Raw genomic sequence first — 144,179 nt, 5'->3', positions numbered from 1 at the left:
GTGCCGGAAAAATACCAAGTCAAATGGGCGCGAACTAAGGGTACTTATACCCTTGGTTCTTCAGCGACCGCCAAGCGAGGCTCTATCCGACTGAGTTAATCTGTCGGTTATTTTTGTCACATAAAGATGAGAATAAAAGATATTTCATTAAAAAAAATTGAAAGTGGAATCGTAATATGGAATCTGAATGTTGAAAGTGGAATCGTAATGTGGAATCTGAATATTTAATGTGGAATCGGAATGTTTAAAGTAGAAACATAATGTGGAATCTGAATATTAAATGTGGAATCGGAATGTTGAAAGTGGAATCTGAATGTGAAATCGGAATGATGAAAGTGGCATCGGAATGTGGAATCTGAATATTGAATGTGGAATCGGAATGTTGAAAGTGGAATCTTAATTTTGAAATCTGAATATTGAATGTGGAATGTTAATATTAAAAGTGGAATCTGAAAGTGTAATCTGAATATTGAATGTGGATTCGAAATGTTGAAAGTGGAATCTTAATTTTGAAATCTCAATATTGAATGTGGAATGGGAATATTGAAAGTGGAATCTGTATGTGGAATCGGAATGTGGAATCGGACTGCTTCCGGCCACAATTTTTTATCAACATTACTAGCAAGCAACATTGTCCTTGCACTCTTTACGATCTTTCGGATGTCTCGCTCAGCACGACCGTTTTGCTTATGAATGTAAGGCGACAAAAATTTTTGTATAATTCCTTTAGCTTTTGAATATTTACTAAATTCTTCTGATATGTATTCGCGACCGTTATCAGAGCGTAGAATTTTAATCGTGTTTCCAGTTTGATTTCGCACAAGATTCTATAACTCTTCAAAATTTTATTGAGCGCTTCCAATTTCTGTCTCAGGGAATATACTTTTCGATAACTGGTAGAATCATTTTTAAAAAGTATAAAATATTTTTATCCTCGCAGTGATTCGATGTTAATTGGGCCGCAGATGTCGGTGTGAATTTTCTCTCCCGGTTTAAAATTGTTCTCGCGGGCGACCGACATATGTTGCTTTCGGGTTTGTTTACCCATCACGCACGGTTCACAAAAGAAGTCCTCATTGTTGCCAATCACAAAATTTTTATGATTAAATACTTTTGAAATGTTTTTAATTGCACTAATGTTTACATGGCCAAAAGGTTTATGCCAGAGTTTCAGTTTGTTTTTCTCTGTTTTTACTTCCTTATTAGCGATATTACACTCTGTTGGCATATTAACTTTAAACGACATTCTAAAGAGTTTGCCATGGCGCCCACACAGCACATGATATTTCTTAAATATTTCCTGAATATTTCACTGAAAGATTGAAATATTTCAGTGCAAGGTCCTTGAAATATTTCTGCAAACAGGAAAATGTCCGCCTATGTGGAAACATTGAAGCAAAAGTTGAGAATATATTTCAAAATGTCCGCCTATGTGGAAACATTGACGCAAAAGTTGAGAATATATTTCATTGAAATATTTTGGAAATATTCAACTGAAATGATGCGCACTGGTCGAACTCAGTTTCTACGGCCTGTAGAGCTGCGCAGTAGTTTTTGGCTTACTATATCCTATGGGTTTTAAAATATTTCAGAAAATTCCTATTGTTTTCTGGTGTTTAACAAATTTTTTAATTTTGTGAAATATTTTCACAATATTGCAGAATATTTATATGTAATATTGCAGGAATATTTCAATAAAATATTTTTTCAACTTTCGCGTCAATATTTCCACAGAAGCGGACATTTTCCTGTTTGGAGAAATATTTCAAGAACCTTGCACTGAAATATTTCAATCTTTCAGTGAAATATTTAGGAAATATCATGTGCTGTGTGGGCGTACACCACACAACACTAATTTACCACTTTTGACTCTAATCTCACATCCTTGTTCATTTTGTAAACGGTTGTTTAATTTAATTTTTAATTAAATGATCATTTAAGATGTCACTTTTTATCCCATTTTTCTCGAGTAAGGAAAATCATAACTTTATTGAAAATTATAGCCATAACTGTATATTAATTGTATAATATATATTAATATATATTCCTATATATTAATATATAGTAAACTAAAATTAATAGAGTTACATATAATTCTCAATATAAGGAACTTATATTTACTACTATTTTTACTATATGTTAGAACCAGCAAGCACTACATTTTCTCCATTTTCCTTTCACTTTTCCGTGCCCAGCGCACAGCCCATTTTCTTTCATCCACGCTCCCACTTTCTCTCTTACTCTTCTCTCTCCGTCTTACCAACACGTCCGTCTCACTCGCACCTTGACGCGCACAGGCCCATTTCCCTCGCTCATTCGTCGCTTCACCGGCGGACGTCCGGCCCATTTTCTTTCACCCTCCACTCTCTCCATTTCCTTCCGTGCCTTTCCCTCTCTCTATTCTCGAATACCCCCATGCTGGTTCTGTTTTCCTAATACTTCTCGCGCTTAGAATTTAGGAAAATTGTTTAAATAAAAGCTTATTATATAATTATAAGATCGCGGATCGATACCAAACGTATGTACATATACGTTGGTATCATATGAGTATATGCTTATAGGCGTATATATATACCTATATATATATATATATGCATACGTGTAGGCATATACTCGCATAACGGCCAACCCTATATGCTTCTTACGTGAAGAATCGACGCCGCAAATTAACATTAAGGTATGATTGAAACCTGTATGAAAATTTATGTGTGTTTTATATAAATAATTTGAATATTATAAAATTATATGTTAACTTCAACTCTTTCGTTCGGTATGCAAATTGTGTGTACGAGTGAGAGAGAAAGAGCGTGTTGAACGTAGTCCGAAAGGATTAGTGTCAACTTTTGACGCTACGAGCGTTATCTTTAGTAATGTAATGTAAGATTGGGTTCTCTCGCAAATGACATGCCTCATCACCCCTATTTAAGGCGGGGGTGCGAGACCACCCAGTTAGTCGATCACTCACTTGCACTCGATGTTAATCCTCTCCTCTAACGAATAAAGTTCTTTGCAACTCAATTCACCAGAGTCTTTTTATCATTTTTGCCGAGCCTGAAGTGTTCCTCACCTCACTCGACGTTTTTGGGTCTTACTGTGTTCACAGTAAGTACTGTTTTACCCTTCTCCGGTATTACCGATACGGAAGAGTCCCTCTTCCGAAAATCGTAATCCGAGAAGACGCTGATAGGTGTCTCGCCTTGTCGTCCAACTGTACGGAAGAGTCCCTCTTCTGCAAGGTTTGACGACGAAGTGATACTCGTACGGTACGTACCCGTAGAGACGCGCTATACGGAAGAGCCACTCTTCCGAAAATAGTCGCCCCTGCGTGTGCACACCAGAGCGAGTTGTCTCCCTGCGGTCCGCCGAATTAACGGAAGAGTCTCTCTTCCGCGATTCCGTACTACGGGAGACCACCTATCTAACCTCGTTTCGTCGTTCGTTACGGTACGGAAGAGCCTCTCTTCCGAGCCGCCGAGCGCATTTTTAGCCCCAAATAAAAAAAACAAACTATTAGACCGCGCAGTCGCTAAGGGCGAAATTCGCTCGAGAAGTCTCTGCGTTGCGCGTAAATTACGGAAGAGTCCCTCTTCTGGGCTTACGCAACAACGTATGACCGGCCCTCGAGACGTGCCCGATCGCCGGTAATATACAGAAGAGTCCCTCTTCTGCGTTGTTACCCGGTCACTACCTTTTTTTTACGTAACTAGTTTCTTTCTACCCAAGTCGAATCAGATTTTCCTCGTTTCGCACCCTTTGACCGTGTCATCCACACCGTGACCGGTATCAATTTGAATGAAAAGAATATTTTTTTTCATTCACAGTTCCGATAGAAAAAAGATTTCTTTTTAATCCTGGCACATAAAGAACATTTTTCATTTTTTAATTTACACTTACATAACATAACAAGGAGGAGTCTTCGACCACTTTTGTATTAGTGTCACCATGTCCATTTTTATTGTTTTTTTTCTTTGGGCACTCTTTAAACCAATGTCCTATTTCTTTGCAAATTCCGCACTTGGTTCTCTTCTTCAACTCTTCTATCTTCTTTTTTCTGCATTATTCTTTGTACAGTCCTGTGGTTGATTCTTTAAATTAAACGCTTGTATTTGAAGAGCAAGTTATTAAATATTCTCATCTGATTCTGAGAGTCGCTTTTCCTCTCGTATGAGCCTTGCTATGAGAGCATCCTTTTTTCTCTCTGCTTTGGGAGTGCATTCACAGGCCATTCTAAAAGTTGAGAATTTTTGTGGCAAACGGCTGAGTAGCTTTGTCTCTATTGATGCATCTGACAGTTTTTCATTTGCATCGGCGAGCTTTCTGGAAATATTTTCAAATTGTTTAATATGAAGAGCTACCGATTCTCCTTCTTTAATACGAAAATCATAATAATGTTGCCACGCATTATGTTTTGTACTGTCCCCATACAATGCAGCAAGTTTGTCCCAAATTTGTTTAGGCGTTGAAATATTTATTAAATAAGGGAACATCGACTTTTAAACTGAACCGATGAGAATAACCGCAGCTTGCGATATTGCTTTATCCCATTTTCTCCACTTTTCCAGTTTAGTTTCCTTGTTCGGCTCCGGTTCACTGTCGTCAATGTAACACGTAAGTCCTTTTGCCTTCAGTGCAAAAGTAACACCGAATTTCCATAACTGATAAATGTTGCCATCTAACTTCGGTAAATCTAAATTCTCCTTGCTTTACATGATGGAGGATTGCTGTATGTTTCAGTAGAACACTTTTGACCGAAAAACCAAAACTATCAAACCCACGAGTTGTAACTTAATCGATTCACTAACTTAAACTTTTTATTTTTTCGACGCGATACTTGTCAAAGTATATACTATTTTCTGATAAACTTTACGCTTGCGCACTGGAAGCGTGTTGTACCTATAACCTGTTAAATGTTTAAATAAAACAACTGCAAATCCAGAGCAATTTATTTATTCAGAAAATATGTTGAGAAAAATAAAATTACGAGTAACGCAGTACTCTTGGTAAAGGTTCGTAGACAACTGAAAAATCAAAGGGAAAACTGGTAAAGGGACGTAGTCATTGCTCTCACAGACATACACCCACACAGTTAAATTTCAGACCTAGAAGGGCTGTACCGCCATAAAACAATATAAGAAAATATCTTTGTTAGATCTTTGGCACATCTGCAGTTTTTCCTGTCCTAACACGTTTTAAGTTAATTTGTTTCTCAAGTCAAAAATATCAAAATTAAAAACTTTCTCTTTTTGAAATCTACAAGATTTTACTTTAACTGAAATATTTAACAGTATATTTAATTTTAATTGAAAAATTTTCGAATTATCAAAATATCGTAAAATTTAATTCAAATCAAATTTATTTGTAGGCCTATATTAAATTAAATCCCTTTTTTCATAATTAAATAATTTAATAGTTTTAATTTTGGAAGAATTACTGTTGTAATAATTAATTAGAATTAATTAAATTTTAGAAAATATAAAATTGCATTTTTTTAAATAATAGTTCTTGTAGAAAATATTTAACAAAGTAAGTACTAAAACAACTTATAAAATATAAATAAATAATTAAATTTTAAAAACTTATATAAATAATTTTGATATTTTGGAAATTTAGATTTTTAAACAATTTTAATTAAAAGGGCTTAGGAGGTTAAGTGTGCAAAAACTGCTCCCGCATCTATTTTTCTAAAATTTGGCCCATATACTATAACTTTCTGCAATTTTGAACTCAAAATTCGCTTTTTTGGGGGAGTTATGGAGGGGGAACGAAAAATCAAAAAACTTATTTTTCTTGTTTTTCACCGAGACGCACCCTGAAATCAAGTCGGGTTTTTAGAATTTTTTGAAAAACAAATTTGAAATTTTTTTTTGAATCTCTTTAATGGTCTATTTAACATATCCAAAGCTCATTAACCCTTAAACCGCACCCTGGGTGTGCGACACCCATATTCTAGATTTTTACTCTAATATTTCGGTTAAATTCGTAAAAATTGAACATGTGTTGATATTGGACGGTACATTTTGTACTTAAATTTTATGTTTTAAGAGTAACATTAGTCTGCCAAGTGTCTTTGTGTATTTGATAACTTTATGATGTTGTCGGTGAAAAATTTCTGCTTGTCTGACACCCAGTTTTTGGTTTAAGGTAGTTTCAGTAGTTTTAAAAAACTCTTTTTTAATTATTAAAATTAAATAAATCATTATGAAACCTATTTTCCTTCAAAGTAGATGTACTGAGCTATATAAGATAATTTTTCCAAAAGATAATATCCTATTCCAGCTTGGAGAACACACTTAAAAGTCCCCGGGTGTCGCACACCCAGTGTGCGGTTTAAGGATGGATTCGGCAGTGTGCGGTTTAAGGGTTAAAATGCATACAGTATTTTTTGAGAAAAATGCGTTTTTCGATTTTTTCCCCCTCCAGAACTCCCACAAAACTCAAAATTTTAAGTTGAAAATTTCGGAAAGTTATTTTTTAGTAGGTAGGAATGAATGGGAAAAATATATTCGGGTCACTTTGTCCATACTTATGCGGCTATACCCTTTCACGTGAGATTGTCCATATCCATTTCAAAAAAAGCTACGAGCCTTGAAAGTCTGTGTTTAAAAAGATCAGTCAAAAACCATTTATTTTTTCGGTATAATTCAACTTTTATTTTCTGGTAAATAAAAAACAATTATCGCAGTTGTTTTTGTTCATGCAATTTAATTGATTTTGAATCTTGCTTCATTCTTGAAGGTTTTATTCCTTTTTTGTCCTACGCAACTGGCCTGACCCTCCTTGCTTCTACTATTTAACATAATTTTCCTGAACACAAGACCCCACCTCTCGCCCCTTCCATCATTTTTCTTAATTCTCTCACCTCGACGCGAACACGCTTCGAACGAGGCGCCCTCTTCTTGGGGATCTCTCAGAGGAACCACATCGTTTTTTGGGGCTCGCCTTTTGACCATCAATTACACCGTTCTTCAGTGGAAACACGTGGCCTGAAGTTTCACAAGGATAGTGAGGACCACACGACCAGTCAACGACACAAAATGTGCTAATCGGCCTTTGTGAGTTTTTTCCAATTTGTTTTTTTTCTTCTTTTTCTTATAAATCGTTATTTCTCTTCTTCTTCTTCTTTATTTTTCCTTTTTTCTTAAATGTGTTCTCTTAAGAACACTGTCGACGGGTGATCGCCCACGTTATTTTCTGGGCCTTCTCCTCTCTTTCATTGCTTTCCTCCGTTGGTGGACCTCATCAAGTGAGTCCAGCTTCGTCGCAAGCAATCTACATTTTTTAAACGTTGTAGTTTCACCATTTATTTTCTTTTCTTTCTGTATTTCTTTCAATTTTCCCAATCACCTAACCTTTTACTATTGTAAACCTTATCATAAAAATAAATCTAGTTGTTCTCTACTTGTCATGTTGTTCTCATTGACCATTATTGTGCGGTGACCTTCCCCCCTCTTCGTTACCTTTTAACAGTCTGGAATCAAGAAATTATTTGGAGAGAGCCTTTTTTGTAGTTTTATTGAAATGGGAAGAAATTGAAAATTATTTAAATTGAGCCAATGAGAGGCCGCCATTACGCGGAATGAGATCTGTAGTTTGAAACAATAAAATTTATTGTGACAAGAAGTTCACGTTGCATGATACTCTTTGTTACAAAAAAAAGAGAAACTTGACGCTGGCTCTGACTTGCGCAATAGAAATTTATTTATTTATTAGTGTTTACGGGCACAAAGCCCTTTTGTACAAAGTACTTAACAATATTAAAAGTAATCAACAACAAGTTAGCATAAAGAATGTTTCAATGTTATTATTGTTTTCAAAGACAGCTAACTTTAAGTTCCTGCAAAATTTGCTCATTGGTGTTGAAAAAAGTGTTAATTATTAGTAAGTAAGTGTGCTGCTATATAAAACAAACATAGGATAAAAAATATAGACTGAAATTTAAATTTAATAACAATGTATTCTAGCAACACAACACCAGTGTTAATAATTGTAATGTTCAGGTGTAATTTTATGGCTAAAAGTACTCCACCTCCACGCAGATTAGAACTAGAATCTACACTCAGAACGATAAACGACGAAATCTGGTAGTATATGAGCAAGTTCGAGTGAAGCTTGTTGTTATCACTTTCTACCGTGGGGACAAGAGAGGGAGGAGTATAATTGTCATATATATGAGAGGCACAACACAGTTTAAGTTTGGCTCGTCGATGCACACTGGGCCAGGATCGTCGATTTTTGGCCAAAAATCATTATTTAAAAAAAACCAAGATATTTACGAATAACAAGTATGCTACCTACAGTTTTTAGGGTCGCTGATTACGAATCTGAAGTCAGGTTTCAAAAATTCAAAATGGCGGACATAATTTTTGTATATGAATCAATTTTAATAAAGCATAAGTATCTAAAGGTTCCTTGGGTCGCTGATTACGAATCTGAAGTCAGATTTCAAAAATTCAAACTGTCGGATCCAATATGGCGGAAATAAAAATTTTAAAATCAATAAATTTGAATTAAACATAGGTATCTATGGGTTTTTTGGGTCGCTGATTACGAATGTGATGTAAGAATTCAAGTGGATTTTAGGTTAGATGAGATTCGCCTACAATTTGTTGCTTGGGAGTTTTTAAGTTTGGTGATTAAAAAAATTAGTGTCTATAAAATTCAGAAAATAAAAAAAAACTTCTTGTTATTAGCCTACAAAAATAAAACGTACTGTAGTTTCCAGGATCTACCACAAAGAGGTTACAGGTACAGATCATATTTTGTATTTTTTTTAGATTAAAAATTTTTTTTAGTTTTTTTGGTTTTTTTTTACACCTGATGATTACTTATAGGTATATAGTTTCTCGCGTGAGTAAATCAGTTGCGCATGTAGTCCTTTTAGAGAATCTGCTTTTATTTTAATGGATCAGGTAAACACTCCATTTCATATCTAAATGTGATTTCAGAAACACAGTGCTCATTTTTACATTTTTAAAATCTGATAACAGATTCGTAATCAGCAACCCGAAAAACCTCTACATACCTATGTTTCATTAAAATTGATTAATTTAAAATTTTTTATGACCGCCATTTTGATTTTTTTAAATCTGACATCAGATTCGTAATCAGCGACCCAAAAACCCCATAGATACCTATGTTAAATTCAAATTTATTGATTTTCAAAATTTTATGTACGCCATATTGGATCCGCCATTATGAATTTTTGAAATCTGACATCAGATTCGTAATCAGCGACACAAAAAAACCGTTAAATACCACTGTTCATTATAATTGATTAATTTTGAAAATTGTCTTTATATATTTATTGCATATATTTATATGTTTATTGCAATATTCTTGCTATGTTGAAAAAATATGAAAAGGCGCAAAATGGCATATATTGGCGTCAAAGTAGACATGCTAAGTAATCGTTCTATAACTTGATTTTCCAAATATTATGCGGCTTGGAGGAGCTCGACTAACTGAAAGTCGGCACTCTATTGAAAAGTCCACTATTTTTTAACTTCAATGGAGCTACATTTTAATAAATTTTATTGTTTTGAAGTAACTATAGGTTTTTTACTTCAATATATCTGTTGATGAGAAAAAATTAGTACTTAAATACAAAAATAATTTATTTATTTCTAGATATATTAAGGAGGATGGTGACTGTCTTTTCGGGGCAGGCGGCAAGAGGGGAATTCACATGCTTTTATATGGGATTAAAACTGCAAATACCAACTGTTTTAATATATATTTTATAAGTTAAATATGCAATAATTAATATATTAGACATAAAAAATAGTATTTTTAATAATTCTAATTCATCATTCCTAAAAATATTTTAAAAAATAATTATTTAATTACGTAAAAAAAATTTTGTAAAAAAAATTTTATGAGCATGGAGATCGTGACAACAGCGCATTCCATATGCATGCTAGAAACAGTGTTGGTAACACTGAATAAGAATTCATTCGTATATGATTACATTGCGACGTTGCCACGTTTCTGTGTATTATGTTAGAGAGGTTAGAAAATCTATAATTTTACGTCAGTTTTAATGTTATTTCTAAAAATCAGGACAGTCGGTTTACTCAATTGTTTTTTTAAATTATTCCAAAAGTATTAAACTTTAAAAGAGTATGATTTTTAAAAAAGTTTAACTTTTTTACACAAGTTATTATCAAAATAGTGCACTTCATATAACACTTCCCATAAGAGCCCATATAAAAACATGCAATTTCAACAATTAAATTCTCAAAAACGAGACAGTAAAAATCTTTTAAAAAAATTGTTTTATAATTTAGACATTTTTAACAACGAGTTTTTCCAATTTTTAAAAAATTCTTAACATTTTTATTTGAGTCACCATCCTCCTTAAGTATTTCAATCAAAAACATTCGAAAAATTGATACGAAATTTGGTCCGAAAATTGTTGCTGAAATAAATAATGAATATAATTTGTTCCTGAGGGAGTTAACCAGTAGAAGACATAAAATGTCATATTTACCATGTGTAGAAATGTTATCATCATCATCATCATCATCATCATCATCATCATTTAAATTTTTCTTAGAAGAACTGTCGTTTAATCATTTGTTTATTCAAACTGTCTAGAAGAGAAACTGTCTTACATATTAGTTGTTTTTTTGAAATTGACACATTGAACTTTTATCACACAACTTTGTTGTTCGTTATTATATTAGACAATTATTATGTAATTGAAAAACATTCGATATTTATATAATCGTACTTAACATATTATTTCATACATTCTTGATGAACATCCGTCATGTCATATGCCTTAATTTATTTCGCCAATAGTTTTGTACATATCGTTGCAGCTTTATTATTATATTTAACTAGTCGTTGTAAATAAAACTTTGTCAAACTTTTTCGTCGGGGATTCGCTTATCGTCATAATTTTATTAAAATATTGACTTTCATCAATAGCAATATTTAATCTCAAATTTCAATAAAAAATGTAAATTTGATTATTAGTATTTCAAGAGATAATGTCTTGAAACAGTCGCATTACAAGAATCAAAATTACAAAATCACATTTGAAAAACATTATTTGCTATTAACAAAAACTCATGTTCAAATTAGCAAACAGATCGTTTCGTCTACTTATGAAGTTCAAATATAATTTTAATTTCAGTCAAACGTTAAATTATTTATTTGATCAAGTTCCACTCGTTTCCAGTAAGATTATAATATAAATTTTATCTTAACTTATAGTTTTATCTATGTGATAGAAAACTAATCAATCGTTATTCTTTAAGAAATATTAAGAGCTTTTTCATAGAATTCCAAACTGTCATTTGTTTCCACGTTCCTTTCGTTCTTGATTTGATAACTGTTCTAATACATTTGTTGATTTTATAAAATTTATTAGCTGATCAGAATTACGTTCACATCTGTTTCTTGTATAACTGTCATGCTTTTCGTTGTCTCTAAGTCGTATTTTCATATCTAACAGACATTCAGGTTCACATGAGTTTGATTAAGATCGTTATGAGTTATTGTTGTTAATACTGTTCGTATAAAAATTAATATTTAGATACTGTCGCATAAATTTATTTTAAATCATATAAATTTTTATGTTTTAAATACTGGAATTATTAATCTTGCTTTCAATTTAAGAGATCTTAAACTGTCGTATTTTCGATTGAAAAACTCATCTTAAATAAATATTTTGACTTTTTACTATTTTTATCTATCATTGGTTAATGTATTATAGAATATAATTTATACTTTTTCGTCAAATACAATTCGTTATTAATTCTTCTCAACCAATCGTTTTAATTTTTAAACTCTATCGTTTGTTTAACAGTCAACTGGTTTTCACTAATCTTTAATATAAATGTAAAATAAAATTTCTGTGTCTTATTTTCTGTTCTAATGAACTCGACTTTTATATTAGATTCTTTAAAACAATTGTAAATTCAGAAAATTTAGTTTTTACTAATTTAAACTATTTTCTGACTACATGAGTCTCGTAATTTTCTCGTGTGAATTTAATATTTATTTATTTATACTTTTGTTCAATTCATCTCCCTTCGTTTCTAATAATCGTTTTTAAGGTTTAGTAAACTGTTCTTTATTTTATCTCCCTCCGTTTTTAATAATTCGTCTTTAAGGTTAACTAAACCGTTCTTTATTTTATCTCCCTCCGTTTTTAATAATTCATCATTGTTTTTCTAAAAATTCACTGTCTTATCAATTTTTATTTTAATGAACCAGTCGTTTAAAGACAAATTTGTTTCTGTAATTGTTCTGCTTTAAGTATTTATTACATCATCTCTTACTATGAACTTTTTTTTTTATTATTGACAAATAATCTAAACATTTGAATCGTTTAATTTCATTTCGTTAAAATAATCGTTTATTATAAATGTACTTAGAGAAATTCGAAAGTTAATTTATTTATCGTATAATTTGGTTAAATCTTTCTAGGATTCTATCTGTCAAGAAATATCGAAATTATCAAACTGTCGTATATATTTTTGCATTGTAAAAACTTTTTCTTATCAATTCTTACATACACACACATATATATATATATATATATATATATATATATATATATATATATATATATATATATATATATATATATATATATATATATATATTACAATTTAAAAGACTGTCGTCAAAAATTGTTTAGATTTTAGGCTTTTATTTTATTTCTATTATATTCCTCTAACTTTCGTAAATAACCAATAGTCATTTAATCAGTTTGTATACGCTACAATATAGCTTTATTTGTGTTAACAAAATCGTTATGAGAATAATTTGAATTTATCTAGAATATTGTTTACTTACGTTCGGTAATTTTTGCTTTATTATTGTGATGTAAAAATTTTAACTTTTGCAATTGCTGACATTTTGGAAACTTTCGTTAACCATTTTATCATTGTCCTTTTGTAAAATTTGGTAAAAATGTCATTTTTATAGTATTAATATATTTTTCAGTTATTTTCATCAAGTCGTTTGTTGTACAATCGTTATTTCGGCTTTCACTTATTTTTTAAATTTCGTTATTTTGATCCGTTTTTTATTGTAATCTACAGTAGTGTCAAAAACAATATGAAATATCTGAAGTGTTAAACCTATAAAGTTTTGTATATATAAGTTTGATGAAAACAATTCGTTCGTTTTAGGATTAAAACTATTTACATAAATATCGTTTAAATAAATCGAAAAACCTGTCTAAAATAACAGTCGAAATGATTGCTGCTTCTTTGAAAACATAAATTCGTATATTTATATTTTTAAATCAATCTTGTTTTTACTTTAGGACAAATTAATCGTTTATTATTATTTTTTATTATCGAAATAATAAATATTATTTTCGAGACATATCCCCGGTAAGAAGAGGTTGATTAAATTGAATAGAAACGTTTCAATGCCAAACCTATGTCATTTTTGAAAATTACCCTTTGAATCACAAATATCGCTCGAAGTGGATTTAAAAGGAATATAAATGTAATCAGTTTACAGAACACATAAAATAGATTCAGTTGAATTAAATCGTGTTCAGAATATAATTATTGAGAATACATAAACCAGTTTGTTTGCTTTCTTTTGTAATTAAATTAATTGCTTTACATTTTTTAAATTGAATTTTTATTAAGATTTAAAGAATAGGTACAAATTTTTAACATAAACTTTATGTTTTTACATATTAACGAATTTAAAATTAAAAACAATTATTTTCAACGAAAAGCATAACTTTAAATAATAAACAATAAATTTGCCTACATTCTAAAGATATTACGCCTACGCCTGACCGACAAAACAAAATGATATTTTATTTTTCATTTTAATAACATTTTTTTTTAAATATATACATTTAAGTCATGTAAAAATGCTAGGCTGAGAAACAATTACTATTTCAAAATTAATTTTTTTAAATTTGCTTCAATATGTTAACCTTATTTTAAAAAAGAGTCAATCTGAAAGCAAAAATTTAAAAGTAGTCTATTAACATATTACAATAGGCAGTTCGCTAACAAAATATTTTTATTTAAATAAAAACTTTTATATTTGTTACTAAAAAACAAACAACTTTAACTTTTCATTTAAAAATTTAAAAAATCCCTCATCTACGAACTGCGTGTTTATAAAATTGTTAATTAACAAATTAAAAAATTATTAATTTAGTAGTTAAATAAATTAATAAATAATATCAACTAATCTTCTAACAAAAAACTTAAAAACTAACATTTTAATGTTTACATATAATATTAAGTAATACTGATGATTCTTAAATGGCAAATTTTGGTACATTAATACTTTGAAATATAAAACGATTGAATAAAAAAAAGAAGTTAAACTTCGAAAGAAAGATACTTATGAGATTGTGACTTAGTTGAAAGCGTCAGTATCATCATCACTGACAGCTGCAATTAAATATTCTTCGTTGGCTAATAAAGAATTCATTTCATCATCGACATGATCAACTGGACACTCAGTTGGTCTGCTTGAATTTAACTCCACATTACCAGAATTTTCATCGGCAACTGTCTCATTCAATGTTCTAACTATATCAGGACCACCTGAAGTTGTAGGTCCCTCCGAATCATTTTCATCAGTTCCTAATATCGGTTTCGAAGATTTCTTTGCATATGCTTTTTGCTTTTGTTCTTTTAAAGAACTAATTTTCTTGCTAATATGCGTATGTACTTTCCCTGCTTGGATTTCTGCCTCTTCTTCAGTCAATTTTTTTTCTGTTATTAAGTAGTAAGTGTAAATATCTGAAAAATCATAATAAATTTAATATTCATTTTCATGAAACTAATTAGAAATAAGATTTAAAATGTTTGTGAGAGTCTTCATTTTAAATAATACCTCGGATAGCTAGAACAATTTTGGGGTCCAGTTGCTGTTGAGGTTTCCTACTTTGTTTATTGCGATTACTTCCCTTTCCTGTCACCGTAGTTTGGGTTAAATAATCATACCCACATAATGATACTAAAATATTTTTAGCAAACGTTGCCTGGCGAGTAGTTGGAACATGTAAGGCAAGAGCCCAAGCCTGCATGGACAAATAAATGCCTCTTCCAAGGTGAATCTGTAAAAGTGTTTATTTTTTAATTTATTGGTTTAAAATATTAAAATTACTATACCCAGAAAAAATATATAGGTATGACTCAGAGCCAACTAGACTTTCTTATTTGTTTCAAATAAATTTAATTTGAATTAAAGGAAATTTTGTTTTGTTCAATAAAAGTTTTATGTATGTTGAATAAAATTTTTATTTAAAACAAAAAATAATCTAGTTGGCTCAGGGACAAATATACTTTTATTTAACTCAAATGAATTACATTTGGTTTAAACGCTAGAGAAAAATGGATTCTTTTTAAAAAAAGAAAGTCTAAAGTAATTTTTTAAAAATTTAGATACTATTAAAAAGAGCAAAAAACTATTCGATAATGTTAAAGTCAAAAACATGTTTAATGTTATTTAAACTATTAAAAATTGCCTGTTCCGTTAAGCCGTATATTTATAAGGGTGGAACACTTGAGAAAATTTAGCCCATATAAATCCAGAACAAATAATAAATTTAAAATTCGGAATATATATTTACCTCCGATTCATCCTCTGTTATGTAACCAACTGGAGGATACTTTCCAGTGCCTTGAAATTGTCTGGGAGTCTCGACTGTTGCTTTATGTAACGCTATAGACAAGGAATAATTTTTTTACAATTTTGACTGCAAAAACTATCTTTATCTTTATTATATGTGTACGTCTTCATGAAAAGTACCCATGACACTGCTGGACTTAACAGTGGTTGGTGTTATTATTGTAATTAGTTTTTTTTATTCACGACATTGTTATTGTAAACGCATAATTTTACATATGGGACACTTTTCAGTTTCATCAGTTTTGTAATTTTCAACAATAGAAAAGAATGTGAAACACTGAGAAAATTTCAATTATCTAATATTATCAAAATGGGACCTTTTTATGCGGACGTACATAAATTAAAGTTTCGTTTTACCTAATACATTATTATGCTTTTCAATTGCAGTTTTTTGCCATTCCATATTAAGTTCTCTTAATGTTTGAAGTTCCTCTAAATATTTTTTAACTTTGTCCCCCAAAATAAACTCTCGATCAAGTGACTCTGACAAGTCTTTATTTCTTTCATCGATCTCATCTGTTAATTGTACAATTCTTTCATGTTCAGATTTTAATTGTTTTCTAAATTGTTCACAATCTGAACATATACTATTTTCTTTATCTGGTTCAATGATTTCGGATTGAAACACATTTTTCTCTTGATTCGAATTGTTTTCAGTATTATCTAATTTTGCTAGTTGCTTATTTAAAGCTGCTAGAACGTTATTGTTATCAGCCTGAAATATAAAAAAGAACTAACTGTAAGTAAAACTTTATTGAATCACTCCTGTCATATATTTATAACGAAATTATTTAAACAGAGAGAAATAGACATTGCTTGGAAATAATTAACTATACAAAACAATCGTTGAAATTTTTATAATAAACAATTTATAATTTTCATCTAAAGAACGAAATAATTATTAGCCGAAATAGAGTAGTGGCTTTTTAAAATTTTTCATAAATTCACGAATTAGGTATTCTGTCTTAAATAATTCCTTTAAAAGCAGACTTACTTTACGCTTAACAGATTTTCCAGGACGTTTGGACATTTGCGTTTCATCGTCTGTTGATTCCGCAGCTGATTGCAACGTTTTAACCGATGGCAAGCGATCTCTGTTTCCCGTTTCGTTAATATGTTTTTCCAGTTCTTCCTTAGTATCTAAAAAATATTTTTATATAAATTGATTATCCAATATTCTATCATTAGTTCAGATCGTGCATTAACAAAAGTAGAGAATATGAAAAGTATAAATATGCATAATATTATTTATTATGTATTAATTACACATATATAAATAATTGAGCCAGCCGAACTACATAATCTTATCAGTTATAATAATCGTAATCTTCAAGATTTTATATTAAATATATAAATATTAATAATAATATAAATGAAACATATAAAATGCATTAAATCTATTTTTAAATTAATAAAAAGTAAACAATTATCAATAAAATCATGGAATTATTTGATAACTTATTTAGAATTTTTCAGTTTTAAGAAATGTCAAATTTGACTAGTCGAGTAAGTTAACAGAAATTTTAGTTATATTTTGACAAATTACCAAAAAAGAATTTATTTCATAACTAAAAATTTTTAAGTTTTTCAATTTAAGAGTAATAAATTCTTAACATTTTTTAAGTGTAATGAGTACAAAATAAATAAAGAAAAAAAATAATAATTAAAATAAAACTTATAACAATAATTCATGTTTAGTAATTATAGAAATTCTTCCTATGTAATTATCGTTAACATTTTCCATTTATAATATGAATATATGAATTTATATATAGTAAATTACTAACCTGCAAATCTCCATACAATGCACTCTTGTGATTCATCTCCATCGATAAGTTTATATTTTTGATTTGGCACATGTTTATTAACATCAAATCTTTTTAAGGCACTAATATGCACAATTCGTTTTACACGAGGAGGCTTCAAAGAACAAATATAAGCGAACATCTTACAATAATTTGGAAGTAATCTCCACGTGCTGCGACTAACGATATCACCGACGAACGTTTTTTTGAAACGGTTAGAATATGCGTAGATAAATTTTCGGCGAAATCTTCTCTTTCTTTCTGGTATTGAAGGAGTAAGTGAGGAAGATATATATTCTCGAAATTTCTAGATTGTTCGATACTTCTGAAGTCAGTCGGCTCTGCATGAATAGGATTTAGTGGCATTCAGTTGCTTACAGTTTTAAAGTTTCTAACCTGCTTCGTTCAATCAACATGATCAACACGTTTGAAAAAGTTGGTAAATGCGAATATTGCTATTATTTTTTTTTAAATAATTAAGCAAAAACATACACTTTTCTTGTGGAATTTAAGTTCATTTTGTAAAGTTGGTCAACGTAAACTTAATTACTTTTAAAACTGGTAAGTAATAATAGTATTTATATAAAATACATAACCTCATATTAACGCGTGTGTAAATATTTACATTAACATAATTGAAAAATTTGAAATTTAAAGTGATAAATAATTTATAAAAACATAAAATGACTTTCGAGCATTAAAATTTTATTCTCAAACACAAATTAAAAAATTGAGAAATATAAGAATTATTTCTAATATACTTTTCATAAGAATTGAAAAATATTTTGAATTCAAATTTTTGATCAAAATAAAACAGATTATTAACGCTTATGTTATCTTTATCTTATACTGTATAATATTTTTAAGAAAAATTCTAAGAATTATGTCAAATAAAATAGAAAAATTTTTTAGATACATTATGAATTCCGAAGGTGAAAATTTTCCTTCGAATAAGCGAAGAAGGTACAAAATGATTTTGGATCCTAATTGTGATCCTGCTTTGCAGCTAAGTCAAAAAACTTTAAAAACGTGGATTGAGGCTTCTGAGAAAATAATAAATCAAATAAGATTGAGAAGTAAGTACAGTGCTAACTCTTTTTTAATATTTTCGGAGAACCTACTTAGGAATTTTTTTATTTTCAAGCTCTTCAGAAATGTAACTTTAACAAGTTTTAACAATAAGACGTTGTTTCACATAAAAATGGACGATATTTATTGTATTAATATAATTCCAAAAAACTTTGTACTGTATTTTTTTTAGAAAAATGTCAAATTTTAAAAAAATTTTGAAAACAATAGAAATTTTTCTCAACAACTACAAAAATTAATTTACTTGACAAATGATTTTTTGCAGCTCTGGAATGGACTTTAAAAGAAAACGTATATATTCTAAAAATTTTAATTTTCAATATTTTTTTAAAATTTATATGAAATTTAGTTTTGTCTTTAAAATATTAGAGCTTTTTGAAAATGAGTTCAATAATTTCCAAATTAATTTGTAAAGTAACTCCTCAATAATTTTTTTAATGCAGGTAGCCTTGAAACATGTACTAGTGAAGTACACTTGGACGAATTGTTACATAGTACAGGAATTGAAAACGAGTATAGGGAATATTCAGAAACCGATGAAGAAATAATTGACTATTACGAGGAAGCATCAGATTCTGAAGACGAACAAGATATGGATCCAAATTTGCAATCTCCAAGCACGCCAACGGCAGAAAGCTCATACACAAATACATCTATGTTTAATCAAGGAGAGGAAATCATGTTCGACAATTCTGGTACAACAGTTAATGATGTTATACAAATGATTGTTGCTTACAGTGTTCGTTTCGGTAGTACGCATCAGCAACGTGATTGGATGTTAGAAATGTTTAAAATTTGTGCTGGATCTCGCTTTGATCATATTAAATTGTCGAACTATCAGATTTCAAAAGTTTGTGATCCACCTCCAGATAAGATAGTGTACCATTTCTACTGCGATCAATGTTTACAGAAAAAAAAGTCTTAGAATCTTGTTTGAAATCAGACATTAAAAAAAAAAATTGTTTGCTCAGATTGTCAAAAAAACACACTATTGACTTTAGTAACCCCAATTACTTTTTATCTGTAGATGTAGAATATCAGTTAAAATTACTATTCCAAGAAAAAGAAGTAGCTGACTATTTACTTAAAAAATTGACGTGTGAATTAACTGAATCCTCCGACTTTGTTATTCGCGATGTTGATGATAGTATGCTGCATAAAGCATTAGTAGAGTCTGACAGTAGCTTTTTAACGTATACAATGAGTACGGATGGTGCGCCTCTCTTTAAAATGTCTAAAAGATCCTTCTGGCCATATCAATTAATTTTGAATTTTCTACCTCCTCATCTTCATTTTAAATATGTTTTATTAGCGGGCGTAATGATTGTTACCAAAGAACCAAAATCTGACCTAATGAACCTTTTTGTAAATGCGTTCAATGAACAAACCCAACATTTATGTGCGGAAGGAATAAAACTAAAGTTACATAATTATGATAAGGAATTTCTTATAAAATTTGTGCCACTATGTGTCATTGCTGATGCTCTTGCTAAGGCTATTTTACAAAATAGATTGCAATACAACGGGTATTGTTCTTGTAGCTTCTGTTACCACATTGGGCGTTATATTAAAGATGCAGGCGTTAGATTTCCTTTCTTGGATGAAGAATTGGAACTTCGAACCCATAATTCACATTTAGAAGATGTAGCTAATGTTGAGAAACTGATTCTTTCTTCTAAATTAAAGAAAAATGTTAAACCTTCTGTGCGCGGAGTAAAAGGTTTTTCTGCTTTTATTCAACAGCATATTGATATGGTTTGGGCATTCCCAATTGATTACATGCATAATGCAATTTTGGGCGTAACAGAACAAGTGTGGGTGGAGATTAATAAAAATGATCTATCGCCTAAACAACGCAAAGAAGTTGATGATCTATTGCTTCAAATACAGCCTCCGCATGATCTTCATCGAATTCCTGAAAGGATGTCGTCTAAAGGGATTTGGAAAGCGACTCACTGGAAGTCGTGGTTACTATACTATAGTATTCCAATTTTGTCTAAATTTGAATCATCAATATCAAAAGATAAGCTTGAACATTATGCGCTTTTTGTAAATTCTCTCCACACTTTATTGAAGTTAGAAATTACAGAAGAAGAATTGAAAAAATGTGAAAGAGATTTGCTTGTATTTGTGGGTAAATTTCAAATTTTTTATGGGATCGAGAAAATGACCTTTAATGTGCACATCTTATTACACCTAGTGCGTTCTGTCAGAATGACCGGTCCATTGTGGACAACATCCGCTTTTCCTTTTGAGCACAATATATTTTCTTTAAAAACATTCGTAAATGGGACTAAAAGTATTGAGCATCAAATGGCCTCAAAATCTTTAAATCGAATTGCGTATCAAGTTGCTCCGTTAAATCCATCTTTATCAAAAGAGGTTACTGAATATTGCAAAAATCTATTTTCCATAAAATCTTTTACGAAAAGTTCTGTAAAATTCGAAAATATTTCCTTTTTTGGACCAAGTCCAAAAAATAAATTTCAAACATTACATGAGTTTGACAGATGTATTCATGAAAAAAGAATTTTTTTTAGTACGACGTATTTGAAGTCAAATAAATTTAATGATACAGTAGTACAATTACATAACAAAAAAATTGTTCAAATAACACGAATTACATTAGTGCCAAATGTTGAATGTTTGTTAGAAGTAGTAGAATTGATTTTGGAACCGTTCGCGATAGGAGATGTTCAAATTAATCATATATGGAAAGTAATTAAGAACGAAGAACACACTCCTATTGCGTTATCCGAAATTGCATCAAAAGTCGTTGTATTAGATTTTGAGAAGGGTCAGCAATTTGTTTGCGTAGTTTGTAATAGTATTGAGGCACAGTAGTATTTTTACACAATTTATGATGTAATTTTTATTAACATTAAACTGCTACCTTTAATAAAAGGTAATAAAAAATACATCTCCGTGTATGATCAGAGTCTTTGATATATAAAACCTAACTAATTTTTCCTTTATGGCTTTCCAAAATTTGTGGAATTTACCTTCAAAATTATTCTGCGTATTATTTCTTTGTATTTTTAATGAGTTTATAATAATGTGTATTATTTTATTTCTTTAATTTTAGATATTAATTTTTAAAAAAATTACAATAATAAAATTTTTTTTATTGGATTAAATTTACTTCTATTTAAAAAATAAAAATATATTTGATTTATTATAAAAATATGTTTAAAGAAATAAATAATAATTTAAATTTTTTATAATAAACGGAAATGTTTGAAGTAAGTTTTTATTTGTCCACGAAAATTTTTTCTCCTTAGATTTTCCCCTATTTTCATAGTTATATTTTATTAATAAAAAATAATTTGAATTAATTTTTTAATAGAAAATACTACCATTATCAAAAATGTTGAAAAATCTTAATTTAATTTCGGTTTTTTAATTTTTGTTTTTTAAAAAAATTTAGATATTTTATACAAAATCTCAATTTTAAAGAAAATCGAAATATTAATTTTAAAAGATTTTGAAAAATTTATGATTGGAAAAAAATTTACTCTACGTTATATTAATTATATTTTATTACAAAAAAATAAGTAATTTAAATCTTTATTAGTTTAATTTTATTTAAAAATTAAATATAAGTGATACTTGTAAATATTAATTCCATTACAATTTATAACATTATATGTATTAGTCCAACAATTTAATTTCTATATTATTGACAGCATAAAACTGAATTCAACTTGCCATTTTTGTCATAGAGTATTCAAACGAATTTATTCGTTTTTAAAAATATATACGGTACAAAGTATTAGTTTGTTTCCAACATTGAGCATTTCTTTTTTAATCATTTAATTTAAACCACGACAAATTGAAAAGAATTAAAAAGGCAACACAGTTTTAGAAGAATCTGTAAGTATTAAATGGTGTAAAGTAGTCTCTTGTTTGAATCATTTGTTAGGGAATTGAACTGTGTACACTTTTATCGAAAAACAAACCAGCATTAAAATCGATTAAATTGTATACGCTTATATGCCAATAAAGGAAATCAAAATCAAAGTTTCAAAAATGACATTGGTTTGGCATAGGAAATGTTCTAAATTTCTTCATATTTGATATCACTTTAATTTAAACCAATCAACCTCTTCTTACCGGGTCGTTATAATTATTGCTGCATTTATAATCGGACTTTCTTATGGTTGAAGAAATAATTAGGTGAATTATATTTTTCTACTAATTTACTAATTGACGAAATAATGATTTGATTTAACATACTTACACTTCGGTTCCGATGTTCTGTGAAATCTATTTTTAGTTCTCCATTCGTACTTGTTTGTGTCTTTCGTTGTTGAGTTTTTAAACTGTCATTTTATAAACAAATTGTTTTAATAGTTGACTGTCGTTACTTTTTTGTGTAAAAGTGTTTACCATAATATAATTAAAAGATCATTCAAATAGATCAAAATTAACTTTTTCGTTATAACATTTAATTTTGAAAACTGTCTTTCATTATTGGCTGAATTAGTAACACTTAGGCTTATTATTTGAGCTGACTAAACTCTTACCAGTAATACCTGTTTGTTTTCCTAACGTTTTTTTTAAATTTTTTTAATGAGCGACAGTCGTCATAGACTGATGGCAGTCTTATAAAAAGTAAAGCTTTGACATTCGTAAAAATATTGTTTTTGAATTCTTGATTCTTTCAAGAGCAATCGTTTTTCTTTTTGTGACTTATATCATTTACTTGAACATTTCGTTTTGTTTAAGTTTCAAGTAATTTAAAATAATTTCTGTCACTTTAAAATACAAAGGATTTTTGTAAACTGACAGTATTCGATTTGTTTTGGTCTAAATTAATAGAATTTTAAAAACAATTAATACTTTATTCGTTATTAAATTAAAAAGAGTTTCGTCTATTTTTCATTATTTAAACCTTTTAAAACAAGAATTGTTTTTCTTCTCTTCTCGTTTTTTTTGTTTTTATAATTAGAAATAAGTTTCTCACGTCGATCAAAAAGAAAATTTATAGAATCTCATTTCGTATCATATTTAATTAATTATATTTGTTTCAGTTACACTCGTTATATTTTATTTCGCATCGTTTGTTTAGTTTACTTAAAGTTTCGTTTTTATCGCAAGTATAGAAAATTATCATACAATGACAGATACTTATTCCACTTATGAGAATTTTTTGCAATTTCAGTTCGTTTTTTTTTATTTATTGTTAAAAAGAATTTTAAGAAAATAACTGTCGTATTTAAAGTATGAAAACAAATCTATCGTCTGTAATTTATCCGCCAATAACTCGTAAAAATACACAAAAGGTTGTAGATTAATTTAGAGTTCAATTATTTATTCGTTAACAATTAAGTTAATTATTAAATTATAAAATAATTATAATTTATTGAAGCCATTATTAATTATTAAATAATTAATACTATACTGTCGTTACTAATTCGCTAATAAAAATTTATTTTAAGTTTTCTCTGAAGCGAATTCATGGAAAGATCAGTCATTTGGTTTAAAGTTATTATTAGTAATTGTCTTTTAATTTTTCGTTAACAATTCGTTTATTTATGTACTTTTTTAAAATTTATTTATTTTTTAAATTTCGTCTGAATTAAAGGAACAGTCATTATCTTAGAGTACTGGACAAATAGATTTATCTATAATTCTAAGTCGCTTTAGCTATTCATTATCGTTCATTCGTTGCTGAATCTGTAGTTTTATTTTTGTTATGCATCGTCAAGGTCATATGAAAAAGGGGTAAAATTCAGTCAATTTGAGTCAGCACTATCGTTTACATTCAAACTGTCATTTATGATTAAAAATTAACAAATATCCTTTCGTTATTGCCTGATTTTCCGCCTTTTTCGTCTCTGATTGATAGTCAATACTGTCTTTCAACTCATCGTGATCACCATCGTCTTTATTAACAATACTTTCGTTTTTTTATACATTTATATTGCATATCATTTAAATTATGAACATTCGTTTTTTAATTTTCTTTATTATTTACTGTCTTCATATAAACTTTCGTATTTATGAACATTCTTTTTTTAATTTTCCTTATTATTTACTGTCTTTATATTAACTTTCGTAAAAACACGATTTTTCGAGAGAAAAATTTCATTTCAGACGTATTTTCACTGGAAAAAAGTAGGTAGATACTCTCAAAAACTAAAAATATCGCGTCCATGGACCCTTAGCTATAAAACCCTGAAGCGACCAATTTTTTTTGCAAAATAGCGGACGCTAATATAGCGGCTAAAACTAAAGAAATGGCTCACATATGAAACATAGTGCTCCAACTTTTCCCACTGAAATCGCCTAAAACTTATTACTCGGAAGTTCTTGGGGTCGCTAATTACAAATATGATGTCAATTTTCAAAAATTCAAAATGGTGGATCCAATATGGCGGACGAGTTTTGTAAAAATTAATTGGATTCACCTAAAACTATCTTCTCGGGGGTTCTTGAGGTCGCTGATTACGAATATGACGCCAGTTTTCAAAAATTAAAAATGGCGGATCCAATATGGCGGACGAGTCATGTAAAAATTAATTGGATTCACCCGAAACTCGTTACTCTGGGGTTCTTGGAATCGCTGATTACGAATATGATGTCAGTTTTCAAAAATTCAAAATGGCAAATCCAATATGGCGGACGAGTTTTGTAAAAATTAATTGGACTTACCTGAAACTCACTACTCGGGGGTTCTTGGGGTCGCTGATTACGAATATGATGTCCGTTTTGAAAAATTTAAAATGGCGGATCAGTTTTGTAAAAAAAATTTGGATTCACCTGAAACTCTCTACTCGGGGGTTTTTTGGAGGCGCTGATTACGAATATAATGTCAGTTTTGTAAAATTTAACCCTTAAAGCGCACCCTGGGTGTGCGACACTCATATTCTAGCTTTTTAATCTAATATCTCGTTTAAATTCGTAAAAATTGAAAAAGTATCGCTATTGGACAGTACATTTTGTACATAACTTTATGTTCCGTGAGTGACATTATTCTCTGAAGTGTCTTTGTATATTTGACAACTTTATGAAGTTAACGGTGAAAAATTTCTATGTGGCTGACGCCCAGTTATCAGTTTAAGGTAATTTCAGTAGTTTAAGAAATAAATGTAAATGTAAACGGAATATCTGTTTTTGACCAAAAACATTAGTTTTTTTTGTTAAAAGGTAAAACGGACGGATTTATTTTGCATGAACTTGTTACTTTACTTCCCTAGAAAAATTTTACAAGGTACAAAAAATATTGATGCACCTGAATCGCCTAAAACTGAATGTTTACATTTACATTGACAAATTAATGAAATTGTGAGATAGAAGCAAATTTATTCAATTATTTTCTTTTAAAATGTAGTTGAAGTTCTGTTTACATTTACCCCGAGTTTTTGAATTCTCGGGGTAAATGCAAACACTTAATTATTTATTAACTAAATTGACGAAAATCAAAAATCAAAGTCAATTTTTGTTAGTGCATTAATAAGGAATAATTACATATTTTTGGTTGATTTTTAAATTTATTTTTATGCAAATGCGAGACAAAATATTGAAACAGTAAAACTTTGATTTTCAATCTTTTTTGCATTAAAAAATAACTTACACTATGGCATTGCCAATTGTTAAAATAAAATATTGGAAATACTCAGAACATCTTGTAGGTGAGCTGAGTTAAAAATATTGACGTCGTACTTATTTTTAAATTATTAAATTTAGCTGAAACATCTACTGTTTACATTTACCCCTTGTTTACATTTACCCCAAATGACCCTAAGTACGTAATTGGCTTAAAAATATTTTTTTCCATATAATATATATTTATATATATAATTAAAAATAAAAAAAAACCTTCTTCTTCAGATTCTTCTTCTTCTGTTCTTTATATTTAATAAACAAAATTGTTTTTCGTATATTCTCTGTAAAAAAAATTCACATTTTAAAAATTTTATTATATATAAGAAATAATTAATAAAACGATGATAAATAATATTACAAATACCTCGTGTGACAATTTTATAAAAAGTTTGACTTTCTTTTAATTCTAACCTAAATACTGGCATGCTTGTTGAATATACTTTTAAATATTATTTTAATGAACAACAAGAACTTACGCTTAAATCCAATGGAGAATAAACACTTATGGTAAAATAATTAAATTATATAAATTGAAAAAACTAAAATATATACTAAAAAAAACACAAAAACATTCGAATGAGAACAAAGGCAAAAAGTCGGTGTCGGCAGTTCAGTTTATTTCGAGTATGCGAAAAATACACGCGGCATGTAATCTTACATGCAATACAACGTAAATTTACGTATCCGTGGTAACTTTACAGAAAAAATATAATTTTAATTAAAAAGACAGTTAGAAACCCGACTCTTCAATGACCGACTCTACAAATTATAATTTTAATTAATATGCGAATTAGAAATCCCGACTCTTCAATGACCGACTCTACAAATTATAATTTGGATTAATATGCGAATTAGAAATCCCGAATCTTCAATGACCGACTCTACAAATTATAATTTGGATTAAAAAGACAATTTGCACTATTCTTTGAAGTCTTCTGAAGAGAAATAGAGTTTGCTGAATGAAAAATATTGATTTTCAAGGATTCTATACCAATTCTACGAAAAAGTGTTTTTTCCCTATGCATTTTACATGGGAAACTTTGAGCACTTTGAGCGACCTTAAATATTTTTTTATTTAAAAAAAAATAGGGGTATTTTTTTTCTCCATATAGAACAATCCTAAGGGGTGAGAACATTAAAATTCTTATATTATTTTTTTCTCATGTATTTTTGGACTACCCTACTCTTCAATGACCGACTATTCAAATTATAATTTAGATTAATATGAAAATTGGAAAACCTGAGTCTTCAATGACAATAAAAAAACCCGAATTTTCAATGACCGAATATACATATAACAATTTTAATTAATATGTTAATTAATATTAATAGGGTAACTGCACCAATTGCCGAGGGTGCTCCAATTGTCGAGGATAATAATTTTCTTTTTTAGATAAATAGTATAATATATAATATTTAAGAACAAAAAAAATTTCTAAATAATCTTTGTATTTTCAACTGTATATTTATATATACAAATTTTGTAGCGATTCTACTAAAATAATTATTTAATTAATATTATAATTCACTGCTGTGAAATTTACACGAATCTCCATTTTCTTAATACTTCAGGTTGATTAAAACAGATTTTTAGAAATGCAAATTAAACGTATTTATAATGACTTTTTGTGTACAAAATTATTATTATAATTTTGTACACGAACTAAATTAATTTTGTATGCATGTTTTTTTGTTAAAAAAAATATTTAATATTTTTTAAAAGCAAATCATCGGTATTTGGTTCCTTTTTTTTGACAGTTCCATTTTTCGAGGTAATGACTCGAGAATTGGTGTAGTCACTTTTTTCGCTGATGCACCATTTATCGATGGTTAAGTGTTTATTTACTAAACGTCAAACATAAATGCCAAACATTTATAGGTACAGAGAAAAAGAAAAAAAATGCTCCAAAAATTTACAACCAACAGAAAATAATCAACAAAAAAAACGAGGAAGACCGAAAAAAAATTAATAAAAAAATGCATTATTTAAAACTAAAAAATTTTGTACTATAGTTTAATTATAATTAACCATTATATTTACAGTTCGTAATAAAAGTTTATTTTATTCGTTTACAAATTTAATGTGACTTAAATTAATTTATTTTTTCAATTAATGTCTGATTAACAAAATTGATTAAATTTAATTAACTTATTTATAAAAGTTTAAGAAACAGTTAAATAATTTTCTGTCCTGTATCATCTACTATAAAAATGTTTTATATCGATATTATTAATTATTCAATTATAGTTAAATAAATATATTTGTTTTCTGGTAATGTTCTATAATATTTTTATCGAAAAAATAAATATCTACTCGATTTTCTAATATCTGTACAGGTTAATTGTTAGGTTATATTGGGTTATATGTTTAAAAATGTCATACCCTCGACAATTGGAACAGACCCTCGAGAAATTAGCACAAGACCATCGACAAATGGTGCTTTTGCTCGATTGACTTTTAAATATATTTTTTGCTTAACAATTTAGTTTATATTAAAAAAATAAATATGAATATTAAACATTATTAGATCCTTCGTCCAAATATACAAAAATCAAATTTTAAAGTGCATTTACTTCCGAGAAAAAAAATGTCAAAGTCACATGTTGCCTAAAACCCTCGACAATTGGTACAGTTACCCTATTAATCTAAATTATAATTGGTAGAGTCAGTCATTGAAGAGTCGGGTTTTCTAATTGTCATATTAATCCAAATTATAATTTGTAGAGTTGGTCATTGAAGAATCGGGATTTTTATTTATAATATTAATGGATATCGGAATTTGTAGAGTCGGTCATTGAACAGTCGGGATTTCTAATTCGCATATTAATCTAAATTATAATTTGTAGAGTCGGTCATTAAAGAGTCAGGATTTCTAATTGTCATATTAATCCAAATTTTAATTTGTAGAGGCGGTCATTAAAGAGTCGGGATTACTAATTGTCATATTAATTAAAATTATATTTTGTATAGTCCGTTTTTGAAGAGTCGGGTTTTCTGATTGTGATAGTAATCTAAATTATAATTTGTAGAGTCGGTCATTGAAGAGTCGGGTTTTCTAATTGTCATATTAATCTAAATTATAATTTGTAGAGTCGGTCATTGAAGAGTCGGGTTTCTGATTGTCTTCTTAATTAAAATTATATTTTGTAGAGTCGGTCATTGAAGAGTCGGGTTTTCTAATTGTCATATTAATCTAAATTATAATTTGTAGAGTCGGTCATTGAAGAGTCGGGATTTTTAATTGTCATATTAATCCAAATTATAATTTGTAGAGTCGGTCATTGAAGAGTCGGGATTTTTAATTATAATATTAATGGATATCGGAATTTGTAGAGTCGGGCATTAAACAGTCGATCATTGATTTTACTGTTTGTTATTTTTTATGCTTTGTACAGTTGGGTTCTGTAGAATTAGTTAATGAAAAATCAATCAGCATGTAGAGTATTATTTTGTACAGTTGGCCTTGTAGAATCGAGTATTTGTAGTATTGGAAAAGGTTGAATTGACTCCCTGCCGGTGCACTCCGAAAAAATTGTAAAAGTTATTCTAAATTCTGTAATGTATTTAATATTTCTGATATATTGAAACAAAATTTATGCTTATGCAGCTGCAGACCATGTATGTGTCGCAATGTTTACAAGTGAAACCATTTTTAATAATTTTAGCACATATCACATCAATATCACAAAAAAATTAATAAAGAACATAAAACATAGTTTCAAACCAATTCATTGACAATTTATTTCCATAAAAATGGTAAACTGACATTAAAAATATAAAAAAGAGGCAGTCCACTTATGGTTATAAACAGTGGTCCACTCATGGTGACATACTATTTCTTATGGCAGCCACCACAATTTTTTTTTATTCAAAATTATTATCACTTAATTAAACTAAAACAATCAATTTCAATGTCCAAAGTAGTAGGAAAAAAATAAGTTACATTTTAAAACTTAAATTTTACACTTCCGAATCACTTTACTTATTGTAAGAGCGACTTATTTTTTGGTTTGTTTTCTTAAAAATGTCCACTCAAGGTGACATTACTCTAGTATATGTATATTATACTATGGATGTATATGTATTTTTATGTTTTATTTATTTATATATTCGTATATGGGGATTCTCCTGAAAGTGGGCAATTTCATGTCTTTGAATTATATCTTCTAAACAACTTAACATTTAAATATTAACATTGGACAAACATATTATTTAAACATCACTTATTATACCCTTTATAAAAAACGATAATTTTTTAACACAAATTTAGTGGAAAACAACATTTAACAGCTGGAAAACAGCAATTTAATATGTCTTTACCTCTGAGTACCAAACTTTAAAGTACTATTACTTATAAAAAAAGAACTATCTTTAATTATTCAATAAATATTATGAAAGATTAACTCAAAAGCTTCAATTTTTATCGATGAAATTTTTTAATACATCAATATAGTTATTGATAATTATTAAAATATAAGTGTCTTTAAAAATCTCCATGCTGGCACGACAAAGGATAAACGTGTATAAATAAACTATAAGACGTGCACTTTTTATATCAAAATTAATTGGAAATTAAAGAAAAAACATGTCACTTTTCAAATCTTCAAGAGAAATTGGAAAATAAATTATATTTTTCATATTTTTAAGAAAAAGCACTAGAAAAACACTGCGTATTTTTATTCATTCCTTTGTCGTGCGCTGTCATAACTTTAATATTTCAATATAAATATCAATAAAAAACGGATGAAAACTTACAGTTTGGTAGGACAAAAGTGTATACCTAGCCATTTTTTTATTTACTTTTGTTTAAAATATGTATTAATGGATTCTGTACAAATTTCCATTGTCGTGGAGTCCTTTGTCGTGTCAAAACATTTGCACGTGGTAGGTGCGAAACAAGTAAAAAGTGTGCCCGTGCCTAAAACTTTTTTTTAAAATAGGTAATAAAGTTGAAATTTTTCGAATCTGTTCATATATTTTTAAATATAATTTTAAAAATAATAAAAATAAATCATTTAATTCAATTAATAATACCTATATAGAAGAAATATGAATTTCAGTGCCCCTCGATGTTACGCCTCTGATGAGGTTAGTTTTCCTGTTTACTTTTCACATCTCATTTCAATTACGCGAAAAGTGCTAATTACACGAAAACTAATGTTTATTAATAAATGTAATTTAAAATAAATATAGTTGATATGGATTGTCTAACATAAAAGAATAATTAAACAAACAGAAAAAAGCAAATGTCGAAAAAGAGCGACGTGAAAAAATTCAAAATGATCCTGGTAAAATTTAAATAATTTTAATATTTTTAAACTTTAAATAGTTTTGTAGCGTACCTACTTCAAATATAGTTTATTTAAATACCAATGAATAGTAATTAATAAAAGAAAGTTCAATTTTTAAACATTAAAAAAAAAAATTTTATCAACTTAAAAGTGACCGGTTTTTGGAGAATCACCCATATAAAAAAAAATAAAATATATATGGGCAATTCCACGTGAGATTTTAGTCGACCTCTTAAAATTCGCCAAAAATATTTTTTTTCTATTCTGTATCGAAAAAAAACAGATACGTATTTTTTTATTTTTGTTTAACTGTCCAAATTTTCGAGTTATGAATTTTCGAAATTTTGAACTTTTAATTGTAGACCTATATTCAGTAGCTTATAAGTCCGAAAATAATGAGTTTAAAAAAAGTTGTCAAAGAATGAAAGTTGTAGTTTTCTTTCAACTTTTAAGAAATGTAAACAAAAAATTTTTTTTAAAATTTTTTATTAAAAAAAAATTTTTTTTTTTATAAACAAATTAATTTTTTTTAACTTTGCGCCGGATTTTTTTATATTTTTTTAAAATTTATTCATACCTTATAATATAGAGAAGATTTTTCAAAAAGTCCTGAAGTTGGCCTGATTTGTTAAATGAGTTTTAAAACATTTTCAAAAATCACTTGCAAGCTTCACAGTGGGATTTTTTACAATTAACTTTTTAAAACTGTCTACAGCGTATAATTTTTAATCTATTGGAGTGTTCTTTGTTTTAAATTAAAGGGTCTACGCTGTAGACAGTTTTAAAAAGTTAATTTTAAAAAAAATCCCACTGTGATGCTTGCAAGTGATTTTTGAAAATGTTTTAAAACTCATTTAACACATCAGACCCATTTCGGGACTTTTTTAAAAATCTTCTCTATATTATAAGGTATAAATAAATTTAAAAAAAAATCCGGCCCAAAGTTAGAAAAAATTAAATTGTTTATAAAATTTTTTTTTTTAACTTGTTGCCTGTTTACGACCCAAAGTTGGGTCGTGAAAAAAGATGGCCCAGACTGTTTCCGACCCAACGTTGGGTCGTGAAAGTTTTTGCAAAAAATAGAAATTTGTTATTTAAATTATAAAATAAATTCTTTTATATCATTATTCATATACTATAGGTATCAATGATACTAGAAAAAGTAATAAATAAATAATTGTTTATTATTTTTAAGTAATATAACAATTTAAAAGATTTTGATGGACATTTTGGGGCACTAAAATGAATATTTTTCCAAACAGCGAAGGGGTTAATAAAAAATTTAAAAAAAATTTTTTTGTTTACATTTTTTAAAAGTTGAAAGAAAACTAAAACTTTCATTTTTTGACAACTATTTCCTAAACTCAATATTTTCGGACTTATAAGCTACTGAATATAGGTCTAAAATTATAAGTCCAAAATTTCGAAAATTCATAACTCGAAAATTTGGACAATTAAAAAAAAATAAAAAAATACGTATCTGTTTTTTTCGATACAGAATAGAAAAAAAATATTTTTGGCGAATTTTAAGAGGTCGACTAAAATCTCATGTGGAATTGCCCATATATTATGTAAATACAAATGAACAACTACAATTCTCCCCATAATTACTACACTTGTATAGAAATGTTGCTCAAATATTATCAATATTTTTGCAAAATTCGGTGAGGGGGAAGGTGAGTGTTGCAAAAAATGTTGTATGGCACTCGTGCGTAAAGATGATTTTACTCGTGTGATTTGCATCACTCGCCTTTGGCTCGTGCTGCAAGTGTCACACTCGTATAATCTAATCACTCACTTTACGCACTTGTATCATAAATAACTATTTTTAAATTTGTTTACACCATTAGAAAGTGCTGAAAAACAGCAGAAAACCCCAAAATAGAGAACATCCTTTCTTCTGTTTTAAAGAAACTACAAATTTTTCAAATATTCCATGTAAATGTTTGACCCGGATCACTTGACGTGGAATGCCACATAGATATTAATTTCTTCCTTTTCATATATATTTTACTTTATTAAAAAATACATGTCATTATATATACATATAATTGTAAACTTCATAACTCATTATAATAAACATTTTCATAATTCATTAAAATTTTTATAAATTCCATGTATAATATCAGAATTTCGTTTTAATTTCCCGTGTAGAAATTGCAATGTGCAATTGATTAATAATTATATTATAATATAATACACTGTAAAAAAGGGAGTTAAATTTTAACTCCCCAGGGGATTCTATAAAAGTAGCACCCTTTAAGGAGTTAAATAAAGAAAGTTAAAACTTCACACCCAAATGCTAACTCCCCAAGGAAAAAATAACTCGCGCGGGTGTTGAATGAAGGGAGTTAGAAATTAACTCTCTTTTGGAGTTGATTTTTAACTCGAAAAATTTCACTCCCGAGTCCGCTAACTCCCTAAATTTTTTACAGTGTAGTTTAATAAAATAATATACATAGGTATATAATAAAATAAGACTAATAAAATAAGACTAATAAAATAATAATAATAATAATAATAATAATTCGCCCATGCAAAAATGCTCTACGCAGCACCAGCGTGGGCCCCATCCCTGAGGAGTAAAAGATGAGTTACCATCTGTGAAAAGATACTGTCGGCGCAGAGATCGATAGCAACGCGTATCATCTCTGCATATAAGACGGTATCTACAAGTGCTGTGCAGGTCCTTGCAAGTGTTCCTCCAGCAGATCTTTTGGCGAGGGAAAGGGAAGAAATGTTTCTCTTTTCTAAAGAATGCAGTTCCTTGGATGAGGAATTAAGACCAAGCAAGGGCCTGATCCGCAAAGAAGCGAGGAACAGGCTCATAGAAAGATGGCAAGAAAGATGGGATGGTGAGGAAAAAGGTCGATGGACTTATCGCCTTATCCCGGCACTCGCCACCTGGATAAATAGGAAACACGGTCAGGTTTCCTATTATATGACTCAGGCGCTCACAGGTCACGGGTGTTTTAACTCGTACCTGTGTCGCTTTAAATTACGCGAGAACGAGGTGTGTGCATATTGCCAGTTACCTGAGGACAACGCGGAGCACACCCTCTTCTCATGCAAGAAATAGGACCTGGAGAGGCGGGCCATGTTCGAAGGTGTAAACAGTCAAGTTACACCGGAGAACATGGTATCGCTGATGACCCAGTCAGAAGAGAATTGGCGGCAAGTCGAAAACTTCATAATCTCGGTTATGTCGGAGAAAGGTCTCGACGGCCGCCAAAAAGCGTAATTTAAACAGCTTTTAATTCGTTTTGTTTGTTTTTTATTAATTTATTTTGTGATTTATTTGTCCTTATACATTTTTTAATTATTTTGTGTTTTTTATTCATCTTTGTACAGTTTCGTCTTTTCAACATCATATACGTGTTTACTTTTTTTTTCTTTTCTTTTTTATATCCGTTTGCTATTTTATCTTTTGACTTTTTAAACTTCTTAAAAATTTTTGTTTTTTTTTATTATTTTCGTGCTGTAAATTCCGCTTAGACTATGAAATAGTTTTAATCATCTTTTTAACTACGGACGCAGGAAAACCGCAGTGAGAAGAAGAAGGTCGCATTAGCGACAGAGTTGGAGCGCCACTCTCGAAGGCTAAAGTCTTACGACAGTTCCGAGGGAGGGTGAAGGGCTCCAGAAGAAGGGTTACGGGTTTTAGTGGGTCGGGCTGGTAGTAAGTCGCTAGTGTATTAAATTTAATTTTTTATAGATTTATTTTTCTTTTTTTTTATTTCCTTTTGTTTTATCATGCCAACCCCACATAACCTTGGAGCGCGGAATCCAAGGTATCTGTACGCAGATTTCCCAAAATTCCCTAAGCAAAAAAAAAAAATAATAATAATAATAATAATGAGGGTAAACTCTGTAAAGAGATACCAGGATGCACTCCCTTTGCGGAAACTTCCTGCTATCTTGGAGAGATACATCGACCTCCACGTCCGAACATACATGTTCACGTGCCCTTGGATATCATAGACGTCGCATCAATGCTCCAAGAATGCTATAACGTCTATGTAACTAACGGAGGCGGTTCAGGGTCCATCCTGGCCAGATGGTAGTACCCTGTTAAGGCTTGATTGTTCCTCGACACGGGACAAAGAAATAAAAAAAAAATTTAATGAAATGGACAAAATTTTAAATGAAATACTCCAAGTGGGTACCTCGAAAGAGGGTAATCCCACCACCGATTCTGATCGGGTGCAAGCCCCGATAGTCGGTGCAGCTGGCTCCAAGGATTTTGGAGGGAGCCAAATAGATAGCCAGGTGACATGCTACGAATCAAATGTTGCAAATCAGTTCCTGGCTATTCCGGGAATTTTTAAAAGCTTGCGCCAAGGATTCAAGCGGCAAAAAAACATCAGTCGTGACATCCAGGATGGCGTGACGGTTTTAGAAAGTGCGTTCGATATAATCTGTAAGAATTTACGTTTTATCCCCGAGCCTTTTAAAGACCAAGAGCCGCAACATCCAACTGTGGAAGTTCCACAGCAGACAGAGAGCACTACTGCAGCTCTGGACGGCGCAAAGACATGCCCTAATAAGGCAAAAGGCGTTAATAAACGCCCCAGGGAAAGTGCAAGCCCAGATGCAAGTCCGCAACGAACGACTCAAGGCGGGAAGAGAATTAAGCGAAAGGATGCTCCACGGCTTGGTTCTGAGTCGTTAGTTGGAACGAAACAGGCGCCCTCAAATAGTCCTGGCAAGTCGTATGCTGAGACCGTCTTGAAGGACGGAGCGGACAATGGGGACGGCTTCAAAATTGTTAAAAACAAAAAGAAACGGGCTCCAAAAGAGAAGCTCTCACTTGAGAAAAAAGAGTTCCCGAAGCCCCTTTTGAAGCTAAGGAGCACGGAAGCCGTTAAAATCACGGCAAGAGACCCAAGTCTGTATGAGGGTATCTTGCCGCTGATAAAAGCAAAGGTAAACCCACAAGATACGGGGACCCTGATCCGGAAAATCAGGAGAACTTTTAAACAGGAGGTTCTCTTGATAGTGAAAAAGGGTGGAGAGACCTTAAAATTTGCAGAGGCACTGACTTCGGCCCTGCATGGCAAGGCTGAGGTCACACCTCTAGTGAATAGAAGGTCTCTAGAGATTAAGGATTTGGATGAAGCCACCACAGAGGATGAGGTGACTTCAGCACTGAGAGAAAAGCTGGGTAAACTCGACCTGACGATGGAGTGTCGACTTTTGCCGCGCTACAGAGGAACTAAGGTTGCTCTAATCCGCTTGGCAGAAACAGAAAGTGACATTCTGCTTAAACTTGGCCGAAACAAAATCGGCTGGATAAATGCTCTAATTCGCGAGCATGTTGAAGTAGCTAGGTGCCAAAAGTGCCTAGGTTACGGACACAGAACCCTATCCTGCAAAGGCCCCGACAGAAGTAAAAACTGTCGGAGATGCGGTGGAGAGGGACACCTCGCGAAGAGCTGTAACGTTAAGCCGAAGTGCCTTACTTGCTTGGACTTGGGGAAGCCGGAAACGGATCATGAGTCCGGAAAGAGAGCCTGCCCGGTTTACAGGAAAGAACTGCAAAAGATTAAAAGGGCAAATCCTTAAAATTTTTGCAGGTCAACCTGCATACAAGTAAGGATGCACAGTTGCTCCTAATGCAAACAGCAAGGGAAAATGAGGTCGATATCCTGTTCTGCAGTGAGCAGTATCAAGGAAGCGACCTCGCACCTTGGTATCAGGATAAGGCGAAGAGAGCCGCCATCAAGCTGTGCAACCCAGTATTGCGGGTTGACAAGTTCCTGGAGACAAGAAGCGGGTTTGTGTGGATAGAGGTGGCTAATATACGTATGTATAGCTGCTACTTCTCACCCAACGACCCACTGACCGCCTTCGAAGCCAATATAGAAGACCTAGAATCGAGCCTCATAGAATCCAAGCTGGATGTCATCATCACTGGCGATTTCAATGCAAAGTCGCCAGAGTGGGGTGAGACGAGACTCGACAAGAGAGGAATTCTGATTGGAGAAATGATCTCCAAGAACGATTTATTAGTTGTAAACCGGGGAAAAACATGGACGTTTAGACGAGGTGCAATCGGATCGATTATAGATCTAACGATCGCATCGTCTAATATATTTAGCCGCATAAGCGACTGGCGGGTCTCTGAGGAATATACAGCAAGTGACCACCAGTACATTGAGTTCTCAGTCTCAATGGGAGACACACGAGGAGGAAATAGACAGGAAGCTCTTAGTCGCAAAACCTTCTCGTGGAACATTAAGAAACTCAACAAGGAGAAGTTCGGCCGGTCCCTAGAAGAATCTATCTTAATTGAGGATTCTGGTTGGGTGAGGAGGCCGAAAAGTCGAAATGGAGAGGTGCGAGCGGTGCGGAATATAATCGTCACCGCTTGCAATGCGTCAATGCCACGTCGCAAAGGCGCCCTTCCAAGGAAAAAATCCTTGCACTGGTGGACAGAGAAACTGGCCTCCTTGAGAAAGAAATGACTCAAAGCAAGAAGGACATACACCCGATCTAAGGGAGATCCTTTGCTAAAAGAGGCTTTCAAGGAGGCAAAAAAGAACCTCAAGAAAGAGATCCGCAAGTCGCGACGTCGTAGCTGGAAGGACCTAATTGAGGAAGTCAATAAGGACCCATAGAGACTGGCTTTTAAAATCGTTGCTAAAAAATTAGTAACGAGGCAAAAGACCCCCGGCCTGGACAATCACGATTAAGTCAGAAAGATAATAAATTCTTTGTTTACTCCTGCAGAACCATAGCTTAGAAGGGACTGGAGTTCTTGCAAAGTCGAAGAGGAAGAACTCTTCACACTTAGTGAACTGCAAAAAGCAGGCAAAAGAATGAAAACAGGCAAGTCACCTGGAATCGATGGGATAAGTAACGAGATCCTAAAGTTGGTGATCGACACTTCACCCCAGATTTTGCTTCCATGCTTCAATCTTTGCCTTGAGAGAGGAGAGTTCTTCCGCGACTGGAAGCGACAGAGGTTGGTCCTCCTGAGGAAAGGTGAAAAACCTCTAGATAAAGTCTCATCATACAGGCCTATATGCCTGCTAGACACGATGGGTAAACATCTAGAGGATATGGTTCTGCAGAGAATGCAAAGCCACTTGACCGAAGAGAATCGTCTATCCGATCACCAATTTGGTTTCCGTAAAGGCAAGTCCACAGTTGATGCCATCCAGGCAGTTGTGGACATAGCCAAAGCAGGAAAAAACATATCGGGACCTGGAAAAAAGAAGAGCTTCTGCGCGTTGGTAGAAATTGACATACGCAACGCGTTTAATTCCGCAAGATGGAAAGATCTCATCGAGTCGATGAAAAAGAAAAACATGCCGCTCTACTTGTTGCGGATAATGGATAATTATCTTAGCGACAGGTGGGTTATATATGAGGGAGACACCTGCACTCTCAGGGAAGAGATGCAGCGTGGGACTCCTCAAGGCTCGAGGGTGGGCCCATTTGTATGGAATGTATCTTATGATGATTTTCTGCAAATGGATCTGCCCGAAGGTGAGGTAATCGTCGGCTTTGCGGACGACGCGTTGTTCGTGTGCACTGCCGAAAGTAAGGAGGCTCTTGGGACATTGGTGAACGAATGTCTGCGACTAGCAAAAAGCTGGCTGGATACCAGAGGTCTTGAAATGGCCCTGGAAAAGACCGAAGCACTGCCGGTCACAGACAGACGTGGTTATAAGCTCCCACGAATCGTGATAGACGGATTCGAGGTCAAGTGGAGTAAGCAAATTAAATATCTTGGTGTGGAGTTGGATGGAAGGTTAAACTTCCACCACCACATGGCTACGGCGTCAAATAAGGCAATCGAGTGTGCGGCTAATCTTTCACGGCTAATGCCAAATGCTGGCGGACCCCGTGAACAAAAAAGAAGACTGGTGGCGAGTGTCGCCCACGCTAAAATGCTCTATGCAGCACCAGCGTGGGCCCCATCCCTGAGGAGTAAAAGATGTGTGACCATATGTGAAAAGATACTGTCTGCGCAGAGATCGATAACAACGCGTATCATCTCTGCATATAAGACGGTATCTACGAGTGCTGTGCAGGTCCTTGCAAGTGTCCCGCCAGCAGATCTTTTGGCGAGGGAAAGGGAAGAAATGTTTTTCTTTTCTAAAGAAAGCAGTTCCTTGAATGAGGAATTAAGACCAAGCAAGGGCCTGATCCGCAAAGAAGCGAGGCACAGGCTCATAGAAAGATGGCAAGAAAGATGGGATGGTGAGGAAAAAGGTCGATGGACTTATCGCCTTATCCCGGCACTCGCCACTTGGATAAATAGGAAACACGGTCAGGTTTCCTATTACTTGACTCAGGCGTTCACAGGTCACGGGTGTTTTAACTCGTACCTGTGTCGCTTTAAATTACGCGAGAACGAGGTGTGTGCATATTGCCAGTTCCCTGAGGACAACGCGGAGCACACCCTCTTCTCATGCAAGAAATGGGACTTGGAGAGGCAGGCCATGTTCGAAGGTGAAAACATTCAAGTTACACCGGAGAACATGGTATCGCTGATGACCCAGTCAGAAGAGAATTAGCGGCAAGTCGAGAACTTCATAATCTCGGTTATGTCGAGGAAAGATCTCGACGGCCGCCAAAAAAGCGTAATTTAAACAACTTTTAATTTGTTTTGTTTATTTCTTATTAATTTATTTTGTGTTTTATTTGTCCTTATACATTTTTTAATTGTTTTGTGTTTTTTATTCATCTTTGTACAGTTTTGTCTTTTCAACATTATATACGTGTTTACTTTTTTTTTCTTTTCTTTTTTATATCCGTTTGCGATTTTATCTTTTAACTTTTTAAACTTCTTAAAAAAAATTTTTTTGTTTTTTTTTAAATTATTGCTGTGCTGTAAATTCCACTTAGACTATGAATTAGTTTTAATCATTTTTTTAACTACGGACGCAGGAGAACCGCAGAGAGAAGAAGAAGAGTTGGAGCGCCACCCTCGAAGGCTAAAGTCTTACGACAGTTCCGAGGGAGGGTAAAGGGCTCCAGAAGAAGGGTTACGGGTTTTAGTGGGTCGGGCTGGTAGTAGGTCGCCAGTGTATTAAATTTAATTTTTTATAGATTTATTTTTCTTTTTTTTATTTCCTTTTGTTTTATCATACCAACCCCACATAACCTTGGAGCGCGGAATCCAAGGTATCTGTAGGCAGATTTCCCAAAAGTCCCTAAGCAAAAAAAAAAATAATAATAATAATAATAATAATAATAATAATAGGTTAAATAAGTTAAATAATTATTTAAAAAACTTAATATTTGGGACCCTATTTCCTCAGACTGCGACCGAAATAAGGGATTATTTCGAGTGACACATTATAAACAAATTATGGGTCAAACAAACATGGGTCAAATGGACCTGACAATGTATGTTTGTTTATTTACTTTTTTTATAAAATAAATAAATGTTTTTATTTGAGCACTTTCAAATCTTAAAGTATACAGTATTAAATAAGTAACTTGTGAAATTTTCGTTAAAAAATATTTAATATCAGGCCTGTAGCAACAGATTTATTTATTTATTTATTTATTTATTTACAAAAACAGTTCCCGCAGTCCAAAAGGACCATAAATGGGTAACTAAAATTTGATACAAAGAAATAACATAATTAGATAAATACTAACAATAATTTTAGATTGTAAAGAGAATATGGCCAACTGAATTATAATAATAAAAGTTATCTCACATTATAAATTTTAAATTATAAAGAATCGATGTAAGCATTAAGAGTAGATGTGAAAACTTTTGCTGATGAAAAAAACAAATCTAATTCCGGAGCCATTCGTGTAAATAATTGGTTAATATGGTTGCATGCGAAAAAAATAGGTGCAGTTGTACCAATTGATTTCTTTGGAGTGTCAAGGTAAAATGGTTCGAAATTACGCGATGAGAGTCGGGGAATTCTTAAATTAATCAAAAATAAAATTTCGGGAGCATAAATTTGAGAATTAAGAACTTTAAACAAGAACAGAGTCGCAGTCAAAATACGTCTTTTTGCTATTGAGCGAAAAGCGAAACGTTCACACAAACAATCGTAATCAGAACCTTGAGGTGGATAGCACCCGTCCTTTTTAAAAGCTAAAAATTTTAAAAATCTCTTTTGAATTCTCTCCAGATCATCATTGTATTTTTGGAAAAGGGGGTTAGCGATAGTATAAGCAAAAATTAAGCGGGAAAGAACTAGAGATTCAAAGAGTGTTGTTAAAGTAAAAATATTTGTAAAACCTTTTGATGATCTAATGAGAAAACCAAGAGCTTTCGACGCAGATGCTACGACCCTAGAAATGTGATCATTAAATGACAGTCGGTCATCATAAGTCACTCCAAGGTCACAAGTAGAAAATACTCTTTCCAACATTGTTTCACCTATTTTATAATTATAGAAAAGGGGTTCAGTACGTCTGGTAAAAGATAGGATATGACATTTATTAACATTTAGGGGAAGTAAATTATTTTTAGACCATAAGAAAATTTGATTTAAGTCAGATTGAAGCGTTTTCGAATCATCCACAGAGTGAATAACACGAAAAATCTTAACGTCATCAGCAAAGATAAGAACAAAGGACTTTAAATTTAAAATTAAATCATTAATATAAAGATTAAATAAAGGTGAACCAAAGGAGGATCCTTGAGGAACACCAGCAGTGGGAAAAAATGCATAGGAAGAATGGTGACCAATGGTGACACGATGCGACCGACTGACTAGATAATTTAATATTAATTTAGAAATGTTATCCGGCAAATCCAAATTTTTCATTTTTTTAGCTAACAATTGGTGATCTATAGTATCAAAGGCCTTTGAGAAGTCCAGATAAACAACGTCAACCTGTAAACCCTTTTGTAGAGATGTATTAATAATTTGCGTAAATATCGTTAAGTTAGTATTAATCGAACGATTTCGAACACAGCCATGTTGTTCGTCAATAATAAAGTTAATGAGAGAAGATTGTAAAGTGTTTAGAATGGCGCGTTCAAAAACTTTGGCAAAATTTTGAATAAGGGCAATAGGACGGTAGTTGGTTATGATAGACTTCTCTCCAGCCTTATAAACTGGTATAATTTTAGCATGTTTCCATGGCTGGGGAAAAATACACGTCGATAGAGCCAAGTTAAAAATAATAGTCAATGGCTCAGCTAACACTGAGGCACAATCCCTTACAAAAAAACTCGGAATGTTATCCGGACCAGAAACAAATGTTGCTTTTAATGATTTAGCTGCTTTAGCCACTGCATTTTCAGTAAATAAAAAAGTATTATTACAAAAAAAAGATTTATTTTCATTGTTATCAATTACTCCAGACGGAAATGTAGTGGCTTTTGAATGATAAGAAAAAAGATCAGCAAAAGAATTCACAATTGACATAGGTGTATCAAGTGTTACATTATCCTTAAACATTAAATCAGGTATAGTAGAGTTTCTTTTGTTTCTATTAACATAACCCCAAAATTTCTTTGAATCCCTTCTGAGAGCATCTTCCACGGATTTAATGTACTGAACATGGTTGTTTTTAATACGTTTGTGCAGTGATGTAGAAATTAAGCGTAATTGTTCTGCGTAATAATTAGATAGATGTCTCTTTTTTAATAAACCTTTTTTAATATTAATATCGTTAATTATTGACTGGTCAAACCAGGGAGGATACCTGTGACCCGAATTGTGATTAGTTTTGTAAATAGGAACATATTTATTAAAAGCATTATGTATGATAAAAAGAAACTCATCACAAGCCAAGTTTACATCAGTGTAAGATCGCAAGCCAGACCAATCAACATCAGAGAAGAAAACATAAAGTCCCATTAAATCAGCTTTTTTGAAATTGTATCTTAAGGGTGGTGGTGTTGAAGGTGAAGAAGTGTCAAAGTTTGATTTAAGGAACCTTTTCATAGAAGTAAGGTTGATTTCGAGGGAAAGTGCTGGATGGTAAGGGTCTTCAGGAACGATAGAAAGTAATGCTCTTTGGCATGGCGATTTTTCGCTAATACAAATTAAGTCAAGTAATTTACAATAGTTGTTGGGTGTCAAGTTTACCTGAAATAAGTTAAGAGAGTTGAAACAATTGTATAAAATTTGGGATTTAGGGTCAGCAAGTTGACCTAAAGAAAATTGTAGAAATCCAGGACAATTGAAGTCACCAACAAAAATAAGTGGATACGAAAACAAAATTAGGCATTCTTCTAAATCAGAAAAAAAGGATGAAAAACTTGATAAGGTGATATCAGGCGGAATGTAGGTTACCAAAATAATAAATGTGAAAGTATGTTTAGTGACGACGAGACAGAGTAAATCAATAATATTTTGATAACAATTCAACTCACTCAAGTCTAATGTTTTTACACTGAACTCTGAATTAACAGCAACCAATACACCTCCTCCTTTCTTAGTTTCACGATCTTTACGAAATACTTTAAAAGAAAGAAGGTTAAAATAATTTTCAGACAGTACATGCGGTTTTAGTCATGTTTCAGTGAAAACGAAAAAATAATAGTTATAAAAATCCTGATATCTATCGAAAAAAACTTGTTTTGAATTAATGCCGCGAACATTTTGATAATAGAGTGACCAATGAGACCTTGATGTGTCGATTACACTGTTATGATGGAGGGAGCACCGAGGCGGTAAACAATTTTCAAATTTGTTTCCCCTTGCGCAATTCTCGCTGTGAGTTCCTTCTTGACGCGTTGATACTCCATTTGTTGATGTCTCGTTCTGTCGGGAGCTATTGAAATTGTAGAAAACTCCTGAGGTAGAAGGTTTTTCTTTTTGAGCTGTACAAATGATAACTGGATCTGCGAAGATACATAATCGTTTGATGTATTAACTTTAATTGGTCTAGGCTTAGTTTGAGAATTTGAGAACTTGCCGAGTCTCCATATAGTGATATCGTTATAGTTATGATCGGGACAACAAGATGAAAATAAAGTTTTAACTCTCAGTAAATCTGACTCATGCATGTCAGAGACGAGTGACGGATTTTGATCATTTAATCCATAGATTATTAGGTTTCTACGCCTTCTTAAACGATCTTCAACTTCTGTCATACAATTGTCAATGGAAACTGTGGAATTAAAATTACCTCCAATCATCTCTTCAACTTTATCCTCCAAAACGTCAATGCGTTGGTTGGTCGCGGCATAATTCTCGTTACAGGTGATAACTTTTTCGTTAACTGCTCGTAGTTCAGAAGATAAATTTGCAATGCTATTGTTCAAAATTCTCAATTCAGAAGAGAAAAGATTGGTGACTACTTGGAGCTCCTCTTTGATAAGTAAACGGAGATCGCTTGTCTCGTCGGGTGTAGGAGAGGTAGATTGAGAGGTAAGAGGGGATGGTGGGCCACAGCACTTCTTGAATCCCCCATTCAACATGGGCGGTGTCTTACTAGCACAAGACGGATGGAAGGGAGTGCTACAGAGGGGGCAGAGGGTTGCGTTAGCTACTATTGTTACGCCTTTGCAACCGGGACATATAGTTTTAGAATTGGTATTAGTGGCGCTATCTGTTGGTGTTGTAACGACCAAATTAGGAGAGTCAGCTGATTGATGAGAATGAGATGCCATCGTTACGTGTATAGGGGGCCCACACTAAGATACACAAATATAGTACAGTCAAACTCAAAAATCTGATAAAGTTAAGTATTGAGTCCAAATCGAACACCAAATCACTCAAAAAAACTCACAGGAAGGTGAACTGTGGTGGAGGGATGAAATCACTATGTAATGTACCGATAAATTCCAGGGTTAAATAATCAAATGCGAGTCAAAAAAAGAAAAAGGTCACAAAAGACCTGACCAGTGATGGAGCACAGACACCAACACTAAGCAAGTAGATTATATTTCTACAACACTTTATGTCCACAATTCAAAATTCAGATCACATTTGTTTATGTAAATCGATGCACCACAAAATTCCACTTCTCACACAATCCAATATAGATTATCCCGAGTAGCAATATAAGGTAAAACTTCAGTAAAATCAAAGAGCGACAGAAACGTGACTACTACTCAGTCGCCATTGAGAACCATTCTTTGAGAACCATCCCAAAAAAGCGGTGGTCACGATTTTTTCTGACCGGTTTATCGAAAATCAAAAAACCGAATATTTTCTGTTAGTGGGTGAGTTATAGCTTGTGATTGAACGACGGAATATATTTTCTTATGAGAATCGATTTTACATGGTCTTAATGGTTCTAAAAATGGTAACTTTTGACAAAAGACACAGTCAAAAATGAAAAATTTCAATTTACTTATAAATTTACTCCTCGTGCCACATTATATACGAAAATCTGTTATTGGGTCTCATCAATCGGTTCGCATTAGGACCTGATGGGGAACATGATATAATTTTATTGTTGAGGAAAACTGTTACGGGCTGTTATTGTCAGGGACTATAATGTCAATTTCTACACGGGATTGTTTTAATTTAAATTAATATGGAAATTTTATACACCATGCAAGATCATTTACCTAAATCCGGCAAGGGTCCTGGGGTGTTATTCTGTAATTTTACTTCACTTGGGGCGCTAAAGTGAAGTGAAGTTACAGAATAGCACTCCAGGTTTCAAGTCAAGTAACTAAAAGTTACATTAGTAAGAACAAGAATGACATATTTCTGTCCTTCTCTTACAAATGGAATTCTTTAGTTACTCCACTTAAAACCAGGACCCTTGCTGGATCCAATATGGCGGATAAAAATTTTTAAAATAAATAAAATTGCATAGAATTACTCACTCCGAGTTTTTGGGGTCGCTGATTACGAATATGAAGTTTACCTTTTAAAATTCAAAATAGCGGATCCAATATAGCGGATAAAATTTTTTAAAATAGATAAAATTGCATAAAATTACTCACTCGGGGGTTTTCGCGGTCGCTGATTACGAATATGAAGTTAAATTGTAAAAATTCAAAATGGCGAATTCAATATGGCGGATAAAAATTTTTGAAAATCGATAAAATTGCATGGAATTACTCACTCGGGCGTTTTCGGGGTCGCTGATTAGTCTCACCACGTGTATTGCCATTTGTTTGTATCCTCAGTAGCTTGTTTTTGATATAAAACTCACAAGACAGCTCGCAGCTAGGTTTGCTGTAAGTAAGTTGACCTAAATTTCTCGAGAAGAAAATATTTCTCGCGCATTACATTTCTTGTCGTTTCGTGAAGGGTTTAAATTTATTTTATAGATAAGAATGTGCTTATTGTTGCTTTTTTAAGTGTTTTTAAATATCTTTTTATATTTTGTGTTTCCATTGCATTGTATTGCGTACAAATCATTTTTCGCAAAATATCATATTTGGGGTGATGTGCAACACTTTTTTTGGGGTCGACGTAACTGCTTTTTACGTGCCATAACTGCGATTCACATGATAAATAAAAAATTATTTGTTATTTTCCTTTAATTATATTCCTCATTTAGTTATGAATAAATAAAAAATTAAACAAAAAAATTTTTTTTTTGGTGAAATCTCCACTTTTTAGAAGTCAACTATACCTTAGTAAATTTTTTTTGGCAGATTTCGATTAGGGGCCGTCCATAAACCACGTAGCCCCATTTTTTGGGAATTTTGACCCCCCCCCTCCCCCCATGTAGTACGCTATTACATGTATTAGCGCCATTTTTTCCTCTTGTCGTAGTCAATTGCTTGACCCCCCCCCCCTCCCCCTCAAGAGGCTACGTGGTTTATGGATGGCCCCTTAGTTTACATTGAAAAAGCCTAAAATTAATAATTAAAGAGATTTTCATCGATATTTATGCATTACATACCTGAATTTTACTGGTGTTGCACATCACCCCAACTTTTTTAGAAAATGCAAAAACAGACGTTTTTGAAAAAGCGAAAAATTTGTAGGAAAAATTTAAAATTCTAAAAATTTAATAATGCAGAAATATTCTATTATAATGCCTCTAAGTCATTCAATTTTGAAATATTTAAAAATTTAAATATTTGACATGTTTTTCGTTTAACGAAAATAAACGTTGCACATCATCCTACAACACCCAACAACAAAATTAAAAAATTAAAAAATACATAAAAATATTAAAAAATACATAAAAATATTAAAAAAATTTTCAAAAAATTTTTTAAAAAAGAAGACTTTTAACTTTGCCGATCTCCACTTGGTGAGAGTTGGGAAACGCCAGAAAAACGTGACGGCTAACAAACAAAATAAACTCTCCTAAACAACTAGAAATTTATGAATTTGTAGTATTCAATTTTGAAAATTGCACTTTTAAAATTCGTAATCAGCGACCCTGAAAACCCCCCAGTAAGTAATTCCATACAATTTTATCTATTTTAAAAAATTTTTATCCGCCATATTGGATCCGCCATTTTAAATTTTAAAAATTGAACTTCATATTTGTAATTAGCGACCCCAAAAACCCCCGAGTCAGTAATTTCACGCAAATTTATCAAATTTCAAAAAATTTTTCCGCCATATTGGATCCGCCATTTTGAATTTTAAAAATTAAACTTCATATTCGTAATCGGCGACCCCAAAAACCCCCGAGTGAGTAATTTCATGCAATTTTATCGATTTTCAAAAAATTTTATTCGACATATTGGATCCGCCATTTTGAATTTTTAAAATTAAACTTAAAATTCGTAATCAGCGACCCAAAACCCCCGAGTGAGTAATTTCATGCAATTTTATCGATTTTCAAAAATTTTCATCCGACATATTGGATCCGCCATTTTGAATTTTTTAAATTAAACTTCATATTCTTCATATACTTTTTTGAATAAATAAATAAATAAATATTCGTAATCAGCGACCCCGAAAACCCCCGAGAAGTAATTTTCAGATGATTTAAATCAAGTTTTGAATATTGATGATGCTTTTGCTATTTATCAAGTATTTTGCTCTGATTTTTCTGCAATTTTGGATCCGCCATCTTGAATTTTCAAGTTGTCAAGTATTGATGTGAAAAGCGTGTTTCAAAAAAAAACATACGATTTTTTCGGTATTTTCTCCATTTTGGGCGCCATATTGGTTTCCCTGATGGTCGAAATGCTTTTTTGACCCCGGATTCTGAAAGACCGTACCTCAATACCCCGTAGTATTAAAGGGTTTTTAAAAGTCTAATCATTTAGGATAAAAATTCTTACCTTGAACTTCAGTCAAAAACTTTAGACATTTGGGCGTTAATGGGTTAAAAACAAAAAAAAAATTGGACAAGTGCGAGTTGTACTCTCACTGCAATGGCGGGTTCCGCACACAAATATTAAAACAATACTTGTAACATTGATCGGTAATTGGTAGAATTAAAATAAACAATTATAAAAATATATTAAAATCATTTGATAAAAAAAATAACTAAAAAAAGTTAAAGTATTGTATATCTAATATTGTAAACAATAATAAGCAGAGGAACTATAATAAATTTTGAAAATTTTGTTCCTCTGCTTATTATTGTTTACAATATTAGATATATACAATACTTTAATTTTTTTTAGTTATTTTTTTTTATCAAATGATTTTAATATACTTTTATAATTGTTTATTTTAATTCTACCAATTACCGATCAATGTTACAAGTATTGTTTTAATATTTGGGTGCGGAACCCGCCATTGCAGTGCGTGTACAACTCGCACTTGTCCAATTTTTTTTTATTTTTAGTTAAGAAATTAAAGTCAGAAAACAACCTCTCATTTATTCTCTTATAATTTCACTCTCTTCCTTAAAATATTTAATGCCACGTGTTTAAACTAAAAAAAATTAAAAAAATTTTTTTTTTTGGAAAAAAAAATTAAAAAAAATTTTTTTTTGATTTTTTTTCAAAAAGTTTCTTAAATAAATTTTTTGTCGTCAGACTGTAATAATACACTAGGATACCAATTTTCAGCTCATTAGGTCAAATAATCTAAAAGTTAGGGGAAAAAAAGTTTTTTTAAAAATTTTTTAGTTTTTCCTTGACAACGCTATGGCCATCATTACATATCAAGTTCTCTATATTTTTCCTGTAATATTCGAGTAAAAATACACCAGCATGCAAAATTTCAGCTCTCCATGTCGAATAGTTTAGAAGTTAAGGGGGGGGGAATGGTCACTTTTTATGCATTTTTGGCCAAAAATCTTGTTATTTCCTTGACAACGCTATGACCATCATCTCCAAACACATTCTCTATATTTTTCCTGTAATCTACGTGTGAAAATACATATCTGTACCACATTTGAGCTCTTTAGGTCAAATAGTTTAGCCGCTAGGGGGGGGGACACGATTTGGCTACGGACAACATAGTCTTACCAATAGGGTTCCGCCGATACACCGTAGGTGTACGGAACCCTAAAAAAGAAAAACAAACTAATAACTTCCTATGTCGTCATATAGAAAGTTCTTAATAAATTAATTAGTATTTATGATAAGTGTATGGTATATCTGATTTAAGGAAGTTAAATCAGTTTTTTTATTTATAGAATTACTATTTCTTAAAATATGGAACATTTCTCTAAATTTCCTTCTACTATAATTAACCTCATTACATATGATCCTAGTGTTGTGAAAGTTGAAAATGTTGTTAAGCCCATGAGAATGCTCCACCAGAGCAGTGCTTATGTTGTCCAACTTACAATCTCTTTTATGTTCATAAATTCTATCTTTTATGTACCTGCCTGTTTCACCAATGTATACAGCCCCACATTGACATGGAATACTATACACTACATGATTCTTAAATTGAAAAGGGATCATATCTTTATTTAAAAAAAAACTTTAAAGGGGTCTTTCTCGTAGGAGAAAATCACCTTAATGTTATATTTTTTGAAAAGGTTAATAAAAAAATTTTTTTAATTAACTAACAAAGGGTAATACTATAATTGTAGAAGGGTCAAAAGGAACTTTTTGAATATCGTTAGACGAACAAATGTGTTGTAGCCTAGCATTTATATGTTTTAACACTTTTTCTGGTAGATATGTAAATTTCCATTTGACTGTATCAGGTAAAGATAAGGTCTCCATCATTTATGGCATGGTGGATAGAGGAATAAAACTCTTTGATGAAAAATTTCATAATGAAAATTTGGTTTTCATTTTTGACACTCTTCTAAAAAATAATTACCCTTCCTCTTTTTTGTTAAAACATATAAATGCTAGGCTACAACACATTTGTTCGTCTAACGATATTCAAAAAGTTCCTTTTGACCCTTCAACAATTATAGTATTACCCTTTGTTAGTTAATTAAAAAAAAAATTTTATTAACCTTTTCAAAAAATATAACATTAAGGTCATTTTCTCCTACGAGAAAGACCCCTTCAAAGTTTTTTTAAAAAATAAAGATATGATCCCTTTTCAATTTAAGAATTATGTAGTGTATAGTATTCCATGTTAATGTGGGGCTGTATACATTGGTGAAACAGGCAGGTACATAAAAGATAGAATTTATGAACATAAAGGAGATTGTAGGTACACGACCAATCCCCCGAATTCATTCCCCCGAATCCAAACGCCCGAATAGATATTTTCCCGAATGGACATTCCCCCGAATCCAAACGCCCGAATATACAATTCCCCGAATTCAAATTTAAATTTATATTTTTATTCGACTTGAAGCTCGGAACAAAAGCAGAAATAAAAGTAAATGTATATGTGAGACAATTGAAAATCATTTGTTTATCTAACGTCAAAATTTCGAAAGTGTAGAACTAATCACGCAGTAAATTTGAGTCTAAATTTTCAGTTTTTATAAATAGCAGTTTAATTTAAAATGGATTTAAATATGTCACAGCCTCGAATTGTAGGAGGGAAATTATTATTAGAAGGTTACATTTATATTAAATCGAAATCAGGTAAAAACAACATTAAATATTGGGATTGCGAATACGTCCAACGAAAAGAGTGCAGAGCGCGTGCTATCACGCAAGAAAGTGCTAGAGGCTTAATTGTGTTAAAAGGTCCAGAGAGATCTCCGCATGAGGCGCACACGACTAATCACGATAAAGCCAAAGCTGAAGTTGTGATGGAAAACTTAAAACGGGAGGCTGAGATGCACCCCGAATGTCCTCCAGAACAGGTATTTAAAATAAAATAAAAATAAATAAAATAAATAAAATAAAAATTTATTTCTCTTAACATGCTTAACCAAAAATGTCATCGATTTAAAGTTTATACGAATTTTATTTTTTTTACAACAGATCGTACGTGAAAATCTGTGTGATTTGAGTCCCGCAGTGTTAGCGCAACTTCCGGAAAGAGAGAACTTAAAAAAGACCATGAGAAGAGAAAGGAGACGCAAACTGCCTCCAAATCCAAAAAGTTTGGAAGACTTGAATGAACTGCCTGAATCTTATAAAAAAAACATTTTCAAACGAACGCTTTCTTATGTACGATTCTCGAGATGATATTGCTTTCGGAGAGGGTCGCGTATTGGTTTTCTTTACACGCAATAATTTGGAACGTTTAGCTGATAGTGATACCTGGTATGTTGATGGCACTTTTAAAGTTTCGCCTTCACTTTTTACGCAGCTGTTTACCGTCATGGGCAAGGTTTTAAAACCCAATGTTAGAGGAAATGAACCTACTGTGATCGCTTTTCCATTTGTATATGCTCTCCTATCATCGAAGGAAACTGATCAGTACGAGGCTGTTTTTAGATCAATTGCTTCTATGGCTGCAACGTATGGTATCCACCATTGTCGACCCCAGAGAATCGTTAGTGACTTTGAAGTTGCCATTATTAATTCTTACCGCTCTCTATATCCCAATATTCCGTTAAGTTGTTGCTTCTTTCATCTGGGACAGTCATTATACAGAAGAATACATTTAGAAGGTTTGCAAGTCGCTTATAATGACCCTGCAGATGATACCATAAGGAAGGGAACGCATATGATTTTAAGCCTGGCATTTGTTCCTATATGTGATGTCATTGACGCCTTCAATGAACTTTTCGATGTGGTTTCTGAGAACTTACTGGATATAATGGATTATTTTGACAACACGTATATTCGCGGAAGAGCAGGACGTGGTCGACGTCGAGCTGTGCCACCCCGATACCCTGTTGAATTGTGGAATCAACATGAATCAACTTTGCAAGGTCTCCATAGAACTAACAATGTTAGCGAAGGCAATGTTATCCTAAATGATTAGACTTTTAAAAACCCTTCAATACTACGGGGTATTGAGGTCTGGTCTTTCAGAATCCGGGGTCAAAAAAGCATTTCGACCATCAGGGAAACCAATATGCGGCCCAAAATGGAGAAAATACCGAAAAAATCGTATGTTTTTTTTTGAAACACGCTTTTCACATCAATAAGATTTTCTTGGGCGGGTCTCATGTATGCTATAGGTGGATAAAATAGTTGTACTTTCGAACTGTGTACTTGACAACTTGAAAATTCAAGATGGCGGATCCAAAATGGCAGAAAAATCAGAGCAAAATACTTGATAAATAGCAAAAGCATCATCAATATTCAAAACTTGATTTAAATCATCTGAAAATTACTTCTCGGGGGTTTTCGGGGTCGCTGATTACGAATATTTATTTATTTATTCAAAAAAGTATATGAGGAATATGAAGTTTAATTTAAAAAATTTAAAATGGCGGATCCAATATGTCGGATAAAAATTTTTTAAAATCGATAAAATTGCATGAAATTACTCACTCGGGGGTTTGGGTCGCTGATTACGAATATGAAGCTTAATTTTTAAAATTCAAAATGGCGGATCCAATATATCGGATAAAAATTTTTGAAAATCGATAAAATTGCTTTTAAATTTTTAAATATTTCAAAATTGAATGACTTAGAGGCATTATAATAGAATATTTCTGCATTATTAAATTTTTAGAATTTTAAATTTTTCCTACAAATTTTTCGCTTTTTCAAAAACGTCTGTTTTTGCATTTTCTAAAAAAGTTGGAGTGATGTGCAACACCAGTAAAATTCAGGTATGTAATGCATAAATATCGATGAAAATTTCTTTAATTATTAATTTTAGGCTTTTTCAATGTAAACTAATCGAAATCTGCCAAAAAAAATTTACTAAGGTATAGTTGACCTCTAAAAAGTGGAGATTTCACCAAAGAAAAAAAAATTTTTTTGTTTAATTTTTTATTTATTCATAACTGAATGAGGAATATAATTAAAGGAAAATAACAAATAATTTGTTATTCATCATGTGAATCGCAGTTATGGCACGTAAAAAGCAGTTACGTCGACCCCAAAAAAAGTGTTGCACATCACCCCAAATATGATATTTTGCGAAAAATGATTTGTACGCAATACAATGCAATGGAAACACAAAATATAAAAAGATATTTAAAAACACTTAAAAAAGCAACAATAAGCACATTCTTATCTATAAAATAAATTTAAACCCTTCACGAAACGACAAGGAATGTAAAGCGCGAGAAATGTTTTCTTCTCGAGAAATTTAGGTCAACTTACGTACAGCAAACCTAGCTGCGAGCTGTCTCGTGAGTTTTATATCAAGAACAAGCTACTGAGGATACAAACAAATGGCAATACACGTGGTGAGAGTAATCAGCGACCCCGAAAACCCCCGAGTGAGTAATTCCATGTAATTTTATCGATTTTCAAAAATTTTTATCCGCCATATTGGATTCGACATTTTGAATTTTAACAATTTAACTTTATATTCGTAATCAGCGACCGCAAAAACCCCCGAGTGAGTAATTTTATGCAATTTTATCTATTTTAAAAAATTTTATCCGCCATATTGGATCCGCCATTTTGAATTTAAAAAATTCAAATTCTTATTTGTAATCAGCGACCACAAAAACTCTTGAGTGAGTAATTCTATGCAATTTTATTTATTTTAAAAAATTTTTATCCGCCATATTGGAGCCGCCATTTTTAATTTTAAAAATTAAACTTTATATTCGTAATTAGCGACCCTAAAAACCTCCAAGTGAGTAATTTCATGCAGTTTTATCGATTTTTAAAAATTTTTATCCTCCATATTGGATCCGCCATTTTGAATTTTAAAAGGTAAACTTCATATTTGTAATCAGCGACCCCAAAAACCCCCGAGTGAGTAATTGCATGCAATTTTATCGATTTTCAAAAATTTTTATCCGCCATATTAGATCCGCTAATTTAAATTTTTAAAATTAAACTTCATATTCGTATTCAGCGACCCCGAAAACCCCCGAGAAGTAATTTTCAGATGATTTAAATCAAGTTTTGAATATTGATGATGCATTTGCTATTTATCAAGTATTTTGCTCTGATTTTTCTGCCATTTTGGATCCGCCATCTTGAATTTTCAAGTTGTCAAGTACACAGTTTGAAAGTACAAATGTTTGATCCACCTATAGCATACATGAGACCCGCCCAAAAAAATCTTATTAATGTGAAAAGCGTGTTTAAAAAAAACATACGATTTTTTCGATATTTTCTCCATTTTGGGCGCCATATTGGTTTCCTTGATTGTCGAAATGCTTTTTTGACCCCGGATTCTGAAAGAGCGGATCTCAGTACCCCCTATTACCGAATGGTTTTTAAAAGTCTAATAATTTAGGATAAAAATTCTTACCTTGAACTTCATTCAAAAATTTTGGACATTTGGGCGTTAATGGGTTAAGAAGAAAAAGTTAAAAAAAAAATTTTTTTAAAGTTTTTTGAATTAATTTTTATTATTATCTTTTTACTTTATCAAATTTTAATGTTTTAAAAATAAAGTTGTTTTTCGTTTTTAAATTTGATTGATATAGTGGTTTTCTTTTTTACCATTTATGAATATAGTTATCAACTGAACCTTTTAAATGTATCAAATTCAGATTTTTCTCTCCTCTACTTACTAACCGATATACATATCTGTCTTACCAAGGCACGTGTTGTTCCCTGTTCAGAACCTTTAAGGGACAAAATACCCGCCAATATGACCTTTTCAAAGATCTGAACGTTTTGGATGCAAAAAACGGATTTTTTATATGATGATTGTTTTGTAAAATTTTATTAGAATTGTATATGTGATGAAAGATATCCACATTGGTAAGTTGAGGTTATGTACATAATGTTACTATAATGGAATATAATAACAGTATTGTTTTTGTCTTTATGAACCGTTAACTTATGTTAAATAATAATAATTTGCAGTTTCCATATATTGTCTGAAGAGGTCCATCGTCGATGGACGAAAAGCTTCACATTTGACATAAATAATCGTTTGAATAAATGTGGATTGATTTTTTGAAAAACAAATGACATCTTTTACTAAATTTTATTTATATTACAAAAAATATTTATAAATAAAAGTTTTTATATATTAGAAGACATAAAAATACTAATTGAAAAAAACATTTTTTTAAATGGCAGCTCCTAAAATGGCTGCTGAAACACGTCCCTTTTGTTGGTGGGTGACACGATAACTCAACAACGAATCATCCGAAAGTAAACATCAAAACATTTTCTTATTCTGTATCACATTGGCTATGGTCGGTACTACAAGAAAACATTGTCACAAAAACACAAAATGGCAGACTTTTTAATTTTTTTATCTTTTTTTCACTTTTAATTGTTTATAATTTTTTTAATAACAATGAATATTTTTGGTTGTAGTACCGACCATAGAGAGACATTTTAAAAGTAAAATGCTATTTGGTTCATGTTGATAAGTGCAATAGTTTCTAAATAAGAGTGTCACCCAGTTGAAAAAACGTGGCCGGATTTACCGCTTGGCGCGCTCCGCTCTCCCCTCTTGTATACCTACTTCTCGGTCGTGTGTACCTTCGGGACTAAATCTATATTATTTCTAAGAGTATTTTCTAGCAATAAGCAGAAAAAAAAATTTCGATTTTTTGAAAATTGTTTGGAGGAACTTGGCCTTAAGGAAAGGACATACAGTTTAATGTTTTAGGAAGTCATTAACTGTATATTTAAGTAAAAAATACAAATTTTTATTAATAAATATTCCAAAATGGCGGCACTAGAGCCATTTTTGGAAAATGCATTTTTTTCAGGAGCTCCGCGGTAAGCAGTATATAAGTAATGTACCGATTTCAAAAACTGTGTTTTGAGAAAAATGCGTTTAAGGGGTAACAGCACTGCATTTATTTAATAATTTTTTGGTAATGTAAGGAAAGGATATACAGTAATAATGTTTTAAGTAATTATTAACTATATATTCTATTAAAAGATTACAAATTTTTGTTAATAAAATTCCAAAATATTGGCACTGTAACCATTCTCGTAATGCATGTTTTCTGCAAGGTATAGTTCTTCTCCGGTAAAAAAGCTTGAAATTTCAATGAAATCATTTCGGACACATGTATAAAACCTTTTGTTTCAAATTTTCGAAATTCGAAGTGGGTAGATACGATTTGGCGGGTAGCATACATTTTTAAAAGTTGGTTACTTTTTTTAAATTTGATAACTGTGTATTTGAGAAATTGACATTTTTAAATTTGATCTCAAATTTTTAAAATTTAAAATGGCGTTTTGGAAGTTTGCAAGTTTATCTTAGAGATATTATACAGTACCGTCCGAAATTGTCAGTCCACCCATTTTTAAAGGAATGAAAAAAATTTTTTTAAATAAAATTCATGAAAACTAAAATTTTTTTTGGTTTATATTTTGAAAGACTATAAAATTTTGAAAAGAATAAGACCTCACAGAAGTCATTTGGACAAAATTTGTAGAAGATATTCTTAAAAATCGTCATTTTCAATGTTTTACAAAAATTTGAATAACTTCTAAAATAATGAACGCTTTTTAATAATCTTAGGCTTTTTTAAAGGTCATTTTCTACGGAATAAGAATTACTTATAGGCATTAACCTATAATTTTTTATTTGGAATAAGCATGACGTCAAAGTTGGACAAAAAAATTGGAAAAATTTGAAATAATATTATTAAAAGAAAAATAATTATTTAAATTCAAACATATTTTTTTATTAAATTTTCTTGAAAAATCCACACCATATCATGTTTTATATATGTTCTAGAATAGTTTTTAGTACAAAAAATTTATTTCAAATTTTTCCAATTTTTTTGTCCAACTTTGACGTCATGCTTATTTAAAATAAAAAATTACAGGTTAATGCATATAAGTAATTCTTATTCCTTAGAAAATGACCTTTAAAAAAAGCCTAAGATTATTAAAAAGCGTTCATTATTTTAGAAGTTATTCAAATTTTTGTAAAACATTGAAAATGACGATTTTTAAGAATATCTTCTACAAATTTTGGCCAAATGACTTCTGTGAGGTCTTATTCTTTTCAAAATTTTATCGTATTTTAAAATATAAACCAAAAAAATTTTGAGTTTTCATAAATTTTATGTTAAAAATTTTTTTTCATTCCTTCAAAAATAGGTGGACTGACAATTTTGGCCGGTACTGTAAATAGAGTGGGAAAGATATCCCTACTAAAAATTCTTTAAGGATTCCTTACAGGTGTCCAATGTAGGATCCTATGAAGGATTACTACAGATAATCTTATAGGGTAAGGCTTTCTGAAGTGTACCAATAGTTTTTTAAGCCTGCTCTTAATGAGATAATTAAATTTTCTTTATAGCATTTTATTCTTGGTAGAATTTAAAAGTATTACCAAAAAAAAATTTTAGGTCCTGCATTTTATTTACAAATTACAGCTATTTTTGTTACACGCTGTAACAAAGACAACAAAGTTGTAACAAAGTTTCGCGGGCGGTCGCACTGCCGCGTTATATGCGTTGAATTGGTTTCAATTTGTTAGTTAGGGGTCACTTATAAAGCATTTATATATTGATACATAATTTCGAAAATTTTAATTTAATTTTTTTGAAAACTATTTTCAGGTGTTGTTTTTATCATTATTTACTTTTAAAATATAGTGTTTAAATGAAATTAAAATACACTGTAAAAACAAAGCCCGAAATTTGTCTTTTTTCAAGGTGTAAATGGAAGTAGACCATGTTGGCTGAATGTCAGTAATGATTAGAAGTTTAAAAAGAATACTCCCCAATTGATACAAGTGAGGTGTTAAATGAACTGAAATTCAACTGTAAGCTAGTAAGAAGGCTAAAATTTAGCCAAACCATCTAGCTAAATTTCAGCCTTTTTACAAGCTTACAGTTGAATTTCAGTTTATTTAACACCTTACTTGTATCAATTGGGGAGTCTTCCGTTTACACCTTGAAAAAAGACAAATTTCGAGCTTAAAGGCGGTGTCAAAGTCGATGCGATTTTTCCATTGAAGCTCAATGCAAAAATCCAATCGACTTTGACACCGCCTTAAGGGCATTTGAACCTTGATGACGTCACACATGCTTTGCACAAAGTGTAACGTCATCAAGGTTCAAATGCCCTTAAAGAAAGACTTTGTTTTTACAGTGTATGTTCATATTCTTGAATTTTATTAAAATAAACATATGTCACATTTAATTTCTTATAACAAACAACAATTATTAAAACTATCAGTGGAAATTTCTCCCTTTAAGATAAAGAATTAAATGCTAATATATTAGGTGAAATTAAGATTATAAAATGTTTATAAACTTGTTTATAATCGAATTAAAATATTAACATACTAATAAAACTAAACTTTCTGTCTAAGATTCACCAATTATTATAAATATAATTTATGGACTTATATATGCGTCACAAGGGACGCAATTTGCAAACGTGAAAAGTCTGAATAGCGCGTAGCGTCACAATCAACTTTTTCAGCCTCGCCAGACTTACAGTCAGCTGTTAGCGTATACCTTATTAGAAGTTAATTTCATCTAACTTTTTATTAATACCATTGGATCTGAAATTAAGTCCGGTGTATTACAAATAAATTACAAACTGAGTTTTATTTAAGTAAGAGTACAACTAACTTTAATTTTCAGTTAGTTTTTATGATTAAATAAAGTTGATAGCTTAAGATAAGTCAAAAATTAAAACTAGCCACCATTAAATTTAAGACTTTGTTTTTACTGTGATTATTAAGATTTATTTTTATATTTACCTATGATTTAAAATAAAAATAATTTTATCATTAATGATATAGTTTTTTCCAAAAAAATTTAATTATGTATTTGTCTAAAATTTAAATTTCATTAAATAAAAAATATGTAATTCAATTTCAAACATAAAAATTGTATCTCTATTACACACTATGCAGTAAAAATAACTTACAATCAATAAAAGTTATTATCGACAAAGCAAGTTTGTTTTTGTTTGAGAAAATATACTTTTCTGGAAACTCTTCGCAATGTGAAGTATTTATTATTTTGGCAACGAAAAATAATATAAATCGAGATAGTGTAGTAAAGTGTAAATATTCTGAGAAAAGCAATAAGCAGTAGTTCACGGTGGTCTTGAAGCAAAATAAAGTTTTTCTACGTCGCCAAAAAAAATCATTTGTACAATCTTTTAGAGCGTCATCTCAAGATTCAAAATCAATAAATATTGAAATCCCAGCTGCTCGTCCTTGCGTTTTTTCAACCAATACTGTTTTCATTGAGGTGTACTTGCGTTTGCGAAGGCAAAATATTGGCCCCACTTTACTGTTTTTTTCGCAGTCATAATATTTAAAAGATTAAAAACTGTTTTTGCACCTTAAAATATAATATTAAAACTACAAAAAGAAATAATTGTTTCTTTTTTCAACTATTATTTACGATTTGTAGAGGGCGCCAAAGTATGGCGATCTCTAATTCGTAAGATTTTGCGGTGCCCCCGATATAGCCACTCCTGACAGTCTGAAATCAAAAAAACAAAATTTTTTTAGTATACATAAATACCTAGTGGACGTATGTGATGGAATTAAAAAAAAGTAAAAAAACGAAAATGGCGCCCTTTTAAAGTAAAAAATTTAAAAGATAAAAATCATCGTTTCTTAAAAATTGACTTTAAAAGGTCGCCATTTTCGTTTTTTTTTACTTTTTTTAATTCCATCACATACGTCTACTAGGTATTTATGTGTACTAAGAATTAAATTTTGTTTTTTGACTTTAGACTGTCAGGAACTGCTGTATCGGGAGCACCGCTAACTCTTACAAATTAGAGATCGCCATACTTTGGTGCCCTCCACAAATCGTAAATAATAATTGAAAAACGAAACAATTGTTTCTTTTTGTAGTTTTAATATTGTATTTTAAGGTGCAAATAAAGTTTTTATTATCTTTTATTATCTTTTAAATATAATTAGGACTTTTTTCGGAGCAAGCAGGTGAATCTATTAATCGACATTTTTTGGAAACTTGGAAAAGTTCTAGAATCTGTATAGTTTCACTACAACTGCTTTACATTAGGATACGGTCTAGAATTTGTATAGTTTCACTACATTAACTACTTCATATTGTAGATCTAGATCAGTTCTGCCTAGTGAAACTTCACAATCATAATCTGCAAGTAATTTCTTTATGTTTATAATATTATTAGGGGAGAGTGGGGCAAAGGCGCTAGGTTTACATTTATCGATCTATATTTTTTAAATTAAGCAATTAATTTATGCGGTCTTTGTTTTTCATTATTCTAAAACTAATCAACAAGAAATTTTAATAGTTGTTATTTAGTATATTATAATTATAATTATAAATACATTATTTAATGACATTTAAAAACATTGCAAAAAATGCCTTTGCCCCACACGCTGAGGCAGCGACGTTTTCCCTTATATTTCTAAAAGAAAGAATTTATAAGCCTTAAAAAATTAACAAGTGATATTTATTAGTATAATATTTACGAAACATAAGGTTAACAACATATTATTAAAAGAATTAAACTATTTAAATAAAAAATAAAAACTTTTAGTGATTTTAACCTTATATTGTGAATAAATACGATAAATATATAGAAAAATTCGAATATTCAATTGTTTTTAAACAAATTATATTCAATATTGCCTTTGCCCCACATAACAAACTTTTTTTTTACTTTAAATTAAAAATATTTAGATACAAAATTAAACTAAAACACCACGCCAGTTGTGTAGAGAAATATTTAATTTATTTACATGTTACGTTTTTAAAAATTAAATACTTAAACTTATGCTTTAAAAAATAAAAGTTTGTTCAGTAAAATTATCAATTTATTTTTGCAAAACAATTTTTTTGTTATATTTCTTAAAATATTTGATATTTTTAGGTTTTTATTTTTTTAATCAATTGGTCTGATTGCATTGCAACTAAATTTTTAATACCAATTGAAATAGACAGAAAATTAAGGAGATATTTTAAAAAACGTCTTTACCCCGCATAGCGCCTTTGCCCCACTCTCCCCTATTATTATTTACATATTGTAATTAATAATGTTATTAAGTATATGACGGGTTCCACGTTAAGTGACCCAGGTCAAAATTTTAAATGTTTGGGATCGGGTTAAAATTTTGCAGAAACAGTAGTCCTATTAGATACAATTAAAAATACCAAATATTATTAATTTATTTAAACAAATATTAAAACTGGAGGGGGTCAAAGTTTAAATTTTTGGTCTAACATGGAATATTTGAAAAATTTGTAGTTTCTTTAAAACAAAACGAAAATACGTTTTCTATTTTGGGTTTTTCTGCTGTTTTTCAACACTCTCTAATGGTGTAAACAAATGTAGAGAAAAAAAATGTTAGACCTTGAAAAATTAAATTAAAAAATAAAATTTCATTTTTTCATCAAATGGACAGTTTTTATTTTTTAAAAAAAATTTTTATCATAAAGGTGACGTTTTTTCCTAAAAAAAATGTATAGGTCAAAACGTGGGACAAGAACTTTTAACTGGTCAAAATAAACATTTACTGCTGCAATCCACCGCCCCTGTTCGTTGTTGGGCTATATATTGTTTATAACAATTGAAATAAATTATTTTATGCTTTAATAATTATCTGGTGGTCATATTGGATGAATTTAAATTGATTTAGATCATGTGCATCAACGAAATAAGAAAATAAACCTCCTTTTTTTTAAAAAAGTGTATTAATTTGTTAACTTTGATTTAAAAAAAATTATAAATAATTAAAATCTCCAAAATCTGCCTCAAAGGATGTCTTAAGAATTTATTCCCCTTTAACTTAAGACAAAGAACACTCAAATCGGTTAAAAATTGTAAGCTATAGACATTTTTTAATAGTAAATTGTAAAAAAAATTCCACTGTGGGACGGTGCACGGCAGAAGTAAATGCTTAATTTGACTAGTTCAAAGTTCTTGTCCCACGTTTTGACCTATACATTTTTTTTAGGAAAAAACCTCACCTTTATGATAAAATTTTTTTTAAAAAAATACAAACTGCCCATTTGATAAAAAAATGAAATTTTATTTTTTAATTTAATTTTTCAAGGTCAAACAATTTTTTTTCTCTACATTTGTTCACACTATTAGAAAGTGTTAAAAAACAGCAGCAAAACCCAAAATAGAAAACGTATTTTCGTTTTGTTTTAAAGAAACTACAAATTTTTCAAATATTCCATGTAAATTTTTGACCTGGGTCACTTGACGTGGAACCCGTCATATAGATTTAAATATACCATTTACAAACAATTTATTATAAATAAAGGCAAAAATTGCAGTCTCGAAACTGAAAAGGTATTTTAAGCAACACATCTTCCAAGTCAGCGTGGCTGTGTGGTATGTGTATTCGTATTGCGTCCCAAAGGTCTAGGGTTCAAACCCCCGTGCGTGCGATATTTTTCCGTCTTAATTTAAGTGATTTATGTTAATAATGTGAAGTGTAGTATAGGTTGAAATTCTTAATTAGAATTTAAAATAATAACAAATAAATAACTGGACTTGTTAAAAATAAAATATGGTATAAAAGAAGAAAGCGAATAATCGAAATTTTTTTTTAAATTCAATGAAATTTTTGCACCTTTTAAAATCTTTAATATTGTTAAAAATTAACAATAGTTTATATACTATAATTATAAACTTTGTTAATATTGTTATATAATTATATTGTACATATGTTATTAATTATTATTATTATTAATTTTTACAAATATATTTACCGTAAATCAATATAGAAGTATTAAACAAGTTTCTAAAAATGAAATTTATACTAGAGCCCGTGTTATAGCTTTATAATATTTCACTATATTGTTCTGATATAGTAAAACTATCTAGAAACTTGATGTCTGTAGCGTTACATTTCAAGATAGTTACTACAACATTTCACGGTATCGCAACTAGATAGCAACTAGTGAAACTATATCATTACGGTACAGATACGTGACAAATTTCCACACGGGCGCTATTTAGTTTTGGTTCCAATATCAAAATTCCACTCTATTTCGTTTTGGTTCCAATATCAAAATCAAAATTCCATTCTATTTAGTTTTGATTCCAATATCAAAATCAAAATTCTTTTTTGTTTTAATTTTGATAAAATACTACTGCGCATGTATAAGTCTCATTGAACCTAAATTTTGTTGCAAATGTCAAATATATCAGAAGATAATATCGTTTTTACATAAGAAATCTGAAGTAGAATTCGAATCGTTTCTATAAGAAAACCGAATTCCAGTATTACAGTATCAGAATCAAAATAGGAAGTAAATTTTGTTTTGTTACAGTATCAGAATCAAAATAGAAAGTGAATTTTGTTTCGTTACAGTATCAGAATCAAAATAGAAAGTAAATTTTGTTTCGTTACAGTATCAGAATCAAAATAGGAAGTAAATTTTGTTTCGTTACCGAATCAAAATCAAAATACATTAATAATTTCGTTTTGTTTTGGAATATCGTAACGAAATCAAAATTTGATTTCCGTGACGGTCCCTGATTTAAATCATCCTGCATACCTAGAGAAATTGAAAAGTGCTGTTACACAATTTTCTTCTCTGAATATTTGAATTACAGTTTTGTAAATATACATTAAATATGTATGTATATTGTGTATTATTGTACAAGTAGTTTTATCGTATTAAAAAGTATAAATTGTTTAATCATATAAATTTGAAACTATTTTATTAAAAAAATACCACTCTTATTTGCGACCAGTTGTTCTTTATTAATTTTTATGTGCACTCACCATTGATAATTTTTTTATTTTTATTTTTTTATATAACAAATTATTAAAAAATGTTTAAATTATAAAATCTAACTCGAATTAAATTGATATATAAATTTACTAAAACGGAAAGAAAATAATTTTAGAAATTAAAAAATTTTTTTTAATGAAAATCTTATTTTTTCGAAAAAACGCTAGGACGAGCAGCTGAGATTTCAATATTTATTGATTTTGAATCTTGAGATGACGCTTTAAGGGATTGTACAAATGATTTTTTTTGGCAACGTAGAAAAACTTTATTTTGCTTCAAGACCACCGTGAGTTGTGAAAAAAAATTTGGAAATAATATCATATGTATTAAATTATTTTTATAATTAAAAGAAAACTTAAAGGGGAGTTACACCTTTGACTCGAAAAAAAATCGATTTTTTTTTGCTTAAACGATACTTTATAATGTGTAGAATAGAAATTATATCATGCGAAGTGATTTTGAAGTTATTTTATGTGAAAAAAATCAAAATCTGCAAAAGGTGTCCAAGAGCGCTTCAAGTGCTTTCAAAACTTTAAACGCGTTTTTCTCGAAATGACGTTTTTCAAAACGGTGGACAGTCTAGCTCGAACAGTTTTGATCGGATTGACTTCGGCCAAAGTTTTTTTTGTTCGTCATTTACTAATGCTTTAGAGTACGTAGCGGATTTATTTTTGGTTTGTTTTCTTTTTTTTGGCAATAGATTTTTTGAGAAAATTTAGCCCTAAAAACCGACTTTTTCCTTCAAACAGCTGCCAAATTCACAAAAATTAATATTTTTAAAATATCCTACGTACTCTAAAGCTAAATCTATCACAGATTCAGAAAAACTTTGAATTTTTGTTTTAGATTAAACGGTCTAACCGGAATATTGTCCACCGATTTGCTCTGCAGAGAAACAGGGGTGCTATTCTGTAACTTCACATTCACTTCACTTTCACTTCACATTCACTTCACTTTCACTTCACTTTCACTTCACTTTCACTTCACTTTCACTTCACTTTCACTTCACTTTCACTTCACTTTTACTTCACTTTCACTTCACTTTCACTTCACTTTCACTTCACTTTCACTTCACTTTCACTTCACATTCACTTCACATTCACTTCACATTCACTTCACATTCACTTCACATTCACTTCACATTCACTTCACTTTCACTTCACATTGAAAGTGAAAAGTGAAGTTAATGGGGAGTGAATGTGAAGTGAATGTGAAGTGAAAGTGAAGTGAAAGTGAAGTGAAAGTGAAGTGAAAGTGAAGTGAAAGTGAAGTGAAAGTGAAGTGAATGTGAAGTGAATGTGAAGTGAAAGTGAAGTGAAAGTGAAAGTGAAGTGAATGTGAAGTGAATGTGAAGTGAATGTGAAGTGAAAGTGAAGTGAATGTGAAGTGAATGTGAAGTGAAGTTACAGAATAGCATCCAGGACCAACTTTGGCGCCCTCTATAGGCTACAAATTTAAACTTTTTTAAGTGTAAATATATTTTTGTAAACTTCAAATCATAACAAATAAAGTCCCTTAAACCAAATTTTGTTTACTTTATTCCTGTGTCTTAAAAAAATTCTTGAAAAACAGGTTCAAAAGAGACCTCAAAGGTGTAACTCCCCCTTAAAATTAAAAACACATTTTATAAAGTAAGAATATGGAAATTAAGTAAAAAGGTAACATTTACATTTTGTTACAAAATAAGAAATAAACGAATAAAATAAAAGACACTGCAATAAAAGTAATAAAGATATCAAAATTTGACAAGCCAAATGGTCCCGGATTCATATTATGTCAAAGGGCAGACAATTATCAAACGCACTCAGAAAAATGAAGTTTCATCGATATTTAAGAGTATTGCGCAATCAAATCAATAATAATTATCTTTAAAAGAAGTCACTTACTCACGATCAACACAAAAAAATAATTCAAGTCAAAGGTTACAGATATTCTGATGTAAAATTTCGTATATAAGCACTTGTTAATTGCTGAAGGAGGTTCATTATTGTTAATTCTTGCAGGACAATGATTGGACGTTTGCTTGTGGTCGCACTGGCCGCTTGCCTGTGCCTACAAGCAACAGCTTACACGGAAACAACATTCACCGCTGACAATACATTTCTTCAAAGACAAAAGAATCTCTTTGAACTCTTCTGGCATGTAGACCAACCGACACTCTATCATCCGGAACTTCATCAAATCTCCAAGTCATGGAGTATCACCGATCATGTCGACGACTATACAAACAAGGTACCATTACCTTTAACCTAATTTCAACAAACAATAAATACTGATTGCCTCAGTAATTAAAAAGTTCAATCTGTACAATGGAAATTTTTTCTCTCATTTCAGGAAGTTGTTCACGACTTTTTAAATTTGTGGAAATTGGGTATGACACCCAGAGGTGAATTATTTTCCCCCTGGTATCCAGATATTCAAAAAGAGATTTCCGCTCTCTTTGATTTGTTCTACTTTGCAAAGGACTATGAAACCTTCTACAGCACTGCAGTATGGGCAAGATTCAACGTTAACGAACATATGTATAACTACATTTTGGCTCTGTCAATTATTCACCGTCATGACACAAAACACATTCGTTTACCAAATCTTTATGAAATTATACCACACTATTTCTTCAACGAAGATGTCATTGAACGTGCACAACGTATCAAGATGGGAGATGTCGGTAAAGTTTTGCCTTTTTTATTTCTTCTTCATCATGTTAAATCTGATTATGATAAACTGTTTCGAAACAAATTACAACTAGTGAAATTAATTTTTGTTTATAACAGGAGCAGCTAAGAAACCAGTAACCGGAAATGAACCCTACATACTACAAGCAAATTACTCCGGTTGGTACCTTGCACACGATCATGACACGGAATGGAAATTGAACTACTTTACAGAAGATATCGGCATGAACGCCTACTATTTCTATCAAAACGCAATTTTCCCTTACTGGTTAAGCAGTGAAAAATACAACTTGCTGAAAGACGTTCGAGGACTTATGTATTACTTCAACCATAAACATCTGATGGCTCGTTACTACATGGAACGTCTTTCTAATGACCTAGGTGAATTAGAATGGCTCGACTGGGACAAACCCATTGTTACCGGTTACTATCCAACTTTGGTTCATCCATCAGGTCTTCCTTTCCCACAAAGACCTACTTGGTCCTATGTTCCAGTGCACAAATACGAACAAGTCGAGGTTAGTATAACTAAATCACGGAAACTAAACTTATGACCTATAATTTTATTATAATTTCCACATTGGACTATATTCTCGATACTAATTCACAATTTAACTAAATCTGTTATAATATTTCTAATCAAAACATTTAGAGAATCCATCATCTTGAATCCAGAATAATGAGGTCAATTGATAATGGAAGAGTAGAAAAGCATCATAACAAACCTCACGAACTTTATGAAAATATCTCCAAAGACATAAACCATTTAGGAAACATTATTCAAGGAAACGGAGATTCACTTTGCCGTAGATACTACGATTCAGTCGATAAATATGCAAGAAATATTCTTGGATTTGGCCACGAGAGATCAACTAAATACCAACCAATTGTTGGCTCCTTGGATATGACCGTCACTAGTATGAGGGATCCAGGATTTTACCGAATATATAAGAAGATTCTAAATTTCTTCATGAGGTTCGCATTTGACAATTTTATTCCCATGCTTTTTAATGAAAGTGTTTATGTGATTAAAATTTCTAATTGTATTTTAGGTACAAGAGTAATTTACCAATGTACACACATGAAGAACTATTGTTCCCTGGAGTAAAAATTGAATCCGTCGCTGTCGATAAACTAGTCACCTATTTCGATAATTTCGAAACAATGATTAATAATGCTGTTGCCGTCAAGAGCCACAAAGAAGCACAATCAATTCTCATCAAAGCTCGTCAATATCGTCTAAATCACAAACCTTTCACTTATCACTTAACTGTGAACAGCGAGAAAGCAACTAAGGCTTGGATACACATCTACCTTGGACCTAAATACGATGTTCACGGGCATGAGATTGAGATGATCGATAACTGGATGAACTTCTTCGAGATGGACTACTGGGTAGCAGACTGTAAGTATATTCAAGATTTTTATACAAAAAAGTACAAAATTTGACCAATTATCCCAATACTTGAATTTGCAACAATATTTGTAAAATTGTTACTATATTAGGATATTGAAAAATGTTTCCAATATTAATGCAAGTTTACGTGTTGCAAAGGACTAAAAAGTTTCTATCATAATTTCGAAAAAACATGAATATATGTGAATTTATAAATTCATCTCCAGTGAAACCCGGAATGAACAAAATTGAGCGCGGCAGTCACGAATCATTATTCGTCGTTCCTGATACATTACCAAGCGCTGACTTCTACAAAATGATCACTAAGGCCCTTGAAGGAGGAGAGGCATACAAATATTCTGCCCAGATGTATGGAATTCCAGATCGTATGATGTTGCCAAAGGGTAAAACCGAAGGAATGCCATTTAGGCTCTTCGTATATGTCAGTCCTTATGTAGAAGGTGAAACCATGACTGTGGAATTCCCTGTATTTGGAACGAAGAACTTTGAGAAGAAACCAATTGGATTCCCATTGGATAGGCCAATGTATCACTACGATAAGACTGTACCCAACATGTATTGGAAGGACGTTACTATTTTCCACAAGCACGGCGAAGAACTTAACGTAACAGCTTAAATTAGATTATTTTAGTTAGTATTGTCTCAACACTGTACAAATTTTCATGCGATTATGTAAGAACTTTTTTTTAAATAAATAGAAATTTATTTTGTCAATTCTTAATGATAAATTTTAAATTACCCTACAACGTTAATTATACAACCAATTTATACTTTTATAGGTTCACTATCTACTTAAAATTTAACTTGATAAAATCATTTACATCAATGAATTCTTTCCAATTATAATCAATGATTAATGATACACATTAATCACAAAAATTATTCATTACAGATTGCAACTATTATCAAAGAATAGTGAATAATTTAAGGATTGAACAAAAATGTATAATTATTAATTTTTAGTTACCATTTGCCATTATTATCTATTTGTTATTAATTATACTATCCATATATTACGATAAATAAAAATAGCTTGAAATTGATTTAAAAATAATCAGTATTTTCAGTTTTGCTTCCTCATAAAGGAAGCCTTATAGTGATGTCGATTTCCGAATTTTTTAGAACCAATTATTTTTACAAATTTTCAAGTGTAGTATACATAATTCGTCGAGAGGAACAAATGTCCGGATGTATGTGTGTATGTATGTGTGTGTGTATGTATGTGTGTGTGTGTGTATGTCACCGATTCTTGTGGACAAATTTTCTCTTACACGTCTTGACAGATTTTGATTAAATTCTGTAGGTGTATTACGATCACGAATACCAAAAATCAGACAAAAGGATTTTCAAAAATATCTAAAAAAAAAATTTTTTCAACAATTTTTTAATTTTTGAAAAAATTAATTTTTGGATTTTTTGAAATAACTTTTTTCTATATTAAAATTTTTATTAATTTTTGTCAAAATTGCATTCCTGACATAAAAACGAATCGATTCATGTATATAAAGTATATATTTTATCAAAATTTATAGAATTAATAAATGTATTAAATTTTCACAAAAAATTGGAATTTTGTATTTTTTGACATTTTATCTTAACACTTTAAAATAATTATTCTAAAATAAAAAATTAAACAATTGGTATATATTATATTGAGGAAGCTTAATGATCATGAAATGAACAACTTGTTTAAAGATCTTGAGTTTAAAACAATTTAAAAGTTATAAACAACTGTAACTCTTAAATAAATAAAATTACTAGTCAAAGGATAGAAAAATTTATCAGTTGCATGAATAGGAAGTGAATCACCAAACTTACGCAATAGGACCAACAAAGATTATCTACTACGAAAAAAGTCAGGGTCAAAGGTTGAAGATATTCTCTACCATACAACTTCGTATATATAAAGCACTACACAGCATTTCTCTAATTAGTCATATTTGAACTAAAATAGGAGCCATGGGAAGACAATGGATTGCTGCGTTTTTAGCAGCAATGACTGCAATTTTACAAGTCACAGCTTACACAGAACCAATATTAAAGGCTGATAAAGTTTTTGCACAAAAACAAATTGAACTTTATGATCTCTTTTGGCATCTTGATCAGCCTGCAGTTTATTCGCCAGAATTGTATGAAGTTGCTAAATCATGGAATATTGCCGACCACGTTGACGATTACATAGACAAGGTATTTGCTTCAAATTAATTTGCTCTCTGAATTTTAATTAGTGAAAATTAAGTCACTAATTCACAATTAATCAAAATTAATTGATTAATAACTATACTAAAGATCTTCGTATTCTTTTATTCAAAAATTATGATCTTCAATTAGTTAGAAAAATAAACAAATGAATTTTCAAGTAAACAAATCGAAAAACAATAGTATTTTTTAGCATTTTAAATCGAAGAACAATTTTTTTGAATATTTTAATAATTAAAATTTAACGAATTATTAAAATAACTAATACGAATGAGTGATAAAGTCATATTACCATTTAATTTTTTTGAATGTTCCCAAAATGCTAAAAATCAAATTTTTTATTCGGCAATTCTTTATGTTTGATACAAAAACAGATTTTTTACAAAAGTTATACAGGGATTTTAAAATCTACAAATTTTTAGAAAAAATAAAAATTTAAAAGGGGCCAAAATATTTTCTAAATTGTTTTATTTTAAGACTTAAATATTCAGTAAATTCTTCCACAATTATTCAATAAATTAATTTTTTCGATTTTTGGAAGATGTATTAAAGGTAAAAGAAAAACACTCTTTTATCTTTTATACATCTTCCAAAAATCGAAAAAAATTAATTTATTATTTTAAGACTATTGCTTAATTGGGTAAGAATTGATATCTACTCATAGAAACATGGCTGAGAGATGATACTTTAAATTCTGAGTTGGTTTATTTTTTTGTATTGATATTTTTAGATGTTATCGAAATATGAAATTGTTTTTTTGGCATCTCTCTGTCAGCTTTTAAAGTTTCATTCGAAAATTGTTATAATGCATAGATAGAACTAGATGGGTGTGTTATTGGTGTGCAGTATATTATGAGTCAATGTAAGTGTGCGTTACATTAAATACATTAAATAAATAAATAAATAAATTCCCCACAAAATATCCTCAGTAAATGAAAGAAAATCGGAAATGTTGTTAATAAGTTGGTATTGAGAAAGAGAATTTTTGTTCATTTAAAAAAAACTTATTTGTTTAACAAATCGAAATTATACTGTTTTATTTTCTTTTCTTCTTGAAAAACATTAGAAAATTAAAAAAAAATTATTATTAAGAAACAGAAAATATACCCATTTTGCATATTATCTGTTTCTCAGTCACAATTTTGTTCACAAAATTTATGAGAAAAGGAATAAAATTTTTTGCGTAATTCTTATTTTAATCACAATTTTTTAACAAAGGGGAAGGAAGTTTCAACAAAAATTTCAATTTTTTTAGAAATAAGTAAAAAAAATTTGAATGTATAATTTTTATTTCTACATCACAACTTTTTAACAAAATCTCAAGTATTTTTTTTAAAGAATTAAAAAATTTTCTCCTTTTTTTGAAAATTGTTTTTAAAAATTTCTCATGATTGCATCCCAGTAAAAAAAAACTAATTCAAACGGATTGAAATGAATTAAGATTTTTGGTAGAAAGCGGGATGCATTCAAGCTTTTTGTACATTTGTTTGAATTCGATTGAATTTGCCTGAATTTGTGCAAACGAATTCGCATTCGAAAGAAATGACCAAGGCATGAATTGAATTCGTGCTGGCGAATTAAAAAAAATTAAAGGCCCCAAAACTTGTCCATTGAATTAGTAAGAATAGAAGGTTTGGAATTTCAATACAGTTTGACGAATTCAGGAAAATTGCAACATAGCTCCAATTCGTATTTGTCACAAAGCGGGATTTACTGAAGTTCTTTGTGAATTCTTTTTAATTTATTTCAATTAGTTTTTGTTTACTGGGATATGTGCACACAATTTTACTAAGTTTTTATAGAAATAGTCACTTTGAATATATTTTAAGAAGACTGAGCAATACTTATTCTATGTTTTTTTATTTGTCTGAAAGAAGTACTTTAAAAGAAATTAAATTTTGTTTTATTTTATACAAAAATTATAAATTTTAACAGATAATAATGTTAAAGATAATATCTATTGACATTAAGATGAGAAACTAAATGTGCGCGATATTTTAGGTAGTTTTTACTAATTTTTAGTAATTATTTTCACACCCTGTATATAGCTTACTAAGGTAAGCTATATACAGGGTGTATAAATAAGGTGAAAACATGCACATAAAACGAAAAACATAGGGGAGACTGGGGCGAAAAGTTAAATTTTGCATAAATGATTTTTTTAGACAATATAATCCGCTTAGATGCAAATATTTATATACATCAATATTGTAGGGCAACTTGTCCCCTACAACTTTCAATAAAAAAGTTTCTGATATTTTCGCATACAATACATGTTTTGTCCTTTTTTGAAAATTTTGTTTTTTTTAACTTTTCGCCCCATGCTGGGGCGAAAAGTTAAATGGCTGGGGCAAAAAGTTAAATTCTATTTTTAGCCTACTAAAACTATTTTCTGACAGGTGTTAAGTAGTAGATAAGTTAAAGTATACGTAAACAAGTAATTTAGTTAATAAAATATCTTTGTTTACTTAACAAAAGCTTTTGAATAGTTATAAAGTTAATAAATTGAAATTTCAAAAAAAAAAATTTTTTTTTTTGGTTTATTTCACGTGAGCGGTCTTATTTTTTGACAGAGTACTTGCCCAATGTCAAATAAATAATTTTTAAACAAATAAACCCAAAAAAATTAAAAATAAAAAAAAATTTTTAATAACATGTAAAAATACATTTAACTTTTCGCCCCACCCATTATTTAACTTTTCGCCCCAGGGTGCGTTTTTGGCTTTAACAACAAATATAAAAAATCTGACTAAAGATATTTAGCAAATACCTTTAGGTATCTCTTCAGGGGACCCAAATAATGAAGTAAAAAAATCGCAGTGAGAATAAATGCAAAAAATATACTTAAAAGTTGATATTTTCTTTTACGAAAAAATTTTCAAAAATAGGGTGAAAAAAAAATTTAAATATGGACACCACAAAAATTAGCAGAATGTCACATAACTCCTGACATTTATTTAGGGTGATAACACCCTTCTATAATTAAAATTGCAATGCTCTAACTATTTTCGTTCGAAAGATAATGAATTTTAACTGTTTTCACAATTTAACTTTTCGCCCCAGTCTCCCCTACATTTAAAATAAATGGTTTAAACAAAAATTTTCTTATTTTTATTGATTTTTCATTTAAAAAGTTTATAACAGTTTCTTTTGACCTTAGGAGCACACTCTTTTTTGCAAAAAGCATTTTATTTATATCTATATATTTTTAATAATGAATTTAAATTGTACAGGCTTATTATACATCGTTAAAAAAAAAAAAATTTTAATTCTTTAATTTGATCAGATGAATAGTTTGGAATTAGTTGAGCTTTAAAAATTGATCGAAAAAGAGATGAATTCAATACATTCTTATGTATATGAATGCAATAGCCATTTTATTTATAACGTTTAAAAATTAAAAATACCAATCTTTTTAAATTGTAAATTTAATTGGTTCATTATGAATATATTAGTCAACATGAAAATAGAATTACTTTCTATTTGTTATTTTCCTTAAATTTGCATCAAAATCAATGTATGTAATATCAGTTTAGGCTCAAAATTTCGGAAGCGTGCCATTAATTTTTCGATAGAGATATTTTATATTGCATATCAATAATTTTATAGTATTTTCGTAACAAAATGTGCCCTCAAAGTTGATTTTGCAAAATTTTAATTTTTTAAAGAGTTAGGGTAGGGTGGGGCATTACTATTCGCGGGGCGAAACTAGTCTTTAGTCCTGATAGAGAGAAAACTATTCATCCGATTGAAGTCACATTTGAGCTTCTGGCGCCATCTATCATAGGAGTTAGGTATTCAAATGTGATTTTGATATACTCGCTTACTTGTTTTCACTCATGTAGTCTGCCATTGTACACTACAGGTCAAAATTGAGAGACCACCCATTTTCAGGCGAATGAAAATCGTTTTAAAACATAAAATTTATTGAAACTAAAATTTTTTTCTGTTCATTTTTTGAAAGATGATAAAATTTTGAAAAGAACAAGATATTTCAGAAGTCGTTTAGCCAATAACCCAGTGGGCACAGGGACGTCTTAAAGACGTCCCTTTTTGTCCGCGGACGATTGGGAGCCAATGATGGCAATGTCTCTGAGACATCAAAAAGACAACTAAAAGACGTCTAAAAGACGTTCTATGTCTGGTCCAAAAGACGTCTAAAAGACATAAGAAAGGACGTCTAAAGTACGTCTAAAAGACATAAAAGGGACGTCTAAAAGACGTCTTTAAGACGTCTTTTGGACGTCCTTTTTACATTCCTTCAGATCTTAAATAAACCTTTCCTTTTATAACATTTTCTAAGTTGAAATTCAGTAACATTATATTAAATTTATTTTAAGTTTAATTTTATTTTTTCTAAAATGTGGATAAATAATGAAAAAATTCCTACGAAGCTGGGATCGAACTCGGATACCTTGGGCTTGAAACACTGCGCCTTAAGCACCTCAGCCGTTCAAGACAGATATGAACCTCTACAAAGTTAACGATCTCACTTGTCAATGAAATGAATTTAACTTAGAAAAATTCCAATGAATTTCACATTCATAAATTTCTAAGTCCAAGTTGAACTTAGAAAATAATATTTTCTATTTATGAAAATTTTTCTATTTTTAAATGTTGAATGAAAAAGACGTCTTTTAGACACTTTAAAGACATCTAATGGCCAAGACATAGAACATGAATAGGACGTCTTTTTGTACAAGTCCAAAAGATGTCCGCAAAAAGACATCCTTAGGACGTCTTTTGAACAAGTGTGCCCACTGGGAATTCATTTAGATATTTTTAAAAAATCGTCATTTTCAATGTTTTACAAAAATTTGAATAACTTCTAAAATAATGAACGCTTTTTAATGATCTTAGGCTTATTTTAAAGGTCATTTGCTACACTATAAGAATTACTTATAGACCTTAATGTGTAATTTTTTTCTTAGAAAATGCAGGCCGTCAAACTTGGACCAAAAAAATTCAAAAAATTTGAAACAATTTTTCTGTACTAAAAACTATTTTAGAAAATACAGAAAACATTATATGGTGTAGATTTTTCAAAAAAATTTGATAAAAAAATACGTTTGAATTTTAAAAATTGTTTTTCTCTTAATAAGAATGTTTCAAATTTTTAAAAATTTTTTCGTTCAAGTTTGACGGCCTGCATTTTTTAAGAAAAAAATTACACGTCAATGCCTATAAGTAATTCTTATAGTGTAGCAAATGACCTTTAAAATGAGCCTAAGATCATTAAAAAGCGTTCATTATTTTAGAAGTTATTCAAATTTTTGTATAACATTGAAAATGACGATTTTTTAAAAATATCTAAATGAATTATTTGCCAAACGACTTCTGAAATATCTTGTTCTTTTCAGAATTTTATCATCTTTCAAAAAATGAACAGAAAAAAATTTTAGTTTCAATAAATTTTATGTTTTAAAACGATTTTCATTCGCCTGAAAATGGGTGGTCTCTCAATTTTGACCGGTAGTGTAAATAGTGATAAACGGTCGAAAAAATTATCGGAAAAATTATTTCTAAAGTCAAATTTAGTGATGAACACGAATATCATAATGGATTTTTGATATTCTATTGTTCAAAAATTTTACAAGTGTTTTTTCAAAAAATGTGCGGATGGGGCGAAACTATTCGCCCACTATGATAACAGCGAAAACTACGAAACAGTGTATTTTTTTGTGTGCTTGTTTTAAGATTAGAATGGTAAGAAATTGGAAGAGAAAAACCAGAAAAAATCCTCCAATTAACAAATTAATTTTTATATTTTTTTTAGTATTATATCATTAATAGCTGCAAGAATAGTTACGCCCCTCGTTTTTTTCGACATAAAAAAAATAAATTCGTAAAATCGCTGTAGTTTGGAACAGAATCGAGTTACAGCAAAATAGTACATGGCAAAATTGTAGCTAAGAAGTCAAGTTTTCAAACGGTTCTACTCATTTTTTTATTTTTTTTTAAATACATTTTTTAGACTCAAAAATCCAAACAAGAATAGTAATGCCCCACCCTACCCTACTGTTTAAACAATTTTTACGCATCAAATTATTGAAACATTTTTTTTCTACCGTTCTATTTGATGGATTTTATCAAAATTTGGTATGAAAAAAAAAATTTAATTTGGTTAAAAATTGTGGTCTAAAAGTTAATTTGAATTTTGTTTTTTTATCTCAATGTGGAGCGCAGAGAGCGCGGTCACCAGAATATTAATAACTTTTGACCTAATGCAATATACTAACTTTTATTTTTTTTAAAGACTCGTGATAAAACTGGGAATCATAATTGACCAGAAAGAATACGAAATTAGGCGGAGAAGTTTATTTTATTTCTATTTGTTTATAATAATTGTTGCTATTTTAAACAAATTATTAACAAAATCTACCAAATATTTTTTGTTCGAAAGTATGATTATTGTATATTACTCATATCAAATTTGATTAAAATCCATCAAATAGAACGGTAGAAAAAAATGTTTCAATAATTTGATGCGTAAAAACTGTTTAAACAATAACTCTTTAAAAAATTATAATTTTGCAAAATCAACTTTGGAGTCATATTTTGGTACGTAAATACTATAAAATTATTGATATGCAATATAAAAATATCTCTATCGAAAAATTAATAGCACGCTTCAGAAATTTTGAGCTTTATCGATTAAAATTTAACTTACAGAAATAATTTAAATCACAAATAAATAAATAAATTTTCCAATAACTAATAATATCACAAAAATAAATAAAGAAAAAAGAAATCTACATTATTGATTACAATTTTAAGTAAAATAAAATGAATTACGTCAGACGATAATGGTTCTTAAGTAAATTTCGAAAAAATAAACCATAAATAAAAGGAGTGCTCATAATTTAAAAATTTTTATCTTCATAAGTAAAAATATATCAATTCCATAGATTTACCCATATTAGTACCTGAATTAAATACTAAATTCACAATTTAATAAAATTTATATTATTATTGTGATTATGTAAGTGTTTCTAAAGTATTTATTTTTTAAATTGTGAAATTGAAGGGCTACATAAAATAAGGGGACGAACGCGAGGCTTGGAAGGGATACTACCAGTCGGGTAGCAGTGACAGGCCTTGAGCCGCTCGCTGCTACCTGACTGATATTATCCCTTTCAACCACGCGTTCGTCCCCTTATTTTATGTAGCCCTTCAATTAACACATTTAAAGCTGTTATCGTATCGCTTATCGTTTTAGGAAGTGTCAAACAAATTCTTGGGACTTTTGAAAAATGGAATGCTACCACGTGGAGTATTATTCCACGTTCATTCTAATATCCAAACACAGATGATTGCCCTTTTCGATTTACTTTATTTTGCAAAGGACTATGATACTTTCTACAAAACTGCAGTATGGGCAAGATTTCACATAAATGAACAAATGTATCAGTATTGTCTATTTATAGCTATCCTCCATCGACCAGACACCAAACACATCCATTTACCGTATCTTTACGAATTAACTCCGCATTATTTCTTTAATGAGGATGTCATCTTCAAGGCTCAACGCATTCAAATGGAAGGCGTTGGTGAGAACTTATTTTAATTTATAAAACTGAAGTTACTAATGTTTTTATCTACGCAAAAAGATAAGAATTTTTTAGGCCCCCTTAGACGTAAACGTTGGTAACTTAAGGGGTAACACTACCCTAGAGTCAGAAAAAGAGACCTATATCTTTGAAGATTTGTTTTGAGAAAATGGAAACTAGAATAGGATTTATTTTTGGAGGGTTTATTAAATACATATTGAAGAGTAGAAAAAAAATTTTTATTAAAAATTTTATAACAAAATGGCGGCGGTAAATTTCATAGTAAAAATCGACTATTTTTTTAGGACTGGAAAGGTTTCTTGAACAGTTTAAGTCCTGAAACACAAAACAAAGAAATTTTATAATCTATGTAATATAAACTTGAAAAGTACATAGGATTTTTTTAATTGGATGTAAACTTTAATTTTTATAAACAATTTACTTTTTATTTTTTGTCGAAAAATTGATTATTTTACTAAAAAAGAGCACCATTTCTACAAAAATTGATATAAAAAAAACTCCTATGTACTTTTCAAGTTTATATTATATAGATTATAAAATTTCTTTGTTTTCTGTTCCAGGACTTAAACTTTTGAAGAAACCTATCCGGCCGTTTTGGTAAAGAAAAAAATAGTCGATTTTTCCTATGCAATTTACCGCCGCCATTTTGTTATAAAATTTTTAATAAAAATTTTTTTTCTACTCTTCAATATGTATTTAATAAACCCTCCAAAAAGAAATCCTATTCTAGTTTTCATTTTCTCAAAACAAATCATCAAAGATATAGGTCTCTTCTTCTGACTCTAGGGTAGTGTTGCCCCTTAAGTTTCATTCGTATTTTGACTATAATTAAAAATAGCTATTCCATTAGATGTTATGTTTAGTATTCCAGATACCATTTACCCTGTGGGCACGGAAACGTCTTTAAGAAACGTTCCTAAAACGTTTTTAGAAACATTTCCATAACAAAGACGTTTTCTTGCCCACAGGGTAATCTTGCAGTAAGCCTGCGGCCAGCTTGCCGTTAGCTTACTGCAAATAACACAGTGGAACTCAAAAAAATGGGTTAAGATTTTACTATAATGGGATGAAAGTACTACCCCAGAAGAGTAAAATCCTCAAATGATTTTGAAAAAATAGTGGCCGTTTGAGTAAAATTGTAGTTTTTATTCCAATAAACAAATTTTATTAACGAACTATGGTTAAAAATTATAATTTAATAAATTATAATATTAATTATAATTTAAATTAATACCTTTAGTTAATATTTTGCGGAAAATTATTCGATTTTTCTCAATTTTTTCATACTACGCCGCAAAATGTTATATTTTTTTCTTAAAATTTTTACTGAAACGAAATCAGTACAAAAGTAAGAAGTATAACTTTTTAAATTATTTTGTTGTAGATTAAAATTATTTTAAACATACTACATTTATTGTAAATATTTATTACAAAAGATATTTAAAATATGCGCTAAAATTGAAAAGTTGTCAAAAATGCACGATTTACTGACCAAAAGCTGATTAGAGCCATTATTCAATAAATTACTTAATTATCAAAACTTAAAATTACGATAAAAATCAAACGGCTACTAATTTTTCAAAATCCTTTACGCGTTTTACTCTGCTGGGTAGTACTTTCATCCCATTATAGTCAAGTCTTAACTCAAAGAAATTTTTCTAAAATTGTTCCACTGTGTTAGTTGCTGCAATTATTCTAAAATATTTTTTAAGGGAACTTGCTGGTGAAGAATTAGTAAAAAATAAACTTTTTTAAACCCTAATTGTAAAAAATGTATTATAGTTATGGCAAAAATTCTTTCGGATATTGTTACATATTATAAGAGAATTAAAACAAAATTTTGAGTATTTTTAAGTAATTTTTACAACTATAGGTGGCGTCTTCCAAAAGGTGTCGAGGTCAAAGCACCTTTTGACTTTTGTTTATAACTTTTTTAAAAATGAATTTGGTCAATTGAAGTATGTTGTTGGAAAGTCCTGTTTAATAGGAACATTTTTAATGTACAAAGTAAATTGATTGGTTTTAAAATGAAAAAGTTATAAAGATTTAAAAAAAATTTTAGTGCAGGTTGGCCCTTACAGTCAAGGTCGGCCCATGTTTGAAATTCAAAGAGCATTACCGTTAAAAAATAAAATAACATGTTTATAGTTACGGAAAATTGATCTTTTATTGTTTCCAGCTTGTAACTTAATAAAATAATAAAAATAAATAAAATTAATATAAATAAAATAAAAATTTTGCACTGAAATATTAATAAAATTAAATGAAAATATTAATAAGATTATCAATTACATTATAAGTTATTCAGAATCGCAGTTTTTGCAAGTGAAGTAGCTCGTTCTCATCTTTGCGCATTTTAAGTACAAAGTGACCAACCTTGACAGAAAGTAACATTACCGAATTGTTCTAACCATAAAGAAATTCCTAGTAGAAATTTGTCGTGGCATGACTAGATTTATTCAAGTTACTGTACAGTTCTAGTCATGAAAGTTTAATCTAGCCTAACTGGCGAATTACTAGACAGCTCCTGCATAACACTGTTAAAGAAAATATAACGTTGAACTTGATTATTACTGTATAGAAGTCCTGTACAGTTATTTTCATGGCACTATCGAGGCGTTGCGAGAAATTATGTTCCAAAGTTTGTCGTGGCGTTAGCGCTACCGCCAGTTTCAGTAACTAAACAGTTGTGTATTGACATTTTTGAAATATTTTCTATAAAATAAATCATTTGGTTTTACAGTTTATAGTTTTTATATTTTTAATTTTGTTCTTTTATTTTACTGGTGACAACTAAATAACAAATTTTTTAAATTATATAATATTAAAATTTTGATTTAATAATAGAATTGGTACAATAAAGTGAGGTTATGTTTTACATTGATGTATTGACGTTGTCCACATAGCACAGTTTTTTCCGGGAAGTTTCCAGGAAATTTCCCATGTTAAGTTCGGAAATTTGTCGTGTTAAGTTCCTGGAAACTTCAAGGACACTTGATATGTCTCAAGATTTAAAGTTTCCGCTGTTAACTTCCAGGAAATTATCATTGTAATTTTCCTGGAAAAAAGGACTGGAAATTTCCTGAAAAATTTAAGGAAGTTTTTTTTTGAAGTTTCTCTAAAATTATTTCTGTTAATTTTACATTAATTATTATTTAAAATAATAATAATAATAATAATAATAATAATAATAATAATAATAATAATAATAATAATAATAAAAAAAAAAATAATAATAATAATAATTTTTTTTTATTCACGGGGGAGAAGAGGAAATGCATTAACGCATGCCCAGGAAGATCCCACTTACCTGGGGTATGTCGGACTCGCTCAAAATGCAAGGAAAAAAAAGAAACCTCACATACCTGCTTTTACGGCAGTCACAATACCGACTAAAACCTCTTCTTGATTCTCCTGGGTTTCGAACCTTCTATCCACCTACGGAACTACCTTTCGGCTTCAGACTTCGCAGATGGATGGTCCCATTTAGTCGCTGGCACGACTCTTCCGTGCCGCTCTTCTTCTGGCCATTATTTTCTCCTTGTTCTTGACAGGGTCTTCTTAGCTTCCTCTAAGGCAGTCCTGAAGACCTTGCACCGACCTGATCCAGCGACGTGTTGGATGTTCTCCTTTTCGCCGAACTTCGCCTTGCACAAGAAGCAGCATGGGCTCTTCTTACAATCTGCTACCTTATGGCCGGCTTCTCCGCACTTGAAGCACGCATCCGACCTATCTACTGCTTGGCAGTCTCGACCTATATGGCCATAGCCAAGGCACCTGTGGCACCTTGTGACCATAACTCTTCTACTTATTCTGCAGGACACAAAACCGATTTTAATCTGCCCTATATTCTCCAGCCTGTTAGCGTCCTCTTGGGAGGTGACCACGACAGCGAGCTTAAAACTCGCTTATTTGGTCCGAGGACCGTCACCTTCCTGCTTCCTGCTGGCACCGTAGAAAGTTGGTCCAGGGTTTCTTTGACATCCTCCTGTTCGGTAAGGGTGTCCATGTCGCGGATCTCCAGCACAGTCTGCCGATCCGCCATCTGAACCTTACCTAGATCGCCGATCACCTTTGTCACCTCCTCGGTGAACAACTTCCTGTTCGAAGACCCCCCAATTTTAATAAGGAGGTCTCCCTTTTTAGTGGGTACAGCTCCCACAACCTTTGTCTGGCTAGCCTCCAAGTCAGCCTCTTTTCGAACCTTCGCCAGAACCTCGGCAAAGGTAGTTCCTTCAGCCACTTTGACGACCATTGTGGCTCTTCCCTTCTTATCTGAAGTTGTCTTTGGTGCCGTTTTCATCTCCTTGCCTTTGGATCTTTTAGGAGGTCCCTCCTCCCTTTTCCTTTTTGGATCCTTCGCAAGCTCAGGATCACTTCTCTTTCGCTTCTGAGCATCCAAGACGACGTTTCTCAACACGATCGCGTTACAGCGATCTCGTCTAACTCTACGATCTTGTCTGGCCTCTTCCGACCAAGTCAATCCCTGGTAGAGACTCTCATCCTTTTTCGTAGCTGCTACGTGCTTCTCCTTGATCTCCTGTATGAGCGATTTCATGCTTTTGAGTCCGTCCTTGATTGTCATATTGACATTCTTCTGGACCTCGCAGGACTTCATCATCTTGTTAACCTCTTCCTCCATTGCTAGAATACATGTTGCCTCTTCCTCCCGCAGCTTAATGCATTCATCTCGATCTTGGTTGCAGCTTGCAATGTCCTTTGCCGAGGCATTACTGAAGACAGAAATGCAGCTGGCTTGACTCGTCACGCTGCTCGTACTCCCTCGTCTCTCCGACCTGTCCACGAGGATCTGTGGCACTACCAACGCGTTGTTGCCCTCCTGCATCCTTGGGCCACTGGCCACCGCCCTCACGCTCGAAAGCGCTTGACGATCGGAACCAGTAAGGGATTTAGCCGTAGCATTACCCCGCAGGTACTCTTCCTCGCTTTTACAATCGCTCATGGTGGATGTTTCTTGTTTGCTGGTTTTGGTCCGCGTCGAATATTTGATTTCCTCGATACCACCTATTTCTAGGAAGCTAACCTATCCGCCACCTGGCACGCGTCCGATAGAGGACCAGCAACCCCGCGCAAAAGAACAGCTCTAATGCGCCCCAGGTAGAACAAAAGTTCCAATTAGAACAAAAGTTCCAACCGGGCACGGAAATAATAATAATAATAATAATAATAATAATAATAATAATAATAATAATAATAATAATAATAATAATAATGAGGGTAAACTCTGTGAAGAGATACCAGGATGCACTCCCTTTGCGGAAACTTCCTGCTATCTTGGAGAGACACATCGACCTCCACGTCCGAACATACATGTTCACGTGCCCTTGGATATCATAGACGTCGCATCAATGCTCCGGCAATGCTATAACGTTTATGTAACTAACGGAGGCGGTTCAGGGCCCATCCTGGCCAGATGGTAGTACCCTGTTAAGGCCCGATTGTCCCTCGACACGGGACAAAGAAATAAAAAAATGAATGAAATGGACAAAATTTTTAATGAAATACTCCAAGTGGGTACCTCGAAAGAGGGTAATCCCACCACCGATTCTGATCGGGTGCAAGCCCCGATAGTCGGTGCAGATGGCTCCAAGGATTTTGGAGGGAGCCAAATAGATAGCCAGCTGACATGCTACGAATCAAATGTCGCAAATCAGTTCCTGGCTATTCCCGGGATTTTTAAGAGCGTGCACCAGGCATTCAAGCGCCAAAAGAACGTCAGTCGCGACATCCAGGATGGCGTGGCGGTTTTGGAGAGTGCGTTCTTAACAATTTGTAGGAATCTGCGTTTTATCCCTGAACCGTTCAGAGATCAGGAGCCACGGATTTCAACTGTGGGAACTCCAAGGCAAAAGAGGAGTGCTGCTGCAACTCTTGATAGTGCAGCAGCTACAGATTCTAATAAGGAAAAGAAGGTGAGTAAGCGCCCCAGAGAAGGTGTAAGCCCGGATAAGAGTCCTCAACAAGTAACTCGGAGCGGAAAGAGGATTAAGCGAAAGGATGCTCCACAGCTTAATTCTGAGTCGCTAGTTGGAGCAAAAGAGGCGCCCTCAAGTAGTCCCAGCAAGACGTATGCTGAGACCGTATTAAAAGACGGAGCGGACAATGAGGACGGCTTTAAGGTTATTGGAAAGAGAAGGGAACGGGCTCCAAGAAAAAAGCCCCCAGGCGAGAAAAAAGAGCTCCCAAAACACCCTTTGAAGCTTAGAACCACGGAAGCGGTAAAGATCACGGCAAGAGACCCAAAATCTTATGAGGGTATCTTGCCGCTGATAAAAGCAAAGATTAAACCAGAAGACACTGGTACCGTAATTCATAAAATCAGGAGAACCTTTAAACAGGAGGTTCTTGTGATAGTGAAAAAGGGTGGAGATACCTTGAAGTTTGCGGAAGCACTGTCCTCGGCTCTGCATGGCGCTTTGCCATGCGACGTCACTGCTCTCGTAAATAAAAGGTCTCTTGAGATCAAGGAGCTGGATGAAACCACGACGGAGGATGAGGTGATTTCAGTTCTGAGAGATAAGCTGGGCAAACTTGATCTGAAGATAGAGTGCCACCTTTTGACGCGCTTTAGAAGTACTAAGGTGGCTCTAATCCGCTTAGCAGAAGCAGAAAGTGACATTCTGCTTAAACTTGGCCGAATCAAAATCGGCTGGATAAACGCTCCAATTCGTGAGCATGTTGAAGTAATTAGGTGCCAAAAGTGCCTAGGTTACGGACACAGAACCCTATTCTGCAAAGGCCCCGACAGAAGTAAAAACTGTCGGAGATGCGGCGGAGAGGGACACCTCGCGAAGAGCTGTAACGTTAAGCCGAAGTGCCTTACATGCTTGGACCTGGGAAAGCCAGAAACAAATCATGAGTCCGGAAAGAGAGCCTGCCCGGTTTACTGGGAAGAACTGCAAAAGATTAAAAAGGCAAATCCTTAAAATTTTTGCAGGTTAACCTGCATACAAGTAAGGATGCACAGTTGCTCCTAATGCAAACGGCAAGGTAAAATAAGGTCGATGTCCTGTTCTGCAGTGAGCAGTATCAAGGAAGCGACCTCGCCCCTTGGTATCAGGATAAGGCGAAGAGAGCCGCCATAAAGCTGTGCAACCCAGAATTGCGGGTTGACAAGTTTCTGGAGACGAGCAGTGGGTTCGTGTGGATAGAGGTAGCTAATATACGTATGTATAGCTGCTACTTCTCACCCAACGACCCACTGACAAACTTTGAAGCCAATATCGAAGACCTAGAAGCGAGCCTCACAGAATCCAGGCTGGATGTCATCATCACTGGCGATTTTAACGCAAAGTCGCCAGAGTGGGGTGAGACGAGACTCGACAAGAGAGGAATTCGTATTGGAGAAATGATCTCCAGAAACGACTTATTAGCTGTGAACCGAGGCAATACATGGACTTTTAGACGAGGTTCGATCTGATCAATTATAGATCTAACGATCGCATCGTCTAAACTATTTAGCCGCATAAGCGACTGGCGGGTCTCAGAGGAATATACCGCAAGTGACCACCAGTACATTGAGTTCTCAGTCTCGATGGGAGGCACACGAGGAGAAAAAAGACAGGATGTTCCTAGTCGCAAAACCTCCTCGTGGAATATGAAGAGACTCGACAAGGAAAAGTTCGGCCGGTCCCTAAGAGAATCCCTTTTGATTGAGGACTTGGGCTGGGTGAAAAGGCCGAGCAGTCTGGATGGGAAGGTGCGAGCGGTGAGAAACATGATAGTCACCGCTTGCAATGCGTCAATACCACGCAAAGGCGCCATTCCCGTAAGAAAATCCTTGCACTGGTGGTCAAAGGAGCTAGCCTCCTTGAGGAAGGAATGCCTCAAAGCAAGAAGGACATATACCCGATCTAAGGGAGATCCCTTGCTAAAAGAGGCTTTCAAGGAGGCAAAAAAGAACCTCAAGAAAGAGATCCGCAAGTCGCGACGCCGTAGCTGGAAGGACCTAATCGAGGAAGTCGATAAGGACCCATGGGGTCTGGCTTTTAAAATCGTTACTAAGAAATTAGCGACGAGGCAAAAGACCCCCGGCCTGGACAATCCCGATTGGGTCAGAAAGATAATAAATTCTTTGTTTCCTCCTGCGGAACCATACCTTAGAAGGGACTGGAGTTTTTGCAAAGTCGAAGAGGAAGAACTCTTCACACTTAGTGAACTGCAAAAAGCAGGCAAAAGATTGAAAACAGGCAAGGCGCCTGGAATCGATGGGATAAGTAACGAGATCCTAAAGTTGGTAATCGACACTTCACCCCAGATTCTGCTTCGATGCTTCAATCTTTGCCTTGAGAGAGGAGAGTTCTTCCGCGACTGGAAGCGACAGAGGTTAGTCCTCCTAAGGAAAGGTGAAAAACCTCTAGATAAGGTTTCATCGTACAGGCCTATATGCCTGCTAGATACGATGGGTAAACTTCTAGAGGATATGGTTCTGCAGAGAATGCAAAGCCACTTGACCGAAGAGAATCGTCTATCCGATCACCAATTTGGTTTCCGTAAAGGCAAGTCCACGGTTGATGCCATCCAGGCAGTTGTGGACATAGCCAAAGCAGGAAAAAACAAATTGGGACCTGGGAAAAAGAAGAGCTTCTGCGCGTTGGTAGCAATTGACATACGCAACGCGTTTAATTCCGCAAGATGGAAAGATCTCATCGAGTCGATGGAAAAGAAAAACATGCCGCCCTACTTGTTGCGGATAATGGATAATTATCTTAGCGACAGGTGGGTTATATATGAGGGAGACACCTGCACTCTCAAGGAAGAGATGCAGCGTGGGGCTCCTCAAGGCTCGAGGGTGGGTCCATTTGTATGGAATGTATCTTACGATGATTTTCTGCGAATGGATCTGCCCGAAGGTGCGGTGATCATCGGCTTTGCGGACGACGCGTTATTCGTGTGCACTGCCGAAAGTGAGGAGGCTCTTGGGACATTGGTGAACGAATGTCTGCGACTAGCTAAAAGCTGGCTGGATACCAGAGGCCTTGAAATGGCCCTGGAAAAGACCGAGGCACTGCTGGTCACAGACAGACGTGGTTATGAGCTCCCACGAATCGTGATAGACGGATTCGAGGTCAAGTGGAGTAAGCAAATTAAATATCTTGGTGTGGAGTTAGATGGGAAATTAAACTTCCACCACCACATGGCTACGGCGTCAAATAAGGCGATCGAGTGTGCGGCTAATCTTTCACGGCTAATGCCAAATGTTGGCGGACCCCGTGAACAAAAAAGAAGACTGGTGGCGAGTGTCGCCCACGCTAAAATGCTCTATGCAGCACCAGCGTGGGCTCCATCCCTGAGGAGTAAAAGATGTGTGACCATCTGTGAAAAGATACTGTCTGCGCAGAGATCGATAACAACGCGTATCATCTCTGCATATAAGACGGTATCTACGAGTGCTGTGCTGGTCCTTGCAAGTGTCCCGCCAGCAGATCTTTTGGCGAGGGAAAGGGAAGAAATGTTTCTCTTTTCTAAAGAAAGCAGTTCCTTGAATAAGGAATTAAGACCAAGCAAGGGCCTGATCCGCAAAGAAGCGAGGCACAGGCTCATAGAAAGATGGCAAGAAAGATGGGATGGTGAGGAAAAAGGTCGATGGACTTATCGCCTTATCCCGGCACTCGCCACCTGGATAAATAGGAAACACGGTCAGGTTTCCTATTACTTGACTCAGGCGTTCACAGGTCACGGGTGTTTTAACTCGTACCTGTGTCGCTTTAAATTACGCGAGAACGAGGTGTGTGCATATTGCCAGTTCCCTGAGGACAACGCGGAGCACACCCTCTTCTCATGCAAGAAATGGGACTTGGAGAGGCGGGCCATGTTCGAAGGTGTAAACAGTCAAGTTACACCGGAGAACATGGTATCGCTGATGACCCAGTCAGAGGAGAATTGGCGGCAAGTCGAGAACTTCATAATCTCGGTTATGTCGAGGAAGGATCTCGACGGCCGCCAAAAAGCGTAATTTAAACAGCTTTTAATTTGTTTGTTTGTTTGTTTTTTTATTAATTTATTTTGTGATTTATTTGTCCTTATACATTTTTTAATTTGTTTGTGTTTTTTATTCATCTTTGTACAGTTTTATGTTTTCAATATTTTATACGCGTTTATTTTTTCTTTTTTTTATATATCCGTTTATAATTTTATCTTTTGACTTTTTACACTTAATTACACATTTGTTATTTTTAATTATTGTTGTGCTGTTAATTCCGCTTTTATATTGAAATAGTTTCAAAATTTTTAACTATTAACGCAGGATAACCGCAGAGAAAAGCAGAAAGTCGCAATAGCGACAGAGTTGGAGCGCCACCCTCGAAGGCTAAAGTCTTACGACAGTTCCGAGGGAGGGTAAAGGGCTCCAGAAGAAGGGTTACGGGTTTTAGTGGGTAGGGCTGGCAGTAGGTCGCCAGTTTATTAAATTTACATTTATTTTTCTTTTTTTTAATTGTCATACCAACCCCACATAACCTTGGAGTGCGGAATCCAGGGTATCTGTAAGCAGATTTCCCAAAAGTCCCTAAGCAAAAAAAAAAAAAATAAAAAATAATAATAATAATAATAATAATAATAATAATAATAATAATAATAATAATAATAATAATAATAATAATAATAATAATAATAATAATAATAATAATAATAATAATAATAATAATAATAATAATAATAATAATAATAATAATAATAATAATAATAATAATAATAATAATAATAATAATAATAATAATAATAATAATAATAATAATAATTACAATAATAATTTCGCTGAAGTGCTGGCGAAGGTTCGAAGGGAGGCTGACCTGGAGGCCAGCCAGACAAGGGTTGTGGGAGCTTTACCCACTAAAAAGGGAGACCTTCTCATTAAAATTGGAGGGTCTTCAAACAAGAAGCTGTTAACCGAGGAGGTGACAAAGGTAATCGGCGATTTGGGTAAGGTGCAGATGGCGGATCGGCGAACCTCGCTGGAAATCCGCGACATGGATGCCCTTACTGAGAAGGAAGATGTTGAGGATGCACTGGAGAAAGTTTCCACAGTTCCAGCTGGAAGCAGAAAGGTGACGGTCCTGGGGCCAAATAAGCGAGGAGTGAAACTCGCTGTTGTGGTCACCAGCCAGGAAGATGCTGATAAGCTGGAGAAGGTGGGTCACGTAAAGATTGGATTCGTGTCCTGCAGGATCAGAAGTAGAGTGATGGTCAAAAGGTGCCATAGGTGTCTTGACTATGGTCATATAGGTCGAGACTGCAATGCAGTAGATAGGTCGGCTGCGTGCTTTAAGTGCGGAGAAGCCGGCCATAAGGCAGCAGACTGTAAGAAGAGCCCATGCTGCTTCTTATGCAAGGCGAAGTTCGGCGAAAAGGAGAACATCCAACATGTAGCCGGATCAGGGAGTTGCAAGGTCTTCAGAACTGCCCTCGAGGAAGCAAAGAAGACTTTGTCAAGGACAAGCAGAAAATAAGGCCAGAACAAGAGCGGCACGGGAGAGTTGCGCCAGCGACGACATGGAACCATTCATCTACGAAGTCTGAAGCCACTAGGTAGTTCCGTAGGTGGATAGAAGGTTCGAAACCCAGGGGAAACAAGAAGAGGTTTTAGTCGGTAGGGTGACTGCCGTTAAAAGCAGGTATGTGAGGTTTCTTTTTTTTCCTTGCATTTTGTACGAGTCCGACATACCCCAGGTAAGTGGGATCTTCCTGGGGATGCGTAAATGCATTTCCTCTTCTCCCCCGTGAATAAAAAAAAATAATAATAATAATAATAATAATAATAATAACGAGCTTTTTAAGACGGTCAACCCTGCAGAAACAAAAACAGAAGTTCTGTCCATTAGAAGAACGAAGAAGCGAGACTTGCTTTTCGTTCTTTAGAAGGGACAGGGCTTCTCGACGTTCAGCAATAAAATGACCGAGACCCTGAAAGGGAAAGCTAGTGTCTCACCCCTGGTGACAACATGGTGTCTACCATGGTTTAGAACGTGGACTCGTGAAGGCATATTGAATCCTTCATTATTAAAGTAATAAAGGAAAAAGATAGAGACGGAAGACGAGGTTGACCGGAGAAATCCAGTGCTCAGCTGTGTGTGAGCGTGGGGGGGGAGGAAATCATTTAGTTTTCCTCCCATCCACGCTCCCACATAGCTTGAGTGGGTAAATGGCAAGTTAAGGAGCACGGTAAGGGGACCCCACTTGCGAAGTTTAAGGCCTGACGGTAGTTCCGCAGGTGGATTAAGAGTCCCAAATAAGACGGGAGTGGTTTTTAGTGGGTCGACTAGAAGAAGAGCGGTCATCCCCACATAACCTGGAATTCATTACTCAGGTATCTGAATTCACAGATTTTCCACTTCCGACTAAAAAAAAAAATTATAATAATAATAATAATAATAATAATAATAATAATAATAATAATAATAATAATAATAATAATAATAATAATAATAATAATGATGATGATGATGATGATGATGATGATGATAATAATAATAATAATAATAATAATAATAATAATAATATAAATAATAATAATAATAATAATAATAATAATAATAATAATAATAATAATAATAATAATAATAATAATAATAATAATAATAATAATAATAATAATAATAATAATAATAATAATAATAATAATAATAATAATCATTATCATTAAAATTGGGGGGTCTTCAAACAAGAAGTTGTTCACCGAAGAGGTGACAAAGGTGATCGGCGATCTGGGTAAGGTGCAGATGGCGGACCGGCGAACTACGTTGGAAATCCGCGATATGGATGCCCTTACAGAAAAAGATGACGTACTGTGTGCCCTGGAGAAAATTTCTACGGTACCAGCAGGAAGTAGGAAGGTGACGGTTCTAGGACCAAACAAGCGAGGAGTAAAGCTCGCTGTCGTTATCACCAATCAGGAAGACGCTGATAAGCTGGAGAAAATTGGGCACATAAAGATTGGGTTCGTCTCCTGCAAGATAAGAAGCAGAACTATAGTCACAAGGTGTCATAAGTGCCTTGACTATGGCCATCTAGGTAGAGATTGCCAAGGTGTAGATAGGTCAGCTGCGTGCTTCAAGTGCGGAGAAGCTGGCCATAAGGCAGCAGATTGTAAGAAGAGCCCATGCTGCTTCTTATGCCAGGCAAAGTTCGGCGAGAAGGAGAATATCCAGCATGTCGCCGGATCAGGAAGTTGCAAGGTCTTCAGAACTGCCCTCGAGGAAGCAAAGAAGACTTTGTCAAGGACAAGGAGGAAATAATGCCAGAACAAGAGCGGCAAGAGACGGAACACAATACTCCCGTCGGTCTTTCTAAGACCGTCGCAGGCCCCACGGATTTTGGGGGGGCCAAAACCTAAATTGCTTGGATAGGGAGCTCAGCAGCTTCGAAAGAAATGTTGTTGAGCAAGTCGACATGATTCCAAAAATACTAGAAAGCATGTGGCGTGCCTGCAAGAAGCAAAAGAACATAAGTAAAGATGTTCAGGATAATATGGTGGCTATAGGGAGGGCGCACGAGGTGATTCGCAGCAACTTGCGTTTTATCCCTGAGCCGTTTAAAAATCCTGAGCCTCATACTCTAAGTATAGATACGTCAAACTCGAATCCTGGTACGCCAAAGAAAGGAACTCAAGAGTTTGTTAAGGGAAGCGATATAACTGATAGAAAACGCCCCAGAGAGAACGAAAGTCCGGAGGCAAGTCTTCAGAAGGAAACTCCAGTGGAAAAGAGGGTTAAGTGCAAGGAAGCTCCAGCGCAAAACCCTATACTTTCAAAGGGAAGTGAAAAGATGGCCTCAGGGGAAACTTATGGTTCAGTCACCTCAAGGAATGCATCGGCAGAATCCGAAGAATTTAAAGTAGTCAGCAGAGGAAACAAAGAACCTCTAAAGAAGAAGCCTGCAGGAAAGAAAAATGAGCTCCCCAAACATAATTTGAAGTTTAGGACAACGGATGCAATTAAGATTTCAGCGAAAGACCCAAAGGCTTACAACGAAATCCTAAAAAAGGCGTTTGCAGCCGTAAAACCAGAAGAATCTGGAAATGAGGTCCTTCAGATCAGGAGAACTTTTAATCAGGAGGCCCTGATCGTGGTAAAAAGGAGGAGAGATCTTGAAATTTGCAGGAGCTCTTGCTTCAGTTTTAAAAACTAAAGCCGAGGTTATGCCTCTTGTGAATAAAAGAACTCTCGAGATAAAAGGACTTGACAAAACAGCGACAAGTGAAGACGTTGTTTCTGCCGTGAGGACAAAGCTGGAAAAGCCTGACCTGGACATAGAGTGCAGACTTTTGCCACGTTCTAGTGGCACAAAAGTGGCGTTGGTCCGCCTGACTGAAGCGGAGAGCGATTCTCTGCTAAAAGTGGGCAAAATAAAAGTAGGATGGATAAATGCTGCAGTCAGAAAGCATTTAGAGGTAGCAAGATGCCAAAAGTGTCTTGTTTACGGACACGTGACTCGAAATTGCAAGGGCCCCGACAGAACTAAAAGCTGTCGGAGATGCGGAGGTGAGGGTTATATCGCAAAGAATTGCTCTGTCAAACAGCCTAAGTGTTTGACGTGCTCTGACTTGGCTAAGACAGACGTACTTCATGTCGCCGGAAAAGGCTCTTGTCTGGTTTACAGAGAAGAGTTGCAGAGACTTAAAAAGGCAAATCCTTAAAACTTCTGCAGGTCAACCTGCACACGTGCAGAGAGGCACAGGCCCTTCTGACGCAGACGGCCAGGGAAAAGGGTATCGACATTCTGTTCTGCAGCGAGCAATACAGAAAAATCGACCTAGGTTCCTGGTATCAAGATAAGTCGGGTAGGGCAGCTGTCCAGGTGTGCAATCCCGAACTGAGGGTTGACAGATACCTGGAGACGAGCAGTGGATTTGTCTGGGTGGAAGTTGGAGACATACGAATGTATAGCTGCTACTTTTCGCCTAATGATCATTAGGATCACTGACGGACTTCGAAGCCGACATGGAAGAACTCGAATCGAGCCTTAGAGAATCCAGGTTGGATGTACTTGTCACTGGCGATTTTAATGCTAAGTCGCCGGAGTGGGGCGAGTCAAGGTTCGATAAAAGAGGCAAAGTGATCGGAGAAATGGTATCCAGAAACAGTTTAATTACTGTGAACCGGGGAGGAGCTTGGACGTTCAGGAGGGGTGCAATCGGATCCATCATTGATCTTACGATAGCATCAACTCCCTTATTCAAACGCATAAGCGACTGGCGAGTCTCTGAGAAGTATACCGCAAGTGACCATCAGTATATCGAGTTTTCGGTCTCAGTGGGAGACACAGGAGGAGGCAAAAGACAGGAAGTTCCGTGTCGAAAGTGCCCCTCATGGAATGTGAAGAAAATCGATAAGGAGAAATTTGTCCGTTCCCTAGAAGAAGCCCGCCTTATTAAGGAATCGGGATGGGTGAAGAGGCCGAATACCCTGGATGCCGAGGTGCGAGCGGTAAGGAAAGTCATCACCACAGCTTGCGATGCATCTATGCCGCGTCGTAAGCGAACCCCTTCACGGAAAAGCTCGGTGCACTGGTGGTCTGATGCGCTGGCCTCCTTGCGGAAAGCGTGCTTCAAAGCTAGAAGGAATTATACCCGTTCTAAGGGAGATCCTTTGCTGAAGGAAGTATTTAAGGAGGCCAAGAAAAGCCTGAAAAAAGAGATTCGAGCATCACAACGCCGTTGCTGGAAAGACCTAATTGATGATGTCGAGAAGGACCCATGGGGTCTGGCTTTTAAAATCGTTACTAAGAAATTAGGAACGAGGCAAAAGACCCCCGGCCTGGACAATCCCGATTGGGTCAGAAGGATTATAAGAGCTCTATTTCCTCCTGCAGAACAGTGGGTTAGGTAGGACTGGAGTACCTGCGAAGTCGGTGAGGAGGAACTCTTCACTCTTACAGAATTGAGAAATGCAGGTAGAAGATTGAAAACAGGCAAGGCGCCTGGAACCGATGGGATAAGTAACGAGATCCTAAAATTGGTTATCGACACTTCACCCCAGATTCTGCTTCGATGCTTCAATCTTTGCCTTGAGAAAGGAGAGTTCTTCCGCGATTGGAAGCGGCAGAGGCTAGTCCTCCTAAGAAAAGGTGAAAACCCTCTGGATAAAGTCGTACAGGCCTATTTGCCTGTTAGATACGATGGGTAAACTTCTAGAGGATATGGTTCTGCAGAGAATGCAAACCCATTTGACCGGAGAGAATAGTCTATCCGATTACCAATTTGGTTTCCGCAAAGGCAGGTCCACGGTTGATGCCATTCAGGCAGTTGTGGACATAGCCAAAGCGGGAAAAAACAAATTGGGACCAAAGAAGAAGAAGGGCTTCTGCGCATTGGAGGCTATTGACATACGTAACGCGTTTAACTCCGCACGATGGAAAGATCTGATCCAGTCGATGATTGAGAAGAGAATACCGCCCTACTTGTTGCGGATAATGAATGATTATCTTAGCGACAGGTGGGTAATATATGAGGGGGACAACTGGACTCTGAAGGAAGAGATGCAAAGTGGTGCACCCCAAGGCTCGAGGGTGGGACCATTCGTGTGGAATGTATCCTATGATAACTTTCTGCAAATGGGTCTACCTGAAGGCGCGGTCATCATCGGCTTTGCGGACGATGCGTTGGTCGTGTGCTTAGCCGAAAGCGAGGAAGCCCTTGGGACATTGGTGAACGAATGTCTGCGGCGAGTTAAAAGCTGGTTGGATGCCAGAGGTCTTCAAATGGCCTTGGATAAAACCGAAGCTCTGCTCGTCACAGACAGACGTGGTTATAGTTTCCCACGAATCGTGATAGACGAATTCAAGGTCAAGTGGAGTAAACATATTAAGTATTTAGGAGTGGAGCTCGATGAAAGGTTAAACTTCCATTACCATATAGCGACGGCCTTGACTAAGGCGATAAAGTGTGCGTCAGACTTGGCACGACTTATGCCAAACGTTCGCGGACCACGTGAAAGGAAAAGGAGACTGGTGGTTAGTGTTGCCCACGCTAAGCTGTTTTACGCAGCAGCAGCGTGGGCTCCCTCACTTAAAACAAGAAACAAAACCATTTGCGATAATATGCTGTCTGCGCAGAGATGTGTTACTACCCGTATCGTCTCTGCGTATAAGACGGTCTCGACGAGTGCTGTGGAAGTCCTTGCAAGTGTCCCGCCGGCAGATCTTATGGCAAGGGAAAGGGAGGAAGTATTTCTTCTTTTTAAAAGAAGAAATAATCCCGAGTACCCAGAGGAAGAAAGACCTAGCAAGGACCGCATCCGCAAATACGCGAGAAACAGACTTATCGAGACATGGCAGGACAGATGGGATGGGGAGGAAAAGGGCAGATGGACCTATCGTCTGATTCCAACACTCACCACCTGGATAAACCGAAAGCATGGAGAAGTCTCCTATTATCTGACTCCAAGAACGATTTATTAGTTGTAAACCGGGGAAAACATGGACGTTTAGACGAGGTGCAATCGGATCGATTATAGATCTAACGATCGCATCATCTAATATATTTAGCCGCATAAGCGACTGGCGGCTCTCTAAAGAATATACAGCAAGTGACCACCAGTACATTGAGTTCTCAGTCTCAATGGGAGACACACGAGGAGGAAAAAGACAGGAAGCTCCTAGTCGCAAAACCTCCTCATGGAACATTAAGAAACTCGACAAGGAGAAGTTCAGCCGGTCCCTAGAAGAATCTATTTTAATTGAGGATTCTGGTTGGGTGAGGAGGCCGAAGAGTCTAAATGGAGAGGTGCGAGCGGTGCGAGATATAATCGTCACCGCTTGCAATGCGTCGATGCCACGTCGCAAAGGCGCCTGGTGGTCAGAGAAGCTGGCCTCCTTGAGAATGGACTGCCTCAAAGCAAGAAGGACATACACCCGATCTAAGGGAGATCCTTTGCTAAAAGAGGCTTTCAAGGAGGCGAAAAAGGACCTCAAGAAAGAGATCCGCAGGTCGCGACGCCGTAGCTGGAAGGACTTAATCGAGGAAGTCGATAAGGACCCATGGGGTCTGGCTTTTAAAATCGTGACTAAGAAATTAGTAACGAGGCAAAACACCCCCGTCCTGGACAATCCCGATTGGGTCAGAAAGATAATAAGTTCTTTGTTTCCTCCTGCAGAGCCATACCTTAGAAGGGACTGGAGTTTTTGCAAAGTCGAAGAGGAAGAACTCTTCACACTTAGTGAACTGCAAAAAGCAGGCAAAAGATTGAAAACAGGCAAGGCGCCTGGAATCGATGGGATAAGTAACGAGATCCTAAAGTTGGTAATCGACACTTCACCCCAGATTCTGCTTCGATGCTTCAATTTTTGCCTTGAGAGAGGAGAGTTCTTCCGCGACTGGAAGCGACAGAGGTTGGTCCTCCTGAGGAAAGGTGAAAAACCTCTAGATAAAGTCTCATCATACAGGCCTATATGCCTGCTAGACACGATGCGTAAACTTCTATAGGATATGGTTCTGCAGAGAATGCAAAGCCACTTGACCAAAGAGAATCGTCTATCCGATCACAAATATTTCCTTTTCTTTATCATACCAACCCCACATAACCTTGGAGTGCGGAATCTAAGGTATCTGTAGGCAGATTTCCCAAAATTCCCTAAGCAAAAAAAAAAGGTATCTGTAGGCAGATTTCCTAAAAGTCCCTAAGCAATAATAATAATAATAATAATAATAATAATAATAATAATAATAATAATAATTTTTAATAATTATTCAATAATAGTTGAACATTGCAAAATTGTTTTTTAAATATATCTGTGGAAAACTCAAATTCTTCCTTCAACATTTTTTTAATAATAATAATAATAATAATAATAATAATAATAATAATAATAATAATTTAATAATTATTGAATAACAACAATAATAATAATAATAATAATAAATGTAATCTTTGACAATAAAAGGTAATTTTAAAATTAGGGGAGAGTCGGTAGTGGCGAGACACGCTTTGTTTTTTTTGTGTAGGACTCATATTTTCATAAATATTTGGTCTGCTTTTGTGCAGACAGACTAGTGAGACTATCTTTTACAAATTTACATAATATAGATAGCATATGTCTTCAAAAAAAAGTTATTACCGAATTTCAAAAATGTCCCGCGACTACTGACATTCAAAAACGTCGGTAGTGGCGAGACATTACTTTAAATCGCAAATTTTTCAATTACAATGTCTTTTACGGCTTTCAATTTCAAAGCATTTGGGTTCCTTTGTGTCCCTTTTAAATTGATTACGTTTTTTACATCTAAAAAAAGAGTTAAGATTATTATTTTTATTATTACGGATTATTTGAAAATACATACGCAACTTTAAGATTAGGTTATTGTTATGCAAAATATTGCCGACAAAACTTAAAAAAATAATACCGAAGTCATTTAGAAATGTACTATTTTATAAGATTTAAACAAGCAGTGTCCGGACACTGCCAACAATAAGTGTCTCGCCATTGCCGAAACAGTGATTTACGGTAATAACGATCTACAATTGTGTCTATCGGACTATTATGCATAATGTTCTAGGAATTTTGAAGGAATCTTACATACTAATAACTTAAAATATTTGCCGTTAACCAAATTTTGAAAAGTTTAATTTTATAAACACTTTTTCATACGAAGAATAAAACTTTAAAACTTGCTTAAAACTATTAACAGCATTATAGTGACAGATTTTACATCCAGAAAGTGTGTATCATATAAAAAAGCTTCAACAGAATAAAACTTTACTTTCACACCAAAAAAAGCAACACTGTCAACTCAGCTGTTTGAAATATCGCAGTGTCTCGCTATACCCGCTGTCTCGCCACTGCCGACAACGCCCTAGATAAAGAAAGAAGATAAGGAAGAACTTCTATTTAATATATCTTGATTCCAAGTATTAAAACTGTTTGTATTACTTGTTTGATTATTCTTATATACAAAATAATCAGTAATAATGACTATTTAAAATTATTAATCGCCATAAGAATGAACAAGTTGTTCATTTCATGATCATTAAGCTTCCTCAATATAATATATACCAATTGTTTAATTTTTTATTTTAGAATAATTATTTTAAAGTGTTAAGATAAAATGTCAAAAAATACAAAATTTCAATTTTTTGTGAAAATTTAAAATATTTATTAATTCTATAAATTTTGATAAAATATATACTTTAAATACATGAATCGATTCGTTTTTATGTCAGGAATACAATTTTGACAAGAATTAATAAAAATTTTAATATAGAAAAAAGTTACTTCAAAAAATCCAAAAATTATTTTTTCAAAAATTAAAAAATTGTTGAAAAAAATTTTTTTTTTAGATATTTTTGAAAATCCTTTTGTCTGATTTTTGGTATTCGTGACCGTAATACACCTACAAAATTTTATGAAAATCCGTCAAGACGTGTAAGAGAAAATTTGTCCACAAGAATCGGTGACATACACACACACACACATACATACACACATACATCCGGACATTTGTTCCTCTCGACGAATTATATATACTACACTTGAAAATTTGTAAAAATAATTGGTTCTAAAAAATTCGGAAATCGACATCACTATAAGGCTTCCTTTATGAGGAAGCAAAATGTAACAATTTTATAAGAAATACTTGAATTATGAGAATAAAACTTTTAAATTTTCCCGCCATTTATGTTTACCAACCAATAAGATTACTTGTACCTTAAGAGAAATATTTTTTTTTCTACACAAGTGTTAGCTTAGCGTAGTTGGTTAGGCAGTTACGTTGCGTCCGTCGAAATCCGCGTTCGATCCCCCGTTCCCTCGAATTTATTTTCAAGTTTGTCTTCTTTAATATTAGGTTTCTAAAAACAAAAATAAGTAGAAACAACTGCGGGAAAAGTATAAAATAAGTAAATTAAATAATTTTTAAAATTTTATTTTCATAAAAAAATCCCATTTTGTATAACTATTAAATATTTATTATTATTACGATTATTATGAATATTATTATTATTATTATTATTATTATTATTATTATTTTAAATAATAATTAATGAAAAATTAACTATAATAATCGTCGTCTTCTGTCCATTCTGTTCAGTCTGTCCAGTCTGTCCACACTTGAAGTTAGACTAATAGTGCATGCTTTTGTTTTTTTGATATATTTTGATAGATAATATTATACGTCATTATTTTTTCACTAATTTTTTAATTTAATAATGATATTTTTATTTCTCAAATAATTCAAAAATATTTTTATTAATTTAAAAATATTATTAATGTTATTATATTATTCATTATTTCCTTTGTTTCTAAAAAATATACCTTGCAAAATATTTTCTTTTTTTATATGAAAAACTTAATTACTTAACAAAATTTTGACTTCTTCCCTAACCCTAAAGAAAATTCTGATACACTCTAAAAATGATTAGACACTCAAAAAATGTTCTATTACATTTATTTACCAATTTCTGAAATTATTTAAAAAAACATCAATATCTAACTTCTTTTCTAAATAAATTTTAATCATTATTATTTTATCACAGGAATAAATTATTTTTAATAATTTTTGAAAAAAGTTCTTTAAGAATTTTAAAATCCATTTGTTTACAAATCAATTTTACGAAATTTAAATTTTTCAGAAATTCTTCAATTAAATACGAATTAAAAATTAGTTTTTTTGTTATTTGTAACAGGAATTTGTCGTAAATTACTGAAGTAACATTTCAAAAAACTTTAACTAATTCATTTTTGTGATTACACATGTGTAATCCCGTTTTTATTGTTTATGGCTGCGTCTACAATAAAAAAAATAATGTGTAATTTGTAGTGTAATGTGTATTGTTTTTGGCATTGACAACTGTCAGGGGCATTTACACTATACATTACACAATTTTCTACACATTATTTTTTCTGTTGTAGACGCAGCCTATAAGCATTATTATTAATTATCTATTGATACTAAGAGAAACTACACGCGCGCTTTAGCGCGCGTTTGTTTAGCTGTTACATATACAATAATTTAAAAAGATAACATTTTTGTAATTGTTCATAAATTTTTCGAAGAATTTTTATTGAAATTTTGTAAAGATAATTTTATTTCTCTTGAGTAATAATAATTATAAATTAAATACTTCATTTGGCGGGTGTGACAGTTGCTACTTATTTATATTACTTAATAAAACAATTTTAAATACAAATTTCATAAAATTCAATTATTTCTTTAATTTTTAAATAAAAAATTATTCCAAAAGAATTCATAAAAAAAAAATTTTTTCTCGACAGTTTTTCAATAATTAAACTATTTAAAAAAAATTAATTTTAAATCTGTAAAGTCTAATTATTGTTAAAAACAGGAATAGTTTGAAATAAATAAAATCTTTTCAACGCTGAAGAATAACATTCAGAATTTTCTTATGAATTCTTGAAATTGAATATTATTCCAGCACCTTTGACAAAATTCTCTGCCTTTTTTCTGATTTTCCTGAATAAATTTAGAAAAATAGTGATTTTGTGTAGAATTCTTCTGAATAATGGAATTTTTTAATGTTAATGACATGAAAATAATATTATTTAATTTTGAATTTTCCCAGAATTTTTCACGAAACAATTATCAACTCATTAATAAGTACCATACCATCTTGACTATTGAGTCGATAAGGCTATGAAAATTTGTTGGAGGTGGACCTCTGTAGCTCAGTGGAAGAGCAATCAACCGGCAATTGATAGGTCCTGGGTTTCGAGCCCCAGCAGAGTTAGTCTCACATTTTTTCATAGCTTTAAATTTATTTTTCAATATTATTTAATTTTGACTAGAAAACTATTAGAAACAAAATAACAAATAAGTTATAACGGGGATTTTAATAGTTATTTATAATTTACTCAATTTAAACTATTGCATCGATAACCCGAAATTCAATCACTATAATCTCGAAAACTCTAATTAACAGAAAAACACAATATTCAACACTATCTCATTAAAGGGGGGAACTGCTGAGAATTAAAATCGCGATGCATCGATCTCCAGATTCCTTGGACAATAGGCAAACCTTAACTGCTTCTTTGAAAACTCGTAACGACAGCGTCTCCAAATCTCCAACAAATTTCGAGAAACAATAACGCCAAACAAACAGGGAATTAACTCAAATAATCACTCACAAAATAAAATAAAAAGTAGTAATAATTTATTTTAAACAAATAAGAAATTTAAGTAATTAAAATTGAAAGTGTACAAATATTTAAAATGGCAACAATTCTACTTTAAATTCGTCTCTCATTTTCGTACACACGAAAATACAAATTAGACTAAACTACAAAACTCAACCAGCACGATTGATATCTAGGCGACGAGTGTTCCTCCGATCCGCGGCTTTCCTGGAAACCAGCAGCGAATTTGAGAAAACTCCTTCCCTATCACACCTCATGATTCTTCCTATGAATCCTTCCTTGTCGAACTTTCAACGATACCTATTAGAAAGAAGGGAAAGGGTCGCTATAAGCCATGTGACATCTCCCTCTTATCAAACAGACGAGAAATCAAACAGGGAAGGGGAACTAGGTGAGATAGACACAAAACGCTGACCAACGGACTATACCAAAATTGGGAAAAATGCGACGGAACGATAGAAAAGACGGAGACAAAGTCACTAACTATAGCACTGGACTCAGAACGAAAATTTGCCAATACAAGTAACGATTTACTTCGTTACAAAGTAATTAATTGTAATTAAATGTAATTTATTTTTGATAATTAATAAGTCAAAAATACTGTAATAAACATATCTTCCATTATCGTCTCATTGGCAAACACGCTTTTCTATGAACAATAGTCAACCTTAAAATATAACATGTTTAACGGAATAAAAATTTAAGTCTTATTCTCATGTGACATGTAATGTAAAAATTACATTATTGTTATATATGTTAAAAGTGAAATAAGAAACTTCACGCGCGCTTTAGCGCGCATTATTTGTGCTAGTTAACAGAAATAATTTTAGAGAAACTTCAAAAAAAAACTTCCTTAAATTTTTCAGGAAATTTCCAGTCCTTTTTTCCAGGAAAATTACAATGATAATTTTCTGGAAGTTAACAGCAGAAACTTTAAATCTTGAGACATATCAAGTTTCCTGGAAGTTTCCAAGAACTTAACACGACAAATTTCCGAAATTAACATGGGAAATTTCCTGGAAACTTCCCGGAAAAACTGTGCTATGTGGGTGACATATGTATAGCTTCTGATCTGTATAACAGAACTGTCTATAATTAATGACAGTAGCCAGTAACAATTTATTACTAATTCCTTACAGAAAAAATAGACATAATTCTAGTTATACCAGCGAATTATTTCTTTCAGTGTATACACTGATGTATTTATGGAAAATGTCTACATAACACTGTTCAGTTGCTGGACTGACGGTAGCGCTAACGCCACGACAAACTTTGAAACATAATTTCACGGAACGCCTAGACAGTACCATGAAAATAACTGGACAGACAGAACTTCTATACAGTAATAATCAATAAGTTCAACTTTAGAGTGTTATGCAGTAACTGTCCAGTAATTCGCCAGTTGAGGTAGAAAAGATGAAAAAGGAAACTGGCTTACCTGCCGGTACTGTAAAATTTGACTGGACAATAACTTGAAGAAATTAGCGTGACATCACTTTATAGTTTTTAGTCAGTTTAACTGTAAAGTGCCTCGAAATTTTCCAGTGGAACTGTCCAGTGCTCTTAAAGATACTATGACAAATTTCTACTAGGGATACGTTTCGGGATTTGATTTTTCGATTTGTTTTTCATTCAACCATGAGTCCCACAAAATTTCTGCATGCTTACCTTGACGTTTTCATTTCTTTTATCTTTTATTAATGGTTTTTCACATGGTGCACAAAACTTTTTTTGAGCTTTTTGTACAGACGTCACAGAAAACACTACTTTCGATTCTCCGAAAATGTAATGGAACAAAAAAATGCTGTTTTCGGGTGAATTCACCCCTGTAAAAAAAACAGGGGTTAAAAATGTTAAATTTTAGAGGTTTGCTGTCTAGTTTTTAGATAAACAATCCAATGGTTATTTTAAAATTGGTTTAGTAGATTTCGAGAAAAGTGTCTCCCCGTTTTCAAAAATGTCTTTTTGAGAACAACGCGTTTTAAGGGGAGGTTACCGTTTTCAATGGTGAAAAAGGCATGAAGTTGGGGAATTTTTTTTTTCATATACGGATATATTTTTCGAATTGCGGTTTTTTTATTTAAATACTTAGTACATAATTATGTAAACTTTTTACATATTTATATTACAAATAGCGGCTGTAGCTTAACTTATAGATGACCCTGCGCGTTGTATTTTTTATGCACCGTACATTCCACAGTCTCGCCAGGTTATCGTTTTGCTTTTTTTGAAAAACGTTTTTTTAGCAAAATGGCGGCTATTTGAAGAAAAAAACTCATTTTTGTACCGTTATTTTTTAGGTAAAATGGGTAAAGAAAAGAATTAAAAATTTTTTTTTTAAAAGCAAAACGATAAGGCCTTCTAAATTTATCCCAGTTTAATAATATATCAAGAATTTTTGATTTGAATAACCTGGCGAGGCTGTAGAACGAACGGCGCATATAAAATACAGCGCCGTATGTAGTTAACCCCTTGGCTGTCAACGAGATTTCCACTGTTTGGGCCAAAAGTGTGTTGAAAATATTTTTAATGGATTTTCATGAAACTTGGTACCCTAAGGTTTCTGGGGTCGCTGATTACGAATCTGACATCAGTTTTTCGAAATTCAAAATGGCGGATCCAAGATGGCGAAATTTTTTTTAAAATTTGTCGAATTTGCTTAAAACTTGTTACTCGGGGGTTTTAAGGGTCGCTGATTACGAATCTAACATTAGTTTTCCAAAATTCAAAATGGCGGATCCAATATGGCGGACAACGAAATAAAAAATTGATCAGATTGGCTTGAAACTGAATACTTTGGGAATTTCAGGGTCGCTGATTACGAATCTGAAATCAGTTTTTCAAAATACAAAACATCTGGTTAAATATGGCGGAAATTTTTTTTAAATTTATTGAATTTGTTTGAAACTGGTTAATCTGACATCAGTATGATAATTTTTAGTGAAATCAAATTTCGGAAAATACCCTGCAAAACTAATGTCAGATTCGTAATCAGCGATCCTAAAAACCCCCGAGTATTCAGTTTCAAGCCATTATAATTAATTTTTTATTTTGTCGTCTGCCACATTGGATCCGCCATTTTGAATTTTTGAAAACTAATGTTAGATTCGTAATCAGCGACCCTTAAAACCCCCGAGTAACAAGTTTCAAGCAAATTCGACGAATTTTGAAAAAAATTCAGCCATCTTGGATCCGCCATTTTGAATTTCGAAAAACTGATGTCAGATTCGTAATCAGCGATTCCAAAAACCCCCGAGTATTACGTTCCAAGTCAATCTGATCAATTTTTATATTTTGTTTTCGGCCATATTGGATCCGCCATTTTGAATTTTGGAAAACGAATATCATATTCGTAATCAGCGACCTCGAAAACCCCCGAGTAACCGGTTTCAGGAACATTTAAGAAGTTTTTAATCACCTTTTTTAAGTTGCGCATATATGCGTCATGAACCACTTTTGGCCAGTTTAGTTTTGCGCATATGACGGGTTCCACGTCAAGTGACCCAGGTCAAAAATTTACATGGAATATTTGAAAAATTTGTAGTTTCTTTAAAACAAAACGAAAATACGTTTTCTATTTTGGGTTTTGCTGCTGTTTTTTAACACTTTCTAATAGTGTGAACAAATGTAGAGAAAAAAAATTGTTTGACCTTGAAAAATTAAATTAAAAAATAAAATTTCATTTTTTTATCAAATGGGCAGTTTGTATTTTTTTAAAAAAAATTTTATCATAAAGGTGAGGTTTTTTCCTAAAAAAAATGTATAGGTCAAAACGTGGGACAAGAACTTTGAACTAGTCAAATTAAGCATTTACTTCTGCCGTGCACCGTCCCACAGTGGAATTTTTTTTACAATTTACTATTAAAAAATGTCTATAGCTTACAATTTTTAACCGATTTGAGTGTTCTTTGTCTTAAGTTAAAGGGGAATAAATTCTTAAGACATCCTTTGAGGCAGATTTTGGAGATTTTAATTATTTATAATTTTTTTTAAATCAAAGTTAACAAATTAATACACTTTTTTAAAAAAAAGGAGGTTTATTTTCTTATTTCGTTGATGCACATGATCTAAATCAATTTAAATTCATCCAATATGACCACCAGATAATTATTAAAGCATAAAATAATTTATTTCAATTGTTATAAACAATATATAGCCCAACAACGAACAGGGGCGGTGGATTGCAGCAGTAAATGTTTATTTTGACCAGTTAAAAGTTCTTGTCCCACGTTTTGACCTATACATTTTTTTTAGGAAAAAACGTCACCTTTATGATAAAAATTTTTTTTAAAAAATAAAAACTGTCCATTTGATGAAAAAATGAAATTTTATTTTTTAATTTAATTTTTCAAGGTCTAACATTTTTTTTCTCTACATTTGTTTACACCATTAGAGAGTGTTGAAAAACAGCAGAAAAACCCAAAATAGAAAACGTATTTTCGTTTTGTTTTAAAGAAACTACAAATTTTTCAAATATTCCATGTTAGACCAAAAATTTAAACTTTGACCCCCTCCAGTTTTAATATTTGTTTAAATAAATTAATAATATTTGGTATTTTTAATTGTATCTAATAGGACTACTGTTTCTGCAAAATTTTAACCCGATCCCAAACATTTAAAATTTTGACCTGGGTCACTTAACGTGGAACCCGTCATATATGCGTCAGCGACAGTCAACGGGTTAAGCTACAGCCGTCATTTAAAATTTTTTTTATATAAATATATAAAAAGCAAGGACTTTTACAAAAAAATTCCCTTGGCACGACACAAAGTTCCCTTGATAATTCCTGTCGTGCCTAAATGGACACAAATAACGCTTGCAAGATTCTACAATTCATCCGTGTCCTTAAAACATGTCTTGTAAATATATTATACATTTACTTAATTTTAAGTTTAATACATTATCTAATATATTTTTTAAAATTATTAAACAATTACTAATAACCATACAGACTACACACATATATTTTAAATGAATTTAATTTATTTAATTTTGCTCTGTTAATCATTTAAGGCGATTCTACAATCCCTAATTTTTTCACACTTGATTGACGAATGGTCATATTAGAGGCAAAATACGTAAAAAGAATAGTGCTATATGTTTATTTATTTTGCACATCATTATATAATATTAATTATTATTATTATTATTATTATTAATTACCTTTAAGGAGCATTCAGACCTCTGCAGACTGCCTGCCTGCGCAGACAGAAGATCGTTCACACCTCACTTTTCCCGTTGAAAAATGAGAGAAGATTTGAATATTCAAATCTTCCCTCATTTTTCAACGGGAAAAGTGAGGTGTGAACGATCTTCTGTCTGCGCAGGTAGGCAGTCTGCAGAGGTCTGAATGCTCCTTAAGACTCCTTCAGAAAAATTACAATTTGCATGGGGTCTTCGGATTATTCTGTAATTTGGTGAAGTTGTTATATTTGATAACAAAAATAAGTGTACCAAAGGATTTTAAAAAATTTTCGAAATTGTAAAAGTTACGCTATTTTTAATTTGTTTATAAGATTTTTTTCAAATGTGAAAATTTCCGAAACAATTCAACGGATTTTAATGATATTTAAATATGTTATACGGGCAGTTCCATACGAAAAGCAAATGGTGGATCACCGATTTTTCTTAAAGTTTGTAATTTTGTAGGTACTTTAGGTACTAAATAACTGTGCCAAACAGTTTTGCAAAAAAAAAAATTTTTTTGCAAGATATTTAGATTTGAAAAATTAGAAACTGAAAAAAATGACTTTTTTGAGAATTTTTATTTCGAAAACCATTGATTCTACAAGAAAAAGTTATTTTTTCAAAATTGTAGAGAAAATGTCAATTTTTTATAATATTAAAAAAAAGTTAAGAAAAATTAATTTGACAATAATTTGTTTAAACAATAATTTTTTATTGTTTAAAAAAAGCAAAGGGCATCATGGAATTTTTGTAGAAAAATTATTTTCTCAAAATTTGAATCTTCCCTAATAAGTGGTTAAATTTTTAAAGAAGTGATTTTTGACTTTTTTGAGAAAACATTTTTTGAAGTTTGCGCTACGAATTTTTGTGCGTTGCGCTAACTAAGCAGCGCCTATATCAGTGTATTTTAAAAGATGATATGACCTTTACTGTTCGCTCCTAATACATTTATTAATTATATACGTATATATTATTATTATAAACAGTTTAACAATATATTTTAAACTTTTTTATAAACATTATTTTCCTTTTTTAACCCATTAATGCTCATGGGCACAGGAACGCATATATAAAAAGTAACTATTGGAATCCTGGCATATAGTCTAATAATAATTTTTAACGTTAAAAATTTTATAACAAAATTTTTTTTAAACAATTTGTTATAAACAAATGAAGAGAAATTGATTTTCATAAAAAAACTGATAGCGCCAGTAGATTCGACCCAAAAAACTACTACGGGAACGTATATTATATAATTTAAAAAAAAGACAAATTGTTGTAAAAATGTTATAAACAATTAGCCTGCATTAATACTGTATGAGGTAGAAGGATCGTTTTTGAAGTTAAAAATTTTTTTAAACAAGATTAGTTTAATTAGGAGAGTTTTTGACGTTAAAAATTTTTTAAACAAAATTTTTACTTGAAAAACGATCCTTCTACCTCATACAGTATAAATGCAGGCTAATTGTTTATAACATTTTTACAACAATATGTCTTTTTTTTAAATTATGTAATATACGTTCTCGTAGTAGTTTTTTGCGTCGAATCGAATGGCGCTATCAGTAAATAATTTTTCTAGAAAATTCCATGATGTCCTTTGCTTTTTTTTAAACAATAATAAATTATTGTTTAAACAAATTATTGTCAAATTAATTTTTCTTAACTTTTTTTTAATATTATAAAGAATTGATATTTTTTCTACAATTTTGAAAAAATGACTTTTTCTTGTAGAATCAATAGTTTTCGAAATAAAAATTCTCAAAAAAGTCATTTTTTTCAGTTTCCGATTTTTCAAATCTAAATATCTTGCAAAAAAATTTTTTTTTTGCAAAACTGTTTGGCACAGTTATTTAGTACCCCAAGTACCTACAAAATTACAAACTTTAAGAAAAATCGGTGATCCACCATTTGCTTTTCGTATAGAACTGCCCTCATAATTTGTCCGGATAAATTCAAACTCAATGCGGTTTGTGTGTAACCAGTGAATTCGGAATTAGTCCGATCTAGACCGAATTAGTCTGATAATATGCAACTTGCAAATGTGAAATTATTAAATCCGGAATTAATCTGGTTTTGGTCAGGTTCTTGTCATACGAAATTATAATTCTAGTTTAAATTTATCTGCATTTAATACAAATTGTTTTTAATATACAAATTCAATATTATACCAAAATCATTCCTGATTTTGAATTGGATTGACTATGGATTGTTTTGAACTGTCTGTGGATTGTATAGGTATAAATATTTACAAATTCTTATAATAATAAGACTTTTTTTCGGACTGTGGTGTTTTGATCAGATAATATTCGGATTGACGCTGACAATTACCGGATTATTTGCATACAGATTTTGGATTGTTCCATACTTGTTTCGGATTAAATCTTTTAACTGGATTAAATCTTTTAACTGGATTAAATTCGGATTATTGCAGACTGATTTCGTATTATTTACATATTGATTTCGGATTATTTCGTATTTATTTTAGATGAGTTTTTTGACGGACATAATTTCGTATTGTTGCATAACACAGGCCAACAAAATTTGATTTAATTTACTTTCCAAGAATCAGACAATACTTTTCCGAAGGATTTCGACGTGCTGAATCCGAATCTGGCCTCAAAATAGACCCATCACGTCAGGTTTTCGAGATATTTTAACCTAAAAGTGCAAAAAACCTGTTTTTAGTTATATTTGATGTCATGTAACATCAAGTGATAATTTTTTATTTAAAAAGTCAATATTGCGTCTAAAAGTGCTACTCTTCCCCTTTAATATCCATTTTGAAAATTTAAAAAATCTTCATTTGTCTCTGAGTAATCGTTCATTGAATTTTTTGAGTTTGGCGAATTCTTCGAAAACTAAGTAGAAACAGACAAAACTTCGATAATAAAGCAGATTTTAACTACAAACATCTAAATTTTAAATAGTTCTAAGGATTTTCGATATAACTGAATACAAATTCGATATCAGATTAACAGAATTCAAAATGGCATATTTGAGGAAAATACAATCAATTTGAAATAAATCGTCTGCCATATTGTATACGCCATTTTGAATTTTGTGAATGTAATATCGAATTCGTATTCAGTTATATCGAAAATCCTCAGAACTATTTAAAATTTAGATGTTTGTAGTTAAAATCTGCTTTATTATCGAAGTTTTGTCTGTTTCTACTTAGTTTTCGAAGAATTCGCCAAACTCAAAAAATTCAATGAACGATTACTCAGAGACAAATGAAGATTTTTTAAATTTTCAAAATGGATATTAAAGGGGAAGAGTAGCACTTTTAGACGCAATATTGACTTTTTAAATGAAAAAATTATCTCTTGATGTTACATGACATGAAATATGACTAAAAACAGGTTTTTTGCACTTTTAGGTTAAAATATCTCGAAAACCTGACGTGATGGGTCTATTTTAAGGCCGAATTCGGATTCAGCATGTCAAAAACCTTTGGAAAAGTATTATCTGATTCTTGGAAAGTAAATCTTGTCGGCCTGTGTAATAATTACGGACTTAATTCATTTAGACATTTAAGGTTACTCCAGACTGATTTAGGATTCACAATTTCACTCGGATTGATGTTAGATTAACGCGGATCATTTTCGTACAATTATCGGACTAATCCACACTAATATACCAGGATTTAATCCGGATTAGTCCGAAATTTTTATCAGGGATATAATATGATTCGGGTGGCCGTCTATTACCCGATTCTTAGCATACATATTTCGGATTGTTTCGTATTTGTTTCGGAATATGATTTTACCACACTAATTCCGAATTGAAGCGGACTAATGTCGGATTCTTTGTGTACAGATTTCGGATTATTTCGTATTTGTTTCGGATTAAACCTTTTAGTTGGATTAAATCCGGATTGTTGCAGACAATTTTCGGATTCTTAGCATACAGATTTCGGATTGTTTCGTACTTGTTTTGGAATAGGATTTTGCCACACTTAATTTCAAATTGTTGCGGACTAATACCGGATTTCTTGCTTACAGAGTTCGGATTGCTCCGAACATTTTGCGGATTAAGTTTTTTTAACTAGATTAAACTCGGATTGTTGCGGACTGATTCCGTATTCTTTACATATTGATATCGGATAATTTCGTACTTACACTACCGTCTGTGAGTATCAGGACGCCCCTTTTTTCATGAGTGGAAAAATGCTTAAAACGTAGAAAATAAGAATGACAAAAATTTTTTGTATTTTTTTCCTGAAAGCTAATGAAATTATGAAAAGACTGACACCTGATCGAAGAATTTTCGTTGACTATTCTGTCAGATACAGAAAAAATACTGGATTTTGCATGCAACAAGACCAAGAGCGCTAATAAAAGTTAATTAGTTTTCGAGAAATTAAAAAATTACGAAAAGCATGCAAAATCCAGTATTTTTTCTGTATCTGACAGAATAGTCAACGAAAATTCTTCGATCAGGTGTCAGTCTTTTCATAATTTCATTAGCTTTCAGGAAAAAAATACGAAAAATTTTTGTCATTCTTATTTTCTACGTTTTAAGCATTTTTCCACTTATGAAAAAGGGGCGTCCTGATACTCACAGACGGTAGTGTATTTCAGAAGAATTTGTCACCTGTCATAAATTTGGATTGTTGTGGACTAATTACGGACTGAATTCGTAGACATTCAGGATTACTCCGGAGTATTTTCGGATTCAGGTTTTCGTTCGGATTGATATCAGATTAACGCGGATCATTTTCGGACCTTTTTCGTACAATTTTCTGTGTAATCCGTACTAATCTGTCCGTATTTCATCCGGAATTAGTCTAAAATTTTTACCAAAGCGGTCACTCTAAACTTTAATTTTTTACCAATTTCAAAGTATTTAAAATTAAAAATCAGCCTATTTTTTAAAATAATTATCATATTAATAACTAAATGAGATATTTAAATCAAAATAACATGATCCTGAAACTGGCACCCTATTATTATAGCACCTGTTTATTACCATAAAGACTCTAATTTTGAACCGCACGGAAAAAAAGAAATTAGCTGCAGCAGTAAACAGATGTTTGCTGTAAAATCTCTGAAAATTAGCTACCACAGCGAAGAAGTTTGCAGTGGCAGCGAACATGTTAGCTGTGACAGCAAACATTAGTAAAAATTTAGTCGAGTTTGCTGCCATAGCGAACTTGTTTGATCTCACAGCGAACTTGTTCGCTGTCCCTATTTCAACGAACAAGGTTTGCTGTGGCAGCAAAATGTTCGCTGCCACAGCAAACCCTTTCTATGCGTGCGAAATAAAAATTATTTTTTTTGTTTAGGACAACATAAATTTTTTTATAATAAAAAACTGGGTACTTGTTTGAGATTCATTCAAAAAATGTTAAACAATGTAAAGTATTTCAGAAATTATATTAATCTTTATAAATAAGATCAGACTTTTGTCTGTACATTGCATAGAATTTGAAAATTCATGTTTAGTTTTTCTATTCGAGTAGTAAGAATTCCAAAAATGACAATAAAAAAAATTATGTATGTATGTATGTATGTATGTATGTATGTCTGTCTGTCCTCAATATTTTGTCCAGGATAAACACAAAGACTACTTTACCGATTAAAACTAAACTTTACAGTCTCTTAGGTATTAGTCTAACTTAAATTTATAGCCATATCCGATTGAAAAATATTAAGCTGAACGAAAGTTATAGCTTTTTTCACAAAATTCAAAAAATAAAAAAAAGCAAATTTTTTATTTTTTTGGCAAATTCATGTGACACTCTCTGTAGCTACTTTTTAATATAAATACAACTAACTTTCACTATAAAAATAAAATATAAATAATATATCTGAATTTTTAAACCAAAATCATATTTTTGATTTTCGACAAAATTTTTAATTAATTTTTTTTGTTGAATATTGTTTAATTTTCTATTAAGTTGGTAGTGATATCAGTTGATGTTTTTAAATTTCAAATTACATTCATTACATTTATTTTATTAAAAAGTTTAGAGTCATGAATTTGATGTCGATTACAAATTTTCTAAAATCAATGAACGTGAGTTTGCAAACAATTTCTATATTGATATTTTCAGGTTTTAAGTTTGAAAATTTCATAGTATGTATAATACTGAAATTTGACTTCAGCGGGCACTGGGACATAGAAAGTCCTTAAGACGCCATTAGGGCAAGTTGAGATTTATGAATAAAAATTTTCTTATTTTTGAATTCTTGAAATGTTTTAGAAATGACTTTGAAAATAAACAACTAATTCCTATTTATGAATTAAAATTGTTCTTCTTGAATATTAGAAATGTTTGGGGTATGTTGTTGCTTTCCAAAATTCTATGCGGACATTACCCAAAAACGGGTAAAATGTAAAATCCCATGTGGAAATTTTCAATAGCCCAGTAAAAAAAATTCGATACACGGACCGCGGAGTTCGTATACGAGCTCGGTAGCTCGTATGAGAAATATGAAAAATCTCTCATACGAGCCTTTTCCGTAATGAGAAGTGTATAGATGCTTGTATACGAGGTGACTTTTAAAGCATTTTTATTAATGTAACACTATTTTTAAGTAAATGTAGATAATAGAAATGAATTTTCTTATCTAAAACAAAGCTAAATTCATAAGGGAAATGAAGTTTTAAGAAAAAAAAGGATAATTTTGTTCAAAAAATTTATTCACACTGAAAAAAGGTTAGAATTTGATAATTCCTTGTTATTCTTACTTACCGACATTAGATATTTCTCGGATGCAGTAAGCACGATTTTGTATTAGCGGTAGAATAAATAAGTTTTTCTTCATTACTAATTAATAATATATTATTATTTATTTATTATATAAATGTTCTTATATAAAATAATTAAATTTAATACAAAATCGTGCTTACCGCATCCGAGAAATATCTAATGTCGGTAAGTAAGAGTAATAAGGAATTATCAAATTCTAACCTTTTTTCAGTGTGAATAAATTTTTTGAACAAAATTATTCTTTTTTTCTTAAAACTTCATTTCCCTTATGAATTTAGCTTTGTTTTAGATAAGAAAATTCATTTCTATTATCTACATTTACTTAAAAATAGTGTTACATTAATAAAAATGCTTTAAAAGTCACCTCGTATACAAGCATCTATACACTTCTCATTACGGAAAAGGCTCGTATGAGAGATTTCTCATACGAGCTACCGAGCTCGTATACGAACTCCGCGGTCCGTGTATCGAATTTTTTTTACTGGGAGGGTTATGGAAAAATTATACCATACGGTTTTACATGGGAATCCATATGGTTTCCTTTATAAAAGTGGATCCCATGTAGATTCTCATGTGGGAATCGAAAACGTGTTATAATTTCTACTAATACATTTAACAGAGTGTCTATTAACCGCGAAGGAATCCTGACAAATAGTCGGGAATTTAAGTCGACCAGGAAAAATCGGGAATTTTCTTATCTAATTAAAAAGAAGTTTTATTGTATCAATTTGTTTTTAAAAAATTGTTTTTTGCTTTAATTTTTATTAATGTAATATTTTTATTTGTCAAAATTTAAGACCTACTTTCAGCTTACAATATAGGTCTTATTTTAGATTTTAGCAGTCGTAACGTGGGGCCTACTTGCGATACAATTAGTTCGAATTAGACTCTACATAACTCCAAAAGCTGGTGGAAAATTAGTATTAATTATTAATGCATTAATTGAAATACTAGAAACGCATAAAGAACTACAAATTGACAAATACTGTTCTGTAAATCTGAATTAGTTAAAAATAGTATTTGATAGAAAAAGTCATTTACTGATTTAAATGGTAATATTTTCCTAATGAAATAGTTAATGGTAACTAATTATTAGTTTTTCCCAGTCAAATTAAATTCCCGATTGGTAGACACCTGTTCAAATATATTAGTAGAAACTAAAACCCGTCGAAGACGGGTACGACAGCTAGTTTTTTAATGAAACAAGGCAAACTCAAGAACGAGCTCAATGATTTTTTAACTGATTCTAGAAAGTTACTTAAATTTCTTTACAAGTTTAATTGTTAAAAAAGTAGATAATGTTAATGACTTAGACGGGAAAGATGTTAATTTATTAATTGCAATTTTTAATTACAAAAAAGAAAAAATATTTTATATCATTAAAAAGTAGTAGTTTACACAATTTTTAAAAACTTACCTCCTTATCCTTATTTTTAATCATACAAATTTTTTTTCTTCTGATTTATTTTTTTTTAATTTTAAAAAGAAAAAACACGTGTTCTTCACTTTGCATTTTTCACTTTAATTTTTCTGTATTATACCACTGATCTCTATATACACTACCGTCGGGAATTATCGGTACACTGCAAAAACAAGTGTCTCATTTTGAGACGTTTTGTCCCATATTTGAAACACATAAGATGTCTTAGTCCACATATTTGAAACAGATATGTGTCTCATTTTAAGACGTTTCAAAGTGTCTTACACATTTAGCAATGCATTTTGAGACACGAAATGTGTTTCGAGTATCCGTCTCACACTAAGAAGACTTTTTTCGTGTCTTATACGCATTGAGTTACCTTTAATGTCTTAAAATGAGACACGAGATGAAATTAAATGTCTCAATATAAAAAAGATTTTGTATCTCAATGGTTTAAACACTTAAAGCAACTCATTTTAAGACACGAGAGATACCAGTTTTTGCAGTGTACGGCTGCACGCGCACGGCCCAAAAACATACCAATCTTTAAATCACGATTTTTTTGTAAAGACAAATGTCAGAAAATTAACAAATATACCATTCGAAAGATTATTAAATTCTACGATTAATGGTAAAAGAAGTGTTCCGGTTGTGGGCACCCTTTTGATTTTGCCTCATAACATTTGTCCATGTGCATATTATACAAATATATGTGTACGAATTTAAAGCTAGAGGTCTAAGGTGACTGTCAGTGAAGGAATTAAATTGACTCCTTTAAATAAAAAAGTTTTATTAGAAATTTAGTGAAATGGGAATTTTTTGACAAAAAAAATTTTGTTCCCGGTTGTGGGCACCCTTGAAAAATCCGCTAAAAATGGAAAAATATTAAAGGAAACCAACACAAATAAAGAAGAAATGAAAGTTTCTTTATTTTAAGAGAATTTGCCGGGATAAAGAACAAAAATGATGACACGTTTTCACACTATGCTCATCGCTAACAAAAGCATAATGCTTCATGTGAAGTAGCTAGTACGCATACCATAACGCACTTCTAATGCACTGAACGACTATATTCATCGCATTTAATGGAGTTTGCGGCTGTCACTTTCCTTGGCAGAAAGTTTAGATAGATGAGACAGTAGTCCTCATCATTGTCAGATGGTAGAGCTTCCTTAACATAAAGGTGCCCACAACCGGGAATGACAGTCATTTTTTAAAAAGACCAACACATTTTGTGATGCAGGATTTTGGTTAAACACGAAGGTAAATCACAAAATATAATGACAACACTGCAAAAAAAATTAAACCCTTCTTTTCTGAACAAATCTACACCCATATGTTGCTCTTCGAAAACAATACAAAATTACTTTTTTATTTATTTAATGCAAATTTTCTTTATTATGCTCACAGCTATTACACAAATGCATATATTTGTTTCGTTATCAATACGAAAAGTCCGTATTGTCAACGAACACGACTTGCAATACTTAGATCAGTAAAGTCTGCTTGCCGTCGAAGTTTACGTAGGGGTGCCCACAACCGGAGGGTGCCCACAACCGGCGCACTTCCCCTACATAACTGAAAATTTTAATAATTTATACAAAGATTTCAGCAATTGACAAATTTGACAAAAAAATTTTTCAAATACAATTTTTTTAGAAATTTTTTCAACCCCTGCACATTTTTTAAAAATTGCAGAAAAAATTTGAAACTTATATAAGTGTGATCATTTAAGTCTCATCTTTAATTTAGGACCAAAGAAATTCAAAAATCTTAATCGGTTAGCGAGATATCATTATAAACGGACGAGCATTTTCAGCCAAAAACCGTTCAAAATCGACTAATTCAATGCATTTGTCAAAAAACATGCTTGGACGTTTATAATGATATCTCACGAACCGAATAAGATTTTTAAATTCTTTTGGTCTTAAATTAAAGATAAGACTTGAATGATCACACTTATGTAAGTTTCAAATTTTTTCTACAGTTTCTAAAAAATGTGCAGGGGTTAAAAAAATTTCTAAAAAAATTGTATTTTTAAATTTTTTTTGTAAAATTTGTCGATTGCTGCAATCTTTGTATAAATTATTAAAATTTTCAGTTATGTGCCATTAATCGTAGTATTTAATAATCTTTCGAATGGTATATTTGTTAATTTTCTGACATTTGTATTTACAAAAAAATCGTGATTTAAAGATTGGTATGTTTTTGGGCCGTGCGTGTGCAGCCGTACTGATAATTCCCGACGGTAGTGTACCTCTGGATTTGAAATGCTGTGAGCAAAACTTTTACCACGGCGGCCATCTTTCATTATAGTAAAAGTACAAAATTATAGCGCGAAAACCTTGTTTCATATTACAAAGTAAATTTCTTTTTTATTGTAGGTAAACGTATGAATCAACAACTCATCTATAGAATATAAAACGTTAAAATTGATAATTATTATTATGATAATTATTACTTCAAATTCAAGGCTTTCGCGCCATAATTTTGTAGTTTTACTACAATGAAAGATGGCCGCCGTGGTTAAAGTTCTGCTCACAGCATTTCCAATCCAGAGGTATATAGAGATCAGTGTATTATACTGTAAAAATCTGTTAATAAACTGTAACTACTGTAAACTGTAACCACTGTTGAAGCTCTTGTGAACAAAGAAAATAAACCAATAGCAAGTGTCACCGCTACGATTTCTGACCAATAGCGAACGTCATCATCGTTTCTCAGCCAATAGCGACCGTCATCATCGTATTTCAACCAATCGCGACCGTCGCCATCATATTTTCAACCAATAGTGACCTTCATCATGAAATTTTAACCAATCGCGACCGTCACCATCTAAACCCAGCAAGAAAAATTAGCTGTTTTTCTATTAAGGAATATTCAGTCAGTTATTCCATTTTTGAAAAAATTTAGCTCCTTACGCATAAAGGTGCGAAGTGTTGACATGTCGCCAATCGGAGACGGACAGTGCGATGTGTGGCCACAGTACTTCTTGAATCCGCACAGGCTGGGTGGTAGGGGGAGGAACAAACTGGACAGAGTTTAGCGGTAACCACTTTAAGTTTACAAAGCGTACACTTCGTTGAATCGCTTGAGGTGGCATCTATGGATTTAACCACGGAAAGTCTATTAGAGTCCAAGTTCAGCTGTTTTGAATCGTACATTTTATCTAGGTACAATCAAGTACAACAGTACATAAATTAGGTTAAATTATAAAAATTGTAGATTGTTAGGTGCACAAAACACAGTTATTAAGCCATTACATCACTTTCTATATCCGCACACAAGATGAATTCACTAATTCTGGAATTCTTGTTGTCAGGAACAGATAAAACGTGAATCACCGTAATAGAAATTGCCTATAATGGCGAGCCAAAAATATGTTGATTTATTTAGGTGGTTAATTATGCACTTTTCTAAGGGAAGCAACACTGGACCAATTGTAATAAGAGAGTACTCATAAAACACATGTCCAACTAGACCCGATTGTCACCAGAATGGTGCACAATTACTGTGCACAAATATTATAACTTTAAGAAAATTTGCGAAATCACATGTTACACTTTGCCAAGAGCCAATAAAGACTGTCACTGACAATTCAAAACTGCCTGATATGTATATAAAACTTACTCCAAATGTTAATGTAATGTTTAACATAGTTATCCTAACCAGATTTAAAGGTTCCAAATGCCTGACATTTTCCATTTTCTAGTTAATATAAATCAAACTTTCTGGTTACTGTAACCAGGAAATTTTATGTTCTGGTAATTTCGTTCAAGTTACTCTATAATATATACATTTGTTGTTAAAGGCAATTTTCACCACGTTAACCCCTTCGCAGTCCAGTTAAAAATCGTTTGTGGTCCAAAAACGGTCCGAAAAAAATGTTTACAAAAAAATATGCTTTCATTATATATAAGGTTCTTGGACCGACAGATTAGCTCAGTCGGATACATGACTCGCTTGGAGGACGTTTAAGGACCAAGGGTAAGTACCCTTGGATCGTGCCTATTTGGCTTGGTATTTTTCTGGCACGTGAGATAATCTGAGCGGGAGGTTTGACGTCGAGGTATAATGATGTGCACCGTCGATTATTGTCCGGTGCACACCATTAGAACTCGACTGTCGATAGACCGATTGTACTCAGTAATACAACAGACTAAATTCCTGGTTACAGTAACTAGTGAAATAGTGGTGCAGATACAGATTTTTGTTTGCTTAGTAACTAAATTTCTTTCAACCACTTTTTTCTGGTTATATTAACCTGGTAAAATTTCTCTCAGTGTTGCAACAACCTTGCAGCAAAGATTGAGTCAATCTTAACAAAATATTTCTGCAAACTTACGTGGCAAGCATGCCGCAAGCTTTCACGGGGAAAAATAGATTATACAATTAGGATTATAGAACCTAAGATCATACTGAATATAAACTGATAGTACCCTTTACAATCGATCTATTGGTAAATTATATTGAATTAATATTGACAGGTGAATACCTGTCAATATTTAGGATGATTTTGGGTATAATAATAATCTCAAATTAAATAATTCGTGATTATTACTACAGTATAAATTTTTTTTCGTATTGTCTAGAAATAATAATAATTTTTTACATTTATGCGTTAATACTATGTAATTTATCAAAATTTTATTTATTTAAAATAACCTAAAGAAGACCAATTATATTGATGTAAGTGTTATAATTAAAATTAATATGATTAATAATTTTAAAGTTATAATACTTGGATTTGCAATTTTATAATTCTAAGTCAACTGTCCTATATACAATGTAAAAATATAATAAGTATAATCTAGATTATTTAATGAATAATCCATTTTTCTCCGTGCACCATGCAATATTGAGACAAGCTTCCTATGAGAGGGGTATATAAAGCTTCTATCCTAGATGGCAAAAAACTATTTACGTTCGAGAAATATTTCTAAAACTTTTCATGTCTGCCAAATTAATATTTTTGGAACGTTCCTCGAACGCATATGTATTTTTTTACCACTAGGATAGTACATGAAATTCTATAATGTTAACTTATTTTGTTGTATGACTTTTATGTATGTTAATATATCTATTTGACTTAGAAAATAAAAAAGAAAAATCCCATTTGATAAATGCAAACTACGCTGGATGGTTCATAAACCAGGAACATGATATGGAATGGAAACTTAATCATTTTACGGAAGACATCGGAATGAACACTTTTTACGCCTATATTACTGCTATATTTCCTGGTTGGATGGAGAGTGAAAAATACAAATTGATGAAGGATGTCCGTGGAGAATCTTATTATTTCTTGCACAAGCAAATTTTAGCACGATATTATATGGAACGATTGTCTCATGATTTGGGCCAAGTTGAATACATAGACTGGGACAAGCCAATTGTTACCGGTTACTATCCAAGTATGGTACATCCTACAGGACTTCCATTTCCACGAAGACCCTCTTGGTCTCATGTTCCACTTAATAAGTACAAGAATGTCGAGGTTAGTATTAAATATCAACATTTCGCAACAGGAAATATTACTGTTTGCTTAGCAAATAAATAATTGCAATGTATTTGTCTAAATTATTCGCTACATATCTTAGCAATTATTAATTGCTAAACAATTTCTAATAATGAAGAACATATTTTCCCAAATTTAGAGAATCAACAATATAGAATCCCGAATAAGCATAGCTATCGACAGCGGAAAAATAATGACAAAAAACAAAAGTAATTATCACGAGTTATACAGAAATTATATGCAAGACATGAATTACTTGGGAAACATGATTCAAGGAAATGTAGATTCTCCCTTTTTGAGGTTCTATGATTCACTGGATAGACTTTCAAGGAATATTCTTGGATACGGACAAGACCCGTCATCAAAACATCAGGCAGTGCCCAGCATTCTTGATATGAGCGTCGCTAACATGAGAGATCCTGGTTTTTATCGGATGTATAAAAAGATCGTTGACTTATTTTTAAAGTAAGTAAATAAGTTAATTTCTGAAATAAGAAAAAATTTTCTTTCATTACTTACATTCTTTCCTAATACCATATAATAAGAATACATTAAAAAATGTAATAATTTTTTCAGATATAAATCCAATCTTCCACTGTACACTCAAGAAGAATTAGAGTTTCCTGGTGTAAAAATTGAATCAGTTTCTGTTGATAAATTAGTGACCTATTTTGATACTGTAGAGTCAATTATCAGCAACGGTGTCGCAGTTCGTGATGAAAAGGAAGCAAAAACACTTTTGATTGAAGCACGCCAACAGCGACTTAATCATAAACCATATACTTATAATATCACAATAGATAGTGAGAAAAACACAAAGGGTTGGATACGTATTTTCCTTGGGCCAAAGTACGATGTTTATGGACATGAAATTGATATGATTGACAATTGGATGAACTTCTTTGAAATGGACAAATGGGTTGTTGATTGTAAGTCATGCAATCTTTTCAGAAATTTATTAGAATTTTTAACAAAATATTAGCTACATTCATCAATTTCTTACCAAACCAAAATTAAATTTACTTTTGTCATTAATATTGAAATATTAATTACAGTGAAATTAGGAACAAATGAAATATTACGAAGCAGTCACGAGTCGTTCTATGTAACTCCTGATGAAATGTCAACTAGCAAATTTCTCGAAATGGTTAAACATACTATTCACACAGAAGAGGGATACAAATATTCTTCTCAAATGTATGGCTTTCCTGATCGAATGATGCTACCTAAAGGAAAACCAGAAGGAATGCTTTTCAAACTCTTCATCTATATTAGCCCCTACAACGAATACATTTCGGCGGATGTAGACATTCCCGTATATGGAAAAAAACATTTTGAATTTAAACCCATGGGATTCCCATTGGACAGACCAATGTATTATTATGATAAAACTATACCCAATATGTATTGGAAGGATGTCCCTGTCTTTCATAAGAAGGTTTAACGTTAAAATGTGATTCAATTAAAACAGAGGAAACTGTGGGGTTTTATTTTAACACCAAAGGATTAAAATGATAAAACTATGCCTAATATGTATTGGAAGGATGTCCCTGTCTTTCATAAGAAGGTTTAACGTTAAAATGTGATTCAATTATAACAGAGGAAACTGCCCGTGTGGTAAAGGCGACTGGGCCCAAACTGACGCCGATTGGGTTTTCCCATGTTCAAGGTGGGGCCCTATTGGGAAGCCCATCTTATCCCAAATTGGGTTATGACTTGGCTTGAAACTATTTTACCAACTTATTCCCAATTTGGGAAATCTAGTTGGACCCAATTTGGGTAATCTTGTGGATTCCCATTAAAATTTCCAATAAATATTCAATTTATTGATAATTTTAATTTTTTTACTCACTTTTATCACAGTCACTGTCATTTTTATCCTATAATTCTACAAAGTAAATTATATTTCTAAGATATAAAAATACATGCTCTTGCATAATTTTCTTTATTAAATTAAAAAAAATTGTAAATAAAATAATAATAACAAAACTTACTAGATTCATTACTGAATTAATTATTGGATGAATTATTGTGAATCCAGTAGTTTTTTCACGTTAAGGACGAAAAAATAAAAATTGAAAAGGATTAATGCCAGGATCAATAAATTCAATATATTATTTTTTATTTATACAATAGTAATAGTAAAATATTTAATATTAATTGTTCATTTTGGAAGCAAATGAGAATCTTGCATGAAATCTCTAAGACTCAATATAACTGTCACAATATTGACTAACAAGTCTCTGGTCAAAAAACCATGATCGTTCCAAAATTCCACTTTTGGTTCTGAAATCCGACAGGGAGCACATATAAGTCACAGAAAAACAAAACCAACTAACCATTGTTTACAGTAATTTACAAAAATATGGAAATTAAACTACAATAAACATTTAAAATTATAAAAACAGGACAACACACCACAAACCCACGCTGTTTGATCTAAGGACGCTACCCTACTACGCCATGACAGTCAACAGCTGGGTAGATCGACGCAGGCGCATTAGTGCTTAACGCTAAATAACTACAAGATTTTCAGTAATTAATCCAGTATCATATCTAATAATAAATCCAGTAATTAATCCAATAATTCGTCCTCAGTAATTAATTCAGTAATTATTTATTTATTTTCATATAAGAGTATAGCTGACGTATTCAACCATTTTAAGTTCATTTGCGGAAAAGATGGGCTTTGGCTGATATTCCCAAGTTCGTCCCAAATATGGACAGTCCCTACATAAATCCAATTACAATACACGTATACTGTTTTGCCTTCAATTCGAATAGATTATAAAATTAAACAGTAAGAATAGTTTAAAAATGTAATTTTTTTTCTCTATTTAATTATATACTTGAAAATAACATATTTCTTATTTTCTAATTTGTTTCATTATTTTAAAATGGGACGCCCACCTGGGCCCCAATTGGCGCCCAACTAAAAGTTGGAAAAACTTGGGAAGATTTCCACACGGGTGTGGGGTTTTATTTTAACACCAAAGGATTAAAATAATATGAAACGTTTTAATCCATCAAGAATTAAAATAATCTAAAGAAGGATTATTTTTTCAAAATGGTTTACTAATTGATTTGGTTTTGATTTATACATATTTTTGTCATAGAAAAATTTAACTAAAAGTTTCTTATTTTAATCTTTTTTGGTGTAAATTTAAGGTGCGATGCTTTTTAATACCCAGTAGTTTACTCTTAATTTATAAATGTAGAGACAACATTGAATGTATGTATATTTTAACCCGGCGAGTATGTGGTTGGGCATGTCATGCCCCACATTTACTTAAATCCTTTTAAATCCTAAAATTTCCACTGTAACGTTTTGAAACTTCGAGTAGCTGAAGTTATGGGTTCATAAGAGAAGATGATGGTATGGTGATAGTGTTATGTAAATTATATTTTAAATTACTTGGACGTAAACGTCAATTTTGCATATTTTTGGCGAATTTTTTTTCCTAATTTCTACTAAATTAATGACAACTGAATTGAGATATATTCTAAAAAGCAGTATTATGCTCCTCATTCACTAATATTTAAAGTCCTGCCTTTATAAAAGTGCAAATTTGATTTTATAAAAGTTTTAAGTTTTCATTGTTTTATTTAATCATATGATAAATCTTATGACAAAGAGTTGATTTTATCTTTATAAATAAATAAATAATTAAGGAAATATATTTTATTACATGCCTTTTTATAATATAATACCAGAAATTAACTTAATATAGCTATATGTAACATTTATAAGCAATTTTACATTTTGGGCATGTCATGCCCACCACATAGTCGGTGTAACAGTTTCCCGCCACATACTCGCCGGGTTAAAGAGCTAATAACTATATAGTATTATTGCAAACATTAATCATTACTGACATTTAAAATATGAAGAAAAGAAGAAAGTCATTTATAGAATTTTTAAATTAAGTGTAAACAGTTTTTTAATAAATTGACTTGCAGACAAAAATACTTTACATTTTAAGAAATATGTAGATATCTTATAAGAGAAATATTAGCCAAGCTGTATAATATGTCAATTCATTAGATTTATAATGAAGAAAAGTATTCATAAATTAAATTACCTTTACTTCTTTTATTTTACACTCACATAATTGCTAACAAATATGAAGCAGTCATTTTTGGTAAATAGTTTATCTGAAAAATATGCAAACATTTTTAAAAATAAATTATATTAAAAAAAAGTGTTTTATGAATCCGTTCTATAATATTATTTCTTCTTTACCTACAATTACTTCACAAATGAAAAAACAGCTGCCAATTTTTATTTATTTCTCGCCATAGAAATAATAATATATGAGGCATTTTACGTGAAAAGTCCAAAGTTACAATTTCAACTTCTTGAAAAAAATTGAAACTCCCCAAGGGGAAATTTACAACTGGTGGAGTACTGCGCCAGCACTGTCAGTACTGGCAGCTACTCTGACAGACAGCCCTGGCATAACGCTGTCTAATGCTGGCGAAGTACTGCCTGCCAGTTCTGCCAGACACCGCTGGCGCAGCACTGGACCAGTGCTGGCTGAGAATATTGCCACAATAAATCCGTATTGTTATTAAATTAGTCGTAAATTAATAATTATAAATAATTTAACAACAAAATGGTAAATAATATTATTAAATAGTTCAATTCAATTTCAATTCATGTTTATTCTGCATATAAAAAATACATTTTTGGTGGCAGAAGAGTTCCGCTTAACTTTACATTTAAAAAAAAAACCTTATTCGTTAACAATAAATGCTCTTAACAGTAATGAATTTATTATGTAAAAACAAATATTCTTAATACTATTATCATCGGGTACGTTACACAGATGGGCCAATGCTTCGTAGGGATCGTCCTCCAAATTTAATCTTGAGAAGTAAAAGCTTCTATACCCCTCATATACTGGGCAAACAAATAGAAACTGATACAGAGTTTCACTTTCATTCAGATTACAAAGTGAACACGTTGCATTTGGATCCCATCTGTACAAAGTACCCTTCAAGCGCGAGCTCTAATTTATCAGACCATGCTTTAGGAGTAAGCGTTGTCCACAAACAAGTTAAACCAATCCTATCCAGAAATTTATTCATTTGAACCGCCCAGTTATATTCGGGGATTGCCTCTGAACATTGCATCAGTTCAACCTGTCTTCTAAGGCAAAGCTTTGGAAATCGCAAATCGTTCATTGACAATACTTTTATTACAAATATATATGCCGCCTTAAATATTCTTAATTCCAAGCTGATAAGGCCGAGCTTAAGACGCAAGGCCGCATTAAAGGTATTCTTAGAAAGTGAGAGTAATTGCTTGTAGTGAGATGTATGGATCGATTGCATTTTCGACACATAACGTAAACCAAAAATATGAGCTGCATATAAAAGAGTTGTGGAATCGATACTATCATAAAGTTTACATTGAGCTTTCCAAGAATCTAATTTTCCGTTGTATACTATTTGTCTCACAGCGCCGAACGCTTGATTCGCTTTCCCTATCGCATTTTGCCCATAGTTGAGCTAGAGAATTCAACGCCCAAATAATTATACGAATTCACAATTTTAAGTAAATTACCATAGATGTAGAATTTTTTGGTCGTTGCTTTACCCGCTCTTCTAAAATGCACTATTTCTGTTTTGGTTATATTTATTTGCAAACCATTCGTTGTACAGTAATCTTCAACAGATCGCAGCATTTTACGCATCCTAGCTGGAGTACTCGCCAATACAGTCGCATCGTAAGCATACAACGACAGGAGCAAACTCTCATAACTATCTATATCCAGACCTTCGTTTCCACGCTCCCTGAGCTTTCTTTCGAAATCTGCTATAAATAATATAAACAAAATCGGGCTTAACGTGTCACCCTGCAATTCTCCCTCTGTCACCTCTATCGGCGTGATCATAAATTGCTTTTATAAGTTTAATAAATTTAGCGCTTACGCCTATACTATAAAGCTTTTGCCACAATAAACCATGTGATACAGAGTCGAAGGCTCGACGAAAGTCAATAAAGAGGCCAAATGCAGAAGCACCCGGTTGTCTCAGTCTGAGGTGAAGGTCAGACTGCAAGGTATAGATGTTATCAATACAGTTCCTTCCTGTTCTAAATCCATTTCGTGTCTCTGGGAGTAACGAGTTCCTTTCCGCCCATCTCGCGAGTCTGGTAGTCAATAATTGCGTAAAAATTTTTGTAATATTGTTACATAGAGCAATACCTCTATAATTGAGGGGATTTTCCCTATCTGATTTTTTATGGATTAAAGTAATTAAAGATTGTGACCAGGCTTCAGGAACTCGTTTCATTTCTACGATGTTATTAAAAAACGAATGAACAAATGAAATCCAAGAGGAGGGTAAATTTTTGTAAAATTCAGTAACGATACCATCTGGGCCCGGAGCCTTTCCAGCTTTACTTTTGATTTTTTTCAAAAATATTCAACAAATATTGCAATTGTAGGTTAAATTTTTTACCTAATTGTTTAAATAAACTATATTATGAAATGAAATTCAAAATTCCGGCTCAATGGCGATCTGGCGAATTTATCGCTTAAGATTTAGAAAAAAAGAAAGTCAAATTTCATCAAAAATTGTAGGCTGTAGGTGATTATGAACACTAAATTGTAATTCTGAACCACTGTGGCGGTTGACCAGCCACGCGGTAGAGAGACGTACCGCGCAGTAGAAAAAATGCAATAACTTTTTTCGTAATTGAGTGTCATTAGATTTCAAAACGGGTATCGAATCGTTATAAAATTCTCTTTGCAATGTAATTTGAACGAACTTCCTAAAATGTTGAGAACATTGTTTATTTTACAATTAAACAATTAATTTTTCAATAACAAATAGTAATTTTCAACAAAATTTTTTTTTTATTTTTTTAATTGAAAGTGCACTATTTAAGGTTTCCAAAAATATAAGTTTCATTAAAATCCGTTTATTATATTCCAAGATATGCATTTTTTAATTAAGCACTGTAAAAAACTTCAATTGTTTATAACTCAGAGAAATTTAATTTTTTTAAAAAATCCTTTGAACCGTTTAATAAACTCATAATGACGTTTACATTTCATATGTTGTCAATTGAATACAGTAAATATGAAATTTTACTGTTACACTTCAGGAAGCCTTACCCGGGTTTTAGTGGGTCGTGCTGGTAGTAGGTCGCCAGTTTGTTAAATTTATTATAAGATTTATTTATTTTTCTTTTTTTTTATATTTCTTTTTGTTTTTTTTATCATACCAACCCCACATAACCTTTTTTTTTTTTTTTTGCTTAGGGACTTTTGGGAAATCTGCCTACAGATACCTTGGATTCCGCACTCCAAGGTTATGTGGGGTTGGTATGATAAAAAAACAAAAGAAATATAAAAAAAAAGAAAAATAAATAAATGTTATAATAAATTTAACAAACTGGCGACCTACTACCAGCCCGACCCACTAAAACCCGTAACCTTTCTTTTGGAGCCCTTTACCCTCCCTCGGAACTGTCGTAAGACTTTAGCCTTCGAGGGTGGCGCTCCGACTCTGTCGCTAATGCGACTTTCTGCTTTTCTCTGCGGTTATCCTGCGTTAATAGTTAAAAATTTAAAACTATTTCAATATAAAAGCAAAATTAACAGCACAACAATAATAAAAAAAAATGTTTAATCAAGTGTAAACAGTCAAAAGATAAAATTGCAAACGGATAAAAAAAAAAAAAAATAATAATAATAAACGCGTATATAATATTAAAAACATAAAACGGAATAAATTAAAATTGTATAAGGACAAATAAATCACAAAATAAATTAATAAAAAACAAACGAATAAATTAAAAGCTGTTTAAATTACGCTTTTTGGCGGCCGTCGAGATCCTTCCTCGACATAACCGAGATTATGAAGTTCTCGACTTGCCGCCAATTCTCCTCTGACTGGGTCATCAGCGATACCATGTTCTCCGGTGTAACTTGACTGTTTACACCTTCGAACATGGCCCGCCTCTCCAAGTCCCATTTCTTGCATGAGAAGAGGGTGTGCTCCGCGTTGTCCTCAGGGAACTGGCAATATGCACACACCTCGTTCTCGCGTAATTTAAAGCGACACAGGTACGAGTTAAAACACCCGTGACCTGTGAACGCCTGAGTCAAGTAATAGGAAACCTGACCGTGTTTCCTATTTATCCAGGTGGCGAGTGCCGGGATAAGGCGATAAGTCCATCGACCTTTTTCCTCACCATCCCATCTTTCTTGCCATCTTTCTATGAGCCTGTGCCTCGCTTCTTTGCGGATCAGGCCCTTGCTTGGTCTTAATTCCTCATTCAAGGAACTGCTTTCTTTAGAAAAGAGAAACATTTCTTCCCTTTCCCTCGCCAAAAGATCTGCTGGCGGGACACTTGCAAGGACCTGCACAGCACTCGTAGATACCGTCTTATATGCAGAGATGATACGCGTTGTTATCGATCTCTGCGCAGACAGTATCTTTTCACAGATGGTCACACATCTTTTACTCCTCAGGGATGGGGCCCACGCTGGTGCTGCATAGAGCATTTTAGCGTGGGCGACACTCGCCACCAGTCTTCTTTTTTGTTCACGGGGTCCGCCAACATTTGGCATTAGCCGTGAAAGATTAGCCGCACACTCGATCGCCTTATTTGACGCCGTAGCCATGTGGTGGTGGAAGTTTAACCTTCCATCTAACTCCACACCAAGATATTTAATTTGCTTACTCCACTTGACCTCGAATCCGTCTATCACGATTCGTGGGAGCTCATAACCACGTCTGTCTGTGACCAGCAGTGCCTCGGTCTTTTCCAGGGCCATTTCAAGACCTCTGGTATCCAGCCAGCTTTTAGCTAGTCGCAAAAATTCGTTCACCAATGTCCCAAGAGCCTCCTCACTTTCGGCAGTGCACACGAATAACGCGTCGTCCGCAAAGCCGATGATCACCGCACCTTCGGGCAGATCCATTCGCAGAAAATCATCGTAAGATACATTCCATACAAATGGACCCACCCTCGAGCCTTGAGGAGCCCCACGCTGCATCTCTTCCTTGAGAGTGCAGGTGTCTCCCTCATATATAACCCACCTGTCGCTAAGATAATTATCCATTATCCGCAACAAGTAGGGCGGCATGTTTTTCTTTTCCATCGACTCGATGAGATCTTTCCATCTTGCGGAATTAAACGCGTTGCGTATGTCAATTGCTACCAACGCGCAGAAGCTCTTCTTTTTCCCAGGTCCCGATTTGTTTTTTCCTGTTTTGGCTATGTCCACAACTGCCTGGATGGCATCAACCGTGGACTAGCCTTTACGGAAACCAAATTGGTGATCGGATAGACGATTCTCTTCGGTCAAGTGGCTTTGCATTCTCTGCAGAACCATATCCTCTAGAAGTTTACCCATCGTATCTAGCAGGCATATAGGCCTGTACGATGAAACCTTATCTAGAGGTTTTTCACCTTTCCTTAGGAGGACTAACCTCTGTCGCTTCCAGTCGCGGAAGAACTCTCCTCTCTCAAGGCAAAGATTGAAGCATCGAAGCAGAATCTGGGGTGAAGTGTCGATTACCAACTTTAGGATCTCGTTACTTATCCCATCGATTCCAGGCGCCTTGCCTGTTTCAATCTTTTGCCTGCTTTTTGCAGTTCACTAAGTGTGAAGAGTTCTTCCTCTTCGACTTTGCAAAAACTCCAGTCCCTTCTAAGGTATGGCTCCGCAGGAGGAAACAAAGAACTTATTATCTTTCTGACCCAATCGGGATTGTCCAGGCCGGGGGTCTTTTGCCTCGTCACTAATTTCTTAGTTACGATTTTAAAAGCCAGACCCCATGGGTCCTTATCGACTTCCTCGATTAGGTCCTTCCAGCTATGGCGTCGCGACTTCCGGATCTCTTTCTTGAGGTTCTTTTTCGCCTCCTTGAAAGCCTCTTTCAGCAAGGGATCTCCCTTAGATCGGGTATATGTCCTTCTTGCTTTGAGGCATTCCTTTCTCAAGGAGGCTAGCTCCTCTGACCACCAGTGCAAGGATTTTCTTACGGGAGTGGCGCCTTTGCGTGGCATTGACGCATTGCAAGCGGTGACTATCATGTTCCTCACCGCTCGCACCTCCCCATCCAGACTGCTCGGCCTCTTCACCCAGCCCAAGTCCTTAATTAAAAGGGCTTCTCTTAGGGACCGGCCGAACTTTTCTTTGTCGAGTCTCTTCATATTCCACGAGGAGGTTTTGCGACTAGGAACATCCTGTCTTTTTCCTCCTCGTGTGTCTCCCATCGAGACTGAGAACTCAATGTACTGGTGGTCACTTGCGGTATATTCCTCAGAGACCCGCCAGTCGGTTATGCGGCTAAATAGTTTAGACGATGCGATCGTTAGATCTATAATTGATCCGATCGCACCTCTTCTAAAAGTCCATGTATTGCCTCGGTTTACAGCCAATAAGTCGTTTCTGGAGATCATTTCTCCAATACGAATTCCTCTCTTGTCGAGTCTCGTCTAACCCCACTCTGGCGACTTTGCGTTAAAATCGCCAGTGATGATGACATCCAGCCTGGATTCTGTGAGGCTCGCTTCTAGGTCTTCGATATTGGCTTCGAAGATTGTCAGTGGGTCGTTGAGTGAGAAGTAGCAGCTATACATACGTATATTAGCTACCTCTATCCACACGAACCCACTGCTCGTCTCCAGAAACTTGTCAACCCGCAATTCTGGGTTGCACAGCTTTATGGCGGCTCTCTTCGCCTTATCCTGATACCAAGGGGCGAGGACGCTTCCTTGATACTGCTCACTGCAGAACAGGATATCGACCTCATTTTCTCTTGCTGTTTGCATTAGGAGCAACTGTGCATCCTTACTTGTATGCAGGTTGACCTGCAAAAATTTTAAGGATTTGCCCTTTTAATCTTTTGCAGTTCTTCTCTGTAAACCGGACAGGCTCTCTTTCCGGAATCGTGATCCGTCTCTGGCTTCCCCAGGTCCAAGCACGTAAGGCACTTCGGCTTAACTTTACAGCTCTTCGCGAGGTGTCCCTCTCCGCCGCATCTCCGACAGTTTTTACTTCTGTCGGGGCCTTTGCAGGTTCGGGTTGAGTGTCCGTATGCTAGGCACTTATGGCACCTAGCTACTTCAACATGCTCGCGAATTGGAGCATTTATCCATCCGATTTTTATTTTACCAAGCTTTAGCAGAGTATTACTTTCTGCCTCTGTCAGACGTACTAGTGCAATCTTAGTTCCTCTGTAGCGCGGCAAAAGTCGACACTCCATCTTCAGGTCAGGTTTACCCAGCTTTTCTCTTAGTGCTGCATTTACCTCATCCTCTGAGGTGGCTTCGTCCAAATCCTTAATCTCTAGAGACCTTTTATTTACTAGAGGTGTGACCTCAGCTTTACCATGCAGGGCCGAAGACAGTGCATCTGCAAATTTTAAGGTCTCTCCGCCCTTTTTCACTATCACGAGAACCTCCTGTTTAAAAGTTCTCCTGATTTTCCGGATCACGGTACCCATATCTTCTGGGTTTACCTTCGCTTTTATTAGCGGCAAGATACCCTCATAAAACTTTGGGTCGCTTGCCGTAATTTTAACAGCTTCCGTGCTCCTTAGCTTCAAAGGGGGCTTCGGAAGCTCCTTTTTCTCACCTGAGGGTTTCTCTTTTGGAGTCCGTTTCTCCTTGTTTTTAACAACCTTGAAACCGTCTCCATTGTCCGCTCCGTCCCTCAAGACGGTCTCAGCATACGACTTGCCAGGACTGTTTGAGGGCGCCTCTCTTGCTCCAACCAGCGACTCAGAACCAAGCTGTGGAGCCTCCTTTTGCTTAATTCTCTTCCCGCCTTGAGTCGCCCGTCGCGGACTCGCATCTGGGCTTGTACCTTCCCTGGGGCGTTTATTAACGCCTTTTGCCTTATTAGGACATGTCTTTGCGCCGTTCAGAGGTGCAGTAGTGCTCTCCGTCTGCTGTGGAGCTACCACAGTTGGGTGTTGCGGCTCCTGGTCTATGAAAGGCTTGGGGATAAAACGTAAATTCCTACAGATTATCTCAAACGCACCTTCCAAAACCGTCACGCCATCCTGGATTTCCCGACTGACGTTCTTTTGACGCTTGAATCCCTGGCGCAAGCTTTTGAAGATTCCCGGAATAGCCACGAACTGGTCTGAGACATTTGTCTCGTATATTATCGGCTGATTATTGTTTTGGCCCCCCCCCCAAAATCCGTGGGGCCTGCGTTGGTGTTCGAAGAGACACCGTCGGGAGTATTGTCCCCTTTCGGGGTTCCTCCTTGGGGTAATTCATTTATATTATGATTCATAATCATTTTTTTTTTTTTTTTTTTTTTGGTTTTAGAATCAGGGTACCACCCTGTTGGTTGTCCTTTAGTGAAAAGCCCCGCCACCACGGCAAGGTCTACCGAACATATCCAAGATGCCAGTCGTGTCTGGCAGCGAACCCACTTCTCCCAACTCATCAAAGAAATCAATCATGTCTGGCAGCGGACCCACTTCTCCCAGCCCATCAAAGAAATCAATGATGTTCGGCAGTGGGTCCACTTCTCCCAGTACATCAAAGAAATCAATGACATTTGGCAGTGGATCCGCTTCTCCCAGCACGTCGAAGACATCGATGATGTTCGGTAGTGGACAACCATCGGCGGGGACCCCACATAACCTTGGAGTGCGGAATCCAAGGTATCTGTAGGCAGATTTCCCAAAAGTCCCTAAGCAAAAAAAAAAAAAAAATAATAATAATAATAATAATAATAATAATAATAATAATAATAATAATTTTATTTGTCCTTATACAATTTTAATTTATTCCGTTTTATGTTTTTAATATTATATACGCGTTTATTATGTTTTTTTCTTTTTTTTATATATCCGTTTGCAATTTTATCTTTTGACTGTTTACACTTGATTAAACTTTTTTTTTATTATTGTTGTGCTGTTAATTCCGCTTTTATATTGAAATAGTTTTAAATTTTTAACTATTAACGCAGGATAACTGCAGAGAAAAGCAGAAAGTCGCATTAGCGACAGAGTTGGAGCGCCACCCTCGAAGGCTAAAGTCTTACGACAGTTCCAAGGGAGGGTAAAGGGCTCCAAAAGAAGGGTTACGGGTTTTAGTGGGTCGGGCTGGTAGTAGGTCGCCAGTTTGTTAAATTTATTGTAAAATTTATTTATTTTTCTTTTTTTATATTTCCTTTTGTTTTTTTTTATCATACCAACCCCACATAACCTTGGAGTGCGGAATGCAAGGTATCTGTAGGCAGATTTCCCAAAAGTCCCTAAGCAAAAAAAAATAAAAATAATAATAATAATAATAATAATAATAATAATTATAATAATAATAATAATAATTCCGTGCCCGGTTGGAACTTTTGTTCTAATTGGAACTTTTGTTCTACCCGGGGCGCATTAGAACCTGTTCTTTTGCGCGGGGTTGCTGGTCCTCTATCGGACGCGTGCCAGGTGGCGGATAGGTTAGCTTCCTAGAAATAGGTGGTATCGAGGAAATCAAATACTCGACGCGGACCAAAACCAGCAAACAAGAAACATCCATCATGAGCGATTGTAAAAACGAGGAAGAGTACCTGCGGGGTAATGCTACGGCTAAATCCCTCACTGGTTCCGATCGTCAAGCGCATAGCGTGGGGACGGTGGCCAGTGGCCCAAGGATGCAGGAGGGCAACAACGCGTTGGGAGTGCCACAGATCATCGTGGACAGAGCGGAGAGACGAGGGAGTACGAGTAGCGTGACGAGTCAAGCCAGCTGCATTTCTGTATTCAGTAATGCTTCTGCGATTGACATTGCTAGCTGCAATAAACATCGAGATAAATGCGTGAAGCTGCGGGCGGAAGAGGCAGCAAGCATTCTAGAAATGAAAGAAGAGGTCAGCAAGATGCTGAAGTCCTGCGAAGTCCAGAAGAATGTCAATAGGACAATCAAGGATGGACTTAGAAGCATAACATCGCTCATACGGGATGTGAAGGAGAAGCACGCAGCAGCGTCTAAAAAAGATGAGAAGTTCTACCAGGGGTTAGCCTGGTCAGAGGATGCACGAAAGGACCGAAGAATGAGACGTGACCGTTTTAATGCAGTAATGCTTAAAAACGTTGTCCTGGAGTCTCAGAAACGGAAGAGAAGTGATCCTGAGAGTACGAAGGACCCAAAAAAGAAGAAGGAGGAGGGACCTTCTAGAAGGTCTAAAGGTAACGAGACCAAACCGGCACCAAAGCCAAATCCAGTTAAGAAGGGAAGAGCCACAGTGGTCGTCAAAGTGGCTGAAGGAGCTACCTTCGCCGAGGTGCTGGCGAAGGTTCGAAAAGAGGCTGACCTGGAGGCCAGTCAGACAAGGGTTGTGGGAGCTTTACCCACTAAACAGGGAGACCTGCTCATTAAAATTGGGGGGTCTTCAAACAAGAAGTTGTTCACCGAAGAGGTGACAAAGGTGATCGGCGATCTGGGTAAGGTGCAGATGGCGGACCGGCGAACTACGTTGGAAATCCGCGATATGGATGCCCTTACAGAAAAAGATGACGTACTGTGTGCCCTGGAGAAAATTTCTACGGTCCCAGCAGGAAGTAGGAGGGTGACGGTTCTGGGACCAAACAAGCGAGGAGTAAAGCTCGCTGTCGTGGTCACCAATCAGGAAGACGCTGATAAGCTGGAGAAAATTTGGCACATAAAGATTGGGTTCGTCTCCTGCAAGATAAGAAGCAGAACTATGGTCACAAGGTGTCATAAGTGCCTTGACTATGGCCATCTAGGTAGAGATTGCCAAGGTGTAGATAGGTCAGCTGCGTGCTTCAAGTGCGGAGAAGCTGGCCATAAGGCAGCAGATTGTAAGAAGAGCCCATGCTGCTTCTTATGCCAGGCAAAGTTCGGAGAGAAGGAGAATATCCAGCATGTCGCCGGATCAGGAGGTTGCAAGGTCTTCAGAACTGCCCTCGAGGAAGCAAAGAAGACTTTGTCAAGGACAAGGAGGAAATAATGCCAGAACAAGAGCGGCAAGAGACGGAACACGATGTTGACCGGAGGAGTCCAGTGCTCAGCTGTGTGTGAGTGTGGGGGGAGGAAATCATTTACTTTTCCTGCCACCCACGTTCCCACAAAGCTAGAGCGGATTAAGGCCCAGTTAAGGAGTAGGACAAGGGGACCACCATTTGCGAAGTTGAAGGCCTGACGGTAGTTCCGCAGGTGGATCAAGTGTCCCAAATTAAGACGGGAGTGGTTTTTAGTGGGTAGACCAGAGCAAGAGCGGTCACCCCCACATAACCGGGAATTCATTACCCAGGTATCTGAATTCGCAGATTTTCCACTTCCGACTACAAAAAATAATAATAATAATAATAATAATAATAATAATAATAATAATAATAATGAGGGTAAACTCTGTGAAGAGATACCAGGATGCACTTCCTCTGCGGAAACTTCCTGCTATCTTGGAGAGACACATCGACCTCCACGTCCGAACATTCATGTTCACGTGCCCTTGGATATCATAGACGTCGCATCAATGCTCCGGCAATGCTATAACGTCTATGTAACTAACGGAGGCGGTTCAGGGTCCATCTTAACCAGATGGTAGTACCCTGTTTAGGCTCGATCGTTCCCTCGATACGGGGCAAAGAATTAAAAAAAAATGATGAGATGGATAAAGAATCAATTAAATTACTCCAAGTGGGTACCTCTGTAGAGGGTAATCCCACCACCGATTCTGATCGGGTTGAAGCCCCGGTAGTCGGTGCAGACGGCTCCAAGGATTTTGGAGGGAGCCAAAGCAAAAATTCTGAGGATGTGGGACTTAGCAGATTCGAAGAAAATGTTTTAGAACAGGTCGATCTGATCCCAAAAATACTTGACAGCATGTGGCGTGCTTGCAGGAAACAAAGAAACATTAGCAAGGATGTTCAGGATGGAATTGGGGAAGGTGCACGAGGTGCTTCGCAGTAACCTGCGTTTTATACCTAGGCCCTTCATTAGCCCAAGCAAACAAGAGTCGAATCCTGAAATTCCTAGATCGATGTCTCACGACACATCTGGCGAGAGCAAGCCCATCGACCCAAAGAAGCGCCCTAGAGAGTATGAAGGTCCGGAGACTGATTCTACTGTGACCACTCCCAAGGGTAAGAGGGTTAAGAGCAAGGAGACCAAGCCAAACCCTACTGTTATGGAGACGGAGGTGAGTAAGGCTGCTTCGGCCAAGGTTGCTTCTTCTTCGGAGGCAACTGTGGAAAATAAGCCTGAAAACGAAAAGGACTTTGAAACTGTCTCCAATAGGAAACGGGCGGCCCGTAAGAGAAAGGCCTTGAAGAAAGCGGAGGAGAAGGAGCGACTTCAGAAGCGCCTTCCCAAAATTAGAACAACGGAGGCAATAAAAATTTCGGCCCGGAATCCAGAGACCTACTATGATCTTATAAGGCTGGCAACAACTTCGGTAAATCCAGAGGAAACTGGCACAGAGATTGTGAAAATTAGGAGAACTCTTAAAAAGGAGGTTCTCGTTGTGGTAAAAAAGGGGGGTGAAACTTCAAAGTTCGCTCAGAATCTTACCTCCGTTCTTCAGGACAAGGCCGAGGTTACGGCTCTTGTCAGTAAAAAGACCCTCGAAATTCGGGAACTTGACGAAACAACTTCAGAAGAGAACGTTTTAACCGTCTTAAAGCAGAAGTTGCAAAAGCCCGAGTTAGATGTGACTTGCCGACTTCTGACACGTTTTGGTGGTACGAAAGTGGCACTAGTACGCTTGAGTGAAACGAACAGCGAGAGTCTGCTTAAGCTAGGCAAAGTGCGTATTGGTTGGATAAACGCATCCATCCGAACGCACTTAGAAGTGACAAGATGTCAAAAGTGCCTAGCCTATGGACACGTGACCGGAATTTGCAAGGGCCCCGACAGAACAAAAAACTGTCGGAGATGCGGCGAAGCGGGACATTTCGCCAAGAGTTGTACTGGCGACAAGCCAAAGTGCATTACGTGTACAGATTTGGGAAAAACGGAAGTCAACCATATCCCTGGAAGAATTTCCTGCCCGGTTTACAAGGAGGAACTGGAGAAACTTAAAAGGGCAAATCCCTAAAGCTCCTTCAAGTCAACCTGCATACAAGTAAGGATGCACAGGTGCTCCTGATGCAAACAGCTAGGGAAAATGAGGTCGATATCCTGTTCTGCAGTGAGCAGTATCAAGGAAGCGACCTCGCACCTTGGTATCAGGATAAGGCGAAGAGAGCCGCCATAAAGCTGTGCAACCCAGAATTGCGGGTTGACAAGTCTCTGGAGACGAGCAGTGGGTTCGTGTGGATAGAGGTAGCTAATATACGTATGTATAGCTGCTACTTCTCACTCAACGACCCACTGACAATCTTCGAAGCCAATATCGAAGACCTAGAAGCGAGCCTCACAGAATCCAGGCTGGATGTCATCATCACTGGCGATTTTAACGCAAAGTCGCCAGAGTGGGGTTAGACGAGACTCGACAAGAGAGGAATTCGTATTGGAGAAATGATCTCCAGAAACGACTTATTGGCTGTAAACCGAGGCAATACATGGACTTTTAGAAGAGGTGCGATCGGATCAATTATAGATCTAACGATCGCATCGTCTAAACTATTTAGCCGCATAACCGACTGGCAGGTCTCTGAGGAATATACCGCAAGTGACCACCAGTACATTGAGTTCTCAGTCTCGATGGGAGACACACGAGGAGGAAAAAGACAGGATGTTCCTAGTCGCAAAACCTCCTCGTGGAATATGAAGAGACTCGACAAAGAAAAGTTCGGCCGGTCCCTAGAGAAGCCCTTTTAATTAAGGACTTGGGCTGGGTGAAGAGGCCGAGCAGTCTGGATGGGGAGGTGCGAGCGGTGAGGAACATGATAGTCACCGCTTGCAATGCGTCAATGCCACGCAAAGGCGCCACTCCTGTAAGAAAATCCTTGCACTGGTGGTCAGAGGAGCTAGCCTCCTTGAGAAAGGAATGCCTCAAAGCAAGAAGGACATATACCCGATCTAAGGGAGATCCCTTGCTGAAAGAGGCTTTCAAGGAGGCGAAAAAGAACCTCAAGAAAGAGATCCGTAAGTCGCGACGCCGCAGCTGGAAGGACCTAATCGAGGAAGTCGATAAGGACCCATGGGGTCTGGCTTTCAAAATCGTGACTAAGAAATTAGTGACGAGGCAAAATGTATGGCTCCTGCAGAGCCATACCTTAGAAGGGACTGGAGTTTTTGCAAAGTCGAAGAGGAAGAACTCTTCACACTTAGTGAACTGCAAAAAGCAGGCAAAAGATTGAAAACAGGCAAGACGCCTGGAATCGATGGGATAAGTAACGAGATCCTAAAGTTGGTAATCGACACTTCACCCCAGATTCTGCTTCGATGCTTCAATCTTTGCCTTGAGAGAGGAGAGTTCTTCCGCGACTGGAAGCGACAGAGGTTAGTCCTCCTAAGGAAAGGTGAAAAACCTCTAGATAAGGTTTCATCGTACAGGCCTATATGCCTGCTAGATACGATGGGTAAACTTCTAGAGGATATGGTTCTGCAGAGAATGCAAAGCCACTTGACCGAAGAGAATCGTCTATCCGATCACCAATTTGGTTTCCGTAAAGGCAAGTCCACGGTTGATGCCATCCAGGCAGTTGTGGACATAGCCAAAACAGGAAAAAAACAAATCGGGACCTGGGAAAAAGAAGAGCTTCTGCGCGTTGGTAGCAATTGACATACGCAACGCGTTTAATTCCGCAAGATGGAAAGATCTCATCGAGTCGATGGAAAAGAAAAACATGCCGCCCTACTTGTTGCGGATAATGGATAATTATCTTAGCGACAGGTGGGATATATATGAGGGAGACACCTGCACTCTCAGGGAAGAGATGCAGCGTGGGGCTCCTCAAGGCTCGAGGGTGGGTCCATTTGTATGGAATGTATCTTACGATGATTTTCTGCGAATGGATCTGCCCGAAGGTGCGATGATCATCGGCTTTGCGGACGACGCGTTGTTCGTGTGCACTGCCGAGAGTGAGGAGGCTCTTGGGACATTGGTGAACGAATGTCTGCGACTAGCAAAAAGCTGGCTGGATACCAGAGGTCTTGAAATGGCCCTGGAAAATACCGAGGCACTGCTGGTCACAGACAGACGTGGTTATGATCTCCCACGAATCGTGATAGACGGATGCGAGGTCAAGTGGAGTAAACGAATTAAATACCTTGGTGTGGAGTTGGATGGAAGGTTAAACTTCCACCACCACATGGCTACGGCGTCAAATAAGGCGATCGAGTGTGCGGCTAATCTTTCACGGTTAATGTCAAATGTTGGCGGATCCCGTGAACAAAAAAGAAGACTAGTGGCGAGTGTCGCCCATGCTAAAATGCTCTACGCAGCACCAGCATAGGCCCCATCCCTGAGGAGCAAAAGATGTGTTACCATCTGTGAAAAGATACTGTCGGCGCAGAGATCGATAACAACGCGTATCATCTCTGCATATAAGACGGTATCTACGAGTGCTGTGCAGGTCCTTGCAAGTGTCCCGCCAGCAGATCTTTTGGCGAGGGAAAGGGAAGAAATGTTTCTCTTTTCTAAAGAAAGCAGTTCCTTAGATGAGGAAATAAGACCAAGCAAGGGCCTGATCCGCAAAGAAGCGAGGCACAGGCTCATAGAAAGATGGCAGGAAAGATGGGATGGTGAGGAAAAAGGTCGATGGACTTATCGCCTTATCCCGGCACTCGCTACCCGGATAAATAGGAAACACGGTCAGGTTTTCTATTACTTGACTCAGGCGTTCACAGGTCACGGGTGTTTTAACTCGTACCTGTGTCGATTTAAATTACGCGAGAACGAGGTGTGTGCATATTGCCAGTTCCCTGAGGACATCGCGGAGCACACCCTCTTCTCATGCAAGAATTGGGACTTGGAGAGGCGGGCCATGTTCGAAGGTGTAAACAGTCAAGTTACACCGGAGAACATGGTATCGCTGATGACCCAGTCAGAAGAAAATTGGCGGCAAGTCGAGAACTTCATAATCTCGGTTATGTCGAGGAAGGATCTCGACGGCCGCCAAAAAGCGTAATTTAAACAGCTTTTGATTTATTCGTTTGTTTTTTATTGATTTATTTTGTGATTTACTTGTCCTTCTACATTTTTTAATTTGTTTTATGTTTTCAATATTATATACGCGTTTTTTTTTCTTTTTTTTATATATCCGTTTGCAATTTTATCTTTTGACTGTTTACACTTAATTAAACATTTGTTTTTTTTATCACTGTTGTGCTGTTAATTCCGCTTTTATATTGAAATAGTTTTAAATTTTTAACTATGGACGCAGGAAAACCGCAGAGAGAAGAAGAAGGTCGCATTAGCGACAGAGTTGGAGCGCCACCCTCGATGGCTAAAGTCTTACGACAGTTCCGAGGGAGGGTAAAGGGCTCCAAAAGAAGGGTTACGGGTTTTAGTGGGTCGGGCTGGTAGTAGGTCGCCAGTTTGTTAAATTTATTATAACATTTATTTATTTTCTTTTTTATATTTCTTTTTGTTTTTTTATCATACCAACCCCACATAACCTTGGAGTGGCGGAATCCAAGGTATCTGTAGGCAGATTTCCTAAAAGTCCCTAAGCAAAAAAAAAAATAAAAAAAAAATAATAATAATAATAATAATAATAATAATAATCTCCGCCGATGGTTGTCCACTACCGAACATCATCGATGTCTTTTACTTGCTGGGAGAAGCGGATCCACTGCCAAATGTCATTGATTTCTTTGATGTGCTGGGAGAAGTGGATCCGCTGCCGAACATCATTGATTTTTTTTTATGGTTTGGGAGAAGTGGGTCCACTGCCAGACATGATTGATTTCTTTGATGAGTTGGGAGAAGTGGGTTCGCTGCCAGACACGACTGTCATCTTGGATATGTTCGGTAGACCTTGCCGTTGTGGCGGGGCTTTTTACTAAAGGACAACCAACAGGGTGGTTCCCTGATAAAAAAAACCAAAAATTAATGAAGATTAGTCAAAGTGTAAATGAATTACCCCAAGGAGGAACCCCGCAAGGGGACAATACTCCCGTCGGTCTTTCAAAGACCGTCGCAGGCCCCACGGATTTTGGGGGGGCCAAACGAAAATTCTGCGGAGAAGGGACTTAACAGTTTCCAAAAAAATGTTGTAGAGCAGGTCGAACTAATGCCTAAAATACTCGAGGGTATGTGGCGGGCCTGCAAAAGCAGAAAAACATTAGCAAGGACGTCCAGGACGGAATGGTGGCGTTAGGAAAGGTGCACGAAATAATTCGCAGGAACATGCGATTTATCCCCGAGCCCTTCATAATCCCAGAGCCAACAAACGCAAACTGTGTATCACCATCACAGAGGCGTGCTGCGGCGAGTCCGAGCGGTGCAACTAATGATAGAAAGCGCCGGAGAAGCGGGAATGGTTCAGAAGCGAGTCCACATCCTGATGGCCAGTCTGAGAAGAGGAAGTGCGAGGAAGTACCTGCGCAAACCCTTCCGTTGAAGCCAGGTAGTGGAGAAAAAGCCGAGAAAGAAGTCAAAGAGACTTACGCTTCAGTTAGCTCAAAGGATGACACAGTGGATGGCGACGGCTTTGCCGCTGTCATCGATAAAAAGGCAAAGGCCAAAAAGAAGGCCTTAAAAAAGAAACAAGAGAAGGAGCTCCAAAAGTATCCTTCAAAGCCGAGAAATACAGAGGCAGTAAGGATCTCAGCGAAAAACCCAAAGGCTATCGCTGAGATCGTGACTGAAATGAAACGCTCTGTGAGGCCTGAAGAGTCCAATATTAAGGTTCTCAGGATCAGGAGGGCACTCAATAAAGATGTTCTCCTCGTTGTGAGGAAGGGCGGTGACACCTTGAAGTTTGCGGGGGCTCTGGCCTCGGCCTCACATGGTAGGGGCCGAGGTTACGGCTCTTGTAAATAAGAGGTGTCCTGGAATTGACGGCCTTGATGAAACTACGACTGAGGAGGATGTAGTTTCAGTTTTGAGGGAGAAATTGGGGAAAGCCTGACACGGACATAGTGTGCAGACTTCTGCCACGTTTTAGTGGCACAAAAGTTGCGTTGGTCCGCCTGGCAGAGGCTGATAGTCAGACTCTGCTCAAGATCGGCAAAGTGAGAATAGAATGGCTAAACGTCCAAGTCAGAGAGCATCTGAAGTTATGAGGTGCCTAAAGTGCCTTACATATGAACACGTGACCCGATCATGCAAAGGCCCCGACAGAACTAAAAACTGTCGAGATGCGGCGGTGAGGGTCACATGGCAAAGAACTGTTCTGTCGAACAACCTAAGTGCTTAACATGCACAGATTTAGGAAAGACAGATATTGTCCATATATCCGGGAAAAGCTCTTGCCCGGTTTACAGGGAATTGCTGCAGAGGGCTTAAAAAAGGCAAACCCTTAAAGTTTCTGCAGGTCAACCTGCAGGACGGCGCAGGCCCTCCTGATGCAGACGGTCAAGGAAAAAGGGATCGACATCCTGTTCTGCAGCGAGCAACACAGGAAAAACGACCTCGCTCCTTGGTACCAGGATAAATCAGGTAGGGCCGCTGTTCAAGTGTGCAATCCTGAGCTGCGGGTTGCCAGGTATCTGGAGACGAGCAGTGGATTCGTTTGGGTAGAGGTTGCGGGCATACGTATGTACAGCTGCTACTTCTCGCCAACGATGCACTGACCGACTTTGAAGCTGACATTCGGCAACTCGAGTCGAGCCTTAGAGGATCCAGGTTGGATGTACTCGTCACCGGAGATTTAAATGCTAAGTCGCCGGAGTGGGGCGAGTCAAGGCATCGATAAAAGAGGCAGAGTGATCGGGAGAAATGGTCTCCAGGAGCAATTTAACGATTGTGAACCGGGGAAGGACATGGACGTTTAGGAGGGGTGGCAATTGGATCGATCATTGATCTTACGATTGCATCATTCTCCTCTATTCAGACGCATAACGAATGGCGAGTCTCTGAGGAGTATACCGCAAGTGATCACCAGTACATAAAGTTTTCAGTCTCAGTGGGAGACACAGGAAATGGGTGGAAGACAGGAAGCATCGTGTCGAAAACGCCTCTCCTGGAAGGTGAAGAAAATCGATAAGGCAGAAATTTGTCCGATCCCTGGAAGAAATCCCGCCTCATTGAGTCGGATGCGCTGGCCACCTTGCGGAAAGCGTGCTTCAAAGCTAAAAGGAATTATACCCGTTCTAAGGGAGATCCTTTGCTAAAGGAAGTATTTAAAGAGGCCAAGAAAAGCCTGAAAAAAAGAGATTCGAGCGTCAACAACGCCCTGGCCTGGACCAATCCAGATTGGGTCAGAAGGATTATAAAGAGCTCTATTTCCTCCTGCAGAACAGTAGGTTAGGAAGGATTGGAGTACCTGCGAAGTCGGTGAGGAGTAACTCTTCACTCTTACAGAATTGAGAAATGCAGGTAGAAGATTGAAAACAGGCAAGGCGCCTGGAATCGATGGGATAAGTAACGAGATCCTAAAATTGGTTATCGACACTTCACCCCAGATTCTGCTCCGATGTTTCAATCTTTGCCTTGAAAAAGAAGAGTTCTTCCGCGACTGGAAGCGGCAGAGGCTAGTCCTCCTAAGAAAAAGTGAAAAACCTCTGGATAAAGTCTCGTCGTACAGGCCTATTTGCCTGTTAGATACGATGGGTAAACTTCTAGAGGATATGGTTCTGCAGAGAATGCAAACCCATTTGACCGGAGAGAATAGTCTATCCGATTACCAATTTGGTTTCCGCAAAGGCAGGTCCACGGTTGATGCCATTTCAGGCAGTTTTGTGGACATAGCCAAAGCTGGAAAAAACAATTTGGACCAAAAAGAGAAGAAGGGCTTTCTGTGCATTGGTGGGCTATTGACCATACGTTAAAACGCGTTTTTAAACCTCCAACTTCCGCACCGATGGAAAAAGATCTGATTCCAGTCGATGCTGGAGAAGAGAATACCGCCCTACTTGTTTGGCGGATAATGAATGCTTTTACTTAGCGACAGGTGGGTGAAAATTATGAGGGGGGCAACTGGACCTCTGAAGGAAGAGATGCAAAGTGGTGCCCCCCCAAGGCTTTCGGGAGGGGGGACCATTCGTGT

General features: G+C 33.8%; 4 protein-coding genes, 1 long non-coding RNA gene and 1 other non-coding gene across 6 annotated transcripts; 5 read left to right on the top strand and 1 right to left on the bottom strand.

Moving 5' to 3' along the window:
* Nucleotides 1-14,092: 14,092 nt before the first annotated feature.
* On the bottom strand, nt 14,093-17,583 carry LOC122498288. The gene is made up of 6 exons (XM_043605971.1): nt 17,424-17,583; nt 16,631-16,776; nt 15,994-16,351; nt 15,578-15,669; nt 14,839-15,061; nt 14,093-14,744 (listed from the first exon to the last, which is right to left on the bottom strand). Exons 1-6 carry the CDS (start codon nt 17,581-17,583, stop codon nt 14,356-14,358), a joined length of 1,368 nt encoding a protein of 455 aa, XP_043461906.1. The 3' UTR covers nt 14,093-14,355.
* Nucleotides 17,584-17,863: 280 nt separating this feature from the next.
* LOC122498289 lies at nt 17,864-19,478 on the top strand. The gene is made up of 3 exons (XM_043605972.1): nt 17,864-18,002; nt 18,354-18,517; nt 18,974-19,478. Exons 2-3 carry the CDS (start codon nt 18,361-18,363, stop codon nt 19,453-19,455), a joined length of 639 nt encoding a protein of 212 aa, XP_043461907.1. The 5' UTR covers nt 17,864-18,002; nt 18,354-18,360; the 3' UTR covers nt 19,456-19,478.
* A 35,819-nt stretch (nt 19,479-55,297) lies between these two features.
* Nucleotides 55,298-55,577, top strand: LOC122498284. The gene is made up of 2 exons (XR_006301216.1): nt 55,298-55,377; nt 55,483-55,577. It is a non-coding gene; the product is annotated as an uncharacterized LOC122498284 (long non-coding RNA).
* Nucleotides 55,578-66,294: 10,717 nt separating this feature from the next.
* LOC122498302 (arylphorin subunit alpha-like) lies at nt 66,295-69,125 on the top strand. Its single transcript, XM_043605985.1, has 6 exons — nt 66,295-66,551; nt 66,654-66,987; nt 67,094-67,512; nt 67,647-67,969; nt 68,047-68,399; nt 68,618-69,125. Exons 1-6 carry the CDS (start codon nt 66,327-66,329, stop codon nt 69,025-69,027), a joined length of 2,064 nt encoding a protein of 687 aa, XP_043461920.1. The 5' UTR covers nt 66,295-66,326; the 3' UTR covers nt 69,028-69,125.
* A 1,220-nt stretch (nt 69,126-70,345) lies between these two features.
* Nucleotides 70,346-123,964, top strand: LOC122498303 (hexamerin-like). The gene is made up of 6 exons (XM_043605986.1): nt 70,346-70,598; nt 77,830-78,160; nt 119,707-120,110; nt 120,271-120,596; nt 120,708-121,060; nt 121,187-123,964. Exons 1-6 carry the CDS (start codon nt 70,371-70,373, stop codon nt 121,573-121,575), a joined length of 2,031 nt encoding a protein of 676 aa, XP_043461921.1. The 5' UTR covers nt 70,346-70,370; the 3' UTR covers nt 121,576-123,964.
* On the top strand, nt 100,805-100,878 carry Trnaa-ggc. The gene has a single exon. It is a non-coding gene; the product is annotated as a tRNA-Ala (tRNA).
* Nucleotides 123,965-144,179: the final 20,215 nt, after the last annotated feature.

Source organism: Leptopilina heterotoma, unplaced genomic scaffold, assembly GCF_015476425.1.
Source record: "Leptopilina heterotoma isolate Lh14 unplaced genomic scaffold, ASM1547642v1 Lhet_145, whole genome shotgun sequence".
In the NCBI taxonomy this organism is placed as follows: domain Eukaryota; kingdom Metazoa; phylum Arthropoda; class Insecta; order Hymenoptera; family Figitidae; genus Leptopilina; species Leptopilina heterotoma.
The sequence above is the reverse complement of the archived record's forward strand: the minus strand, read 5'-3'. Positions and strand labels throughout refer to the sequence as shown.

Coding starts and splice junctions, on each gene's coding strand:
- LOC122498288 (XM_043605971.1), bottom strand. CDS start 17,583: ATGTTCGCTTATATTTGTTCTTTGAAGCCTCCTCGTGTAAAACGAATT. Junction 16,777..17,423: donor CATTGTATGGAGATTTGCAG/GTTAGTAATTTA, acceptor AATATTTTTTAG/ATACTAAGGAAGAACTGGAA. Junction 15,670..15,993: donor AAAGCATAATAATGTATTAG/GTAAAACGAAAC, acceptor CCTTGTCTATAG/CGTTACATAAAGCAACAGTC.
- LOC122498289 (XM_043605972.1), top strand. CDS start 18,361: ATGAATTCCGAAGGTGAAAATTTTCCTTCGAATAAGCGAAGAAGGTAC. Junction 18,518..18,973: donor AAATCAAATAAGATTGAGAA/GTAAGTACAGTG, acceptor TTTTTAATGCAG/GTAGCCTTGAAACATGTACT.
- LOC122498302 (XM_043605985.1), top strand. CDS start 66,327: ATGATTGGACGTTTGCTTGTGGTCGCACTGGCCGCTTGCCTGTGCCTA. Junction 67,513..67,646: donor ACAAATACGAACAAGTCGAG/GTTAGTATAACT, acceptor CAAAACATTTAG/AGAATCCATCATCTTGAATC. Junction 68,400..68,617: donor GGACTACTGGGTAGCAGACT/GTAAGTATATTC, acceptor ATTCATCTCCAG/TGAAACCCGGAATGAACAAA.
- LOC122498303 (XM_043605986.1), top strand. CDS start 70,371: ATGGGAAGACAATGGATTGCTGCGTTTTTAGCAGCAATGACTGCAATT. Junction 78,161..119,706: donor CATTCAAATGGAAGGCGTTG/GTGAGAACTTAT, acceptor TATTTGACTTAG/AAAATAAAAAAGAAAAATCC. Junction 120,597..120,707: donor ATCGTTGACTTATTTTTAAA/GTAAGTAAATAA, acceptor TAATTTTTTCAG/ATATAAATCCAATCTTCCAC.